This window comes from Littorina saxatilis, linkage group LG16 (assembly GCF_037325665.1).
Source record: "Littorina saxatilis isolate snail1 linkage group LG16, US_GU_Lsax_2.0, whole genome shotgun sequence".
NCBI classification, from domain to species: Eukaryota; Metazoa; Mollusca; class Gastropoda; order Littorinimorpha; family Littorinidae; genus Littorina; species Littorina saxatilis.
Genome location: NC_090260.1, coordinates 34,883,958 through 34,996,931, shown reverse-complemented (window position 1 = coordinate 34,996,931; position 112,974 = coordinate 34,883,958). Strand labels below are relative to the sequence as shown.

The 112,974-nt window shown below is 43.2% G+C and overlaps 3 protein-coding genes and 1 long non-coding RNA gene across 5 annotated transcripts; 2 read left to right on the top strand and 2 right to left on the bottom strand.

Moving 5' to 3' along the window:
- Positions 1-16,181: 16,181 nt before the first annotated feature.
- LOC138950921 (uncharacterized) lies at positions 16,182-66,899 on the bottom strand. The gene is made up of 17 exons (XM_070322631.1): positions 66,762-66,899; positions 63,035-64,214; positions 54,689-54,734; positions 52,632-52,822; positions 50,492-50,750; positions 47,383-47,547; positions 46,648-46,847; positions 45,769-45,907; positions 44,925-45,263; positions 36,712-36,870; positions 34,835-35,011; positions 33,542-33,744; positions 26,419-26,548; positions 24,958-25,137; positions 21,964-22,233; positions 18,201-18,451; positions 16,182-16,928 (listed from the first exon to the last, which is right to left on the bottom strand). Exons 2-17 carry the CDS (start codon positions 64,189-64,191, stop codon positions 16,337-16,339), a joined length of 4,458 nt encoding a protein of 1,485 aa, XP_070178732.1. The 5' UTR covers positions 64,192-64,214; positions 66,762-66,899; the 3' UTR covers positions 16,182-16,336.
- LOC138950920 (uncharacterized) lies at positions 57,192-60,657 on the top strand. Its single transcript, XR_011450867.1, has 4 exons — positions 57,192-57,307; positions 58,127-58,203; positions 59,041-59,117; positions 59,947-60,657. It is a non-coding gene; the product is annotated as an uncharacterized lncRNA (long non-coding RNA).
- Positions 66,900-69,057: 2,158 nt separating the features above from the next.
- LOC138950932 (AN1-type zinc finger protein 6-like) lies at positions 69,058-89,079 on the top strand. 2 transcript variants are annotated; one of them, XM_070322651.1, is made up of 5 exons: positions 69,058-69,189; positions 77,706-78,010; positions 78,682-78,792; positions 81,830-81,934; positions 83,456-89,079. In XM_070322651.1, exons 2-5 carry the CDS (start codon positions 77,776-77,778, stop codon positions 83,602-83,604), a joined length of 600 nt encoding a protein of 199 aa, XP_070178752.1. In that variant the 5' UTR covers positions 69,058-69,189; positions 77,706-77,775; the 3' UTR covers positions 83,605-89,079. The 2 variants fall into 2 exon arrangements, with proteins under 2 accessions (XP_070178752.1, XP_070178751.1); XM_070322650.1 differs by having other exon boundaries at positions 78,670-78,792.
- A 1,539-nt stretch (positions 89,080-90,618) lies between these two features.
- On the bottom strand, positions 90,619-105,106 carry LOC138950926 (uncharacterized). Its single transcript, XM_070322636.1, has 8 exons — positions 105,040-105,106; positions 102,518-103,475; positions 98,936-99,059; positions 98,430-98,656; positions 95,485-95,785; positions 94,869-95,098; positions 94,243-94,429; positions 90,619-93,689 (listed from the first exon to the last, which is right to left on the bottom strand). The coding sequence occupies exons 2-8, from the start codon at positions 103,418-103,420 to the stop codon at positions 92,701-92,703; spliced, it is 2,961 nt and encodes a 986-aa protein (XP_070178737.1). The 5' UTR covers positions 103,421-103,475; positions 105,040-105,106; the 3' UTR covers positions 90,619-92,700.
- Positions 105,107-112,974: the final 7,868 nt, after the last annotated feature.

Here is a 112,974-nt window from a genome sequence, read left to right as displayed (position 1 = left end):
CCGTAAAGGAATCAACGACTTACCACAATCGATCTGAAACCAAATGGCGGCGTACATGTACATACCAGGAAATAAAATGAAAAACTAGAGTGCAGACTTACGCAAGTGAAAGAAAAGGCGGCACGGGTGGCTAGCTATCAGCTCTTCCAGAATGGGGCACACCTTGGAGCTTTTTTTATAACAAAGTGGGGTACATACACCTGCATGATTTTGCCAACAGGCACACGAGTTCGACCACTTCACAAATGCCTTGACACAGATGCAGACATGGAAGCATTTAACTTTACGTATGATAGATACAGATTGTTTTGCGTCGATGGTTTTTCACGCCATTTGATGTTTGTCTCACGAATAAAAGCTTTACTTTTGCACTTCTTTGCATCCCCGACTTCTTTGCAACCCCGAAATATATTATTCATTAAACCAAATGAATGTTATTCACAGAGCTGCCTCTATACGTTCAACTCACACAAAAAGTATCACGATATCTTTATAACTACTATAAAATCATTCTGTACTGTCAAAAGATGGATGCCTGATTCATCCGTGTGTGACGTCACGCCGATATATCATGTTGTCATTTTTCTGTTACTTCGTCGTTGTGTGAAATATCACAAATGAATTTGGGATTGTCTCCTCATGCATGTGCCTAAAAACCGTCAAATATACGTGCAAACTGTGACGCCGTTTCCGTTATTTACATACAAGATGCACATACTTTAAATCTAAATGCAACACCAGAAACATGTAGTGCATCAGTAACAGGGTTAGACGGTTGTGGTGACGTACAGAGAATCATTAGGTAGTCTACAACATCAGCCAAACGCTTTGGTCAAAACGTCCAACCAAACGGCGTTAGCTTTTCCAATCAAGTTATCTCTCTAAGTCTGTCTGTTTGTCTGTGTCTGTCTGTCATTGTATATGTGTCTGTTTGTTTTTCTCCCACGTCTCTCTCTCTCTCTCTCTCTCTCTCTCTCTCTCTCTCTCTCTCTCTCTCTCTCTCTCTCTCTCTCTCTCTCTCTCTCTCTCTCTCTCTCTATCTCTCCCTCTCTCTCTCTCTCTCTTTTTTGCTCTCTCTCTCTTAGCTTATTCTGGCAGCGTTTTGTGGAATTCTTTCCCGGAATCAGTTCGAGCCCCAACGAGTCTCAATACTTTCAAAAAACACCTCTAAATGTAATGACATTTAATGTCAAATTACGAAAAGTCACAGTGATGGAAGACTTCGTTCTGATTATTTTCATATTGATCATATCTGTCCATATAGCATCATTGTTTCATTAAACATGTTCTAGCAATTTCCCAATTTTGATCATAACGCAAGAATGTGTGTATAGCCTGCAACGTGTATATAGTCCTGTGAATAGTTTTTCTGTATTTTCATTTTTTTATTAATTTACTTTTATGCTTATCATTTGTCATTGTTTTACGTTTGTATATATATGTATATAAGATTAGAGTAGTCCCTCTCTGGGCGAGGGCTGGTTGAAAAGAAGCTCGTTTATATTGCTCATGCCACAACCCTCGTAAAATAAAATTTGATTTGATTTGATTTGATTTGATCTCTCTCTCTCTCTCTCTCTCTCTCTCTCTCTCTCTCTCTCTCTCTCTCTCTCTCTCTCTCTCTCTTTTCATTTATTAGACATTTGTATTAGAAGTAAGGACCGGTTGTAAGAAAAGGCGTCGCCTTAAACCTCTATCCTTGAAAAATAAAGTTCCATCATCATCATCATCATCATCTCTCTCTCTCTCTCTCTCTCTCTCTCTCTCTCTCTCTCTCTCTCTCTCTCTCTCTCTCTCTCTCTCTTTGTCTGTTTGTGTATGCATGTCTCACTCTGTCCCTGTCTCTCTCTCTGAGGTAAGAATCCATCATGCCATGTGTCCATGGAGCTAACCAAAGCAGAGCAGTATCATCTCAGTGTTGACCCAAAGTTCTGTTGCTAACTCCCCCCCCCCCCCCAACACTTACCACCTGTACAAGGAAGTGCAATTCCTCTCTTTTTCTCTCTCCAAATTTGTACATAATTATTTTGTGTGTGCAAGTCTTTTGCAACTAATGTGCCCAAAGAGTTTACATGTAATACTACACAATCATCATTCACAGAATTCTATAGAATGTTAAAGCTCTATACACCCGACGAGGAAGTAAGCCTACATTGCATTGAAGTTTCACTAGATAACACAAACACATTGCTCCCTGAAAAGAAACGGCAACTTTGCGTTCACTGCCTGTTCTGTTGTTGCTGAGTGAATACTGACTCGCCTGAATGAGTTATCGAGGGCGGGACCAGATGATGTTTGACTCCCTAGGTGTGTGTGTGTGTGTGTGTGTGTGTGTGTGTGTATGATTGCGTATGTGTGTGTGTGTGTGTGTGTGTGTGTGTGTGTGTGTGTGCGTGTGTGTGTATGATTGCGTATGTGTGTGTGTGTGTGTGTGTGTGTGTGTCCGTTTCACTACCCAGCTATCTGTGTTCGTGGCTGCGCGGAAAGGATTTCAGACAGAGAGACAATGAAGCAGCAAAGCGCCCGCGCACACACACATACATACTTACACACACACACTGGGCACACACACACACACATACCTACTTACACACACACAGTGGGCACACACACACACACACACACACACATCTACTTACACACACACACAGTGGGCACACACACACACACAGTGGGCACACACACACGCACAGTGGGCACACACACACACACACACACACATACCTACTTACACACACACAGTGGGCACACACACACACACACACACATACCTACTTACACACACACAGTGGGCACACACACACACACACACACACACACACACACATACCTACTTACACACACACAGTGGGCACACACACACACACACATACCTACTTACACACACACAGTGGGCACACACACACACACACACGGCACACACACTGGGCACACACACACACACCTACTTACACACACACACACACACACACACTGGGCACACACACACACACACACGTACCTACACTCTTCAACAAAAGTTAAGGATCACTTTTTTACAAGCACGCCACACAAAACAGACAAGACCGAATTCTTTCATTTAAATTTTTTTTTATATAATTGAACAACCAAGGAGTAATGACAAACAAAGCAAAGATCGAACGCGGCAGCGACAATTTAGAGTGTGTCAAACCTGACAACCCTCGAAAATGGAATTCACAACAATGTGAATCAGTGTCAATAACGCGTGTGCCCTCCGTTGTGTGCCAGGCATTCAACACATCGTTGGCGCATGGAGTGGATCAGGTTGCATATGAATGCTCTGGGAACTCCATTCCACTCCTGCTGGAGCCATTGCAGCAGTTGACCCAGATTAGCAGGAGGAGGGTGATGTTGCTGTACCCGACGACAAAGCTCGTCCCACATGTGCTCTATGGGGTTCAGGTCCGGGCTGTTGGCTGGCCACAGCATCCTGTTGACCCTGGCCTGCTGGATGAAGGTGTTTACAGCTGCAGAGCGATGGGGAGGTGCGTTGTCAGGCTGAAGAATCGCACGAGGGCCGATCGCTTGGAGGGCTGGAATGACCAGGGGTTGCAGGATCTCATTCTGGTAGCGGACACCGGTCAAGTTGCCCACTACATGGTACAGAGGTGTCCTTAGACGTGTGCTGATCCCTCCCCAGACCATCACAGAGCCTCCGCCAAAACGCTGTCATTCCAGAACAGCGCCTTCTGCGAAGTGCTCTCCGCGACGCCTCCACACTCGGATGCGACCATCAGCAGGTTCCAAGCAAAAGCGGGACTCATCTGTAAACAACACCTGAGCCCACTGCTGACGTTGCCACCTCTCATGTTGAGTGCACCAGGCTTGGCGAGCTGCTCGGTGATTAGCAGTCAGGGTTATTCCTCGGACTGGACGCCTTGCACGCAAGCCAAAGTTGTGTAAGAGGTTTCGGATCGTCTGACCACTAACAACAGTGTTGGTGGTAGCTTGTAGGCGTTGCCTAATGTTGTTTGCCGCAGCCATTCTTTGTTGCATGGCCTGCCTCCGAATGAAGCGATCCTCTCTTTGTGTGGTGACTCTGGGCCGACCAGAACGTTGTCGCCCCTGCACTCTTCCAGTTGCGTGGAATCTCTGTTTTAGTCTGATGATGACAGAGGGCCTTGGGAGCCATTGTGTGGTGACTCTGGGCCGACCAGAACGTTGTCGCTCCTGCACTCTTCCAGTTGCATGGAATCTCTGTTTTAGTCTGATGATGACAGAGGGCCTAGGGAGCCACTGCAAGCCTCTGGGCCACTTGCCTGGCAGCAACACCGTCTTGTAACCATCCTATTCAGGGCCGGACTAGGCTAAGAGGAGGGGGGTGGGGGGTTGCCAGTGGTGGTCCAGGGGGATGTTCCCCCTGGCGGGGTCAAGGGGCAGAGCCCCTTGTGGGGGTGAGGGGGCGAAGCCCCTTGAAGCTGATGGGTAGGTCATATTCTGAGATAGGAAAATGGTCGCTCCTTGCATGAAACGGCATAAAATAAACGATAATAAAAAATGTTTTAAATAAGTGAGGTACATGTTTAGGCTAGGGGGGGGGGGGTTGCGCAACCCCCATAACCCCCCCCCCCCCCCCCCCGGTAGTCCGGCCCTGCTATTGCCCTTCCTCTATCCAAATCGCTCAGTTTTCTTCGTGGGGGCATGTTGCAACTGTGTCAGCGTGTCAACCTTTAAACACAAGCTGGTGAGCGATGATCATAGCCAGGACTCTGTTGTAGCACGTGCATCACAACCTTTTGCCCTGGCATGCGTTCCGCAAATTTCATGGGGCTATAAAAAACACCCTTTTTCTTCCAAAATGCTGAAGCTTTTGAGAAGTCCCACAAAGGGAAATAACTCTGCCTGCCAAACAAAATTCTAGGTCAAGACTCATTGTTCATTTGTTAATTCAAACACATTAATCTTTTAATTATTATGTCGATGTTTAATTTTTTGGCAATTTTTTATAATTAGATCCGTTTTTTCAACCGATCCTTAACTTTTTTTGAAGAGTGTACTTACACACACACGCACACACTGGGCACACACACACACACACACACACACTCTCTCTCTCTCTCTCTCCGAGTCTCTCACTCCATCTCCTTCTCTCTCTTATTGCCTCAATCGACATTGAGTGATATGGAATATATTCTTTTCTTTTTTTCATTCACTCCCTCACTTTGCTGAACTACACGCTGTTCAGTTTGGACCTTTTAAAGCCGATAGGCTGACTGAATGTCACAAGTTTTCATCGCGCTTTAAGCGACTTGTTTTGTTTGTTTGTTTGCTGGAGAAGATATCTATTTGTAAGCAGAGGTCGTTCATGCACTGTAGTGTGCACGAGCCCATGAGGTTCTTCTGCACTCTTTACCATACCAATGAGCCACTCAGATAGACAGATGGGGGCGGGGAAGGACAGGGGATGAAGGGGTGGGGGTGGGGGGTAGCATTCTGTAGAAATGAAAGTAACAGGTAAACATCGAGTGTCATATTATAACGCCCAGACTTCAATTAAGATGAATGCCAGTTTGACATTAAACGCATCCGTGTTGTTTTTGTTGTTATTTTTTTGTTAGTGTAATCTCTAATAGAAAAGTAACGTGTTACGGGTTGCCGTAGCACTCTCCTTTGTTTGTTTGTTTGTTTACCAAAGCAAAGCATTCGTAGGTGTGGTGTTAAAGACTTTCCTATGCCAAGATAGAAGATCTGGCAAAGCATTGCGCTTTCAAAGTGAAGATGTCTGTAACCTGAGTTTATAATTAAAAAATGGCAAACATTCCGAGTTAACAAAATAAGAATAACTTTTGTACATCAGCGCATGATAGGTGAGAACATTAACTGACTTGTTGAGTTTAACGTCCTCTAAGACCAGTTTGGCCTCTAAAAAATTCCATCTCACACGGCAGAAATTAATATGTAAATCGCCGTGAGCTCTTGTGAGAAACGGCGATTAATAAATGTCCATTATTATATTATTATTATTAATTGGGACATGCATTGGTAATACATGTGTACATCAGGCATGGGAATTGAAAAAAGTAAAAAAGGCTGAACATTTGTAATTACTTGGCAAAGTCGACGGTGCAAAGTGCCTAGCCCTGCTAGGGGGGTTCGGGGGCATGCCCCCCCCCCCCCCCCCCCCCGCTCCAAGTTTGCCATTAAATTCAGTGTTTGGAACCATTTTTGCCTCCCCCATTTATTTTTTCGGCGGACACTTTGCTTTTTCGGCAGAACAACAAAAAATTTCGGCGAAAATTTGCCTTTCGGCGGACAATTCCCATGCCTGGTACATGTACACTGAAGATATGGTGTGATATTTGACTTCCACGGGCCTATTGCCTGTGTGACGCCGTCATCTTGGCCCTGCCGTCACATTACGATTCTCGGCCTCGTTGATCTTGTATAAACTCCACACTGAACACAAAAAAACACCCTTCGATGGTACTGATGAGCGACCTTGGGTACCTTACATTCATGGGGCCAAATTTGTCCAACCAAGTTTTTGTATTTAACTTAGAAATTTGATTCATCCTAAAATGTTTCCCTTCTCATTCAAGGGACGTAACCACTCGGTACACGTTTTCGAAGAAATCGATTTTTGGGGTAAAATCTATTCAATTTCAAAACCATGCAAAAAACTGACATGCTTTTCGTCCTTAAATAATTTCACTTCATTAATTTTACCAGGAAACAACATTTCAGTCTCGAGTATAAATCGAGGGGGTAATATGACGGCAGGGCCAAGATGACGGCATCACATCGGCTGTCTTCTTCGACTCTCAGATCAGCGGCATTAGACTTTTTCTTCAAATCATTGAGATACAATTATGATGATCAGAGTCAAGAGATGATGAGTGTGTGTGTTTGTGTTTTCCAAGTCCTGAGAATTTTGTTGGGAGCTTGGCATCTTTACCGTGCCACATTGCATGAATGGGTGTTGGAACACCCGGGTTTAAACACAGGTCGATAGCGATGAGGTTATAACGCCAGCACACTACTGACATAGTCACGTCCCTGCCCCTGGTACCTTTAGGCACAAACGTGTGATATCTTAAGAAGACAGATTCAGCTGGTCTACATAGCTTGATTCATTGATCGAAAGGCCCATCCATGCATCTTTCTTGAGAGCGAGAGAGATCGAGAGAAAGCAAGAGAGAGAGGGAGAGCAAGATAGAGAGAGAGAGAGCAAGAGAGAGAGAGAGAGAGAGAGAGAGAGAGAGAGAGAGAGAGAGAGAGAGAGAGAGAGAGAGAGAGAGAGAGAGAGAGAGAGAGAGAGAGAGAGAGAGAGAGAGAGAGAGAGAGAGAGAGAGAGAGAGAGAGAGAGAGAGCAAGAGAGAGAGAGAGAGAGAGAACAATTGAGAAACACCCAGATAGAGAAAGAACGAGAGAGAGAAGGTTATACTGTCATCTCTTTGCTTTACCAAGGAACACAAGACATAAGAATTTGATGACATTGTTATTGGACAATATGTAAGGCAGTAGGACACATTGTTATTCAGTTTACACATACATAAATATCCATTACAATTACACAAACATCAATTACATCACACATATATATTCTTGACTGGTGTATTAATAGATCAAAATAAGACTGGACCCTCTGAACAGCTGTTCTAGTCAGGATGCACAGACACACACAGGCACTGACACAAACACACAGATCCTCTCTAATGTGCACACTTACATGTACATCCACACACACACAGACATGCTAACAAATATGCGTGCACAGACACACACAAACACTCAAAGAGGAATACATGCATGGACACATAGACATACATACAAATCAATCTTTGTTCTTTCTCTTATTTGTTTTTTGAATGATGCTGGTTGTTTTGGTGAGAGCGGGGCATGATGTGTGAGATGTGTCCGGTTGCTGAGGAGAGTATAGATATATTTGTTCACACACAAACACAGGTGAGTGGAATGAAATAAATCCAGCAAATAACATTGCAATGAACAGTCACTTTTGATAGGAAGATAACAACAACAAATTTATCTTGTATTATTAATTTTGAAATTCAAAAAGGAAAGGTCTGTCAAACATTATAAGTAGCGACAAACAGATAAATGAGACAAGGTGGGGAGAGAAAAAAAGGGAAGGAATGCTATGTGCAATACCAAGCGAGATAAGAAAGTATTTAACCTTATAAATCTAACACATCTGACACTATCTCTCGTCAAGGGAGGGGTGGGAGAACCAGGCAAAAGAGCTGGTTGTGCAGTCAACGTCACAGATAGACTCATGCAGTCAACGTCATAGATAGACTCATGGGCTTGTCATTACACTGGAAATGTTCTTTGCAGAAAGTGTGCAAGGGTAATGGATAACACAGGTAAAATGGCTCATTCATCCAAAGTGTGCAGGTGGGCGAAACCACAGATAATAGTTGATTTATCCAGAAGGCAATGGGTCAACAAGATCAAGTTACTGTGTTCCTCATCTGGATTTCTCATTTGATGAGTACAGGATTATCTTCTCAGGTTCTTCATTTTTGTTTCTTGATTATTCTGAGTGTGTGCATTTCTGCTGCACACTCTTTGCCCTAAGTATGTACATGTACATACACACAAAGAACACTGTTCATTCCTTTGCCTCTCCAACAGGTCCGTCCATCTAGGATTCCATGTACCTGATAAGCTTGGTGCCTTGAAATTCATTCCAAATATGATGGAATAATACGGCATGCAGGGACGTTGCTAGGGTTTATTTTCATCAGCAAAATGTGCAAAAATGGCCACATAAGTGTTGTCCATTCTCCAAAGTTTTAGGTGTGAGGATGTACAGAATCTCTAGCTAGTTTACAACACATTAGTTGGTCAAAACATCAAACCTAGACTGGGGCACTCACACCCCCCCCCTCACCCACCCCCCCCCCCTCACCCCCCCCTCACCCCCCCTCACCCCCCCCCCCTCCCCTCACCCCCCTCCGCCCACCCCCCTGTGAACAAAGTTAGGCAGATCTGCCGAAATAATGTCAAACTTCTTGCAAATCTAAAACTAATAAAAGAAGATTTGAAGCAAGTTTGGGCATTTTGCTGTGTGCCAATGTCAAAGGACATCACTGTACATGTAGCAGAATAGGATAGTGTTTGATGCACTGGACTGGGCCTTGGGCCTAGTGGCTCAACACACACAAGTGTGGCAAAGGTTTTGACACTCAACTCAACATTAAATATTTTCTCCACGAACTTTTCTCTCTTTTTTCTGCTTATTTTGCAACCCACAATAACGACTGGAGTTCTGGGATGACCACTATGCTTTTTTTTTCTCACTACTGTATGTACAAAACTGAGCATCTTATGAAAAAGGCATCTGAAAATATGCATGATGCTCTAAAAACAAGGCAATCTTCCCTGGTATCATTTTAAAGAACGCCCCAACATGCAAGTGAACGTGGGCACACACAACAAAACGTTGCTTACAAACAGTGTGAACAGTCCTTAAACAAAATGTCAAAAGCCAAGACTGCAGTGTCTGGCAAATTCAATATCGTGCTTCTCAGCATATATCCTTTGCACAAGAATAATGAATTAGTTGTCAAACATGAGATGTTCATTAAAGGTTAAAAAATGCTGGGCACAAGGATTTTAAGGATCTTTGTCAGCATAAAAGCATGCACATTAGAACTTCAAAACTCTGCAGTTTCCATGTCCAGCAGTTTGTAAATCGAATATAACCCACACCAGCATACACAATTTTAACAGAACAGTCCAGATAAGAAACAAAATTCAATCAATATAAATTTTAAAAACTGACTTTTTTTACAATTCACCTGTAAGAAGGAATGTTCACCATTACAAGTTAAGATGGTGTTCAAAAAAGAGTGTTCTGCTCCAGTAGTGTTTGATGTGTTCAATATGCAAATGAAACATTTGTAACAGCGATCGGTAAAAGGGACATAAGTCACACAGCAAACATTCACGTTACGTGTTAAAAAGGTCCACAGCTTTGGACTAAACAGACAGGTGCAATGGCCAAGTGGTTAAGATGTTGGCCTTCCGTGTTGACGGTTCGGGGTTCGAAGGGTTTAAGGGTGGAGATTTTGTTCTATCTGCCAGACCTGCTACTTTGTGCTAGTGCCTCATCCCCCTCCATGTCATCCACCTCCACCTCCATGTCCCAGTTGAGGTGAAAACACAAAAACTCCCTGCATGCATCCCCCCAAAACAGAGTAAGGCTGCCTAAATGGCAAGGAAAAATAGTTCATACACGTAAATCGTGCTCGTGCAAAACCATGAACGCAGAAAAAGAAGAAGGACTCAACAGAGTCAAATCTATCTATGTCCCACATGGTTTCGTACAAAAGCTGAACATGTCATTTTGCTTGCGCACAGTTTCTGTAAATCTCATAATTATTTATGTTTAATTCCTGGGACCCTGTACATTCTGAAGCCTAAACTTTCCAAGGTAAGACAAAGTGAATCTGTTTGTTGCATGTTACTGAGCATCCTTTGCTCTAGGTCAAAACATTACAAAATCACTATGTGAAACAACTGCAAAATGCCCACTGTCACAGTCCATCTATCATGACTTTCCCAATAACGGAAAGAGCTAGAGGATAGTTGAGACTGGCAGTCAATAACGGAAAGAGCTAGAGGATAGTTGAGACTGGCAGTCAATAACAGAAAGAGCTAGAGGATAGTTGAGACTGGCAGTCAATAACAGAAAGAGCTAGACGATAGTTGAGACTGGCAGTCAATAACGGAAAGAGCTAGAGGATAGTTGAGACTGGCAGTCAATAGCGGAAAGAGCTAGAGGATAGTTGAGACTGGCAGTCAATAGCGGAAAGAGCTAGAGGATAGTTGAGATTGGCAGTCAATAGCGGAAAAAGATAGAGGATAGTTGAGACTGGCAGTCAATAGCGGAAAGAGCTAGAGGATAGTTGAGACTGGCAGTCAATAACAGAAAGAGATAGAGGATAGTTGAGACTGGCAGTCAATAACGGAAAGAGCTAGAGGATAGTTGAGACTGGCAGTCAATAACAGAAAGAGCTAGACGATAGTTGAGACTGGCAGTCAATAACAGAAAGAGCTAGACGATAGTTGAGACTGGCAGTCAATAACGGAAAGAGCTAGAGGATAGTTGAGACTGGCAGTCAATAGCGGAAAGAGCTAGAGGATAGTTGAGACTGGCAGTCAATAGCGGAAAGAGCTAGAGGATAGTTGAGACTGGCAGTCAATAGCGGAAAGAGCTAGAGGATAGTTGAGACTGGCAGTCAATAGCGGAAAGAGAAAGAGGATAGTTGAGACTGGCAGTCAATAGCGGAAAGAGCTAGAGGATAGTTGAGACTGGCAGTCAATAACGGAAAGAGCTAGAGGATAGTTGAGACTGGCAGTCAATAACGGAAAAAGCTAGAGGATAGTTGAGACTGGCAATCAATAACGGAAAGAGCTAGAGGATAGTTGAGACTGGCAGTCAATAACGGAAAGAGCTAGAAGATAGTTGAGACTGGCAGTCAATAACGGAAAGAGCTTGAGGATAGTTGAGACTGGCAGTCAATAGCGGAAAGAGCTAGAGGATAGTTGAGACTGGCAGTCAATAGCGGAAAGAGCTAGAGGATAGTTGAGACTGGCAGTCAATAGCGGAAAGAGCTAGAGGATAGTTGAGACTGGCAGTCAATAGCGGAAAGAGCTAGAGGATAGTTGAGACTGGCAGTCAATAGCGGAAAGAGCTAGAGGATAGTTGAGACTGGCAGTCAATAGCGGAAAGAGCTAGAGGATAGTTGAGACTGGCAGTCAATAGCGGAAAGAGCTAGAGGATAGTTGAGACTGGCAGTCAATAGCGGAAAGAGCTAGAGGATAGTTGAGACTGGCAGTCAATAACCTCTCACACACCACCTTTTAGGACCTCAACACTCATTTCAGCGACAGCAAAGGATTTTCTTGCCGGGAAATGTCACACCAATCATCACCCAAAACTAAAAAAATCTTCTTTCACCTGTTGACGACTTGCCCATCCTTTGTTTACTTCATGTAAAATTATCATTTAAAATCATCATGTAAACACAAGTATAGTGAGAGAAAAAAATCCCAGTTTTAAGATAAAAATCCCAGTTATAAGATAAAAATCCCAGTTTTAAGATTAAAAAAAAAGGTAAAGTAAAATTAAAAATTGCGAAAAAACGCAATCTAAACAGCATTTCATCTTTACACAATTGCAAAATGACCCGCCATCAAAACAATCCTCAACGACTCAACTCCTTCCTAGCATGAACATATCTATCTATATATATATATACGACTTGTGTCTGTCTGTGTGTCAGTGTGTCTGTGCGCGATGCACGGCCAAAGTTCTTGATGGATCTGCTTCAAATTTGGTGGACTTATTCAGAGAGACCCCGGACACAATCTGGTCGATGAGAATTTTCAACACGTGCTTTCAGCGCGCAGCGCTGAACCGATTTTGGTTTTTCTCTGGATCCATTTCCAGTAACTCTTCCTTATCTTCTCCAGTGTTTTCAGTGTTTACCCCCCTTCCTTCGTGTGGCGTCAATCCATATTCCCCTTTCTATTTTTAGAAGGTCACTGTCGACAACGCTCAATCCATATTCCCGTTATACTATTTTTAGAAGGTCACTACTCTTCTCCAGTGTTTTGCGCGTTTATCTCCCTTCCTTCGTGCGGTGCGCCGGCAAAGCCGGCGTACACCCGGCAAAGCTGGGTCCCCGGCGCAGCCGGGTATTCGGCTTGACTTTTTCCCGGCGCAGCCGTACCCGGCGAAGCGGGTATTCATCTAGTATACATCAATAAATTTACAAGTTGTCATGAAAGATTAGTGCAGTTGACACCTTTCCTCATTTTGTCCTAAGTAAGCTATATTCCCATATAATGAGTGTGGCCATCTGTGGAAAGACCATTTTGTCCTAAGTAAGCTATATTCCCATAAAATGAGTGTGGCCATCTGTGGCAAGACCATTTTGTCCCAAGTAAGCTATATTCCCATAAAATGAATGTGGCCATCTGTGGCAAGACCATTTTGTCCTAAGTAAGCTATATTCCCATAAAATGAGTGTGGCCATCTGTGGCAAGACCATTTTGTCCTAAGTAAGCTATATTCCCATAAAATGAGTGTGGCCATCTGTGGCAAGACCATTTTGTCCTAGGTAAGCTATATTCCCATATAATGAGTGTGGCCATCTGTGGCAAGACCATTTTGTCCTAGGTAAGCTATATTCCCATAAAATGAGTGTGGCCATCTGTGGCAAGACCATTTTGTCCTAAGTAAGCTATATTCCCATAAAATAAATGTGGCCATCTGTGGCAAGACCATGTTTTCTTCTCACTTCCTGTTTTGCTAGGAGTGGAAACATTATAAAGTAGCACATTTGAAGTTTGGGCCTACCGGGACTTATTATTTTTGACCATATTACTTTGTTGGCATTAAGTAAAGCAACCAATATATATAAGCTAAACCTCTGGTGACATCTAAGTATACCCCTTCCTACCAGAAACAGCAAAAGGTCAAAATGGGATAACTGGCTGGGTCACTCACATGTCACATAATAATATAAAAACATAATAGTTTTATGGATTACTCACTCCTCCAAAGATGCAGTACAGCTGGCAGGGTGTCTGAAAACGGTTGGCCATGTAATCTCGGCATTTGGATGACAGTCACCTGTTCTGTACCAAGTGAGTGTTAAGTGAGGGTACGCTCTACATCAACAACAATGCCACTCACAGAAAGGTGCCCTCTCCTTCAAAAGTAACCCTGAGCCTGAACTGCTCTCACACTGAGTGGCCGTGTCACTTGCATCACCTTCACAACATCATTCTGCTAACACACTGTGGTGCCTGCAATGTGAGGCCCGTCCTGTGAGACTACACCTCCCAACATCATTCTGCTAACACACTGTGGTGCCTGCAATGTGAGGCCCGTCCTGTGAGACTACACCTCCCAATGAAGGACACCTGTTGCTGCTTCTCTCGCTTCTTGGTCAGATTTCTATTAGTGTTACCAAATACCTGTGTCATGAAAGACTACCTGGAATGAAGAGACACTTTTGGCTGGTCTGGAAGATGTCCTTTCATATCAGGTACCACTGTATAATCATTGCTGCCTATCTTGTGAGCTTGCAATTGTATCAAAGGAAAATAGATAAATGGATTACAAAATAGATAAATAGTTTAAAAATTGATTAATCAATCCATTAACTGAATCAGCTGTGGCTATGGGATGAGGACAGTCGCAACAACCATGGGATGATAAAACATGGATGTACATTGGTAAAGTCTGAGATCAGCTTCAACAGTGTCACTGCCACTCTTGCAATGTTGCTATCACATGCAGGACAAAATAAACTTACCGCGTTCATGCACTGCATTGCGTATTTCAAGAGAATTTCTTTCTTTATTTGGTGTTTAACGTCGTTTTCAACCACGAAGGTTATATCGCGACGGGGGAAGGGGGGAAATGGGATAGAGCCACTTGTCAATTGTTTCTTGTTCACAAAAGCACTAATCAAAAATTTGCTCCAGGGGCTTGCAACGTAGTACAATATATTACCTTACTGGGAGAATGCAAGTTTCCAGTACAAAGGACTTAATATTTCTTACATACTGCTTGACTAACATCTTTACAAACATTGACTATATTCCATACAAGAAACACTTAACAAGGGTAAAAGGAGAAACAGAATCCGTTAGTCGCCTCTTACGACATGCTGGGGAGCATCGGGTAAATTCTTCCCCTTAATAAAGTCCTTCAGCACGAAGAACTGACAAAAGCCCCTCTTAACAAAGAGACCATCCTTCGCATACGAAAAGAAAGCAAGCAAGGGAACAAGCACATGCCATCTCTACACAGCGAGATGTAGTTTAACAGGAGTAGAACACCCTGGGTGTGATTGTAACGATGACGAGTTCTACAACACAGGGTGAGACACTGTACCCTAAACATGATGTGCAGCACACGGAGGGAAGGCTGACGATGGTATGTCCTGACTACATGGCCCACTAGCTTGGTATGTCCTGACTACATGGCCCACTAGCTTGGTATGTCCTGACTACATGGCCCACTAGGTTGGTATGACCTGAGTACATGGCCCACTAGCTTGGTATGCCCTGACTACATGGCCCACTTGCTTGGTATGACCTGAGTACATGGCCCACTAGCTTGGTATGTCCTGACTACATGGCCCACTAGCTTGGTATGACCTGAGTACATGGCCCACTAGCTTGGTATGTCCTGACTACATGGCCCACTAGCTTGGTATGACCTGAGTACATGGCCCACTAGCTTGGTATGCCCTGACTACATGGCCCACTAGCTTGGTATGTCCTGGCTGTATGGCCCACTAGCTTGGTATGTCCTGACTGTATGGCCCACTAGATTGGTATGTCCTGACTACATGGCCCACTAGCTTGGTATGTCCTGACTGTATGGCCCACTAGCTTGGTATGTCCTGACTGTATAGCCCACAAGCTTGGTATGTCCTGACTGTATGGCCCACTAGCTTGGTATGTCCTGACTACATGGCCCACTAGCTTGGTATGTCCTGACTACATGGCCCACTAGCTTGGTATGTCCTGACTGCATGACCCACTAGCTTGGTATGTCCTGACTACATGGCCCACAAGCTTGGTATGTTCTGACTACATGGCCCACTAGCTTGGTATGCCCTGACTACATGGCCCACTAGCTTGGTATGTCCTGACTACATGGCCCACTAGCTTGCTTGCTACAGCACTACAGGTTCAAATCTGGGCATGGACGGACACAGGTCAACTTTATATATGCAGATTCAGAGACGGTATCCATGTCCCATTCCCATGTCATCACTGTGGCACTTAAAAGGCCCCAAAATTGCTTGATTTGTAAATAGTTATTATGAAGCTATCGTTGACTGAAAATCTATAACCATAATGGTCCAATTACATTAAATTAATCCGATAGGAAAATACAACAACAAATCAAAAACTTTAGAAATAAAGGGGAACATTGAAGGTCATGAATTAGCAGACACACACGATGGCAAAGGACGGAAATGAGGGGACTATGTCAGGACATCAAGGGGCAGAGTTCAGGGGACGATGATGATGAGTTGTCCCATGCAGCGCGACACACACACTCTGCCAAGGGGGGGGGGGGGGGGGGGGGGGGGCAGTCAGGGGACGATGATGATGAGTTGTCCCATGCAGCACGACACACACACTCTGCCAAGGGGGGGGGGGGGGGGGGGGGGGGGCAGTCAGGGGACGATGATGATGAGTTGTCCCATGCAGCGCGACACACACACTCTGCCAAGGGGGGGGCAGTCAGGGGACGATGATGATGAGTTGTCCCATGCAGCGCGACACACACACTCTGCCAAGGGGGGGGCAGTCAGGGGACGATGATGATGAGTTGTCCCATGCAGCGCGACGCGGTGTACCACAGAGACACCTGGTCCTCCTCCGTCATCTCACTCAGGGCCTGACCCACTTTCAGGTCGTCCATGGCACCCTCCCCCACCCTCCTCTCTCTCCCTTCCCCATCCTCCCTCAAGGGGTCCTTGGCCTGGAAGGACACGTAGACCACCACCTTGCGCTCCAGCCCCGTCATGGCATGAGGCGTGGTGAAGATCACCGCATCCTGGGTGGGCATGGCGACGGCAGGGTTGGCGGTGTCGGTGATCATGGACACGGAGATGCCGGACTTCTTGAGAGCGGTGACGAACTCGCAGGGGTCGACCTCGCGACTCACGATGACGATGTCTTTGAGGGCCAGACCGTCGCTGGTGACGGGGAGGGGGCCCAGCTTGCGGCGCTTGGCCTGGTCCGACGGGCTGGCCTGAAGGTGAAGGCCGTGGTGGAAGATGTCCACAAGGTCACGCCCACACTGCTGACACTCCAGTGGCAGGCGGGCGGAGGAGTTGTGCTTACTGTGGAAGATGAACCAAGGGCGTGACCCGTCCGTTGACAGACCCCACGGTGCACTGCACACACAAACAGACGTTGAACTCCTTCTGGCATTCAGTGATCACGTGTTACAAAGTACCCATGATAGTCCCCTGTACATGAACCTGGCCATGTAGGACAACCACCTCAAGTAGTCTGCTCGAAACCACAATTCAAAGGCTAACTTGACTACTTCTTACTAATTCATTGCTTGCTGCATAGCAACAAGAAAACACAAAGTAACTTTCCTGATGATGATAGAAGCAAAGCTGACCAAGGCACACACACAGGTCAAAGCACTAAGCTATATTGATATCTCGTTTTGACCATTTATGCAATGCAAAAATACCTACTTGCAGTATTTCACACTGCCACTTACATTCGCCTGTTTGAATCCCACTCAAAATCAGGTATTTTGAGACAGGGTTTGCCCAGCTCCTTGTGTGCCAAACTGGCTACAATTGGAACTAAGTTATAATAATAATAATAATAATAATAATAAATGAGCATTTATATAGCGCAACATCATAACTTTACAATTATGCTCTTTGCGCTTGACACATTTAAAATTAAAACACAGTTATACAAGCATTTACATCTACATTCATAGTCAACAACGCTTAATTAAAAGCATACACCATCAAACATACATTACAAAAGATTCTTCCACTAACTAAGTAATAAAAACATGAATAAAATAGGTAGTAAAAAAACAAGGAAATACCAGCTGAATACCCTTAATCAAACAGAACATGTTATCAACAATGCTGAAAACAGTCCTAGATGTTTATATACATTATCACTAAAACAACAAATACACTACATGTCGCCTACTGAAGTTATACTAATCTAGAACAATTTCTTGACATGACCTGCTCAAGATAAAGGGAAGGCTGGTAGAACCTACTTGACAAATAGAAAACCCAAGAGAGTCTGAATGTGGATGCAAATGGGCCAGCCAGCAGAGAAGCTTTGCTGAATTTTGTCAAAACTTTTATGTAGTAGCAGCTGAGAGACTGGAGGTTCACCTAGGTCTCGCAACATTATATGACTTTGCAGGATCTAAAGATAATTCTGGTAAGAGTGGTTACCAGGCACTGTGCTTTTGGCAGCATGAGGTCCTTGAAGTAACATGGTGGTGACACAGGGGTGGGACATGTATACCCGTCTCTAAGACATGACCTCATCTATATTATTAAAAGACCTCTGTCTGTCCGTCACACTTTTGATCGCTACTTCAACACTGTTGTTCGTCGGACGCTGACATGAAAAGCGGTACAAGTTGTCGGAGCCAAAAGCATGAAACCCACCTGGAAGAGATGCAACTATCGTTGTAATGAGAGAGTTGGTGGCTAGCACTCTCCCTCCCCACGCTGCCCAGCTCCCTGCCGGTGAAATGCAGCACCCTCTGCACCATGGGGGGGCAGCGCAGGATGCGGTCCAGTTTGCCTCGCTCAAAGCCAGGGGGGGCGCAGTCCTCAAACTGACCCGCACACCACATGGCCCGGGGCTGGCACGTCTCCCGCACCCACTGTATGGGGTCGTGGCACAGTCGCGTCACCTAGGTACACACCAACACAACACATTACTCCTCCAAACACAGAGTATGGCTGCCTATATGCTGGGATAATTGAAAATGGTTGTACGTGTAATTTTCCAATTTGGATGACCGAGTCATCGCCCCCTGAGAGAGTCCCCTTCTCTGTAGCAAGTGGCTGTGTGAGTGTGAGTGTTAGTGTTAGGCACCTGTATGCTCAACAACAGATGTCATTACAGTGGGACCTGTATGCTCAACAACAGATGTCATTACAGTGGCACCTGTATGCTCAACAACAGATGTCATTACAGTGGCACCTGTATGCTCAACAACAGATGTCATTACAGACGCACCTGCATGCTCAACAACAGATGTCATTACAGACGCACCTGTATGCTCAACAACAGATGTCATTACAGTGGGACCTGTATGCTCAACAACAGATGTCATTACAGTGGCACCTGTATGCTCAACAACAGATGTCATTACAGATGCACCTGCATGCTCAACAACAGATGTCATTACAGACGCACCTGTATGCTCAACAACAGATGTCATTACAGACGCACCTGCATGCTCAACAACAGATGTCATTACAGACGCACCTGCATGCTCAACAACAGATGTCATTACAGACGCACCTGTATGCTCAACAACAGATGTCATTACAGACGCACCTGTATGCTCAACAACAGATGTCATTACAGACGCACCTGTATGCTCAACAACAGATGTCATTACAGATGCACCTGTATGCTCAACAACAGATGTCATTACAGTGGGACCTGCATGCTCAACAACAGATGTCATTACAGACGCACCTGTATGCTCAACAACAGATGTCATTACAGACGCACCTGCATGCTCAACAACAGATGTCATTACAGACGCACCTGCATGCTCAACAACAGATGTCATTACAGTGGGACCTGCATGCTCAACAACAGATGTCATTACAGACGCACCTGTATGCTCAACAACAGATGTCATTACAGTGGGACCTGCATGCTCAACAACAGATGTCATTACTGTGGGACCTGTATGCTCAACAACAGATGTCATTACAGTGGGACCTGCATGCTCAACAACAGATGTCATTACAGACGCACCTGTATGCTCAACAACAGATGTCATTACAGACGCACCTGCATGCTCAACAACAGATGTCATTACAGTGGGACCTGCATGCTCAACAACAGATGTCATTACAGACGCACCTGCATGCTCAACAACAGATGTCATTACAGTGGGACATGCATGCTCAACAACAGATGTCATTACAGATGCACCTGCATGCTCAACAACAGATGTCATTACAGACGCACCTGTATGCTCAACAACAGATGTCATTACAGACGCATCTGTATGCTCAACAACAGATGTCATTACAGTGGGACCTTCATGCTCAACAACAGATGTCATTACAGACGCACCTGCATGCTCAACAACAGATGTCATTACAGATGCACCTGTATGCTCAACAACAGATGTCATTACAGTGGGACCTGCATGCTCAACAACAGATGTCATTACAGACGCACCTGCATGCTCAACAACAGATGTCATTACAGTGGGACCTGTATGCTCAACAACAGATGTCATTACAGTGGCACCTGTATGCTCAACAACAGATGTCATTACAGTGGCACCTGTATGCTCAACAACAGATGTCATTACAGACGCACCTGCATGCTCAACAACAGATGTCATTACAGTGGGACCTGCATGCTCAACAACAGATGTCATTACAGACGCACCTGCATGCTCAACAACAGATGTCATTACAGTGGGACCTGTATGCTCAACAACAGATGTCATTACAGACGCACCTGTATGCTCAACAACAGATGTCATTACAGACGCACCTGCATGCTCAACAACAGATGTCATTACAGTGGGACCTGTATGCTCAACAACAGATGTCATTACAGACGCACCTGCATGCTCAACAACAGATGTCATTACAGTGGGACCTGCATGCTCAACAACAGATGTCATTACAGACGCACCTGTATGCTCAACAACAGATGTCATTACAGACGCACCTGTATGCTCAACAACAGATGTCATTACAGTGGGACCTGCATGCTCAACAACAGATGTCATTACAGACGCACTTGTATGCTCAACAACAGATGTCATTACAGACGCACCTGTATGCTCAACAACAGATGTCATTACAGTGGGACCTGTATGCTCAACAACAGATGTCATTACAGTGGCACCTGTATGCTCAACAACAGATGTCATTACAGACGCACCTGTATGCTCAACAACAGATGTCAATACAGTGGGACCTGCATGCTCAACAACAGATGTCATTACAGACGCACCTGTATGCTCAACAACAGATGTCAATACAGACGCACCTGTATGCTCAACAACAGATGTCATTACAGACGCACCTGTATGCTCAACAACAGATGTCATTACAGACGCACCTGCATGCTCAACAACAGATGTCATTACAGACGCACCTGTATGCTCAACAACAGATGTCATTACAGACGCACCTGTATGCTCAACAACAGATGTCATTACAGACGCACCTGTATGCTCAACAACAGATGTCATTACAGACGCACCTGCATGCTCAACAACAGATGTCATTACAGACGCACCTGCATGCTCAACAACAGATGTCATTACAGACGCACCTATATGCTCAACAACAGATGTCATTACAGACGCACCTGTATGCTCAACAACAGATGTCATTACAGTGGGACCTGCATGCTCAACAACAGATGTCATTACAGACGCACCTGTATGCTCAACAACAGATGTCATTACAGTGGCACCTGTATGCTCAACAACAGATGTCATTACAGTGGCACCTGTATGCTCAACAACAGATGTCATTACAGTGGGACCTGTATGCTCAACAACAGATGTCATTACAGTGGCACCTGTATGCTCAACAACAGATGTCATTACAGTGGCACCTGTATGCTCAACAACAGATGTCATTACAGTGGGACCTCCCTTGCAAGACCCCATCAAGAGTTAAACCCTCTTAGGACGTTCGTGTATGTCGAACACAGCCATGCATTAATGGAGCGTGTACTCCTATTTCTACAAAAGCGACCTTGATAGGTTGATGTGCAGGCACAGCCTTACACACAGCATACACATTTATGGAATCCCACCTACCCCTCCCTTGAAATGTGATCGCACTTTAGCCTGGTGGCTTTTTTAGACGATACCGCTGATCACCATCACTGTGTTTTAACTATTCTCATACACGGAAGCACGGCTATATCAAGGCCACAACTGCAGGGCTGCTAGGGCTCCATTATGTCCAAAACTGAAACTGATAATCCTAGGAGCCCTCAAACCGAATAAAAGGTGCTTGAATGCTGTTGTTATCAATCTCTCAAATTGGAAATACATTTTCTACTGTTTCCCAAACTCAACCCAAATCTTACACTTTCTCCAAAACCAAAAATCCATTTCTGAACTTTTTCACATACTAAAAATCGGAAGTGAACCAGAAAATAAGCACCCTTGCAACGGTTATGAAACAGCATACTGACCTCATCAACAATGATGAACGCCCCCTTAGGTATGTCAGCCAGCTTGCCGGGCTGGTTCTCCTTGAAGAGACGACTGTCAAAGTCAATCTTCACCACCTTGGGGGGCTGGCTGGGATTGGGGGAGGGAGAGGGAGAGGAGGGGGAGGGAGAGGGAGAGGAGGGGGAGGGAGAGGGAGAGGAGGGTGAGGGTGAAGGGGAGGGAGAGGTGAGGTTTGCTGCAGGGCTGCTCTCCTTGTCATTTTTGTGTAGCTGTTGACGTGTTGTCCTCACCTGCAACCAGTTCACTTGGGTCTGAACATTTTGGCTCCATTATGTTTTTTACATCAAAAGGCACTGTCCTTCACGTATAAGCGATCATGCTCACCATCTCAGATCTTGCCCAGGCTTTTGACTAAGGATAATAGCATCCTTACACCTAAACACTTGCCTACAATCAGCAACCTGGCTGTTTTCATTTTTGAAGTGACTCATACTGATGTCAATCAGCTTAATCAATTTAGATAAAAAGGTCTCTCTGCATAGGATGCGGCAACGCTATGGACTGTGGGAAAGTGTTCTAACTCCATGTGATGCGGCAACGCTATGGACTTTGGGAAAGTGTTCTAATTCCATGTGATGCGGCAACGCTATGGACTTTGGGAAAGTGTTCTAACTCCATGTGATGCGGCAACGCTATGGACTTTGGGAAAGTGTTCTAACTCCATGTGATGCGGCAACGCTATGGACTTTGGGAAAGTGTTCTAATGCCATGTGATGCGGCAACGCTATGGACTTTGGGAAAGTGTTCTAATTCCATGTGATGCGGCAACGCTATGGACTTTGGGAAAGTGTTCTAATTCCATGTGATGCGGCAACGCTATGGACTTTGGGAAAGTGTTCTGACTCCGTGTGATGCGGCAACGCTATGGACTGTGGGAAAGTGTTCTGATTCCATGTGATGAGGCAACGCTATGGACTGTGGGAAAGTGTTCTAACTCCATGTGATGCGGCAACGCTATGGACTGTGGGAAAGTGTTCTGATTCCATGTGATGCGGCAACGCTATGGACTGTGGGAAAGTGTTCTAACTCCATGTAATGCGGCAACGCTATGGACTGTGGAAAAGTGTTCTAACTCCAAGTGATGCGGCAACGCTATGGGCTGTGGGAAAGTGTTCTGATTCCATGTGATGCGGCAACGCTATGGACTGTGGGAAAGTGTTCTAACTCCATGTGATGCGGCAACGCTATGGACTGTGGGAAAGTGTTCTAACTCCATGTGATGCGGCAACGCTATGGACTGTGGGAAAGTGTTCTGATTCCATGTGATGCGGCAACGCTATGGACTGTGGGAAAGTGTTCCAACTCCATGTGATGCGGCAACGCTATGGACTGTGGGAAAGTGTTCTAACTCCATGTGATGCGGCAACGCTATGGACTGTGGGAAAGTGTTCCAACTCCATGTGATGCGGCAACGCTATGGACTGTGGGAAAGTGTTCCAACTCCATGTGATGCGGCAACGCTATGGACTTTGGGAAAGTGTTCTAACTCCATGTGAAAGCCTGGACAGATCTACAAGCAATATATATATATGCGGGAAGGATGATACCTTCTAACTGAAACAACCCTTATTTTGCAATATGACAGGATACTTATCTCTCAGCTCAAATGACTGCATCTGACAGTGGACTGTGGGCTTTGTCTGGCTTGAAGCATAACACAATTTCAACAAAACGCAAAATAGTTGCCAAACTCAAATTCACTGCACCATTGCTAAATACTTCAGATTCTGAAACTGATGCAAGACGTGAACTACATGTACAAAGAAGCATCAGCCAACATTAAGCGCTGTGAAATATAACTCAGTCACAGAAAAGGCAAGAGTCCAAACAGTTTTGCGCTAAGATAATTCAGACAGTCTGTGACACAGTCGTATACGCATGTGTCTTATTTTTCCTGTCCCTAACGTGCACATACAGTGGAATCCAGCTATAACAAACCTGGGTATAAAGAAATCCCTCTTTTAACAAACTGCCATTGATTTCCCGGCAGACAGCCTTCTATTTCTTACTTGTTACTTTCCGGCTACATCGAACCTTTTGAACTCATTTGCATAACAAACACGTTTTCATCGCCCCAGAGCCGTTTTGTCTCTAAAAGTCACAAGGCTACAACGAACTGATGTCAATAATTGTCTCCAAAGACAAAAATACACAAACACAAGTGCACATCGCGTGATGAGCGAACTCTGAACAAACAGCGGGAGGTGCACGGAACAGCCACCGCCGCTGTGTTTTCACTATTCCAATCCGTCGGTAAGACTTCAGATCCAATTTCTAGGACACATGACTGCGTACAAAAGATTGGGCATGCTTTTCTCTTTTTTGACGATTTGCCTTTTCGCTTGTTGTGTACTCAATTCTTCATCAAAGAATGTTTATGGGAAATATCTCGCTCCACTGTTTTTGAAGTGACCGTCTAAAGATGGCGCCCACTGCCACAGAAGCACGTGTTGCTGCCAATACCTTACGTCGGTACTTGCAGGCAAAGTGCAGCGATGTCTGTGACTTGGATATGATCTCCAAATTGGAGTGTACAGTGGAGAAGTGTGCCAGTTCTGAGCAGCGTCAGACAAACATTCTGGACTTTTTCAAAACAGCTTAGTACGTGTGTCGCGGCAGTGTCAGTGTGTGCAGTGTCTTTTTTGACGCACACGGCGATTGATCAGAATGTACATGTACATGCTTTTACACGACTTTATAAATTTTACTTCTAAAATTGTGACAGTAAAGTGAACATTTGAACTATGCCTCTCTCTATGGATTATATTATGAAGCTGTTGAAAACATGCAGAGATTGTACTCTCCAAGGAAAGATCGATGGGACGATCATTTAAAGGTGAGTGGGAAAACTTGTCTTAAGGCCATTTAGGGTTGAAAACTCAACAGCGAATTGCTGATATAACAAACTAAAATGTATCTCCCTTGAGATTGGTTGTACCCGGACTCCACTGTACCTGTCTGTACAGCAAGTGGCCAAGAGGAAGGCCGTTGGAGCCGTGGCGCAGGTTGAGGATCACGACTTGTTTCCCCTCGGACACCCAACGCTGGGCACGCAGTGTCAGCATCAATGTCTTCCCCGTGCCAGGCGGTCCCCACAGAAAGAAGAAATCACTGGTACTGCCCAGCACCCCCAGCTGTGGACAGATAAATGGGATATGAATGCAGTGTTGTCTTCAAAGATGACAACCTTTCCCAAGTAAACCTTCTGTCATGGAGTTCAATCAGTAGGTGCCAATCCAACACATGCTTTTAGAGGGCTGACACATACAAACAAGAAACTAATCCTCTGGTTTTTGAAATAATCATTAAAAAACACAAACAAAAACAAACAAACAACAGATCTTTGAAAATTTGACAAAAGAATTAGGCTGTCCTTGTCTTTGCAAGCAAAGATCTCTTTTGTTTTTTTTAAATAGTAAATGTCTAGTTTTGTCTATAAACATTTGATAAGCCAACCTTTCAAGTGGTTTTGATTCTTAATTTTGGATGGGCGCAATGGCCTCATGGATAAGACGATGGCCTGGTGGATAAGACGATGGCCTGGTGGATAAGACAATGGCCTCGTGGATAAGACAATGGCCTCGTGGATAAGACAATGGCCTCGTGGATAAGACGATGGCCTGGTGGATAAGACAATGGCCTCGTGGATAAGACAATGGCCTCATGGATAAGACGATGGCCTGGTGGATAAGACGATGGCCTGGTGGATAAGACGATGGCCTCGTGGATAAGACGATGGCCTCGTGGATAAGACAATGGCCTCGTGGATAAGACGATGGCCTCGTGGATAAGACGATGGCCTGGTGGATAAGACTATGGCCTGGTGGATAAGACGATGGCCTGGTGGATAAGACAATGGCCTCGTGGATAAGACGATGGCCTGGTGGATAAGACGATGGCCTGGTGGATAAGACGATGGCCTGGTGGATAAGACGATGGCCTGGTGGATAAGACGATGGCCTGGTGGATAAGACGATGGCCTGGTGGATAAGACGATGGCCTGGTGGATAAGACGATGGCCTCCCATGGGGAAGGTTGAGTGTTTGAATCCCAATCGGTTAAGGGTAGAGATTTTTCCCATCTCACAGGTCTACTTATGTGCAGACACGCTGGTGCCTTACACCTTTTCATGTGTACACACAAGCACAAAACAAAATGGAAAAGATACTGTAATCTATGTCAGAGTTCGGTGTGCTATAGAAACACGAAAATACCAAGCATGCATCCGCCCAAATCAGCGTATGGCTGCCTAAAATGGCGGGGGAAAAAACGGTCATACACATAAATACCCACTCGTGCAAAAAAACATGAGTTTATGTGGGATTTTCAGCCCACGAGCGCAGAAAAAGAAGAAGAAGAAGAAGGAATGTTAGTTCTTTTCCTGATATTTGTTCCAGACAGGAGAGAGATGTTACCTGTTCCTGTGTCAGCAGGATGCGTGTGTAGCGTTCGGCCGTCTCCTGAATAGCTTCCGCCTGGCTGCGGACCTCCACCCGCGGTGACTGCATCGACCACACCTCCACCGTTGACAGCAACCCACAGAACCTGGAGAAAAATATGAATCTGATCCATCAGCAGTTATAACACACTGTTTCCTTTTTCCCTTATAACAAAATATATCTACACACTTTGTTCTTAACCACTGACCCCTTTTAATAATTAATGTCTATTTCCTGCTACCCATAATAATAATAATACAAACAAGAAGAGCAAACGCTCGATCGAGTCACTTTCGCAGTTCTGAATATTATATGAGGCATCAGATGGACAGGAAGAAATTGCTATTCACAACACAATGAGTCACGTTCACATAAAATTTGAGCCCGGTCACTTTTATAGTTTCCGAGAAAAGCCCAACGTTAAGTTGTGTGTTGCCGAACAGAAAAGGCTAGTTATCTCCCTTGTTTTTCTGATAACGTTCGTAAAAGGCTACAGATGTAAATCGAAAATTTTTAATTAAATTTTCATTTGATTAATATACTTACCCGAGTCACATGTAGCAGTTGACTCAGTCTAAAGTGCTAGGTCTGAAAAGGCTACCCGTCTAAGGGGAGCAACCCCAACTAAAAAAGTGTAAACGTAGCTATGGTAATGACGACGCACCCAGGGAGTTACCTCCCCTCCTGCGTACTACGTCACTACTGCTACTGACCACGTGACCCCTATCATTCGACTCGAAGAATAAAATCTCCAAATCATAAGCGGGGTAGGTGGGAGGGACTACGATATGTGATTCGGGTAGGTTTACAATAAAATTTTCGATTAAATTACATATTCCTACTCCGAATCACATGTAGCAGATTGAAACAACAAGGCGGTGGGCAAGAAAAAGTTCAAACTCACTCTCAAATCCTTGTCAAGAGCTGACCCCCTGCCACCATGGCAGGCAAAGCTCTAGATCCATCCTGGCGAAGAGCCGAGATGTCACGCAGGTAAAAATTCATGAAGACATCCTCGGAACGCCAGTATGCGGTGTGTAGCACCTCCTCCAGTCTTCTTGATCGTAACACGGCCAAGGAGGAAGCCCAAGCTCGCGTCTCGTGAGCCCGAGCTGATTCCAGAGGAAGGACAGGCTGTGTCCCCCCTTCATTGCGGCGGCTCCACTCGTAAGCATGCTTAATGAGCGCCGACACCCACCGGGCCAGAGTCGTCTTAGTAATATCCTTATGTCTCTCCGTATTGAGAGAAATAAACAAAAGCTTTTGAGCTGCGGATCTAAGAGACTGAGCACGGGCAAGGTAGATGTGAAGGGCTCTAACAGGGCAATTTACTAAGTCTGGGTCATTCGGAGCCAGAATAGTGGACAACGGCCTGACATGAACCAAAGGAGAAGCTCGCTCGGGAGCCTGGTTTTTCGCAAGAAACTCAGGCCGAAACCGCAAGGTAACGGACCCATCTGATTCAAAGGAAATGTCGTCCGAATTACCGGAAAGAGCGTGGATCTCACTGCCCCTTCTTGCCGATGCTAGCAGCAAAAGGAAAAGGGACTTGCGTGTAAGATTCGCAAAACTGGCATCTCTGAGAGGTTCAAAATCCGCTGAACGCAGAAACTCCATGACCAATAAGAGATCCCACTTAGGAACGGGCGTACGAGACTTGACGTCAGAAAGGGAAGCGCCCTTGATGACTCCAGCGATCACGCCACTAACATCTATAGAGCGACCTATCTGGCGTAGGGTCGCCGAGATGGCCGATCTTCTTACTTTCAACGAGGCAGCGGAAGCTCCCTGAGAGGACATGAAAGCAAGATGGTTCGCCACGTGCATCGTGCGGGGCGCCGTAGCATCCAGCCGATGCTCGTGACACCAGGTAACCCAGGCCCTCCAATGTGACTCATAAACGGACGAGGTAGATGCTCTGTGCGAGCGTCCTACCAGGTCCATGGTCAGATCTGATGCCCCTTTGCGCCTCAGAGAAGACCGCACAACCTCCACGCGTGAAGATTCAGCATCTGAGGCTCTGCGTGGAGGCTGCCGGTGTGAGGCTGTACCAGTTCTCCTCGCGTGAGAGCGAGAGGAATGGGAGGGCCCTGGGCGAGTCTCAGCAGGTCCGGGAACCACGGCTGAGACGGCCAAAGAGGAGCGATCAGCAGGAGGGACGGGCCCTCCTGCTCCGCCTTCCTGAGAACTCGCGTGAGCAACTGGAATGGCGGGAACGCGTAAGCCTCCAGGCCTGACCAGGAAATGTCCATCGCGTTCGTCTCCCACGCCTCGGGATCCGGGAATGGTGAGACGAACACTGGTAGTCTCTTCGAGAACCTGGTGGCAAAAAGGTCCACCTGAGGTTTCTGCACAAGAGACCAGAGACGATCCAGCGCTCCGTGAGTGATGGTCCACTCTGTTTGAAGCACTCTGTCGGAGCGGCTGAGCGCGTCCGCCAGAGTGTTCAAGCTTCCGGGCAGGTACCTGGCCGAAAGCCTGATTTGATGCTCTGAACACCAAATCAGGATCTCGCAGGCCCTGGCCGAAAGCGACGGAGACCGCGACCCTCCCTGCTTGTTGATGTAAGCTGCCACTGTCGTGTTGTCTGTAAACAGACGAACATGCTTGGCCTGAAGGGAGGGCCGGAACTTGTCCAGAGCTAGAGCCACGGCTTCTAGCTCCAGCAAGTTGATGTGCTGCATCCTCTGATCTGCCGACCACAGACCTGACGCAGTCAGCTGGTCTGTGTGAGCCCCCCACCCCACCAAGGACGCGTCCGTGAACAGGTCCAAGTCTGGGGCAGGAAGGGCTATCGGCACGCCCCTGCACACCCACTCCGTGTCCAGCCACGGAAGGGTAGCGGATTGGAACCATCCCCGGAGAGGGATGAGGGCATTCCAATCCACCGTGGGAGAGTCCACGAACGGCTTCAGCGCCAGCTGAAAGGGACGTTTGTGGACCCTCCCCAAGGGGACCAGGAGAGCCATGGACTCCATCTGCCCTAAGATGGAGGCCAAAGTCCGCAGGGAGGCCCTCGGGAGAGGCAAAGTGGAGCGTATGCACGCCTGGAGCTTGTCCACCCTCTTCTGAGAGGGCTGAACAGTCCAAGCCACCGTGTCGAAAGACATTCCCAAGTAGGTGAACGTCTGACACGGCGTCAGCTCCGACTTTGATCGGTTGATCGAGAAGCCAAACAAGTTGGCCTCCCGAAGAACCGATTGGGTATCCTGCTCGCACCCCGCCTGACTCTGACTCAGGATGAGCCAATCGTCCAGGTAGGCACGTAGCCGGACACCCCGCGACCTCACCAGCGCGCAGACCTGTCTCACGACCATGGTGAAGACCCAAGGGGCGAGAGACAGGCCGAAAGGAAGGGCGCGAAACTGGTAAACCTGACTTGCCCACCGGAAACGAAGCCATTTCCGGTCGGCTGGATGCATAAGAATATGGAAGTATGCATCCGTCAGGTCGATGGAAGTCGCCCAATCTCCCGGGCGGAGAGAGTCCCTGACCGACGCTGGCGTCTCCATCTTGAACCTTATCTCCCTCAAAAAGGTATTGAGGAACGACAGGTCCAAGACAGGACGCCATGCCCCTGAGGCTTTGGGGACGGCGAAAAGCCGTCCGTAAAACCCAGGGGAACTGTGGTCGAGGACTTTCTCCACTGCGCCCTTCTGCACCAGGGAGTCTATTTCCGACCGAAGGACGGAAATGGCTTCCTGCGAGGAGGGAGGCCTGAACGCCGGCGGACGCCTGACCAGAGGTGCCTTGCCATCTTTCCAGAGAAGACGGAAGCCCGACCTCACGACCCCCACGATCCATTGACTCTGTATGGACACGAGCCAATGGGAAAGTGCCCGGGAAGGGCCCCCCGCCATCACCAGAGTGGAGGGCGGGGTGGGGGGGAGATCGGGAGCACTTCATTGGGGGTGAGGCTTGCTTCCAGAGCCGCCTCTCCCCCTGCCGGAAGACGGTCGTCTTCTCGAGCCCCGAGAAGAGGAACGTCCACGACCCTTGTCTGCCGGTTTGGGAGGGCCAGCAACCTTAGCCTGCTTAGGCTGAGAAGGCTGAGACTGCTTGGACTGCTTAAGGCTGTGCAGGGAAAAGTCAGAGAACTGCTGGTCCCTGTTAGCCTGAATTTCCTGTCTTCGGGCATCAAAAACGAGATGCCCAAAGAGGGAACCCTCCAAGACCGGTGAGGCACGCAAAGTGTCCTTGGTCGCCTGATCCGAAAACTGAGAGTGTGACAGGAAGAGATCCCGACGACACATAACAGAGTGCGCATAGTGCACCGCGGAAAGTCTCATCTGTTCTTCATTGACCCTCGCAAGAGCGGCCAACAAAGTGGAGACGTCATCCGCATCCTGATCCTCGCTGAGAGAGAACGGATTCAGTGAATCAGTGAGGGCACGAGAGAGGGCCCGAATGAGAGTCTCAGCAATGGAGGCAAGCTCCAGCTGCTGACGCCCTGCCTCTTCAGAAGCAATCAGAGTGTTCTCAGAAAAGAGCACGCCGTCATCCTTCTTGATAGGCTTGGCCAACAAGGCCAGCATCTCCGGAGGAACTGTCAAAGATGAACGCGGGAGAGCGAACGCATCCAACAAGTTCCTAGGAGACTTCTGCAAGACCAACCGCCTGTGAGACGACAGAGCGAATGCAGAAGCCTGAGAAGGCGAAGCCATCCACTGCTGAGCCAGCTCCGGAACTGAGCCGTGAGGCACGAGCAGCGGAACCGGAAGTGAAGGAATTCCGCTTCCGGAAGGAGATGGCTTGGCCAAAACCTGAGAAAGCTGAAAAGCTATGGATGGAGACTCCAAAAACCGGAAGTATGAGTCATCCTCCTTCCCAGAGCGAAAATCGGCCATCGCGGACGGTGCCGTCGAAGCGGCAGCCGAAGAGACCGAAGCCCCTTCCGCGAAATATCTCGAAGTGACCTCAGCAGCGGCCTCAAGAGCCACTTTGAGTCTCTCCGGATAACCAACACGTGCAGCCTCGCTGGTGACGGACTGAATATCCGAAACATCCGGCGAAGGACCGAAGTCCACGTTGCTGGTAGAAGGGCGGTGAACACCGTAACCGGAAACCGGAAACCCGTCCACTCCAATACCATCCGAACTCATGCCCTGACTAGGGAAAGAGTAAGAGGACGGCATGCCCGCAGCCGCCGGAACCGGAACCGCAGTCGAAGCAACAACCGAAGACGGAAGCGCTGACTGCCCCGGCCAGGGCTGAGACACCTGCCCAAAGGGCTGGTGATGCCCCCCCGCGACCGCCACCTGAGAGGAAGCGGAAGCGGAAGAAGCAGCAGATCCGGTCTGAGCCGGAAAAGTATCAGACGCGACCGCGAAAAGCGGAAGCGCAGACACTGTGGACGGCGGCCGGAAGGCCGAATGCCCAGAGGGCCACGTCCGGTCAACCCCGGAAACGACCCCAGCGGGTGCGTACATCGGGGGACCTATGCTTCCGGCGAGTGCCGGAAGCGCAGCAGACGGAACCGGCTGGTCGACTCCGGAAACGACCCCAGCGGGTGCGTACGTCGGAGGACCTACGCTTCCGGCGAGTGCCGGAAGCGTCGAAGCCTGAACCAAATGCCGCCATTGCTCATCGACACGATGGTCTTCCGTGAAGCCAAAGTGAGAACGAACAGGGGTTTGCGGGTCGTGAACCCGCCGAAAAGGGCTGCTTCCCAGCAGGGAGCGTCCAGCGGCCTCACGAGGACCTACGGACCAGCCCAACTTACTTGCGTCGCCAACCACAGCGGTAGAAGGCACAGAAGCAACCGCCTCGGTCAAGGACAGCGTCACAGCCGGAAGCGGAAAGGAAGCCATCGACGGGACAACGGAAGTCGACGGCTGAGAACGCACCATCTCCTCTCTCACCAACGTGCGAAGCTCGGGAACCAGCGAAGAAAGCAACGATGAAACCAGCGACGTCGAATCTGCAAGCGGCAGAGAAGACGAGCGAGAAACAACGGTACGCGTAGGTTGATTAGACTGCCCCACAACCGGCTGGTCATTTGGGGCAGAAATAGGGACCGTCATAACAGCATTGTTAGCCGCGTCAGAAACAACAACCAAAATAGGCTTAGGGACAGAAGTGGAAGACTTGGGTTTAATTTTCCCTTTCACATCAGCCTTGCCGCGCTCGCGCTTTTTGTCTCCGTCAGACATGCTGACAACAAAATGGAGACACAAAATTCCAAAATGGCTACCACAAAATACGTGACCAACACGTGGCCGAAAATTTCAAGTAGCAACTGAAAATTACGTTCGATACAAGTAAAGGAACGAGCTCACCAACTACCAGTGCAGCGGGTGAAGAGACGGGTGTGGGTGCCGGTGGGTGTCTAAGCAAACACCAAACAGCGAACTTCCACTAGAGCCAAAAAATTCACGACCTGCTCCCTAGAAAGCTGAAGTGTCGAATGATAGGGGTCACGTGGTCAGTAGCAGTAGTGACGTAGTACGCAGGAGGGGAGGTAACTCCCTGGGTGCGTCGTCATTACCATAGCTACGTTTACACTTTTTTAGTTGGGGTTGCTCCCCTTAGACGGGTAGCCTTTTCAGACCTAGCACTTTAGACTGAGTCAACTGCTACATGTGATTCGGAGTAGGAATATGTAATTTAATACTTTGATGTAAAGAATAATCCTACAAAGTTTCAATCACATCCGATGAACTTTGTCAAAGATATAAAATGTCTAATTTTTCCTTTGACGCTGACCTGTGACCTTGAAAAAGGTCAAAGGTCAACGAAACCATCGTTAAAGTGTAGAGGTCATTGGAGGTCACGACTAAACAAAATATGAGCCCGATCGCTTTGATAGTTTCCGAGAAAAGTCCAACGTTAAGGTGGTGTCTACGGACGGCCGGCCGGACGGCCGGCCGGCCATCCCACTGACCGATTACATAGTCACTTTTTCTCAAGTGACTCAACAAAATAATAAATAAAAAAATGCAGACATAAATAATTGTGCGCATCTGAAACCATAAATAAAAAAATAAAAAAATAAAAAATAAATAAATAAAACAATTAGATACAGAGTTCAAAGACAATGTCAGCTACTGATTTCATTGACATCACAATTGGGCTGTAATTCACATCAACACAGCCTGACCTGCCAATGATCTGCTTGTAGAGCTGTTCTGACAGGACATCAGCCCGGCCGTGGCCCACGATCTTGTCCCACCAGCCACACAGGTTGGTGAAGAAGTCAGGCCGTTCCTCCAGCGTGTCCCAGATGCTGGCCTTGGTCTCACACAGCTCGTCCTTACACAGAAACGCCTCCGTGCCGTGCTCGGGAAACAAGGTTTGGATCTCCTGCACACACACACATGGCTAGACTCATGGTGGTGTTCTTGAGAAAACTTAAAGCTAGCCCAAAATGAACTTATCCACGCAAGTGGTGTGGCGTGAAAAGCAAGCACAGACTAAGCTAACTGTGGAGATCGGACAGGCAATTTAATTTGAAGCTACAGTTTAAAGTTCTCTCATGCACACCACTCGCACACAGCCAGGCTTGAGGCACCTAGCTGTACACACAGCCAGGCTTGAGGCACCTAGCTGTAGAATGCATCACAATGTGTCACGGATCAGTCCACACAGCCCCTCACATTGCATACAGGGAGATGTGAACTGCACACAATTATGCACACACACAGACAGACAGACACGCACACACACACAGAAAGCAGAGACACGCACACAAACAGACACACAGAAAGCACACACACACAAAAAGCACATACACAGAGAAAGAGCGCACACACACACACACACACATACAGAAAGCACACACACACACAGAAAGCACTCACACACACAGAAAGCACACACACACACACAGAAAGCACACACACACACAGAAAGCACACATACACAAAAAGCACACACACACACACAGAAAGCAGACAGACAGACCAACACACAAACTCACACACACACAGAAAGCACACACACAGAGAAAGCACACACACACAGAAAGAGCACACACACACAGAAAGCACACCGACAGACACACACAAACACACACACAGACAGAAACACACACACAGACAGAAACACACACACACACACAGAAAGAGCACACACACACAGAAAGCACACCGACAGACACACACAAACACACACACAGACAGAAAGCACACAAACAGAAACACACACACACACAGAAAGAGCACACACACACAGAAAGCACACCGACAGACAGAAACACACACACAGAAAGAGCACAAACACACAGAAAGCACACCGACAGACAGAAACACACACACAGAAAGAGCACAAACACACAGAAAGCACACCGACAGACAGAAACACACACACACACACACACACACACACACACAGAGAAGCCCTCACCACACCCCACCACAAATAAAAGAGAAGAGAAGACAAAAAAGCTATGAACCTTCTGCAGCTTGTGATCGTCACTGACGGCGGTGTTGACGTCGTGGCGACTGAGGTTGGGCAGTGCGATGAGCTTGGTGCAGGGCAGGTGGGAGGTCAGGTCACCCAAAACCATGTTCACCATCTTCTCCTCGCGTGGCAACTGTTTCAGCACCTTGCCCAGCGTGCGCTTCACCGCCTGGTGCAAAACAATAACAGCTATTGTGTTGTCAGCGTAGCAATAGGGTCTGAGATTTTGACGAGAAGAGTATTATGCTGACATGCCTGTCAAAGAATCGGATTGTACCCAAAATGTATTTCATGTACGGTAAGAAAAAAAATGTTGCAAATTATATCGTCTGTTGACCAGTCACAGAAGCAAACCTGACCAGGTATGTGAGCACTTAATTCGCGGCGATGAAACCGAAACCACGTTGTGTTTGTTTTTGTAAATATAAAGGATTTTGAGCAACTTCCGTGGAAATATGGACCGATGATCGAAATAGGGCTGTGTGAGACTATCCAATCACAACCCCTGAATTCCCCCACGTGTCTATCAGAATAGCAATATGCAACATTAACCTCATAGAGTGCCCAATATCATGCACTAGATAATCCATGTGCATAAAGTGTAACAGCTGCATCAATCCTCTGCATATTAGCTTTGTTCCTTTTGTGCCGAGAAACAGGTGTTTGATCAGATAAGAACGAGCCTTGCTTCATTTGATCTCTAAGTTAAATGGCATGGGAAATGCTAAGGCTACAGCATGGTTCTGTGCGGGAGGCAAAAGGTTTAACAGTGCTGCAGACACCATCCTGTCTTAACTTTATCATAGGGACAAATTCTTTACAACTACTTTGGGGTTTTATGGACTGTTAAACTAAGCGTCACACCTCTTCAAAACAACCGAACCGAGTCAGTAGAAGTGTGCGATCAAGGCGATATATGTACATCAGACTTTACTTCTTCTTCTTCTTCTTCATTCATGGGCTAGAACTCCCACGTTCACTCATGTTTTTTGCACAAGTTTTTTTTTACATGTATGACCGTTTTTACAGTGCAGACCTGCTAGTGGCTTATCCCCCTTTGTGTGTAAAAGCAATCACAAGACCAAGTGTGCAAGGAAAAAATCCTGTAACCCATGTCAGAGTTCGTTGGGTTATAGAAACACGAAAATTCACCCTCGTGTCACCACTTAACACAAAGACAAAATTCCTAAAAATGTGTAATTTGTTGGACATCAGGGTCATCATCCCAACAAAATCGGCCAGCAAACCTCAAGCCTATTAGGGCAAGCATTCACCTTTCACTGCCTATTATTCCAAGTCACACGGGTATTTGGTGGACATTTTTATCTATGCCTATACAATTTTGCCAGGAAAGACCCTTTTGTCAATCGTGGGATCTTTAACGTGCACACCCCAATGTAGTGTACACGAAGGGACCTCGGTTTTTCGTCTCATCCGAAAGACTAGCACTTGAACCCACCACCTAGGTTAGGAAAGGGGGGAGAAAATTGCTAACGCCCTGACCCAGGGTCGAACTCGCAACCTCTCGCTTCCGAGGCAAGTGCGTTTACCACTCGGCCACCCAGACCACACGTCTACATTTTTCTGTCAGATTTTCCCACTTTACACTGTTGCAGGGATGAAAGTTAATGTTCAAAATCAGGAAAATCTGCCTGGAGACTATGTAACTCTAACCAGTTTGATGTGTGATTTTGACACCGCCTGGATGGTTTGAAAACCAGAGAAAACCATCAAGAAATTATTTCTTAAATCCATGATTTTTGATGTCCAGATGGGAACTTTCATCCCATGTGTTATGATTTATAACTATGAATACTACATTATGTTGCTGAGGCAACTGTCAGATCTACTGTTTCCATAGAAACGTACCGTCCACTTGTCAGTGCCAGTGTTGGCCCATTCGCTGAAGTTGTCTCCCACGGCTTTGACGGAGATGATGATGATGCCGTAGCGACGGTGGATCAGCAGGCAGTCATGCTGCGCTCGCACACTTTGACCGTATGCACGACGCGGTCGCCGATCATCTCCCTGTCAAAACAACAATACACCACATGTTCTTTTAACTGTGAGTGTGACCATAGTAAAAAAAAAAAAGGGTTATTCTTAGAATAACACAAACAACATAGAACAAAGAAAATTAGAATAACAGAATTTGTACAAGCAAAGATCACATTAGGTGGCAAGATATGTAACAATTTCTCTGTTCTTATTCTACACACAAACAAGTCGCGTAAGGCGAAAATACAACATTTAGTCAAGTAGCTGTCGAACTCACAGAATGAAACTGAACGCAATGCAACGCAGCAAGACCGTATACTCGTAGCATCGTCAGTCCACCGCGCACGGCAAAGGCAGTGAAATTGACAGGAAGAGCGGGGTAGTACTTGCGCTGAGAAGGATAGCACGCTTTTCTGTACCTCTCTTTGTTTTAACTTTCTGAGCGTGTTTTTAATCCAAACATATCATATCTATATGTTTTTGGAATCAGGAACCGACAAGGAATAAGATGAAAGTGTTTTTAAATTGATTTCAAAATTTTAATTTTGATAATAATTTTTATATATTTAATTTTTGTCACAAAGATGTGAGTAGCATATTTGTGAGGTGAAACCACGTCGTGTTTTTAACCTCCCTAAATGTTGTACAGGCGAGGGTAGCTGACCGGACTAGCGTTATTCACGTGTTGCACGTAAAACTGGCTTAGCTTGATGTGAGTTGTGTTTGAGACATGTAGCTGGTCTGGGGTAACTAACGTCACAGCGTGTGAGATTTCCAACCGGGAAGGTTGTTCAGCGTGTGTCAGACTTGTTCTGGGAACAAGTACTCTTTCAAGAGACGGGTCTCTTAAGGTAAATGATTTACTATGTTGTATATTATTGACGTTGGAATACAAAGCTGGAGCGTAAAGGTTAGTGTGTATAAAGTGCACCCGATCTTAGTGTGAAGCGTTGAGAGAATTCTGGATGTAATTGTTTCACGGTTTTTCATGGGGAATTTCTTGAACATAAGTGCCACGCATTTATGTTATGTTTAAGACGGTCATGCTTTGTATGGGGAGTGTTATTCATTGATTAAGTGTTAGTTTGGATATTGAATCTGTACGGAATGTGAACGTGGAATGAACGAGAATGTATGAGTGGTACATGAATGTTTGGAAGAAGAGATGGTTTTAGAGAATGTTGTATTAAGACTTGGTTAAATTCTTTAGGAGTTTCCATGAGGGATTTCCATGGCGTATAAGGGAGGGACCTTACACGAGAGAAGCGCTAGACGACGGTGGAAGCAAGGGACCACCTCGGCGCAGATGACTAGACGAGAGGAGTCTTCATCGATACCGGTCTTAGCTGACGACGGTTGTTTCCGCTACGGGCGGAAAGGTTTCTCGGGGAGAAACCTGGAAGATGTGTGTTGGCATCTTCAGTGAAAGGTGTGTGTCAGCATCTTCAGCGAAAGGTGTGTGGTAGCATCTCTGTGTGTCGGCATCTTCAGCGAAAGGTGTGTGTTAGCATCTCTGTGAGTTGGTACCTGAATTCATTATTCTACGAGGATTCAACGAGACAAGTAAGTGAACTGGCGACATGCAGTGAGCCGTGATACGAACTCGTGAGTGTCTGTTGGTACCTTCTTGTGTGCGTTAATCTATGATTTGAGAAAGTATTGTTATAATATGTATTTACATGCCTTGAGTGAAGCTGGAAGATTGTGCGAACTGTGTGTGTTGAAAAGTTGTTCGTATTGATGTATTTAAAGTGAAGAAGTTTGTTGTTTTTGGTTGAGGAATTAATGAGCCTGCACCCTCCCAAGTTCTGTTTTTGAAGTGTTTGGTGTGAAAGGGTAGAGACAGTGCAAAAGGGCAGAACACGCATAATAAATTCACATGCAAACCACTTCGTGACAGTGGTGACCCCGACGTAGCCCTAAATAGGTTTTTGTTTCTAAGGATAGATTTTTGTTGTAGGTAAAAAGCAGTTGCTTCCCTTTCATTGGAGAAATTGAGAAATTGAGAAAGAAGTGCCTTAGTGTAGCTAATTATACATACTTTGATACTTTGCGTATTGTAGTGTTTGTGTATGTTATTGGACACCCCCTCTCCAGCTCTAGGGGTCTACGTAGTTGTATAGTTCGTACGTAGAGAGGGCCTTAGTTTCTGTTTGCTTCCTTTTCTGTGTAATTATTAACTATCTTTCTATCTAAAGTCTAGCTCCCTTTCCTATAGGTTTTTTTTTTAAACTATTTTTCGTAGATTCTATCTTGGATTGATTGTTGTGTGTGATTGTTGTCGTTGAGGTGCAGGCTTATTTTAAATAAAATAGTATAGGGTGTGCCATTTTTTTTTGTAAATTCTGAAATTTTTGTTTTTTTTTTTGTTGGTTGGTCTCTGATATTTTTTTTAGTTGTGTACTCTGGCTTGAAAAGTGTTTGTTTATTATTGTTATTGTTGTTCCTATTTGTAGTTGGTTTAGTAATAGGGTGATTATCTTCCCTATACTAGTGTTTGATATTTAGTTGTTGGTTTGGGGAAAGTTTTTTGTATTTTTTTTTTTGTAAATTTATTGGGTTTTTTTGGTTAGTAGTAATTTGTAAACATTTGTACTTGGACAAATTTTTGGGTACATTTTTTGTTGTTGTTGTTGTTGTGAACATTTAAATTTTGTTTTGGTTTTGCTCTGGCGATTGATTTTCCTTAAAGGATCTGACGCTGGTTAGTGGTGTGTGGTATTGAATTTTTCATTTAAAGTGTGTTATTTGGGTTTGAGAAACTTTGATATTTCTGGTTAATATTTGTTTTATTTGTTTTGTTGGTGGTGTTCTAAAGTTGTTAGTTTAAGTTTGACATTGATTGACAAGTGTTTGAAGCTGCTATTGATTGTTTAATCTGATATTTTCTAAATTATATTTTTTTTTGGACTCTATTAAGTGTGTTGTTTATATTTGAGACTGGTTGTGTAAATAGTTAAGTTGTAAACAATTTGAGGATTGTTTTTTAAAAGGCACAAGATTTCTTTTAGTTTAGTATTTTATGATACTCTTTTGTGTGTGTTTAGTATTGCGAGAAACTGGTGTATGATACAACTTTTTGATACTTAAAACAATTTTGTGAACTTGTGTTACTTGATCCATTGTATTACTTTGAGATTACTTTGATATTGTGACATTGTAAAGATGGCAGAGCATAGTGATACTGGTGGTAGCACTTATGATCATTATTTGGCATTGGGAGAGAAGCATGGCTTAAAGGCAGAAGCTTTGTTTAAGTTTGCTCAGGATCATATGGATAGGGAAGAGAGAATTCAGGAAAGGGAGGCAAAGAAAGTAGCAGCTGAAGCTGAGGTTGAAGCAAAGAAGATAGAAGCTGAGGTTGAAGCAAAGAAGATAGAAGCTGAGGCTGAGACAAAAAGATTAGAAACTGAGGCTGAGACAAAAAGGTTAGAAATCGAGGCAAACAGGGATGCAAAAAGGCTAGAAGCAGATACTGAAGCGAGGAAAATGGATTTGGAGTTTAAGAAAGCAGAAGCGCAGCAAAGTACAGGTGGAAATGCAGGTGGAAGATCAGGTCCCAGCATTAGGCCCCAGTACCCAAAACTCCCCATGTTCAAGGAAGATAAAGATGACATTGACAGTTTCTTGTTCAGATTTGAAACGCATGCAAAGGCGAACAAATGGAATGATTCAGAGTGGGCTACATACTTATCAGCTTATCTGGAAGGTGGAGCTTTGTCGTTGTTTCATTCATTGTTTTCAACGGGTACTATATCGTATGAAGACTTGAAGAAAGAGTTATTGAAGAAGTTTCAGTGCACTCGGGATGGATTTCGTAAGAAATTTCGCAATACGAAGCCAGAGGCAGATGAAAGTTTTGGCACGTACGTAACAAAGATGAAGCATTTGTTCAACCGTTGGTTGAGTTTGTCTGATATAGAAACCTCATATGAAGCATTGTTTGATTTTGTGTTATGTGAGCAGATTTTCAGCAGTGTATGCACTGATTTGTGGGTCTTTTTGAAAGAACGTGATTGTAACAATTCAAAAGACATGATTGCTAGCGCAGAAACTTACAAATCAGCCCATCCGAATAAATGTTTGGCCAAAAAGGAACAAGTAAATCCTTTGGGGACTGGAAACGTAGCTTTCAAACAGAATCGTGGAACAGGACAGTCTTACAATCGTGGTCAAGGTGATAGTGGCAGAAGACAGGATGGTATGAGCAGAAATACCAGGTTTCAAGGCAGAGGAGATGATCGTAGGCCGGGTAGAAGAGGATGGCAGCAAGGAAGTACTAGAGATACAGGTACTGAACAGCAGAATCAGGACACATGTTACAGATGTGGGCAGTTTGGCCATTACGCTAGAGAGTGTATTCGGGTAGCATATTCAGCGAAGTCGGTAGCGGATTGTCAGGACGCTGGAGTGTTGGTTAGCTCGGCGGCATTCGGGTCGTTGCCATTAGCGGAAGGTCTCGTTAATGGGAAGCAAGTTTCAGTACTGAGAGACACAGGAGCTAATGTAGCTGGGGTAAGGAAGTCGTTGGTCTTACCAAGCCAGTACATAAAGGGAGAGGTCCAAAAAGTGAAGGGTTTTAGTGGACGGATTGATTTGTATTCATTGGCGGAAGTGGTTGTCGATACCCCATATTTTCAGGGAAAGTTGAAATGTTGTGTGCTCACAGACCCAGTCGCTGACCTAGTGATAGGTAATCTTCGGGGTGTGGTACCCAGAGTAGATTTATTCCTTGGGAATACGCAGGGTGTTGGATTGTGTGCTGATGTAAGTCACAAGAAAATCACTGAAGACATGGTACTTGAGAAGGTCGTGTGTGGTACGAGTAGGGCAAAAGCCAAAAAGAAACTGGAGGATTTCCCGGTGCCATTGAAAAATGTGGTTACTCCTGATTTGTCGGTTAAAGAGGAGGATCTGAAAAGTTTGCTGAGAGAAGATGAGACATTGGAAGAGGTGTTGAGTGTGTCACGAGAGGATGAGAAGTATGCAGTTTGTGCAGAGAAAGTTGTTGATGTTGAGGAAGTAAGTAGTGGGTATCGCGAAGACATTCCACTGAGATCTGACTGGGGCAGTCATGATGTTTTCCCAAGTGAAGGTGGAGAGGCAAATGTTGCAGTGTTACCTCTGACTGAGGAGAGGAAAACGTTGCCGTTACCTACATTGCCTAAGGGGAAGGAAGAGTCAATCGGAGATATGGTTGTTGATCCTGGTTTGACAGAGAGTCAAAAGGATGAGATGGAGCAGGTGTTTGGAAAGATGGTTGACATTTTCAAAACATGTGATGCGGTTATGTCTTTAACTGCAAGAATTAGCATTCGAGGTTCATCCAATAGCATGAGACAGGAATACGTTGACAGACATGTTGTCCAGGTCATTCGTAGATCAGAGCATACCACAGGTTTATGGGATGTGTGGAAAAAGAAGGTTGTTTTGATCAAAAGAAAACTCAAGAATTTTCTTTTTTCCCCGGGAAGGGGGATGTCACAAAGATGTGAGTAGCATATTTGTGAGGTGAAACCACGTCGTGTTTTTAACCTCCCTAAATGTTGTACAGGCGAGGGTAGCTGACCGGACTAGCGTTATTCACGTGTTTCGGGTGTTGCACGTAAAACTGGCTTAGCTTGATGTGAGTTGTGTTTGAGACATGTAGCTGGTCTGGGGTAACTAACGTCACAGCGTGTGAGATTTCCAACCGGGAAGGTTGTTCAGCGTGTGTCAGACTTGTTCTGGGAACAAGTACTCTTTCAAGAGACGGGTCTCTTAAGGTAAATGATTTACTATGTTGTATATTATTGACGTTGGAATACAAAGCTGGAGCGTAAAGGTTAGTGTGTATAAAGTGCACCCGATCTTAGTGTGAAGCGTTGAGAGAATTCTGGATGTAATTGTTTCACGGTTTTTCATGGGGAATTTCTTGAACATAAGTGCCACGCATTTATGTTATGTTTAAGACGGTCATGCTTTGTATGGGGAGTGTTATTCATTGATTAAGTGTTAGTTTGGATATTGAATCTGTACGGAATGTGAACGTGGAATGAACGAGAATGTATGAGTGGTACATGAATGTTTGGAAGAAGAGATGGTTTTAGAGAATGTTGTATTAAGACTTGGTTAAATTCTTTAGGAGTTTCCATGAGGGATTTCCATGGCGTATAAGGGAGGGACCTTACACGAGAGAAGCGCTAGACGACGGTGGAAGCAAGGGACCACCTCGGCGCAGATGACTAGACGAGAGGAGTCTTCATCGATACCGGTCTTAGCTGACGACGGTTGTTTCCGCTACGGGCGGAAAGGTTTCTCGGGGAGAAACCTGGAAGATGTGTGTTGGCATCTTCAGTGAAAGGTGTGTGTCAGCATCTTCAGCGAAAGGTGTGTGGTAGCATCTCTGTGTGTCGGCATCTTCAGCGAAAGGTGTGTGTTAGCATCTCTGTGAGTTGGCACCTGAATTCATTATCCTACGATTCAGCGAGACAAGTAAGTGAACTGGCGACATGCAGTGAGCCGTGATACGAACTCGTGAGTGTCTGCTGGTACCTTCTTGTGTGCGTTAATCTATGATTTGAGAAAGTATTGTTATAATATGTATTTACATGCCTTGAGTGAAGCTGGAAGATTGTGCGAACTGTGTGTGTTGAAAAGTTGTTCGTATTGATGTATTTAGCGTGAAGAAGTATGTTGTTTTTGGATTGAGGAATTAATGAGCCTGCACCCTCCCAAGTTCTGTTTTTGAAGTGTTTGGTGTGAAAGGGTAGAGACAGTGCAAAAGGGCAGAACACGCATAATAAATTCACATGCAAACCACTTCGTGACAATTTTCAGAGCTTGTTTTTAATCCAAATATAACATATTTATATGTTTTTGGAATCAGCAAATAATGGAGAATAAGATGAACGTAAATTTGGATCGTTTTAGAATTTTTTTTTTTTTTTACAATTTTCAGATTTTTAATGACCATGCAAAGTCATCAATTAATTTTTAAGCCATCAAGCTGAAATGCAATACCGAAGTCCGGGCTTCGACGAAGACTACTTGACCAAAATTTCAACCAATTTGGTTGAAAAATGAGAGCGTGACAGTGCCGCCTCAACTTTCACGAAAAGCCGGATATGACGTCATCAAAGACATTTATCAAAAAAATGAAAAAAACGTTCGGGGATTTCATACCCAGGAACTCTCATGTCAAATTTCAAAAAGATCAGTTAAGTAGTTTAGTCTGAATCGCTCTACACGCACGCACGCACACACGCACGCACACACGCACACACATACATACACCATGACCCTCATTTCGATTCCCCCTCGATGTTAAAACATTTAGTGAAAACTTGACTAAATGTAAAAATAGGAATTGCATGTTACTGACAACAAGAACAACAAACAAGTCGCATGAAGCAATATAAAAACATTTAGTCAAGCTGTCGGCATCAAAGTAACAGATTAACACCAAAAAACAGTTATTGCCGAGACCATATTCAGATAGTCTCGACTAACCACACCGAAAAACCGAGACAGGTTACGCTCGTCTCCGCGTTGCGCGTGAACGCAGTACTTACTTAAACCTATTTTCTGTCATTCTGAGCACATTTTTATAGTAAACATGACATATGTATGTTTTTGAAATCAGAAGAATTTGCGGAATACGATGCAATCATTTTTGAATCTGTAAGTGAAAATTCGATTTTAATGACAACTTTAATGAGCAAACTAATTAACTAAATTTTACGCTGTGGAGCTAAAATTCAATCCCATAGTCCGGACTTCGTCGAAGATTGCTTGACCAAAATTGCAATCAATTTGATTGAAAAATGAGGGAATGACAGTGCGGCCTCAACTTTCACAAAAAGCCGGATATGACGTCATCAGTCATTTATTGAAAAACTGAAAAAAAGGTCCGGGAATACCATACCCAGGAACACTTATGTGAAATTTCATGAAGATTGGTTCAGTAGTTTTCTCTGAATCGCTCTGCACACACACACGCACATGCACCTCATTCCCTGTCTATGTTAAAACATTTAGTCAAAACTTGACTAAATGTAAAAACCAATGTTATAAACTGTGCAGCAAGAAGTGTTGAGCCTGACCTTGATGAACATGGTTTCCTTGAGCTTGTTGAGGTAGTTGTTGTACTGGAAGTCGCAGATGATGAAGACGGGGCGCACCACGTGGTACTTGAGGCCCAGGATCTCGATGGCGCTGACAACTCGGTTCTCCCCCTCGTCCCCGCGCGTGTCCTTGGACATGGGCATGTCCAGCACATCGTATCCCTTCTCCTGCCGGATCTTCTGGATGTTGAAGTGGATGGGGGGGACACGGTACGTCTGCGTCAGGAAGTTTGGGTAGTACAGGTCCACGTACTCCTCCATGTAGGATGAGAACGTCTTGCTCACATTGCCGATGGACAGCGTCAGGCTCGACAGATCCTAAAACAAACAACCAGAAAATATTGTTTTGCTCCTGTTGGTTTTTCTGTCTTCAATTCTTACTAACTCGCCCCACCCAAACTCCAAAAGTATTTACAATCTTGAAAGCAATGTGTATACTTTCATTTTCATTTTTTTATTTTCATTACTTTATTGTCCCATCGCTGGGAATTCGGGTCGCTTCCTCCCAGAGGAAAACTAGTAGCAACAGAGTCGCACTACCCAGGTGTGTGCTATATGCATTTTCACTGAATTTGTAATCATCATTTCTGCACACTGAACTCCAAAGAAATAAAGGTATTACACACTGAATAAATGTTTTTGGTAAAGACCTTTGTCAGGGTATGTATGCCCTGCTGCACAGTTGCATTCATTGAAGGCCAGATTGTAAATATACTGATACATGTAGTGTCACAGTGAACAGTAAGCTCTGATGAGAATGTTTTCCAAAGAAAAAGTCATATTCATGAGAAGAAAAGTAAAGAGATGAGAGAGCTGCACAAACCAGATCAGGCCTGGGAGAGTCAGTGGGCTCTGTTGCAGAAGCCACGTCAGCAGAGTTTGCGTCCTTGCTTTCTGCAATCACCTCTCGCTTTTCTGACGGAGCTGCAGGGCTGCTCTGATCAAAATCCACCTTGGACAATCTGCAAGACACACAAAGTAAACCGCATTCATTTAAAACTACCTGAAAGAAACTGTTCAGAAACATTTTCCTCATACAATGGAACTTTATGACCCCCCCCCCCCCCCCCCCCCCTTTTAAGTTGGTGCTTTTTCAGATCTTGCGTTGATAGTCTCTGTAACTTGACCTTCAGTTTGAGACTCTCTCCTTTAAACGATCTGACCAGTGTTTCTTACAAGCGAGAATTGCTTGCGTCTAGCCTCTCACTATGCCAGACAGCGAGTGTGTTTATGAAACACTTAGATGGCTAGCTTAACACCATTGGTTGATGCTGAAAAGGTTGTCTGCACTGGCCGGTAAACACCCATGAACAGCCAATCAGTTTTTTCTCACCTAGCGAGCACCTCCAAGGCATGCTCGCCTACTCTTGCCAAATCCTAGCATTCCTCACGGCGAGAATTGCCCAAGAAATGCTACTTCCTGACCCCTATCGCCAAACCTCGCATCAAATAAACGAGGAAGTGATGTTCTCTGACCTGTTGCTGTTTCCAAAAAGGGAGCACTGCATGTAGTTAAACTCAGTACAGTGGAACCCCCCTTTTAAAACCTGAACATATCTCTCAGAAAAGCAGGCCTTAAAATGTCGGTATTCTTAAAATAGAGCTAACTTTACACAGGTAATAGACAGAAAATCTAAAAACAAAAGCAAAGGTCTTATCAGGGGGTTCTACTGTATTCTATCTCTGTCACAAAACAACTCACGTGGGACACAAGAAACAGCCAACAATGACTTTGAGCTGCTGCAGACTCAGTTGACCTTCAGCCTGCTGACTGGGCTTGACCTTGGCCCACCAGTCGCGCAAGACATCAAAGGCCTTGGCTGAGAACCACTTGGTGCGAAACTGGGCAGGAAGATGGTCGCTGCACAGTACAGGGATAGCCGCCAAGGCACGGTCTGTTGTCTGTCACAAGCAGAAAAAAAATTCATAACTCCAGACTGAACTCAAATAGAAGACTTTAGTTTAATATATAGTGAAAATAGTTTTACTTAAAAACATACGATACAAATACATGCACTGCCTTGGCAGTGACCTTACAAGTATTATTCCACTGCTGATATGACTTAGTCACCGAGACCACCTTCATTTTTGAACCACTTTATCATTTCTTCAGGAGTCATACATAAGAAGTGACAGAACTTTATGTGACGCCATTATTTTTAATGTGACGTCTTCTCATTACGCAAAGATAAACTTTTCTGGAAATCTCTTTTTTGGATTTAAATACGAAACCATACACTACAATCAGAACACTAGTATGAAGTACGTCTTAATCAAACCTGAAATATAATGTGTGGGTTAATAAAATCCAATAAAACTGATCATGAGGGCTCCCAACATAAAGTCAAGGTCTGGTATCCCTGAACCCATGTTTGTGTAACGCATTTCAGGGTAAGCACATGTTTTTGTCTATTGGCCCGAGACACATGACTCTCACCTTGTCCCTGGCCGTGACCTTGCTCAGGAAGCTGCGCTTCAAGTTGGGAGTGCAGAAGATGCGCATGACTGAACAGTCAATGCCCAGAGTGGCCACGCATCGTTGAGCTACTGCAGCAGACTTTTCCAACTGCACCCTGGACTTTTGCACTCTCTTTAGAATATACTGCAACACAGGATACATACGGTTAATTTCTTAGCAAAGGCGGACAGCTTATTTTGTATGGAGTGGAACCCTCCTTTTAACACTTTCGCGACGGGAGGTGACTAAATTAGTAACAGCGCTGACACGCCCATGGACGGGATGTGACTATTTGAGTAACAGACATACAAGGTACACGACTCGTGATTGCTTCCCGGTTTTTGAAGCTTGCAATAAATTGAGTTGTTTCCCTTGATACACGTGACTTGCTCTTCCGCCATGTGCAAATTAGAGAAGATTTGCGTGGTTTTTTCGAACAAAAAAAATGAATCGAAGGCGAGCCTTGTCACGGGAGGAGATTCTCCGGATGTTGGATCTTGAGGATCCTGTAGATCATGATTCCGACGTGTTGTTTTCGCCTCAAGAAAGCGATAATAGCAGTGATATTGAGGAAGAAACAGTCCTGTTGTTGCTAGTATGAGTCGGCAAACTACACGTGGTAGGGTGGTACTGCATGGATCTTGGAATCGTGTAGTTTGCAAGGGGGCGTGGCAGCACTGATAACAATGGATGGCTGGAGCCTCCTAATCCTTTTGGAAATGTTCATAGGTGTACAGTTGGGACTTTGTTGTGAAAATGTGACTTACAGCAGTCCCTGCAATGTACGGCCCCCGGCGTGAGCGGACACCTGACATGTACGGACACATTTGCTCGGCACGGAGTGTTTTCCTTCTTTATTTGCCCCCCCTTAAACGGACACCTGCAAAACGTGGACGCGGACACTCATTTTCGGTCCCAACAGCAGGTCATACCTCCAATGTACGGACAGACCATCGTCAAATTTTCACCACAACAAAATCGATAACAGAGCAGTCCGGCTCTTGGTACAAAGATCACAGCCGCAATGGTGTGATGACAGTCACTGATAACTTGAGTGCACGTGTACCCATCGTGTGTCTGTGTGTAACCTCTTTCATTGACAAGATACTCTTGTTTCCCCTCAGCCTTGACCAGTGAGTCGGTTGCCTAATCTATGAACCCTTCAGTTGTCTTGCTTTGTCAAAAGTTACGACACAGTCAACTGGTTTTGCTCTGAGTGAACAGTGCAGCTGGCCTCTCTGGCCACAGCCCCCAACAGTACATGGCTGGAGGGAGTGAGAAAGAGAAAGGGGGGTTACTGTTTTCAACAGTATGGGCAGTGACTTAAGGTGGCTAAACTCTGTGGGGTGTCCGGTGTCACCGCATGTCAGCAGGAAGAGCATTGGAGAGAAATAGAGATGTGTACTCTTCCACACAATTTCCAAGCATCAGTTGTCACGGCTTGGGGTAGGCATTAGTGAGGGAGAGTGGGAGCTGTGTTATGTACAGTGTATTTCCGACTGAAGAGTGAAAAGTCACTGCCATGCCACATGATCGGCATGCAGTCAATAAAGCCAGACAAGAAACAAATAAATTACTTGATTATGACATGCAGCTCTATCTGCTGCTATTTATTCAAACTGGTTTTCAAGCTTATTCTTGCAAAGCATCTGCACACGCTCCTCTGTGCTGTGTTTGTGTGGCTGCTTTCGTATGTCAGTGCATGGTGAGTGTGTTCACTGCCTTGAGGATTTATTTTATCTCTTCTTTTCAACACTTTTCATACAAATCCTTTTTACAGAACGTTTAAAGAAGTATTAGGAGTTTATTGTTATTGTTTAGTAGCCACAAGAAGTGATTAGCATAGACTCAATCCTGTTGTTTGTGTTTCTCTGTGTGAGTGTGTGGGGGAGGGGGTGGTGTGGTCACCCCTCCCGTGACCGGACACCTGCAATGTGCGGACAGTTTTGCTATGGCCCAAGGGTGTCCGTTCATCAGAGGGACTGCTGTATATTCAATATGGATTACCTAGACATCATTTGGTGAGTGTCACAGTTTTGTTTCATTTGAGTCAGGATGCTGTGAGTGAATGCGGGATTTGCTTGTTTTTTTCTTTGTACTGTCTCCTTATTTCTGTGTAGAATGTTAACAATATTTCAGCTAATTCATATGTTTTACACCTTGTTTGGTTATAACATTATTTATAATACTTTCTGTTAAAAAATAACTTTTAAAAAAGCAGTGGAAAAGAAAACACACAAAAAAAAAACGTACAAAAACCACAAATTATCCCCCTTTCCCTTTGCTAAAACAAATTGCGTGACAAACTTATAAATAGCACGACTGAACTGGGCATCCATTTTTTAATTAGTACACAAAATGTGGTGGTGATTGGACTTAATTCAAGTTTGCTAGACAGATTTCTTTACAGTTACTGTTTTTTGGGAAGTTTCTTGGTGGCAAGCTTGTGCAGGCAGGACGTTAACGCTGTGGCAATGCTAGTCACAATAGTGTTAAGGGGACCCATGGCATGAAAATAAGATCATAAAACAGTGCACACTGATGTAAACAACTAAGATAAGCTTTTTAGCAAAATAAATGCAACATTTTTTTAATTATCGGCAAAAATTGTTGGTTTTGGTTAAGAGAGGAAGCAAAATTCTTTCTTAAATCCTTTTGATACTGCGACCACCAAGCCCTGAACTCCCCCCCCTCCCCCACCCATCCTCCCACCCCATGTAAGTTGTAATTGTTCAAGTGTTTTTCTGTTGTATGGTTCTGTCCCTTTGTTTAGGTGATGTCCTGTAATGTACAGCATATACATGTAAATAATAAAAAATAAAAACTTCACAAAAAGAGCATAAAAAAAAAAATAAAAAAAATAATAATAAAAAAAAATTGGTTGGTTTTGGTTAAAATTCATATAATTTTCTAACTGTTTTTTTGTCATTAATAAAAAATCTGTGTGCACATTTTTACATAAAAACTCATCTTAGGTGTATACATTAATGTGCACTATTTTATGAAGATGCATTGGTAAATGTTCATCAATTTTCATGCCATGTACCACCTTAAGTCACTGCCCATACTGTTGAAAACAGTAACCCACCTGTACATCAGAATTGCTGTTGACAGAGCAGAGCCCGACAGCAATGACACCGCACTGTGCGTGAAACACCAGGAAGTCGAAATCCCCAAACTGCTTGTCCTTCCTCAGCTGTGTGAGCGTGTCGCTGGCGTACTTCTGGTTGGCGGGCTCCACCGTGGCCGTCTTGAGGTGGTGGAGGAAACTCTCGTAGTGGTAGTCGCCCAGGATCAACATCCCCTCCCCCAGGTGGGCCGACAGCTGCTCCAGGGCCATGCTCACCCTGCACAAATAAGATAAGCACAATGTATTCTCTTGGGTATACTTCAAATACAGCCGTGTGGAAGTGACTTGACATGCTGGAGCAAAAGTGGACTTTTAGAGATTCATTCAGCATGCCGATAAAGCTCACACGGGTTGGATATTTCCTTATCTTAATTTCTGTCATTAATACAGTGGAACCCCTCACAAAGACCCCCCTCTCTCACAACTACCCCGCCACAACGACCCTTTTTTTTAACCGATGTGTTTCCTTATAAAATTATAGTTGTCACCAGTGTAGCGACCACCCCGCTCTAACGTCTAAGGACCGACCTAACAGCTTGTGTAACGACTTTGTCAGACAAAGCCAAGACTCTCAGTCAGCGTAACGCATCACTGACAAACCGGTTATAACCAGTTATAACCGTCTCGCGTAAGCAAAGGCACTAAACCGCTGAGAGGTGTGATGGTTGGGTGGGCTGAGTAAACATCACAAACCAATCATCTCAGGAATCATGAATACACGCATGCAGGAAAAAAAAATATGGGTAGCGCCGTATGTATGGCAGCTCGCTTTCCCCGGGGAGAAAGCAGCCCGAATTTCCATGAGGGTAACCTCACTGGACTGTAAATCTTATCCAATCCAATCCAATTGACTGCATGCCGATCTTGTGGCAGTGACTTTTCACTCTTCAGTCGGAAATACACTGTACACAACACCGCTCTCACTCTCCCTCACTGACTACCCTAAGCCCTGACAACTGATCCTTGGAAATTGTTTGGAAGAGTACACCTCTCTATTTCTCTCCAATGCTCTTCCTGCCCCCCCGCTCTGTCTCTCTCTCTCACTCCCCCCAGCCATGTACTGTTTGGTGCTGTGGCCAGAGAGGTGTCACCGGCTATTTGAGGCCAGCTGCACTGTTCACTCAGAGCAAAACTGGTTGACTGTGTCTAACTTTTGACAAAGCAACACAACTGAAGGGTTCACAGATTAGGTAACCGACTCACTGGTCAAGGCTGCGGGGAAAACAAGAGTATCTTGTCAATGAAAGAGGCTACACACAGATACGCGATGCTGAGAACGGTGGCCGATTTTTCACTCTCTTTCTCGGAGGGCCTTCATCATTGCAGGGACTGCTGTAAAGAATGCTTGCTCAGAAACTAACTCTTTTTGCTTTTGCATTGAAACATGCACCAGAACTGGTGGACACCATCGACAATGTCAAACATGAAATCGAAGCAGTTTGCTTGAGGAAACGGTCGTCAGCAACTCAAACTTCTCTGTTTTCTTTTTTTTAAGAAAATCTGAGGTGACTTTCTTTGTGGCCCCCTGACCCCGCCCCCTCCTTCTGTAAGGACCCCCCTCCATAAGGACTTATTTGTGTCAACATTTTCAAGGTCGCTAGAGAGGGGTTCCACTGTACTCCAAATAAATAATGAAACAAACCTTAAAAAAACCAGTTTATATTTTTATTCTGTTCGATTTTATTTTTGGTATTGAAAGTTAAATCCATTTCACACCCTTCTGGTTTCTATGTTATGGGATAACACATTTTGAAATTCTTGTAAGGAACTCAATATTAAGAATGAATGTGCACAAGTATACCCAATGTATTCTCTGCAGGTCAGGAGACCTCCACATCTTTGCTCATGGTCATAACCTCTCCAAACTGACCTCAATCGTTCTATTTCAGACCTGATTTTCACCGATTTGGGGAGGTTTTTAAAGGGGGTTTACTTAATCCTCTTGGCACGGGGCTGTGCCTAGGGCCGCCACAGAGACCACCACTCAGGTCTTTCAACGTTGCCCAAGGTCCATCCCTGCTCCATCATTTCCCTCTCCAGTGTAACAGGGGGGTTCCACTGTAGAAAGTGCACCTGGGATAAAGTCCATCCAACTGACCTGAACTCTCCCTCCCTGGTGCGCACCAAGGCCTTGTCAGGGTGCTGCTGGTTGACCGGCACCTTCTGCGGCACGCAGTACGTCTCCTGTCCAAACTGGCTGTACATGCGATCCGTGTAGTCGGCCGCCACATCACACAGCGACTGGACTCCACCTTCTGTCTGCAGGCCTACCTCCAGCAAACACTGCGTCTGAAATCACAAACAGACAGACTGATAATATTACAAAATCAAGATTACAAAAACAACAAAGGTGAGTGATTTTAACATCAAACTCTAGTCAAACTGTGAAGAAAATGAGAGAAGACCGCAAGGATGACAGGTGCACAGCTGAAGAGGATCTGCCAGAAGCGAGTGCATTGGAGGAGTGTTGCTGCGGCCCAATGCTCCCCCGAGAATTGAGAGGCATAAGCAAGTCAAAATGTAAATGCTTGGTTAAGTCTATGATTAAGCATTGTTAACAGTAACCAACCTTTCTTGCTATTTGTGCCTGAAAGTTGTCCAACCATGTGTACAATGGCCCCCTCTGCTACACAAAATATGTTTGAGATTGGAGCCAGTGTGCTTCCTTTCCTTTAGTTACATCTTGCATTTTGGGAAGGTGTTTGTGACTTACTACCCTTCTTCATGTTATGAGGACTGTAGCTTTTGTGTTATGCTAACAAAATACGCTGTAACTATTTATTCGGCGTGGTGTGTGTGTGTTAGTGTGTGTTTGAACACATGTAGGTTTAAATCTGATTGAAATCTGCTCAAATGTTGACCATTACAGTTTTACAGGTTATTGTTACTTCAGCTTTTTGGGGAGCTTTTTTGGGGTGATCATAGCTGCCAACTTTTCCCAGATAAAAATAGGGAGGAATGAGCGTCTCGGCGCAAAGCGCCTAGAATGCTAGGGGGGTCCGGGGGCATGCTCCCCCGGAAAATGTTTGATAAAAAGGATGCAAAATGGTGCAATCTGGTGCATTCTGAGGATTATAATTGCCAGTTTCTGGCAGCAAATTTTGTCACAAAAAAGGAAGAATGAGCTGGAGAGAGAGTAGATGTAGTGACTTACCAATGCACGTCAAGCTTCCTTCTACAGTATTTCATACTTCTTGACACTCACATCTTCCAATTGTGTGTGGCCAGGGAAGATATCTTTTGCTATCACAGTTCACAACAGCACCAGTTCATGTTAGTTACTTCCTTGAGTTTATTTCACAATCCAAAAGTCACAACACACTACACCTTCCAGGGGTATGAAGGAGATTGCTGTTGCCATCACAGTTCACAACAGCATAACTGGCACGGATCAGCGTTCATAGTTCGAACATCGACGTCTGAAGCGAACAGTTGTGTAATCTTTCTCGTCTTCTCGACGGCTGTCCCCCGGTTCCGTTCATGTTTTGCTGTTCTTGAATGAGCTTCAATATCCCCCCGGCCTCCATGTCCGATGCTGATATATCTTCGCGGCACTTGGTGCAAAACGCGAAATGTATGCTGCGTCTTGTCGATTCGGAGATGAAGTCATACTCTTGTTTGTAACTCTTGAAATTTTACAAGAACTTTCGGGCCGACTTTCAGCCGCTGGGCCGTTGTTTTCTTCATTTTGTGGTCATCTGCTGCTGCTTCTTCTTCTGCTTCTCATCCACATTCGACTGAAGCGCATGCGCTAGCCACAAATCTCGCCTATTCTCGTTTAGTTTTGATTTTGATCACAGCGTTTGTGTGACGAAGCCTCGCGCTGAACGAGAGTTCAGAAGTGAAACTACGCCGAGTACAGGCGCTTGAAAATACACTCCAGTCATTATATAACTATACTCGAAAAATTTTTAATCGGGAAACTTTTGCACTATTCGGGAAAATCCGGGACTGGACATAAAATTGGGAATTTCCCGGTTTTCTAGGGAGGGTTGGCAGCTATGGGTGATTGATCCTAAATAAAAAATCACAAAGTAAAAACAATGGTATGTGGTTGCAGGGTTAAAATGGCCGTTTACTGCACTGTCACTGTGTCTGTGACAGCATTTCTAATATTATTCTGTCAACTCCATTATAACAGTTAACACAACTGACCTGCATTCCATGTGAAGACTCTGTTTCCATCGGGGTTGCACCACTTCTGGAAAACGGGATATACAAGTTTACAACATAAATAGACAAGAAATATCAGCTCAAAATTCAATTACATACTGCCATAAATTATGAATAAAGGCGTTTTATTTAAAAAAAAATTAACTTGTCCATTTGTTTTCAGACCTCTACCCATACTCACTCTTTATCATATCTTATTTGTCCAATGGTCTCATATTGTCTAGTAGCCATACTCATATACTTTATTGTCTAGTCTTTTCTTTATTTGGTGTTTAACGTCGTTTTCAACCACGAAGGTTATATCGCGACGGGGAAAGGGGGGGAGATGGGATAGAGCCACTTGTTAATTGTTTCTTGTTCACAAAAGCACTAATCAAAAATTTGCTCCAGGGGCTTGCAACGTAGTACAATATATTACCTTACTGGGAGAATGCAAGTTTCCAGTACAAAGGACTTAACATTTCTTACATACTGCTTGACTAAAATCTTTACAAACATTGACTATATTCTATACAACTACAAGAAACACTTAACAAGGGTAAAAGGAGAAACAGAATCCGTTAGTCGCCTCTTACGACATGCTGGGGAGCATCGGGTAAATTCTTCCCCCTAACCCACGGGGGGTTTATTGTCTAGTAGCCATACTCATACAATATACTTTATTGTCTAGTAGCCATACTCATATACTTTATTGTCTAGTAGCCATTCTCATATACTTTATTGTCTAGTAGCCATACTCATATACTTTATTGTCTAGTAGCCATACTCATATACTTTGTCTAGTAGCCATACTCATATATACTTTATTGTCTAGTAGCCATACTCATACTTTATTGTCTAGTAGCCATACTCATATACTTTATTGTCTAGTAGCCATACTCATATATACTTTATTGTCTAGTAGCCATACTCATCTATATTATAATACGCGACCGTTTTGGGGCCTTGCATCGCTATCTCCTCCCAAACCCGGCCGATTTGGGCCCCGATTTCCGCGGTACCTAGAAACGTTTGGCCCCGCAGACAATGCGCCCGGTTAGAAAAGCCGATTCCGAAGCCAAATGGCTTTTTCTGGCATTCTGACGCGCCATTTCCTAGCAGACGACTCGACCGGAAGGCCTCCCCATTGGCTGTTAAAGAACCGGGTCTCCCATTGGCTCAGACCGAATAAGCTGATCGCAGCGCCACTCAGTTCCGCCCGCACGACATGCGGCATCTACAAGCAAGTTCGACTCGGCGAATGTTTGTTCAGGCATCGACCAAGCGCGACAGGTAAGTCAGTCTCCTTCTTAAAGTGTTCCGAAACCATTTTGCCACAGTGTACTGTAACCAGAATTTATCTTTACTTTCGTTTTGTTCCTATTGTGCTACGATCTGCAAATTGTAAGGTTCCGAAAGTGTCGTCTGTCGAACCGGCAGCTGTCTCCTAGCTCTGTCAAAACTTGCTGAACCCGTAAAAACACAAGTAAGCCAATTTTATTCTTCGTATATGAGGATAACAACTCAGTATGATTATATTCTAGGTTTGATATGACCATGACTATGATTTAGGTTGGTTTTGATGCCTTTCATTTGCATTTCGAGTTCGTGACTCGAAGTTCCACGTGTGTTTTGGTTACGTCAGCAACTGACTGTGGGCAGTTTTGACATCATTGTAGATCTCTTTTTCGTTGAGAATAGTTTATTTAATAGCAAAGACACTCTAACAAGATTTTGCAGAAGAGTTGCTGCCTAAAACCTTTCAATTGTTGGAAATCGTGCCAATGTTCTATTTTTTGGATATTTGTTCATTTCGTTTTTAGTGTACTCCACTTCAAGGTGGTTTAGTGAGTGTGATTTTGATTACTTCCCTTGAGTTGGAAAAGTATTTTGTTTCACAAATGTTCTGAGTATGGTTTTTGTTTGTTCTTTCAGATTTTCACCATAGCGACTAAGTACCAATGAATTGATAGCAAATGCAGGTTCTACAAATGTCAGCATTTTTAATTTATTTGGGTGATTGCAAGTGCACGTTCTGCAAATTTGGAGACATAGCTCAGTTGGTAGCGCGCTGGATTTGTATTCAGTTGGCCGCTGTCAGCGTGAGTTCGATCCCAGGTTCGGCAAAAAATTATTTCACAGAGTCAAGTTTGTGTGCAGACTCTCTTCGGTGTCAGAACCCCCGTTTACACTACATTGGGTGTGCACGTTAAAGATCCCACGATTGACAAAAGGGTCTTTCTTGGAAAAAATTGCTTAGGCACAGTTAATAATTGTCTACCTATACCCGTGTGTGACTTGGAATAATAGGCCGTGAAAGGTAAATATGCGCCAAAATGGCTGCAATCTACTGGCCGTATAAAATTTCATCTCACACGGCATCACTGCAGAGCGCCTAGAACTGTACCCACGGAATATGCGCGATATAAGCCTCATTGATTGATTGATTGAATTATGAGCTATGAATTTAACACGCTCAAGTTCAATTTTACCCATACACCTGTGTACAATCTATATATTCTTTTTCCTCATTTTCTTCACATAGGAAGACACCATTCGCTTCCGCAGACAAGGCGACAGATCGGGGGATGTCCACTCAACAACTTTGCGCACTTTTGCCAGGTAAATCCCAATTAATTGACGAATGATTGTGCTCCAAACATCAGCATTTTTCATTAATTTGGGTCATAGCAAATGCAGGTTCTAACAATTTCAGCATTTTTCATTTATTTGGGTGATTGCATGTGCACGTTCTGGGTTTAGTGAGTGTGATTTTGATTACTTCCCTTGAGTTGGAAAAGTATGAGTATGGTTTTAGTTTGTTCTTTCAGATTTTCACCATAGCGACTAAGTACCAATGAATTGATAGCAAATGCAGGTTCTACAAATGTCAGCATATTTAATTTATTTGGGTGATTGCAAGTGCACGTTCTGCAAATTTGGAGACATAGCTCAGGTGGTAGCGCGCTGGATTTGTATTCAGTTGGCCGCTGTCAGCGTGAGTTCGATCCCAGGTTCGGCGGAAATTTATTTCACAGAGTCAACTTTGTGTGCAGACTCTCTTCGGTGTCAGAACCCCCGCTTACACTACATTGGGTGTGCACGTTAAAGATCCCACGATTGACAAAAGGGTCTTTCCTGGCAAAAATTGCTTAGGCACAGTTAATAATTGTCTACCTATACCCGTGTGTGACTTGGAATAATAGGCCGTGAAAGGTAAATATGCGCCAAAATGGCTGCAATCTACTGGCCGTATAAAATTTCATCTCACACGGCATCACTGCAGAGCGCCTAGAACTGTACCCACGGAATATGCGCGATATAAGCCTCATTGATTGATTGATTGAATTATGAGCTATGAATTTAACACGCTCAAGTTCAATTTTACCCATACACCTGTGTACAATCTATATATTCTTTTTCCTCATTTTCTTCACATAGGAAGACACCATTCGCTTCCGCAGACAAGGCGACAGATCGGGGGATGTCCACTCAACAACTTTGCGCACTTTTGCCAGGTAAATCCCAATTAATTGACGAATGATTGTGCTCCAAACATCAGCATTTTTCATTAATTTGGGTCATAGCAAATGCAGGTTCTAACAATTTCAGCATTTTTCATTTATTTGGGTGATTGCATGTGCACGTTCTGGGTTTAGTGAGTGTGATTTTGATTACTTCCCTTGAGTTGGAAAAGTATTTTGTTTCACAAATGTTTTGAGTATGGTTTTAGTTTGTTCTTTCAGATTTTCACCATAGCGACTAAGTACCAATGAATTGATAGCAAATGCAGGTTCTACAAATGTCAGCATATTTAATTTATTTGGGTGATTGCAAGTGCACGTTCTGCAAATTTGGAGACATAGCTCAGTTGGTAGCGCGCTGGATTTGTATTCAGTTGGCCGCTGTCAGCGTGAGTTCGATCCCAGGTTCGGCGGAAATTTATTTCACAGAGTCAACTTTGTGTGCAGACTCTCTTCGGTGTCAGAACCCCCGTTTACACTACATTGGGTGTGCACGTTAAAGATCCCACGATTGACAAAAGGGTCTTTCTTGGAAAAAATTGCTTAGGCACAGTTAATAATTGTCTACCTATACCCGTGTGTGACTTGGAATAATAGGCCGTGAAAGGTAAATATGCGCCAAAATGGCTGCAATCTACTGGCCGTATAAAATTTCATCTCACACGGCATCACTGCAGAGCGCCTAGAACTGTACCCACGGAATATGCGCGATATAAGCCTCATTGATTGATTGATTGAATTATGAGCTATGAATTTAACACGCTCAAGTTCAATTTTACCCATACACCTGTGTACAATCTATATATTCTTTTTCTCATTTTCTTCACATAGGAAGACGCCATTCGCTTCCGCAGACAAGGCGACAGATCGGGGGATGTCCACTCAACAACTTTGCGCACTTTTGCCAGGTAAATCCCAATTAATTGACGAATGATTGTGCTCCAAACATCAGCATTTTTCATTAATTTGGGTCATAGCAAATGCAGGTTCTAACAATTTCAGCATTTTTCATTTATTTGGGTGATTGCATGTGCACGTTCTGGGTTTAGTGAGTGTGATTTTGATTACTTCCCTTGAGTTGGAAAAGTATTTTGTTTCACAAATGTTCTGAGTATGATTTTAGTTTGTTCTTTCAGATTTTCACCATAGCGACTGCAGGTTCTACAAATGTCAGCATATTTAATTTATTTGGGTGATTGCAAGTGCACGTTCTGCAAATTTGGAGACATAGCTCAGTTGGTAGCGCGCTGGATTTGTATTCAGTTGGCCGCTGTCAGCGTGAGTTCGATCCCAGGTTCGGCGGAAATTTATTTCACAGAGTCAACTTTGTGTGCAGACTCTCTTCGGTGTCAGACCCCCCCCCCCCCCCCCCCACCCCGTGTACACTACATTGGGTGTGCATGTTTAAGATCCCACGATTGACAAAAGGGTCTTTCCTGGCAAAAATTGCTTAGGCACAGTTAATAATTGTCTACCTATACCCGTGTGACTTGGAATAATAGGCCGTGAAAGGTAATTATGCGCCGAAATGGCTGCAATCTACTGGCCGTATAAAATTTCATCTCACACGGCATCACTGCAGAGCGCCTAGAACTGTACCCACGGAATATGTGCGATATAAGCCTCATTGATTGATTGATTGAATTATGAGCTATGAATTTAACACGCTCAAGTTCAATTTTACCCATACACCTGTGTACAATCTATATATTCTTTTTCCTCATTTTCTTCACATAGGAAGACGCCATTCGCTTCCGCAGACAAGGCGACAGATCGGGGAATGTCCACTCTCTTCCGCTGCAGTTAGTGATCAGGTATCGACAACTTTGTCCACTCTTCATTGTGGGTGACGCGAACTGCGACAAGATTTCTTTCCCAATTCTATAATTGGTGTTACATATTGTTTTTACACATTTTAACTAGCATGCTTCTTAATTGAAGCGTGACAAAATCATTTTGTCACATTGACTGAATTCTCAGACTGTCCACATTGACTGAAATCTCATAAAAGGGCAGAACCCACTGTATATTTACCAATGGTTTACTTTTTCATTCCTATTTGCTGATGTGTAACACCATGATCCACAACCCACACCCAATTTAGCTGCTACAGTGTGTGAACAAACTATTGATGTACTTTTTACAATGAGCGGTTTTGCTGCTAGCATTGGTGACCTCCCTGGGCCCAAGGGAGAGAAGCGTCTTACCTACCTGGCGCGAACGCTAGAGGACACGGGTTAAAAATTGCTTCTTTGTGATGTGTAAATCGGTACTTTTCTATTTAATTTCTGCAGCTTAGGTAACTGCGCCATGTGTAAAAGATGGGTAGCATATGATTCGGACATATCTCGACACCACACATTTAAAAAAACAATGAAGACTATGCGCAATTACCTAAGCTACAGAATAAAATAGAAAAGCACCGATTTACACATCGCAAAGAAGCGATTCCCCGTGAGCTCTAGCGCTCGCGCCAGGGGAAGTAAGCAGCAAAAGCGCTCATTACATGTGTTCTGCATCTGAAAATTGGTTGATGATGGTCTGGAAAGATAGCTTTTGTTGTCAAAGTCAGGGTACTTGCCTCACAGAGTGACTGGATGTGCAACTATGTTTGCATTCAGATCATTTCAAACCTAAGTTGGTGATGTGTAAATATTTGTTTTTATTCTCTTTGTACACACCTTTGCAACTTTAGTTCAGTGTGTTGTGTGTGGTTTTAGTTGTTACATATACATTGATATTTTGTTCATTTTGCACATGATTGCATTTTCTCAATGCCTTTGAGTTTGCTACTGTGTGTGTGTGTGTGTGTGAACAAACTGTACTTTTGCTGTACTTTTTGCAAGTACGGGTGTACTGATGTGCAACTATGATAGTGTTCTTCATTGCGATCATTAGTGCTGTCTTTTTATCCAGCTCCCAATTGTAAGCATGACGATGTGCACACAGTTCATTTGCACATTTAGCATTGTGTGAGTGTTTTTCTCTATACATATGCATGGTGATCTGTAAACATTTTGCTTCTATGTAAACATGTTGTTGTTCGTAGAACCAACTTCACATTTTAACTACTTTTTATTCACATGTTTGCCAAAGTGTAAACATTTTGTTCCATTTAACGCTGGTTGTTTTTTTCCTGTCTCAAGACATGTATGGTGATGTGTAAAAATATTGTTCTATGGGCACATTTTTTTGCACATTTATGTACTTCACTTATGTCAATGTAGCCGCTAATTTAAGTGCAGTCGATCGTACAAACATTTCATTGTGGGTGACTCGAGCTGTCGGCGAACTGCGACAAGATTTCTTTCCCAATTATATAATTGGTGTTACATATTGTTTTTGTACATTTTAACTAGCATGCATCTTAATTGAAGCGTAACAAAATCATGTTGTCACATTGACTGAATTCTCAGACTGTCCACATTGACTGAAATCTCAAAAGGGCACACATTAACGCTGTTTTATCCTTTCCCAATTATATGAAAATTTGATAGGCGTTTTATTGTTCACAGTACCAACTGTTACTTTTTCCTATTTGCTGATGTGTAAAACTGTTATTGTACGGTGCACACTATTTTCTCCCAATAAATTTATGGCATTTTGTTTTGTATGATGCCATCAAACATTTAACACGTTTTTGTTGCTTATTCACAATTAATTCTGTAATTTATAAAGAAGAAAATCCCGTGCGTAGCACGGGTATCACTAGTATACTTTATTGTCTAGTAGCCATACTCATATACTTTATTGTCTAGTAGCCATACTCATATACTTTATTGTCTAGTAGCCATACTCATATACTTTATTGTCTAGTAGCCATACTCATATATACTTTATTGTCTAGTAGCCATACTCATATACTTTATTGTCTAGTAGCCATACTCATATACTTTATTGTCTAGTAGCCATACTCATATACTTTATTGTCTAGTAGCCATACTCATATACTTTATTGTCTAGTAGCCATACTCATATACTTTATTGTCTAGTAGCCATACTCATACTTTATTGTCTAGTAGCCATACTCATGTTTCATTTCCTGTACAGTGGTACCTGCAATGAAAGGACACACTTGCCCAAAATAAAATAACAAGAAGAGCAAACGCTCGATCGAGTCACTTTCGCAGTTCTGAATATTATATGAGGCATCAGATGGACAGGAAGAAATTGCTATTCACAACACAATGAGTCACGTTCACATAAAATTTGAGCCCGGTCACTTTTATAGTTTCCGAGAAAAGCCCAACGTTAAGTTGTGTGTTGCCGAACAGAAAAGGCTAGTTATCTCCCTTGTTTTTCTGATAACGTTCGTAAAAGGCTACAGATGTAAATACTTTGATGTAAAGAATAATCCTACAAAGTTTCAATCACATCCGATGAACTTTGTCAAAGATATAAAATGTCTAATTTTTCCTTTGACGCTGACCTGTGACCTTGAAAAAGGTCAAAGGTCAACGAAACCATCGTTAAAGTGTAGAGGTCATTGGAGGTCACGACTAAACAAAATATGAGCCCGATCGCTTTGATAGTTTCCGAGAAAAGTCCAACGTTAAGGTGGTGTCTACGGACGGCCGGCCGGACAGACTAACACTGACCGATTACATAGAGTCACTTTTTCTCAAGTGACTCAAAAACAGAATAGATATCTAAATATGTATGAGTAATAGACACATGTGGACAAGAGTAAGTCACTAAGCGCGAGTCATTCGAAACCTATTTTATGGCACCTGAAATGAACAAGCTACTTTTATCCTAAAAAATATGGTTATGGTTCTCCCACAAAAAGTAGAGACCAAGACTCAAGAGAAGAAAAAGCACTTACATGCCAGGGGAAGAATCCGTTTCCATAGGTGTCTCTCTAGCAGACCTGCGGCCATAATACATGATTTGTGTGGGCACTGTACTGAAGCGCACAGGCATGTTTGCAGCGTTGCCGGACATAATGCCCCGCTGGTCTCTGGGGAAGCCCAGGGGGTAGAGGGCTCGAAACCTGGCCTGCACCGGCTTGGCCATGGTGGAGGTGGTGGGCAGGGAGCAAGGTCGCACCCCCATATGATGAAGGGGCAGGTGGGGCGGTGGCTGGCTCATCACCATGGGAACAGGGGGCTGCTGTAGCTGCGCTTTGATCCACCCCGGACGGAACTCCTGTCGACCGTTAGCGGAGCTGACGACCACACCCCCTTCCATCACCATGCCTGTTATGTTCATTTGTCTGGAACCATCCATCATCTGCTGCCCGGACCCATCTATCATCTGCTGTCTGGGTTGCATCTGTGAGACAACACTGTAACCCTGTCCATTGGCGTTCAGCTCTTGGGCATAGCCTTGACCACCGGGGCTGACCTGAAGGTGCATGGGGAATGCTTGCTGCATGTTGGGAGAAAACTGTGCGTAGCTGTTGGGGTCCACAGGCTGAGCAAAGCCGGGGCTCATTCCCTGTACAAAATGCTGCTGGTGCAAGGTCACACCAGGCTGGTGCTGCACGTACACAATGCCTGGCTGACCTTGACCTGTAACCCCTAGTTGACCTTGAATGGGCTGACCTTGACCCATGTGTTGCGATACAGGGGAAAACATGGCCATATGGTTGGGAGACAGGACTGCAGGAACAACACCAACCCCCATATGCATGCTTTGTTCCTGGGGGAAAGAATCCTGGGGAACGACGCTCAACTCTGGCTGGTGGGGGTTATAACCGGGCGGAGGACAGTCTGGGCAGGCCTCCTCAGGTAGCCTTGACATTCCCATGACAGGCTGGCCCTGACCTTGCATGACTTGACCTCCATCCACAACCTGGTAACTGTGGCCTTGACCTTGAAGCATGAATGGTGGGTAGACTGAGGGTTCCACAGGTTGGAACCCTGGCCGCATGGAGGTGACTGCAGAACCTTCATGGTGGTCAGCAGAGTAGGGTTCTAGGATCTGGTACTGAACGTGGCTGGGGTCCATGGGGTCAGGACCTCTCTGACCAGGGTCCATGGCGCACTGCACCTTTCACCCATCTGTGCACAACACGGACACAGAACATAAACATGTTGCTAGCTTACTGGCATGCGACTGCAAGTATTCAAACTTCAAGCAGGCATTACCCATATAACATAGGTTCTAAAAATATAAAGCCACTCAGTCTGACAAAGGAAGGGCCTTTTTCATAAAATGACCGATGTGTTTTATACTGTATCCATCCAAATCAAATCATGACAAAGGAGACAGTGACATTACAAGAGGTACAACAACATTTGAATGAATTCACAAAATAAACAATAAATTACACCCTCACTCTTCTCTCCCACACACACAAAGCAGTACAGACTGTAATTTGTAAAGCTAATCTTGAAATAAACTCAAGAGAAGATAATTATCCTTTTGAGTCCTTTTAATTTCATCCGGGTTTGCAGCAAATCATCAAAAATTGCAATGGGAATTCCCAATTAAACAAGAACCACATGTATATATCTGTGTGCCAAGGAAAAGGTGCCCAAGAGCCCAGGACACTGAATTTTCATTATGGTTTCTCAATATGTCTTTTGTATTTTTGTTATGTTAAAGTGATTGAACTGTTCAAATTTGTCATTTAAAAGACGGTTGACATAATGAGAAATTAGTGTTTGGTGTGTTGCTTGTAAAACTGTTTCTCATGACGCACAACATTTTTAGTGCTAGAATTTAGTTCATTTAAATCAAAAACCAAGATTAAATATTTTTTTTATATGAGCATTTGATGGACTCTTTTCATTCATAGCCAAATAAAGTGCTCACAGATCATGTTCCTTGAAAATTATCATCATGTATGTGTCACGTCACGAGAAACAAGTTTTTTACTTATGCAACAATGCATTCCACAAAAAATAACTTCTTCCTGATCAAACTTTTTAATATCCCACTTTGTTCAAATTAACATATTTGTCTGCAAATGATACAAAGGCTTGAGTGAACTTTGATATCAAAATTGGCTAAACATTTGTTTTTGTGACAAACCAAATCCTTTATCCACAAACATAGGGAGTCGAAGCAGCACCAAATTAAGCAATGTGAAGAAGCTCAATAAGAAAAAATGTTTTTCTAATCATAAACCCCTTTGTTGGATATGTAAATGTTTCTTGTGACAATAGCGTCACGTGTTGTGACTTGTCACGAGAAACATCTGAAATTATCCAGAGCCATTATTACAGGCAGTCGTGTGCTTTCGTTTTGTTTAACTTCTTGATCAGAAACATTTTATATCAAAAGAAGCAGTAAATTAGATAAAGTAATGGATTTACAAGGATGTGCTGTTCTTGTGACATGTAATTTTGGTGTGACGCGATCACTACACTGAACTTGACGCCTGGCTGCCATTTCGCTGGTCTTCCCGAATGTCGTTTACGGTTTTTCGGCACAGACTACAATGCGGTTGATTTAAATGTCATTCTCGCTGTTACAAAACGAAAGTAATATATAGCAGTGCTGTTTCTCGTGACATTTGTGATGTGAATCTTGCCACTCACAAAAAATAGTTTAAATCATGGAATCATCGTGTCCATTGACTGCCATCCTACCCCCTGTTTCGAGGAGTAGTTCTAAAGCATCATTCTGGGTTGTCTGATTTTGATTACTTTGGGCAAAGAAGAAAAGGGACTGTGGCTGAGTGTGACGTGAACAGTCACAAGAAACTGTACATTTTCAAGTGTTAATTTCATAACTTTAACATATATATATTTTTTAAACAAAAGAGTGTTCCATAACGTACAAGCAACTTTATTCAACAAGTTTCATTACTTCAAATAAAAAGAAAACAATTATTTTGTTATCAAATGTAAGCTTTTCTGATCACACCAAAAAAAAGTGGGGAAAAAAACAGCAAAAATTGGGGGTAAATTTATGTTTGAAATTCAATAAAAGATAGTAATACATTAGTATTTGGTACAAACCTTTGATATTAGATATTACATTAAAACATTTCAGATTACATTGAAAGCAGCTTTATTGCTATTTTCTCACAAATAAACTATGTGTGGATATTTTAAAACCTTTTCAAAAATAAGTAAAGAATGTCACTGGATTTTGAGCTATGAATTTAACACGCTAAAGTTCAAGATTACCGAAAACCTTTGCAAGAGAAGAAAGTCTCTACTTTCTGTTTCAGTCGTGGAGCTTGTAACTATGAGTAGACACGGAAGTTCTATAATAATAATCATAATGTATAACTTAGGTAAGTTTCGGACACAACTTTCACTAGAGACACAGGTGTGCGGGACTGAAAGAACGTCCTTTTCGGTTTTATTTGCTAAAGATTTTAGCTTTAAAATGTTTCAGAACATGTAGTATGCAGCTGGCGAGCTCCCAGTCGCTAATACTATTAGTGTGTTTTGTAAACAACACTGTCAACAGCGACAGGTCTTCTATCGAATGAGTAGATCATTCATTCAATGTTCCGTGTACACCCAATCATGACCACGGAACATATTTAAGATCAATCTTTGATTATCTACAATGTTAGCAGAAGTCTGTGTCAAGCTAGATAAAGGAAAACTGACTATTTGACAGGAACAGACTCTCGTTTGACGTACCCAGCAGTTAGAATCTTCGTTCAATCATGTAGGAAACTCCGATCTCAGTCGACTGGTCTGGAAACCGGATGTGCCCGTCACAGCCCGGAAGTCGAGAAATCCGGCCAATCTGGGTCCTCGATAGTACGACTAGTAACTGTGCCAAGTCGACGTTGGCGAAAACAACATAATTTATAAACAAACTGCGCACAATAAAAAGCAATGTTCCTGTACAAGTAACAGGTAACCGCGAAGACAAAAAATACACTCTGTTTAGTTCAACATTTGACGCGTGTTTGAAACAGTTTACAATAATAATAAGGTTTTTTTAAATCTTTGAGTTTGAAAAGCCTGACAACTTGTGACAGTACTGCCGCAAACTGCGCTCTTTGTTTTCTAGGCGGCGTGCTAGTCTGTTCATTTCTTTTCTTTGCTGTTACTTCTTCCAAGACATTTCAGTTGCATTACTTTCACTGGCCAAACCGGCTGTAACTGTCACAATTAATAAACCATCGTCGCTGTAAACTGTGACGGTGACGACCTAATCAGAAATCTGACATCGCTACACCAAAATGTTCATGGTTGTGGTCAAAGTCCAGGGGCGGACGAGGGGGGGGGGGGGGGGGGGGTCCACAGGGTGCAGGTGCACCCCCCCTCCAGCAACAAAAATTAATAAATTTGGAAAGCTGATTCTATGACCATTTATAAGTTCAAATGGCACCAGATGGCACCATTTTGCTTCTTTGGGCCAAAACAATCACATTTTTGTATTTAAACTTAGATATTTGCTTTAATTCTAAACTCCTTCCCTTCTCATTCAAGGGACGTAACCACTCGGTGCACATTTTTGAAGAAATCGAATTTCGGGTGAAATCTATTAAATTTTGCCCCCAACTTTTCTTCACTTGCAAGAAACTGACATGCTTTTCCCCCTTAAATAAGTGTACTTCTTTAATTTGATCAGGAAAAAACAATTTCAGTCTCGAGAATATATCGAATCAGAAACTGAATGAGGGGGAAAGCTGAGTTACACCGGTCAGTGTTTAACGCGCTCATCATGTCTGCTGTTTGACTGACAGAAGCTCCGTGCTCAAATGTACCGTTTCGGAGCCAAACCGAAAGGAGACTGTACATACTCCGTAGGCATAAAAGAAATAGCGTAGAGCAAAATTAATACATTTAGTCAATCTGTCGAACTAAAAGAAAGTGAAACTGAACGCACTACGTTTCAGTTTCCACCAAGACAATATAGCTTTGCCGATCCCGCTGATTAACTTTCTGAGCTTGTTTTCAAGTTAATCCAAGAATAACATATCTATATATACATTTGGATTGAGGAAAGGATAAAGAATAAGATGAAATATTTTTGGATCGACTGCTAAAATTTCAGTTAATTAGAAAGGGTGTTTGTTCTGTGTGTAAAAGTCTGCCTGTGTCCAGAAACTCAGTGATGGTTTACGGGAGGCGGAGTGGGCCTTTCATTACCAAACTTATCAATTAATTGTTCAGCTTCCACGCTGAATGCAATCCCATAGTCCGGGCTTCGTCGAAGATTGTTTGGCCAAAACTTATGTCAATACATTCGAGTTAAAAGATGACGTTACTACAATGCGGCCTCAACTTTTGCAAAAAGCTGGAAATGACCGTGCGTCATCAAAACGTTTATCGAAACTTGAAAAAGAAAACGTACGGGGGTATCATCTGGGTCGGAGTTCTTCGACTATGTAAAGTTTCATAAAGAGAGGTCCTGTGGTTTTCCAGGAATTGCTCTATGACAGACAGACACACACACATACTAAGTACATGTACCTTGTCTCGATTCCCTGTCTATGTTAAAACATTTCGTCTTAATTGACCAAACGTAAAATCGACGGATGAAAGTCGCTTGCCAGTGTTCATTGGAGTGCTTGTTAAAACGTTCCAACAACTTACCTGTCTTGTTTTTAGTATGAGAGTGGTTCCGATAACTTTCCCCTAAGCTTACTACAAAATCATGTCGTCTTACGTCCATTTCTTTTGTTTCATGGCTGCAGGCATTAACCTAACTTTTTAAGTTTAACTGCCAACAGCAGCAATCTCGCTAACAGTTATTATTGCGTTGAAAAACATTACTCAATATACATCTAGAATGTGCTTGGCTGTTTACAATGGCAACGTATTCACGGTATTGCTCCCGAACTGAGTAGGCTGCTGCTGCGTTGTTTTTCCAGATCAGATCTAAATATAACTCCGGGATCGCCCTCAGAGCAAAGTGTCAATTTTTGACGTCACAACCAGGGTTGCTCTGTAGAGAAGGGAACTGAAAGAGTTAACCAATGGGCGAAGCCTTGCTCGATCACATGACTAAGTAATCAGAAATCGTGACACAGTGACTTTGAGCAGGAACACGTAAGCGTCGCAAAAGGGCTCCTTGAGCGAAAATCCATCGTTTTGGTGGAAAAGGACCTGGGTAAGTGGAATGACTACTTTTTCATCTGCATATGTACACAGGTGTTGGTTCACAGTTTTGGCCAGGTTGTAGGATCAAGCTTAAAAGAAGTTCAGACGGTCCTCGGCCGCCATTTTGGGTATCAGGAGAAAGAAAACAAACCAGCTTTTTCACAAGACTTGGTAGGGAATGTTGATTTTCTTCCTCTTCGTGCTTTATTCAAATTATTGTACAACCATGTGGAAGTCTCCCGCAAACAGGGCGAAGTATTTGTGGGCTCTTTACGTTCTAAAAGTGGGAATATCTGGTATTTTATTGTGTGTATCATCACAGTCTGTTGTGCTTTGCCCGAGATCAGCTGGCCTTTATCCAGCCAGTGAGACTTGACCCCTTATCTAGCCACAACTGGTTCTTTGTTTGAGGAAAACGAGGCCCTTATGGCGAACATCAGAAACACGAAATTCACGAGTACTTTACAGTTTACAATAACTCCAGAAGGAGAAAGCTGCTGTTAACTTTTGAGAAATAATGTCTGAATTGACTGAAAAACAGGTTACTGTGAGTGTGAGCCTAAGACTGTGAGTCTGAGACAGCACTGGCACGGACGTTGAGTCACTGGAATATCAATCAATCAATCAATGAGGCTTATATCGCGCATATTCCGTGGGTACAGTTCTAGGTGCTCTGCAGTGATGCCGTGTGAGATGAAATTTTATACGGCCAGTAGATTGCAGCCATTTCGGCGCATATTTACCTTTCACGGCCTATTATTAATTCCAAGTCACACGGGTATTTGTAGACAATTATAAACTGTGCCGAAGCAATTTTGCCAGGAAAGACCCTTTTGTCAATCGTGGGATCTTTAACGTGCACACCCAATGTAGTGTACACGGGGGGAGGGTTCGGACACCGAAGAGAGTCTGCACACAAAGTTGACTCTGAAATAAATTTCCGCCGAACCTGGGATCGAACTCACGCTGACAGCGGCCAACTGAATACAAATCCAGCGCGCTACCAACTGAGCTATATCCCCGGAATAGACCCTATCGGTATTCCAAGCTCGCGTAATCTTTCGCAAACTTCAGAGCATAGCAAAGCATGCGGTACAGCGATCTCGTGCGAGCTGCACAAGCCAAGGTTCAAAGTTCTCGCGATGTTCAAAGCATAACAAAGAGCGTGTCTCGCGAGAGCTGCTCAGATACCGAAAAGGCGAGAACTTCAAACCTTGGCTTGTGCAGCTCGCACGAGATCGCTGTACCGCATGCTTTGCTATGCTCTTGCTCTTGCTTTGCATTAATTTGGGGAAAATCATGTCCTTGAAAAGCATTTATTTGGTCCTGGAAATGTCCTTGAAAACTCATTGAATTGTATCAGCTCTGCCCTGCAGGAACCCTGCGAAAAGGTCTATTTAAATTACAAGTGTTGTTTAACTTGTTACTTCTGTGATTGAGGGTACACGAAGTGCAATGGAGTGTTCACACTTCTGTAACTACAATATACTCAGCGCTGAAAGTCCACAAAATGGGGCACTAGCCTTTGGCGAGTACTTCTCATAATTTACTAGCCAGAGAGCAAATTTTACTCGCCAAACCAATCATTTGTTTCAGCAACTTTCCTCGCATATGGGGCGTAGATTAACAATTCTACTCGCCATTTACATGTTTCTACCCGCCATGGCGAGTAAAATACTCACCACTTTCAGGCCTGATACAGTTAGTATTACTATAACTGTCATAAAAAAAAAAGGTATGAATATGACTTTGGTTTAGGCTAGGCTGTCAATGATGACTCATGATCCAGGATTTATAGTTAAATAGAGAAGCCTGATTCAGGTAACACTAACACATTGTGACCAGATGCTTGAAGATACCTAGATCATGCTTGTAGTTGTACCAACAAAGTGGCACAGTAAAGCAACATTGAATCAAATTTATCGAGCAACTACCCCCCGCAGGTTAGGGGGAAGAATTTACCCGATGCTCCCCAGCATGTCGTAAGAGGCGACTAACGGATTCTGTTTCTCCTTTTACCCTTGTTAAGTGTTTCTTGTATAGAATATAGTCAATGTTTGTAAAGATTTTAGTCAAGCAGTATGTAAGAAATGTTAAGTCCTTTGTGCTGGAAACTTGCATTCTCCCAGTAAGGTCATATATTGTACTACGTTGCAAGCCCCTGGAGCAATGTTTTGATTAGTGCTTTTGTGACCAAATCGAGCAACTTGAAATTAAAAAGAGTGCTTTGGCATTGGAATTGTGCACCATTTGGGCCAGCACTGTTAGTCCCAGATCACTTTTCTCAATCTCACTCTCAGCTCCTATGCCTGAAGTGGAGACTTGAAATTATTGGCACCAGTCTAATCTGTCAACTGAAACTGCCAGATTCATTTTATCGCAAACCCTGGTAGTGGTACATTTGTTTCTCATGCTGTTTTTTGTATTTTTAAATGAACTGAAGAATCTTTGTTTGTAAACAGGTGGACAAGTATTGATGCATCAATGGTGATGAATTTAGGTTCATGTAGCATTTACCGTTGCACTTCCACTCGAAGTAATAAGGGTTGAATTAGTTGGATGTCTTATCCTTTTTAACTTATTCAAAGAAGAAGATGACACTATAATATAGTTAACTGCATCATGCATGTTTTGATTATGCAACAATGTGTTTAAAACAATGGTGCTCTGCTTTATTTTTTTTAACCCATCAAAGCTCCACATTAGAACCAGTCACAAAGATCTGAGTTGGAGCGTGATTCAAGGCCTCTGCATGCACAACTGGCACTTAACACCAACCATGCAGACTGTGTCTGGAACAAGCTACACTGATGTTTTGATAAGCCAGACATGATGGTGGACTGGGCAGCTGACCCCAGTAACAGGAAGGGGAAAAAATCCTCACATTCATAACTTTCGTGTCTACGTACATGTGCTCAGGGTGTGTCACTGTGTGTGTGTGTATGTCGTGCCAAATTTGCACACAAACACAAAAAAGAAACTTAAGTCACTGAAACAATATGGCATAAAGGTAAAGACATTTACCAGGGCTCTCCATGGACGCCCGTTCTAGAGGGTCCATGAGCCCCACTTTTAATGATTTGAGGGTGAGTTTTAGAGGGTCCCAATATTCCAGGATCCCCACGCAGTGTGATTGCCAATAGTGGTATATGAAGTGTCTTTTTTATTTGAATATTTGAGGAGGACACAGCAATTATACCTTCTTAAATAGAAGATTAGAACACGCACACATCCTTTTAACTTGACTTCCTGTTCTTTGTAATTTGATGTTGCTGTTTTTCTTCAAAAATGTCTGATTCCAAATACATTATGCACCCTTTCAAACATAAGTTTGTCATTGTGCTTTCAGTGTTTCACTAGACTTAGTTAGGGCGGGGATGTAGCTCAGTTGGCAGCGCGCTGGATTTGTATCCAGTTGGCCGCTGTCAGCGTTAGTTCGTCCCCACGTTCGACGAGAGATTTATTTCTCAGAGTCAACTTTGTGTGCAGACTCTCCTCGGTGTCCGAACACCCCCGTGTGTACACGCAAGCACAAGACCAAGTGCGCACGAAAAAGATCCTGTAATCCATGTCAGAGTTCGGTGGGTTATAGAAACACGAAAATACCCAGCATGCTTCCTCCGAAAGCGGCGTATGGCTGCCTAAATGGCGGGGTAAAAACGGTCATACACGTAAAAGCCGTGGGAGTTTCAGCCCATGAACGAACAAACAAACTAGACTTAGTTAACAACTACAGTTTGAAAAGAGTAGCTATGGTCCGCATGATAACGGAAATTTAGTACGTCCCGGAACCCGCTCTCTATAGGATTAGTGCGTCCCGGGACACCCCTCCATGAATTTCTAGTATATATGTGACCCTCCACCACGGACTGAGTCGCATGTCACCTTTTCATGATTTTCATATTTTTACATTTTCTTAAAGAGTTGTTTATTCTCTATCCAGTGGTAAAAACCGTTTTAGAAAAGAGTGAACACTTTCCGAGTTATAAGCCTGTGACTATGGTGACCCTCACACTGTTACTAGACACCCCCCGGACTTATATTATGCCTAGCGCAGAACCGCGTGAGGTGTCATGCGACTCATTTCGTGGTCACAGGAGGGTCACATATGATTTTGGCTTCTAGTGCGTATAGGACAAAGGGACGCACACTTTGGGGAGCCCTGTTTACGCAGCCCTTTTACAAGTTGCCACCATCACTTTTAGATTTTGTAACTCGTCTTGACAGTACAGCTGTCCGGCAAGAAGTGCTGGCAGGCTGAAATTCGAGATGGCTGCAAATTAGCCTGCCAAACAGCATCAGTTGAACTTGAAGGAGGAAAGTTCAATGGTTTGGATAGCTTACCATAACTAACAAGAGCCAAGAAGCAAGTGGCTGCATTGCATTCCTGTAATTTCTTTAAAAGTGGGGATTTTAGTTTTACAGGACCCCCCGCGGGTTAGGGGGAAGAATTTACCCGATGCTCCCCAGCATGTCGTAAGAGGCGACTAACGGATTCTGTTTCTCCTTTTACCCTTAAGTGTTTCTTGTATCTAGAATATAGTCAATGTTTGTACAGATTTTAGTCAAGCAGTATGTAAGAAATGTTAAGTTCTTTGTACTGGAAACTTGCATTCTCCCAGTAAGGTATTGTACTACGTTGCAAGCCCCTGGAGCAATTTTTTGATTAGTGCTTTTGTGAACAAGAAACAATTAACAAGTGGCTCTATCCCATCTCCCCCCCTTTCCCCGTCGCGATATAACCTTCGTGGTTGAAAACGACGTTAAACACCAAATAAAGAAAGAAAGTTTTACAGGCTTGCACAAAGGGAAGAGATCTGGTCAAATCTTTCTGATAATGTTTTGGGTGGGTTCACATGGAGTTTTCATTTCCAAAACTATCTTATCCCATTGCTGGGAAATTGGGGTGTCTCCCTCCCAGTCCCGGTGGCGAGACTCCCTACCCAGTGTGAGGGTTTTTAGGTGTAATCAACCACCTGCTCTTATGGCAGAATGACCAAGGTCTTTTACGTGTCACTATGGTGACACCGGCACGGTTGGCCTAGTGGTAAGGCGTCCGCCCCGTGATCGGGAGGTCGTGGGTTCGAACCTCGGCCGGGTCATACCTAAGACTTTAAAATTGGCAATCTAGTGGCTGCTCCGCCTGGCGTCTGGCATTATGGGGTTAGTGCTAGGACTGGTTGGTCCGGTGTCAGAATAATGTGACTGGGTGAGACATGAAGCCTGTGCTGCGACTTCTGTCTTGTGTGTGGCGCACGTTATATGTCAAAGCAGCACCGCCCTGATATGGCCCTTCGTGGTCGGCTGGGCGTTAAGCAAACAAACAAACAAACACTATGGTGACAAGGGAGTGTGACATCCATACCATTTCCGATTCTGCACATAAGGTTGAGCCTTGTACTTGATTCAAACCTGCGACCCAAGGATCTCATTCTGAAGTCCAGCGCTCTACCAACTGAGTGTGTACCGGTGGGGGTGGGCTCTTTTTCCCATCCTGTCTTTGTTTTATTTTCTTGAAGTTTTTTTTCAATAGACGAATTGTGAAAATACCCGTCGGGTTTTTGACTCACATGCGAAGCAAAAGTGAGTCTATGTACTCACCCGAGTCGTCCGTCCGTCCGTCCGTCCGTCCGTCCGTCCGTCCGTCCGGACGTCCGTCCGTCCGGACGTCCGTCCGGAAAACTTTAACGTTGGATATTTCTTGGACACTATTCAGTCTATCAGTACCAAATTTGGCAAGATGGTGTATGATGACAAGGCCCCAAAAAACATACATAGCATCTTGACCTTGCTTCAAGGTCAAGGTCGCAGGGGCCATAAATGTTGCCTAAAAAACAGCTATTTTTCACATTTTTCCCATTTTCTCTGAAGTTTTTGAGATTCAATACCTCACCTATATATGATATATAGGGCAAAGTAAGCCCCATCTTTTGATACCAGTTTGGTTTACCTTGCTTCAAGGTCAAGGTCACAGGAGCTCTTCAAAGTTGGATTGTATACATATTTTGAAGTGACCTTGACCCTGAACTATGGAAGATAACTGTTTCAAACTTAAAAATTATGTGGGGCACATGTTATGCTTTCATCATGAGACACATTTGGTCACATATGATCAAGGTCAAGGTCACTTTGACCCTTATGAAATGTGACCAAAATAAGGTAGTGAACCACTAAAAGTGACCATATCTCATGGTAGAAAGAGCCAATAAGCACCATTGTACTTCCTATGTCTTGAATTAACAGCTTTGTGTTGCAATACCTTGGATGACCTTGACCTTGGGTCAAGGTCACATGTATTTTGGTAGGAAAAATGTGTAAAGCAGTTCTTAGTGTATGATGTCATTGCTAGGTTTAGTTAAGGTCAAGGTCAAGCATGTGAGTCGTATGGGCTTTGCCCTTCTTGTTGTGGATTGTGAAAGGGTGAATACTCTTGGTTTTAGTGTGGCAAGTTTTCATTAGTTTCAACATGTTTTTCCTGCCCCCTGGCTTGTGACTGGCCTATAATGTCGCGTGAGAAAGTTTGACTCACAAAAAGCAAGAGTATTTGATCTGGTTTCACAACCCGTACAGATATTTCTGAACATTGTATTTGTAGTAGTACTTTTTGTGGATTATCTTTAATTTTCAATTTAGAAACTGGATTTTGGTGTTAGTTTTGCTAACAACATGACAATAGCTACATGATTTTACTAGTAGTTAAGAAACAAAAATAGTCAATTCTTGTCAATCACTGTAACATCGAAGTTAGAAGAGGAGCATTTAGTTCTCCCTGAGTTTGGAATAGAAGAAAAGAACAGCACATGAAGTCATACTAAACTAATGATCTTCCAGTCAAGGAGCTACTCTGTTACTGTCAGAAATACAGCTGCCTGAGTGTTCACCTGCCTGAGTTGTGAAGTCGATGCAGCGGCCATACTCTTTGCAGAAACGATGCATGGGCATTCCTCCGTGTACAAAGACGGAAAGTTTTGCTGCCGTTTCATTACTGGCTTGTGGTTCGCTGGTTGACAGTTTGGCTCAGTGTGATTTGTAAACCGTTTTCGCTTAGCTGGATCGGACATCTTGAATACCTCAAATCTATTCAAACTTCTGTTCGACATCGATGGGGGGGGGAAAAACCTACCCCTACTTCATCAAAGACTAGGTCTTGGTTTCAAAACAAAGAAAGTGTTGCAGCGTTTTCTGATTGGATGGAATAAGTCGCCTGTTCCGATCCTAACGCAATGATTGCATGGTTCGATGGGCGATACTTGGAGAGTCACGGAAATTGCCGGAGATCTGCGGTCACAGCAGTACGGTACAAACTCGATGCTCCTAGCTGCGTGCAGAGCATCTCATGCCCAGTAAAATAAATGCACAAAGGGCCTATTACAACAGTGGGTGGGCATCAACATACGGATCATTGAACGCATTATGTTGACTTTATGGGGGTGGTTCATGGAGCGAATTTGTGTGCACTGCACGCGGTTTTGATGACACAGGGTTTTTGACTCACATGCGAAGCAAAAGTGAGTCTATGTACTCACCCGAGTCGTCCGTCCGTCCATCCGGAAAACTTTAACGTTGGATATTTCTTGGACACTATTCAGTCTATCAGTACCAAATTTGGCAAGATGGTGTGTGATAAGGCCCCAAAAAACATACATAGCATCTTGACCTTGCTTCAAGGTCAAGGTCGCAGGGGCCATAAATGTTGTCTAAAAAACAGCTATTTTTCACATTTTTCCCATTTTCTCTGAAGTTTTTGAGATTCAATACCTCACCTATATATGATATATAGGGCAAAGTAAGCCCCATCTTTTGATACCAGTTTGGTTTACCTTGCTTCAAGGTCAAGGTCACAGGAGCTCTTCAAAGTTGGATTGTATACATATTTTGAAGTGACCTTGACCCTGAACTATGGAAGATAACTGTTTCAAACTTAAAAATTATGTGGGGCACATGTTATGCTTTCATCATGAGACACATTTGGTCACATATGGTCAAGGTCACTTTGACCCTTATGAAATGTGACCAAAATAAGGTAGTGAACCAGTAAAAGTGACCATATCTCATGGTAGAAAGAGCCAATAAGCACCATTGTACTTCCTATGTCTTGAATTAACAGCATTGTGTTGCATGACCTTGGATGACCTTGACCTTGGGTCAAGGTCACATGTATTTTGGTAGGAAAAATGTGTAAAGCAGTTCTTAGTGTATGATGTCATTGCTAGGTTTAGTTATTTGACCTTGACCCTGAAGGTCAAGGTCATGTAAAGGTCAAGGTCAAGCATGTGAGTCGTATGGGCTTTGCCCTTCTTGTTTTTGTTTTTTTTACCAGTGAAAAAAACCCCTGTAGTTCTAAAAATCAACCGGTAGGTCATACCGGCAGCCAATTTTGTTCCGGTATTTTCTCATTTCAACCAGTAAAATACCGGTAATTCACGGTTAACGCCAATACTGAGTGCATACACAGACAGGTACATGTATGACCTTCTTCATTTGTAATGGTGGTTAACATTTTTTTCCCTCTCTTTGTTTTGACAGGCTGACAGTGTCAATCATCTTCATACAGTCCACTTGAGGAAACATCGAGGAAGCAAGGAAGGCAAAAGCCATGGAATCGAATGGCAACGACAATATACCACCAACATCGATGTGCAAGAATGGCTGCGGCTTCTACGGCAGCTCTCAATTTGAAAACATGTGCTCCAAGTGCTACAAAGATGTGGTGAAGCGTAAAAATGCTTCTCCTGTCAGCGGCCGCTTGAGTCCCATCGTCACCACAATTGCAGAAAGCACCGCTGAGAAAGTGGATAGCATGACGGTGTCTCTGGCTCAGGCCAATCTAGGTATGGCTCCTGGAACATACACTTACTTACTCTTTATGCTTTGGGCGTCAGAATACTATTTGGACTTTAAGAATCCACCTGGTCATAAACAGGATCAGTTCCTGTTGGTGTAAGGTGTCTGAAGTAGTAAATACTAGTATTGAATCAGAATGCTTGGAATGTGGGATGCTGCATGTGGAACTCCAGTTAGAGTAGTGTAGTCTTTGCTACTATAATATCTGCCAAGCTAACTTGCGTGAACATGAATTTTTGTGTATACATTTGAGCTTGATTACACCACTGAATGATGGCTAAAAGTAGAGAAGTATTGCCATAACATGGGAGAGAAATGGAAGTAAGATGTGGTAATGAAATAACCTCTTTGAGAAAGGGAGTCTGAATAGTCTAAGCAGGCGTATGTGCCTTCAGACATTGAGTGCTAGAAATATTTAACAGCAACATGCAGTATATATTATGGCATGACACATTGGTATATATTCGTTAGTCATCCCAACACGTTGTACACATTTTCGTTGGTGAGAAAAAGAACTTGGGACTCGTGCTCATAAATCATCATTTGGGTCACACAAAATCACTCCACATCTCAGAAGTTAGTCAAACTATAGATTATACTCTAGTATAAAGAATAAATTCAACAAGAAAAATTTTGTCATGTGCAGTTGTGGTTTCAGATGAACCGACGCCGTCCAGTGCTCGCCTGGAAACGGCTAGCCCCACGGTGACTGTGGCGGCCTGCTCATCGCAAGATAAGGATGGAGAACTTACTGAAGAGGGAGCAGAGGGTAGGTTTCAGTTTGTCAAACTTTTGTTGAAACTTTCTTTGTGTTCACGTGCGGGTTTGAGCAGTTCAATTAATTTCTGGTGTGACTATTTTTCTCGCACATTTCTCTTCAGTTGGCTGTACGCACTGTGAAATTAAATTTTCATCTAACTTCACAATAGGACAGTTGAGTTTGAGTAAACAACTTTTAGGTCCACTCAGTTTTATTCATGAGTAGGGAAAGAAGTTCTGGTGGAACTTGAAGTTCAATTACACATTAACATGCTTCCATTTGAAACTTCGAGGTCTTCATCGCGGATTGACGCCCGACAAAAGCTAATTAAAGCCCGACGGAGCGAAGCGACGGAGGGCTTCAATTAGACTTTGGGAGGGCGTTAATCCACGATGAAGACCGAGAAGTTTGAAATGGAAGCATGTTAATGTTATTGTAATTCAATCTGACGACGATCTCTTTCATGCGGTTGCAAACAGACAGAATTGGTTCTGTTCTGTTCACACACTACTTTCAGTGCACCTACCTGCAAGGGTCAAGTCCCAAGAAATATGTCTCTGTATTCCTATCTTATCACTCTGCTCCTGTTTTGTTTTCTTTCACACACATTTTCCCTTCTTTTTTGACGGGTTTCTGGACAGCAAACTCTAAAACAAATTCTTTTCATCACAAAAGCGATCTTTGGAATTGACTGACGTAGTCCGGAAGAATTCATGCATCAACTTACGTCACGTATTTGACGTCATCACTTCGCATACCTTATGGTCTCGGTATTTCGTTGGCCTAACCGAGACTAGTTGAGGCTGTATCAATGCTCCTCGCCAGCAGGTTGTTAATGGATTTTTTAGCGAGTGGTTATCGACAATTAATGACCGGTAATTTTTAATGAGTTGGGGCATTCTGACCAATCACAGAATCTGTTTCATTAAAACGCAAACTTGATTGAATTACAATATGCTTTATTTTCTAGTTAGACGTTTTCTTATTTTAAGAGAACAGAGTCGATGAACACAGTGTGAAACCTGAAACATACCTCTGAAGTGTTGAAAACGTTTGTTGCGTGACTTTCAACTCTGCAATAAAGTGTAGCCAATATAAACGAAAGAGTCCCTGGAACAGAAATTGCATAGTTTGTAATGACTTTGAAAAGCAGCTCTGTTCGCGATTTGATGATGCTTATATCATGGAGTAGAAAGACACTTTCTCCTTTTTAATGTTCCCAAAACAGAATAAGGGAACACATTTTTACTGTTTTCCGGGAGTGTTCATTCCTTGATATTTAATTGGTTCGGAACACCAAATAGGTTGAAAGGACATAAAAACCACCAACCTTATTATTATGTGCTGGAACTCCCTTCATTAGTTTTTTAGTCTTTCCCATTTTTAACTACCTTGCCTTCCCTTCATAATCTCTACTGAAACATTTAACTACCTTGCTTTCCCTTCATAATCTCTACTGAAACATTCTTGAAAGCTGTTTTTGTTGAAGCTTGTCGTACATGTGGTTGTGGGTGTTCCTTGAAGCTGGTGGTCACTGACTGTTAAGTGTGTATTGCTGTGTGTAGGTGGGGTGACTGTTCAGTGTGTATTGCTGTGTGTAGGTGGGGTGGTCACTGACTGTTCAGTGTGTATTGCTGTGTGTAGGTGGGGTGACTGTTCAGTGTGTATTGCTGTGTGTTGGTGGGGTGACTGTTCAGTGTGTATTGCTGTGTGTAGGTGGGGTGGTCACTGACTGTTAAGTGTGTATTGCTGTGTGTAGGTGGGGTGACTGTTCAGTGTGTATTGCTGTGTGTTGGTGGGGTGACTGTTCAGTGTGTATTGCTGTGTGTAGGTGGGGTGACTGTTCAGTGTGTATTGCTGTGTGTAGGTGGGGTGACTGTTCAGTGTGTATTGCTGTGTGTAGGTGGGGTGACTGTTCAGTGTCAATTTGCTGTGTGTAGGTGGGGTGGACACTGACTGTTCAGTGTGTATTGCTGTGTGTAGGTGGGGTGGTCACTGACTGTTCAGTGTGTATTGCTGTGTGTAGGTGGGGTGACTGTTCAGTGTGTATTGCTGTGTGTAGGTGGGGTGACTGTTCAGTGTGTATTGCTGTGTGTAGGTGGGGTGGTCACTGACTGTTCAGTGTGTATTGCTGTGTGTAGGTGGGGTGGTCACTGACTGTTCAGTGTGTATTGCTGTGTGTAGGTGGGGTGACTGTTCAGTGTGTATTGCTGTGTGTAGGTGGGGTGGTCACTGACTGTTCAGTGTGTATTGCTGTGTGTAGGTGGGGTGGTCACTGACTGTTAAGTGTGTATTGCTGTGTGTAGGTGGGGTGACTGTTCAGTGTGTATTGCTGTGTGTAGGTGGGGTGGTCACTGACTGTTAAGTTTGTATTGCTGTGTGTAGGTGGGGTGACTGTTCAGTGTGTATTGCTGTGTGTAGGTGGGGTGACTGTTCAGTGTGTATTGCTGTGTGTAGGTGGGGTGGTCACTGACTGTTAAGTGTGTATTGCTGTGTGTAGGTGGGGTGACTGTTCAGTGTGTATTGCTGTGTGTAGGTGGGGTGACTGTTCAGTGTGTATTGCTGTGTGTAGGTGGGGTGGTCACTGACTGTTCAGTGTGTATTGCTGTGTGTAGGTGGGGTGGTCACTGACTGTTCAGTGTGTATTGCTGTGTGTAGGTGGGGTGGTCACTGACTGTTAAGTGTGTATTGCTGTGTGTAGGTGGGGTGACTGTTCAGTGTGTATTGCTGTGTGTAGGTGGGGTGGTCACTGACTGTTAAGTGTGTATTGCTGTGTGTAGGTGGGGTGACTGTTCAGTGTGTATTGCTGTGTGTAGGTGGGGTGACTGTTAAGTGTGTATTGCTGTGTGTAGGTGGGGTGACTGTTCAGTGTGTATTGCTGTGTGTAGGTGGGGTGACTGTTCAGTGTGTATTGCTGTGTGTAGGTGGGGTGGTCACTGACTGTTAAGTGTGTATTGCTGTGTGTAGGTGGGGTGACTGTTCAGTGTGTATTGCTGTGTGTAGGTGGGGTGGACACTGACTGTTCAGTGTGTATTACTGTGTGTAGGTGGGGTGGACACCGACGGTGCATCATCAGACAGTAGCGGGGACAAGGACAAGAAGCCAAAGAAGAACCGTTGCCACACCTGTCGTAAAAAGGTTGGCCTGACAGGTAAGATTGTTGCCACTGTCTTTTTTTTTTAACACCTCTGAAATGTGTTACAACATGAGCAGTGTTAATATTCTTTGCAAACAGATGGTGGTCAGAGGACACCCTTGCCTCCCAACCTCCACCATTCTCTTCATTTTGTGACATCAGTCAAACTTCCCCAAAAGACATATCTCGCCACAATGCATCATCGGCACTTGGTTTTTGTTCCGCTGGGCAAAATTAATGAACGGAGCGGTATTTATTGACAGACGGGAATCTTCCGACTTTGGCAGAAATCCAACTTTTGGGAAGCGCCAGAGGTCATTTTCATGAATCGTCTAAATCCGAGGAGAATTTTTTTTTAGGGGTATAGTATAATGTGATAGCTGTTCGTGGCCGAATTTTCCATCGGTCGATCTCTCAGACTATTCTCAAATGGCTCGTTCCCATACTCCTTACCATCTTCAAAATGGTTGGGTCAACAAGACAAAGTGTCAATCCCTTTTGTAAAGACCACTGGTGTAAGCTAGCCAAGACTGACCGGAAATTCTCAAACCGAACCATTTGAGACATCCTGCGTTTGAAAAGGGTCACGGGGTACCATTGTTTTTAGGCTCAAGACTGAATGCGATTGAGTTTTGCAGGAGACAAAATAATGTTTCGGAAGCTGAATGCCGACGAAAAAGCTTTTGTATTATAATTAAAACAAATGGAACTGGCTTGCAGAGAGTATTACCGTAACGGTCAGTCAGCAAAACCGAAAGACGAAACTCCAGGCTGAGGTGTCAACATCAGTTGGCGACTCCATCGCAGGGGTTGCCATGTAATCAAGTATGGCTCACGTGGAAAGTCAACTTTTATGGAAGGATCAAAATAAGAGACATTTGTCTGGTTCTAGATTTTGATTTGTTGACTGAAAATTGCCAACTCAAAAAATCTTCATCTTGAAAGTGTGAAGATGTGTAACTGTAAGGTGGTTGATTGTACTCATGCGAGATAACAACAAAACTCAATGATGCAAACGGTGAAACACTTTCTAGTTAACAGTGTATTTGCTTCTTGTGGAAGCTTCTTCAATTTACAGAACACTTCGTTGTGCCTAAAATGCGCCTTCAGGTTTCCCCAAATGTGCAACTAAAAGTGTACCTTTTCTGAAGGGTAAACTGGAGAAGATAAGATACATTTTTCTGAATCTTGATTTTGATTGCACACAAAAATTCGGCTTCAGGGGACTTTGCCACTGAAGGCCTTCGCAGGTCTCCGCTTTATTTTCAGACTTTTTCGCAATTTTCTGTTCCCACCTCTGATTTAGAATGCTATGGTTGACGACAGACATAATTTTAGACGATTTTTTCATGCAAATAAATATTGGTTTAAACAGAAGTGTTTTTGTGCTATCTCAGACATGGGATACTGTGAAACCTCTGCCGTGTCTCAAATTGACATGTTTGTGTCGTTGCCAGACTTGAGCGTGCTGTTAGAAGGTTCTTTGGAACTCGATGATTATATAGATGTGAAATGTGTGTGTTTGTGTGGTTGCAGGGTTTGAGTGTCGCTGTGGGGGTCTTTACTGCGGCATCCACCGGTACTCCGACAAGCACCAATGTTCCTTTGACTACAAGGAGCACGGGATGGAGCTGATACGCAAAAACAACCCTATCATCGTTGGCACCAAGGTCCAGAAAATCTAGATTCCCTTCTCACCCACCCACCCCCAGCTTCCCTCTTTCCATCCGATTGTCTGAGGCCAGCGCACGTTTGGAGGATCAAGCTTCTATAACCTCTGATGAAAAGAGTATATGGTTTTGGGCTCACAGTCAGTTTTGGAAGATCGAATATATCTACCTTTTGCACGAGTGGTAAGCACAGCAGATAAAAGAGAGCAACTTGTCTTTTGATGTGAGTTGCGTGACTCTGTGGTTCAGGGGTTCGATCCTCTGGATCCGATGTTGCTGTGCTGTCGTGATCCCATCGCAGCTGGTGGCCAGCCGGATTTTAACGTGGACGACTTTTACCGGGACTTTGGATTATGATGCGACAAGACGACAACGTTGTTTTCGCATCTTCACAGAGGCTGTGAAGGTTGAAATGGGACTGTCTTGTTAGTAGAGTGATACTTATTAACCCAGCGTGTTGTCCTTACAATTGCATTAGAGGTTATTGCTTTTTTATCCGCAGTGGAGCTTGAGCACTGGCCTGAATGTGTTTCAGCAAGAACAGCGGTGAATGTGTGCATGATTGTACAGCGTCAACAGAATTGTGTGAGTAGGTGGAGGGGTGAAAGTAAAGAGAGAGTGCGTATTGGTGTGGTTGTAGTATTGGTGTGGTTGTACGGTGGCTCAACCAATCTCCGGAATTTGCTGTCAGTCATCATTGACATGTTGAAAAGTGTGGGGTGGAACAGACCTGAAAGTGGCTTTTGTACCAGGAATTTGAAGTGTAACTTATAATCAGATGTTGAAAGTCAGCCTAAAACTGGTCTTTGCATTTGCAGCAAGTTCCACCCCTTCTTTCATGAGAACTGAGGCTCTGTCGAAAGGCAACGCTGAGAATTGTTTGGTAGACCCATTGAATTTTTGAAGTTTTCCAGCTGTGTCAGTGTGTGCGAATAACTATTAACTAAGTTTACCCTGTCTAAGTGCAAAGTGAACTTATTTGAGCTAATTAAATTTTAATCAAATGCTAATCAATGTGGAGAGAGATCTATTAACAGTGAAACAAGGTTGAAGGGAAAGGATTTTTGTTGGGGAATATGTTTAGGTTGAAAAGACAAAGCAATTTATTCTAGAAATGTCACGCTACCTTTTTATTTCATGATTGCTGATTTCAAGAAGCACAAGTCAAATATGACATTGACAAGCAGATTCCAGTTCCAGAATTATGTAAAACTTGGCAATGAACTGTTGTTAAATACATGTCCAGGGTTTGGTGGCAGAAATAGTGATAACATTACTAGAATCAGTGATTTAAGGAATAGTTTTTAACTGATAACGAGATGTGTTTCAGTAGTAAGAGTCGACATCTTTTCTAAAAGTAAAACACCTTTGCTGTTTGCTTTTCTCCTGAGCCTCAGGCAAGTGTAAAGAATGACTTTAAGTGAGGGAGGTGGCGCGTGTGATGTGCCTGTGGTGTGTTGACAGTTTGGTCTTGACATGCATGAGTGGTTGAAGTAACTAAGCTTATTGTTGATATATATATATCTATTAACTAATGACTACAGGTAATTGTGGCTGGTGTTGTCCCATCCCGTCGTTTAACCCTTGAGTGTAGCTCAGTGTGAAAGAAAAGTACACATCTGTTAATTTCAGTGCACATATTTTCCCAGCTTGTGTAGCTCTTGTTAGTGATTTTGGGCCCTGCTGTGAGCAGCTATCTCTATGGAGAAGAGGCAAAGACTGAGTGAGTTTCAGTGGGCCACTCAGAGTGTAACTGTAAAGTTCCTCAAAAAGTTGGATTAGGGTAACCCTACAGACCCATACACTTTTTCCACCACTGAAAAAAAAGGTATGCAGACGATGGAATATTTGGCACTTAATACCTACAGAAACTAAAGCTTGTACAACCCATACCACAAACACCCCCCCCCCCCCCCTCATCCCCAAGGACCAAATAACCCTACTTCAGTATTTTGGTCATGTTAGCCTAATCCAACCTTTTTGAGTGTTTTTGCCTGCACAGTTGCTGCTCTTGGCATTCCCTGCTCTGTTTTACTTTTGTGATGCGATGCTGTGCTTTCTGATGGGTTTCATTCTCTCTACCTACACAAACTTGTTTTCTCTCATATTTTTCTTTGTACTGGTTGATGATTGCTAATAATTGCGTCACTGAATGCATTACTTAGCAAGTGCTTTGTCATACGGCCTTCGTGTAATTAATCAATTGTCATCAGTGATTTTGTGTTTGATAATTCACATTGCTCTTACACCTCCTTCTGTGTTTGGATGTTACATTGTTTTATTATAATTTTTGTGTGTGCTTTGGTCGATGATTTAGAGACAGTGTTTTGTCGCTCAGCAGCCAGCACCTCGTTGCTGTATCCAGCAGTACCTTGTCTTTGTCATTTGCACCTGTCATTGTGTACTTTGCTGATTGTCTGACTTTAGTGTACTGTATCTCTTCTCATAATCTTTGCAAAGGGTTTTTGGGGGTGGGGGTGGAGAAACGTTTTGTTTTGGCACTGGGATTTAATCACCGGCAGTTAAATATTACTAGTACTAGCAATTTTTGTGAATCCACCTTAATGAACCTTGCACTGTCATGCCTCATGCCAAGCTTGCTGATATCTTCCTGGAGACTTTGTCCTGTCGCTGTGTTGTGTGCCCATCGAGACAGAATTACCACTGTATTACAGAGTCTTTTTAACAGTGTTACTGCATTGATTCAAGTGGAACTGGCCGTATGTGTGAGAGAGAGAGAGTGCGTGTATACGAGAGAGAGTATGCGTTTGTGTGTGAGAGAGAGAGTGTATGTGACTTGTGAGAGAGAGTGTGGGTTTGTGTGTGAAAAACAATTGATTTTAAATGGAATGTGATAGGCCAGTGACAGCTGCAAGAGTGTTAATGTTTTATGTTGAATTTTGGAGTGAAAATTGTTGTTCAGGTCTGTGTGTGTGTGTTTTAAAAAAAAAAATTCATGTCAGAACGAGAAGACAAATTTGTGTGCTTTTTGATTTTTCATGCTTGCAAACTAACACCAGCCTAACGGAACCTTATATTATCAGTACTGTACTTGGATTGAAACTCCTTGTTCTCTTTATTCCCCACATTTGCTAATTTCACCGAGTTGAAGAATAGCTCTGGCCTGCTTTCACATTTTTCATGAGTTAGTGTGTAACATTTTTCTATTTTGAAATGGATGTCATATGCTGCTCTTCTTCGGTTGAAAACGACGTTAAACACCAAATAAAGAAAGAAAGATGCTGCTCTTCTTCCTGCCCGAAGTCTGCGGCATTTGTTACCTTTTATTTTGGAGTGTTTTTTAAAGATCTAAATATCAATGTGTCATTTTGTTTTTAATAGTCCTTTTATTTTAGTTTCCACCATTTGCTGATATGCCTACTTTCAGCAGTTAAACTTAAAGGCAGCTGTCGGTGAAACAGGAAGCCCCTGTAAACGGTCGCAGTCGGTGAACCAGTTATAAACGTACCATCAAGCTGTTTTGAACTTCTGATCACTTTCATCGAGTGCTGTTCTGGGCAGAGTCCGTGAACAGGTTCACTGAAAAACTCGAAACGTTGATACTTCTGATCACTTTCATCGAGTGCTGTTCTGGGCAGAGTCCGTGAACAGGTTCACTGAAAAACTCGAAACGTTGATTTGGTGAACATTTTGATAATGAAACTGGCAGATTTTGGTAAGGATTTAACCAGTGCAACATTGATCAACATGGGGCAGCACTGTTTACCTGTATTTGAGTGTGTCGGATAAAAAAAAAGAAGCAGGATGATGTGAGGATCAGTCACATACGTATGCACCAAAAGACGCCCAGCTCGACTTGCTTTAACAACTTGCGAGATTCTTTTTAAGCCCTGAGGCTAGGCAGCATTTTTTTCAATGGCTGTGTGAAAAGAAAGGTTGAGTAGAGTAACAATTGGCAGCATTGGCCAAGTCTTATGTTCTGACTTGTCTTCTGTTTGTAGGGCTGTATTTCTCAGGGGTGGGACTCTTCCGCGAATCTGCGGATTTCCGTGGACACAACTTACGAATTCCGCTGGAGTAATCTATTTTTAGGCGTCAAATGATATTTAACGATTTTATTCTCAAACGGCATTTATTTCTCAAACAGTTCGGAATGGTATTTGGTACAGTCTTCGCCTTTGCCTTTTCCGGTTTGCGAAACAAAATGGCGCACCGCAAAGACATTGTCGAACGAAGCAAATGTTCAACATTAGATGAAAGTTTGAAAAACAAGTGGAGATGAGATTGGACAGGGGAGAAGGTTGATAAAGAACTTATTGGAGAATTCATCACAGTATCTATAACTTGTTGACTGAATGATATGGAGAGAAGTAAAGATGGAACAGAACACTGGAGGCTTTACTGAGAGTTAAATTGTGCTGACTGAAAACTCCTGATAACTAACAGTACCCCCCGCGGGTTAGGGGGAAGAATTTACCCGATGCTCCCCAGCATGTCGTAAGAGGCGACTAACGGATTCTGCTTCTCCTTTTACCCTTGTTTAGTGTTTCTTGTATAGAATATGGTCAATGTTTTTAAAGATTTATGTTAAGTCCTTTGTACTGGAAACTTGCATTCTCCCAGTAAGGTCATATATTGTACTATGTTGCAAGCCCCTGGAGCTATTTTTTTATTAGTGCTTTTGTGAACAAGAAACAATTAACAAGTGGCTCTATCCCATCCCCCCCTTCCTCGTCGCGATATAACCTTGAACGGTTGAAAACGACGTTAAACACCAAATAAAGAAAAAGATAACTAACAGTAATTTTGAGCTTCAATGCATTGGGGTGTCACTTGGATCATACTATTGCCAGTATTGGATTATGGATACATGGTTCATTACGTAATTATATGCACCTTTACACTGTTACCATTGTTATGTGAAAGTGTTTTGGTTTTGTTTTTTGGTTGGGATTGTTTTAGGTGGGGTTTTTTTTTGGGGGGGGGGGGGGGGGGAAGCAAGGAAAATGTCTTTTTTACCTGATCCAAACAAGTACGATTTTACTTTCAGAATGCACCAGATTGCACAGATTTTAATGTACCATTTCAAAAAAATTCGGGGGGGCATGCCCCCGAACCCCCCTACAAAAAAAGGAATTTCCTCTTTTTTCATCAAAAGAGAGTCCCACCCCTGATTTCTGAAGGCTTTGGTTAAAAACTATCAAAATAGACACTTTACTTCCAGGGCTGCTTTTAGTTCCCTTTTAAACTGGGGTCACATGTTTGGTCTTATTCTGGTGTTGCACTTTTGTTTGGTGTGTAGGGTTATTGTGTGATCTTTCTCTCTGTTCTTGCTTCATGGTGAACGAGTCTTTCCATGTAGGTTTTGATCATTTGATTGTGAGTGTACTTGTACTGCCTTTCTTTCCACTTGTTCTATTTTAGCCCTGTATTGTATGGAAAAAAAATGTCTTTCGTTTTATTTTACAATGATGTATGGTTAAATTGTATGTATGAAAAAAAATGAAAATAAATAAAACTACAAATATATTTGAGGTGTTCATGAGAAGGGTTTTTTTGGGAGTACGACTGTGGTAATACTGTACTTGTCATCAAATCAGTCATTCTTTAATGTTTCTTTATTTGTGCTTTCATGCATACACATTACAGTAACACACACATGACCGTTCTTGTTCTTGCTCACTTAATCTTAGTCACATGCGCAGACCTGTTTACCCTTACATTGACCCATGAGGAAGATTTGAAGGAAAACGAGGAAGATTTTCCACTTCATGAGGAAGATTTTTTTTAAAGCCACAAACTCGCTCTAAAGCAATAAAACACTTTTTTTTCATAATTAATTTTGCTGTGTGCCCAGAAATGATAAACTGATGGACTGTACGTGCCGTTCACAATCATTCTTCCCACCATGAGTGATCGAGAAATGACTGTCACACAGCGTGCAGTAAGAATGGCTTGGTCCAAATTTCTTGGAAACCGTCAAGTCCGGATACTTCTTTGAGTAATCTTCTTTCCACTTCTGATAATAGATTCTCTTCTTCTTTGCCCCACACGCATTAGTCGCGCTCTTCATCGTCAGTTTCGTGTCGGTGTCGGTGTTGTTCCTTTCTTTTTGGAGGCATTTTGCAAAAAGACACCAACTGGCAACACGTGTAACCAAAGTACCGGAAGTAGACCCACGGTTCTAACCGGAAATGGACGAAAGACGTCGTAATACTGAGAAAACTATCGCGACTTTTTACCGAAAACACCACAAATATTTTTTTCTCAAAATCGCGCCAAATTGCGGAAGACTTCAAGCAGTGCGCGGACAAGCGGAAAAACGATATTAAATCCGTAAAACTTCCGCCTATTCCGTAAGAGTAAACACACACACACACATGACAAGGCTGCTACAAGTATTTCCTGACAGGATGTGTTTTGTCACTCCAGAGTAATTATGAATACTTCACTGTCAACAACATGTTTAAAGGCATTGGGTCAAAGACGTGTTGAACACGCTTCTTATTACTTTGTACAGCAGTACCTGCGATGTGTGGACCCACCCAGGAGAGGACACCTCCCTTGAAAGGACACCTTCTCTTGTCCCTGTTTATATTATCTCTACCAAAATATACCTGTCATGACAGGCCACCTGCAATGTAGGGACACTTTTGCTGGTCCCAAGGGTGTCCTTTCATCGCAGGTACTACTGTAGTACATGTATAGTGGTGACCCCTGAAAATCTGAGAAAATAAGACAAGACTTTTATTTCAACCATATGCAGCAGATTGGGAATATTGTCTGGCTTGAGTAGTCAATACATTCAAACACAAGAAAATACAATGTGCTCACACACTTACACACACACTCTAAATTATATTATGTTTACATCGTTTTAAGTTCAAATGTAGTGGGGGTATTGCGCAAATGCAGTAGTTCATAAACATAAATGCCTAATGAGGTAGTTTCAAAATGAAAGGTAAATGAATAGAGGTTATGAACAATCTAAAAGAGCAGGGTCAACCAGAACTCTCGTTGTGGTGCGCTTTATAGCAAGAAGTAATAATTATGCCATAAAAAAAAATGTATAGAATTTTACATCTCAAAAAAATATGTAAAAAATGTTAACAATCCTTTTGGCAACGAGCAGGAAAGCCACTTAATTGCTTCACAAATATATAAAATCTAGTGGTGTTGCATGGCTGTGTGCTTTCCTGTACACTGGCCACCACAGCAACTATATAAAATCTAGTGATATTGCATGGCTGTGTGCTTTCCTGTACACTGGCCACCACAGCAACTATATAAAATCTAGTGGTGTTGCATGGCTGTGTGCTTTCCTGTACACTGGCCACCACAGCAACTATATAAAATCTAGTGATATTGCATGGCTGTGTGCTTTCCTGTACACTGGCCACCACAGCAACTATATAAAATCTGGTGGTGTTGCATGGCTGTGTGCTTTCCTGTACACTGGCCACCACAGCAACTATATAAAATCTGGTGGTGTTGCATGGCTGTGTGCTTTCCTGTACACTGGCCACCACAGCAACTATATAAAATCTGGTGGTGTTGCATGGCTGTGTGCTTTCCTGTACACTGGCCACCACAGCAACTATATAAAATCTAGTGATTTTGCATGGCTGTGTGCTTTCCTGTACACTGGCCACCACAGCAACTATATAAAATCTAGTGATATTGCATGGCTGTGTGCTTTCCTGTACACTGGCCACCACAGCAACTATATAAAATCTAGTGATATTGCATGGCTGTGTGCTTTCCTGTACACTGGCCACCACAGCAACTATATAAAATCTAGTGATATTGCATGCCTGTGTGCTTTCCTGTACACTGGCCACCACAGCAACTATATAAAATCTAGTGGTGTTGCATGCCTGTGTGCTTTCCTGTACACTGGCCACCACAGCAACTATATAAAATCTAGTGATATTGCATGGCTGTGTGCTTTCCTGTACACTGGCCACCACAGCAACTATATACAATCTCGTGGTGTTGCATGGCTGTGTGCTTTCCTGTACACTGGCCACCACAGCAACTATATAAAATCTAGTGGTGTTGCATGGCTGTGTGCTTTCCTGTACACTGGCCACCACAGCAACTATATAAAATCTAGTGGTGTTGCATGGCTGTGTGCTTTCCTGTACACTGGCCACAACATCAACTATATAAAATCTAGTGGTGTTGCATGGCTGTGTGCTTTCCTGTACACTGGCCACCACAGCAACTATATAAAATCTAGTGGTGTTGCATGGCTGTGTGCTTTCCTGTACACTGGCCACCACAGCAACTATTAATGTGTCTATTTTAAACCACCCCACCCAAAAATCAAACAAACAACAACAGCAGCACCCCCAAACCCCTCCCCAAGATGAAAATATTGTCCTGAACACAGTCATGCAAGCCCTAATTGCTGCCCTTTTCATGGGATATCAACTCCAACAACTGTGAAGGTGGAATTTTGAATAAAGAACATTTGAAAGATTGAACATACCATTGGGCACTTATGTTTTTAAACCTGTCGAAGACAGCCGTTTAGGCACCATTTTACTTCTACACTAGAGTCTAATCACAACAAATGTCTGTCATTTTTGCTTCTGAGTGAAGTGGACTTAAAGATAAGCCATTAGAGTTTGTTTGGTCGGGTGTCACATTTAAGTGGCAAAGAGAAATGTAAAACAAAAATATTCACACTTGAGAATCATTCTCAAGTTGGATATCATTAAGGTCAAGAACACATCCAAACCATTTCATGACATTTGTTCTGCTTTTTAAATGCATTAATATCAGCAGTAGTAGTCCCTGAGTAAGGTTACAAGAGAAGAAGAAAAGTTGCTCCACTTTTTTGCAATAACCAATAATCACTCACTCAAAAGCAGTTGATTCAACAGTCAATATTGCGCATATAGTTATAATAAATACTTCCTGCATTTTATTCCTTTTGATTGTTCAATCAACTGTAAAAATATGATCACCAAATAATAAATGCTTCAAAACTGATATAAATTATTACAAAACTTTGCATCACGCTCAGGCACACTCTCTCTCACATACGCACACACTCATACACACAAACGGTCAAGGACACTCACAAACACTCTCATATGCAAGCGCACACACACACACACACTTCCTCCCTCTCTCTCTCTCTCACTGATGGGGTAACTGACTGTGTGTTCGTGGCAGATGAGAAATGGAGGGAGATGACACATTAGGATGAAAATAGCTGGAAGGATGACTTAAATTTCTCAACGCCACAAGAGAACTGCCCTCACCACCCTGATAGTCTGTAACCATGGCACCCGTAACCATAGGGGGGAGAGGTACCATTCTGCTGTTGGCCTCAGCGAGAGAGCTGACTATGTGCTGACTGGCTGAGTTTCCCACATCAGCACTAGTTTGCGGTTGCAGGATGGCGCCATTGCTGACACCATCACCTTCAGGTAGGATGGTCTTACTTGCAGCCATGTATGCTGAACTCTGCGATATGTGAAACGAGTCTTGGTGCGTGACTGCCTGTGAACACATGCTGTGCGTTATACTGTTAGCACCATGTAAGGACTGCTCCATAGCTGAATGCTGAGAGTTTTCATGGTAATCAAACTTTTGTTCAGCTCCCATTGAATTTCTTATAACTTGTGTACTTTCATTGATGCTGAAGCAATGGGCAACGTTGAAGCCTTTAGTGGGGGAGGCCTGGGAGACATTATCAGCAGCGTCAGTGATGGTGAAAATACTGGCGTGGTTCATCTCCGTGGTTTGCTGCGTCACTGGCCCACCACTGTCGGTGCTGACAGGGACACCGCCGTCAAAAGTTGACACATGCGTTGAAGCCGGTAAAAGGAAATGGTTGGCCTGAGCCTCGTTGTGCGCATCCCTCCCATGGAAGAAGTCCCCCACCCCCACAGCAGAGGAAGACTGGACATCTTCCTGGCCCACAGTGGAGAAAGTCACCGCCTCTTCCCTCCCTTCTGTGGCCCCGTTCTCTCCCACCGCTGTAGATGCATCATCTCCTTCCAGTTGCAAGTGTGAAGCGGCATGGCGGGCCACGCAGGCCTTCTTGGACTGCAGGTGTCTGTTGAGGGAGGTGGACTGGGTGAAGCCTTGCTGGCAGTGGGGGCACACGTACGGCCGTTCACCTGCACAATGCACGATACACCGTAAGTCCAACATCGCCAAGTGGGGCACAGTATTTCCATAACAAAACGTATCGATGGAACATTAGATTTTCCTTCTTGGAGCCATGTGATGTCAGAGTCCGACAAAAAGTCATATTCAGGCGGATAGTCGAGACTACAAAAGAATGCACGTTTGAGTGTATTCAATCACAAACATTTCTAACTAAAATCAATCGATACATAAATGTTATTTGTATTTTTGACCAAAATATGACATTTTATACAGACCTTGAAAGTCATAGTACACAGTCACGGTGTAAAATGTCATATTTTGGTCAAAAATACAAATAACGTATGATGAAACAAGTCTCTGAAAATGTTAAAAATTGAAAATAAACACAAAGGATCTGATTTCCAAGAGACTGATAAGTACTGGTTGGCCAAAACCCGTCAAACAAATGGGTGTTTGATGAATCTCTTCTTTTCTCCCAGGGTTCTCAGTTGGTTCAATACTTCGTCATGGGTGTGCACTCTACTTGTGATAAATTTGCAGTGGGGAAACCTCTACAATCACCTGTGTGTTTACGTCGGTGAGCCGCCAGGTTTGCAGATCGGGCGAAGGCAGCTGGACACTGGTTACACCTGTAGGGTTTCTCTCCGGTGTGGATCCTCATGTGCTCCGTCAGGATGCTGGCGCGAGAAAACGCTGCACCACACTTACATTTGAACGTGTTCTCCGTGTTGTGTCTTTGCATGTGCACCTGTAACATACCATGTCCTTTTATATAACAGAAACAAAATTCCGAAACAGATAGACTGCCAACATTCCACACTCAAGAATAAGCAGGTTATATCATCGGAATGTTAAATTCACAGACTGGCTGAAAACTGGTCCTTCGTACTCCACTTCGTCTTTCTTGCTGCTGGGAGTGGCCATGCCACGACAAAACAAAACATTCACAAGAACTTTGACCTATTGGCCTCAAAAGATACACAACAGACAAAAATTGATGTTAACTGATGCTGTGACTTATCTTAGAATAGTTTTTGCTCCCAAATTTTATCACGAGCAAGAGAACCATAACATAAAGCTTGCATGCACAGAAAAGCTACACATCTGCTTGGTGTAGTGTACAAAACCGGAAGCGTGTGGGTGTGGGGTGTCCACAGTACAAGTTCAAAGGAATGGTTGTGCCATACCTTGAGATGATAGGCGTTACCAAAGGAGGCGGGGCAGGTGGTACAGTGGTGGCTGTTTTCCGTGCTGTGCTGCGAGCGATGACGTGTCAGGTGACCCAGCTGGCTGAAGGAGTCGCCGCACTGCTCACACTGGAATGGTCTTTCCCCCGTGTGTGTTCGACGATGCACGGCCAGGTTGGAGGAGGTGGAGAAGGCTGCACCACACACCTCACACTGATATGGCTTTTCTCCTAGATGAGGTAAACGACTGGTTGTAACTAATACACAACTCAACGCATGAACAACAATCAGAGGCAACAGTCTCAAATGAAACCAATGATAACTGCTAAACTGACAGTAACAGTTTGTACAAGTGCAGATACAACAGGTATGTTGAAAGGCAAGGCAAGCTGAAAACATCCCAAAATGAGGAGGGTGTAGTTGAATTTCTTCTACCCTCTACCAGAAGAACATGCTTGATATACCGGCGCCTTTTCTTCCAAAGAGCCCCGAAGTTAAGAAATGTCTATGTATTTTGACATAAACAATGGGCTTTTCTGTGTGTTTAGTTTGAAAAAAAATAAGCATGTTTACGTGGATCAGCATACAAATCCCACCCCTGCAAATCATCGCCAACCTGTGTGTGTTCTCATGTGAGGTTTCAGATCACCAGCACGACAGAAGGCAGCAGAGCAGAATTGACACGTGTACGGCTTCACAGATGAGTGCTTGCGAACGTGGGACTTGAGGTCAGCAGAGCGCGGAAACGTGGCATCACACTCGTCACACCTGAACGGTTTCTCACCGCTGTGCTTTTTCATGTGAACAGTGAGGTTGCCCGGTGAGTTGAAGGAAGACTTGCAATGTGTGCACTTGAAGGGCTTGCCCTCGCTGTGAACACCCATGTGACGAGCCAAGTCTGAGGCTTTGGTGAACACCTGTAACAATCATTGGTTATGGTGACAATGACCAGCTATGGATCGTTTCTTACAGTGTTGTTCATATTTCTTCAAGGTTACACATGTACTTTCTGCCTAGGTTAGCTTCGAACATAACAATTATCAAAACCCAAAACAGTGCAAATTTGATTCTTGTGACTGAATAGGACATATGGTCAAGCACTCAAAAACAACAAGAACAACATCAAAGAAACACAAGATCCTATACAAGGACCTCTTGTCCATTATTTTTACAACCTAAAGACAGATTATAACAATTATTCACACAAACAAACAAGTCTAAATCTGAATTCCGATTCATATGAGTAAGCTTGGTGGTCTAGATGACCAGACGCTTAGAATAAAAAACCACCCCAGCCAACCAACCAACCAACCAACCAACCAACCAACCAACTCCTGTATGAAACCCTCATCCTCAATGTTTGCAACCTCAGGGGTGGGATTTCTTCCGTCCCTGACGGATTTCCGTCCCAGGAAGAATTTTGGATTTTTTAATATTTTTTTTATATACTTTTTTTGTTAATCCCTGGCAGCTGTTGTTTACACTCCGTTCTGTGAACAGACTGTCAACTACCTTTCACCAATACCAAATTGAGTGACATATGTAGGGAGCAGCTATGTCATGTCATCCTGGCGAATGTGGCATCTTAGTTGCTATTTATTTGAAAACTCTGCTCACCCACAACTTCATATACCCCACTTGCAGGGATTCAGAGACCTTCAGTGGTGGTAGAAAAAATGTGCATTCCTAATCTGTGAACCAGTGGTATTTACCTTCTGATACATTAATCAAATCAAATCAAATCAAATTTTATTTTACGAGGGTTGTGGCATAAGCAATATAAACGAGCTTCTTTTCAACCAGCCCTCGTCCAGAGAGGGACTATTCTATTCTAATACATTGAGTCCTTTAGACAGTTTGCAAGTAAAACACACTTAATTTAAACATATTTCTCTTTTAATTCAAGCTATGATTCAACAATAATTTTAGAATATAACTCCTGAAATGATGAATTGAAAAGCAGCATATACTGTGTATAGCATTAGCAAGGGATATAACTGGCGGTTTCTGTTTTTGTCTAAACTTTCTTCTTTTATAACCTGAGCAGTTAGCTAGCCCTTTTGAAGGTGTTTAATTGAAACAAACTGACTTGAAACTTGTTTCTCATTTGGTTCAAGCTATGGTTCAACAATTATTTGAGAATATACCACCTGCAATGATAAAATCATAAGCTACAAGTAAAAATGTGTAGTACAAGGGAGGTGACTGTTATTTTCTGTGTTTGCTTTGTTTGCATGGCGATTTTCCTTTAATGCAGTAAACATTTGTTTTAAACAAAGACAAAAGTAGGTGATGAAATCAAATACCTTCAAGTTTACAATTTTTTTTAATTATGTGCATCTCCAATATCAAGTTTTTGTTTAAGCTGCTTCTAAAACCCTTCTTGAACTTTGTTTACCACTTGTTTTTGTAGACCCCCTAGCAAGAGTGATGCAACCAAACACCTTGAAGTATAGAGGTTTTTGATTTTGGGCATTCATCACCCCCCCCCCCCCCCCCCAAAAAAAAAAAGAAAGAAAAGAAGTGTGTGCTGTTTTCAGTTTTAAAGCCAGGAGAGGCTCAAATAGCAACTCTTGAATTGCTAAAAATTCACTTTCATCTGGTAAGTTACAAAAACCTTCAAGTTTACAAGATTTTTTACTTTTGTGCATCTCCAATTTTAAGATTTTGCTTCAGCTTATAGGAGCTTCTAAAAACACTTCTTGAAATGTGTTTACTACTTGTTTTTGTAGACCCCCATAGCAAGAGTGATACAACCAAACATCTTCAAGTATAGAGGTTTATGATTTTGTGCATTCTGCCTGTTTGTTTGCTGTTATCAGTTTTAAAGCCAGCAGAGGCTCAAATAGCCCCCTCATGAAATGCTAAAAATAATTTTCAGCTGGTCAGTTACAAAAACCTTCAAGTTTACAAGATGTATATTATGCATCTCCAAAAAGCTTGTTTGTTCTAAAATTTACTAGTCAGGAGAGGCCACCTAAACCCTTCCTAAAATGCTAAAATTCATTTTCGGCTGGGGGGGGGCGCTGCCCCTGCACCCCTGCCTTCCAAAATGTTCAGCCCTGGCAACACTTTGGGCTCCCACCCCTGCAACCTAAAGACAAATGTGTACTATACAGTAGCAGTATGCAATGTAAAAGTGTTTGCCTGAGAGTCCCCCACAATTACAGTGGAACCTGCCAAGTGAGGCCCCTCTAATGACAGAACACCTCTCAACAAGGCCCCTCTGATGACAGAACACCTCTCAACAAGGCCCCTCTGATGACAGAACACCTCTCAACAAGGCCCCTCTGATGACAGAACACCTCTCAACAAGGCCCCTCTGATGACAGAACACCTCTCAACAAGGCCCCTCTGATGACAGAACACCTCTCAACAAGGCCCCTCTGATGACAGAACACCTCTCAACAAACGACATCTCTTATCCCTTTGTCTCTTATCTTGACTCAAATTTCCTGACATAAAATTTAAAAGACCGCATACAACGTTGGAACATTTTCAGCTTTCCCCCTGACAGTATCCCGACATGTAAAAAGTGTAGAGAGAAGTACAATGACAAACCTCTCTGCACTTGGTGCACTTGAATTCCTTAGCCCCACGAGCTGACTTCTTGTGACTGAGGTGGACATGTTTTCTCAGGCGGATGACGGAGGAGAAGGTGAGGAGGCAGTGGCCACACGTGTGTCGCTGACCGGCCGACCTGGAGTGCTGATTTTGGTGCTTGGTCAGCTGGTCAAGCTGCCTGAAGGGTTTCTTGTATCCTGGACGCTTATGTGACGACCCTCCATCTGACCACAACATCAGGATAAAGTACGTACATCCAAAATCATTGGGGAAAAAAAATCAACCATTCACTAGCACTTAAATCTATTGACCAAAAAAGATAACAGAAACAAACATTAATGAAAAGATGAACGCTTAGCTTTGGTTGTTGGGTTTGCCCCTTCAAAGATGGCAGGAGGCAATACGTGTTTTTATTTTGAACAATGCCATTTTTAAAAGATTCACCTTTTCTTTACAAACAATGCAAGCAATGACAAAAAAGACTCATCTGTATAATGACATACCTGTATGTGTCTTGATGTGGCTCAGGTAGGTAGAGGTCAACCTGAAGGACCGGCCACAGTCCTTACACACCTGGGGCAGCTTGCCTCTAGACCGACTGGCCCTGGGCCACTTGATGTTTCTTGTCTGTAGAAACATAGGTAAGCTATTCTCAACATCACATCTCTCTTTCACTTTCATGTAGCACAAACCTATCAGGTTAAGCAGGTAAATGCTCCTTTGAACATGGCATCTCTCAATTCGCTTTCATGTACATGCAGCACAAATATGTCAGTTAAACTGCAAGTTATTTCTACAGAGTGTGTGATTTTTTTTATCAGCAGCAGTAGTAGCAAAAACAAAGACAACAACAAGCAGGTAAAAAAAAAAAAGCAACAACACACACACCTATTAACAGAGACTACAGTATTAAGAATTATTCCCTGACACAAAATAGATGAAAATACCTATGTTTGGCATCCATCCTAGCTTTCCCTCATAATCTTTATTTGCTTTTCTGTAGTAACTCAGTAGTAGTAGCGGACATTGGCATAAAAGAGTGAGGAGTCCTAATTTCAAATCTCAAGTATTTTTTCACAGAATTTCAACTTGATCTATCAAGCAGTTGATGTTGCCTGGCTAAACCATGCCAATTTATTTTTTAAAGAACAACAACTTTGTTTAAACTTTTGTAATTATGTAAATTTAGAACTGTCAATGGACATCTACAAAAATTAAGACAACATCCATGTTTATAAGTTATAATTCATGAATGCAATTTACTGCTCCATGTTTGTGGCCCAGAAACTGTCAAATGACCATCACTGAAAGTGTCAAATGACCATCACTGAAAGTGTCAAATGACCATCACTGAAAGTGTCAAATGACCATCACTGAAAGTGTCAAATGACCATCAATCACTGAAAGTGTCAAATGACCATCACTGAAAGCGTCAAATGACCATCACTGAAAGTGTCAAATGACCATCACTGAAAGTGTCTGGCCATGCTCCACACCCTGTTAGCTATGGTACTGGAGTTCTGGTCCTTGATCCTTTTCTAAACTTCCGGTGCGGCACGACGCGGTAAGTTTTCTGCTTTTTTCTCAAAGTATACTCTGTTTTACACCCTGTAAGCCTTCGATGCAGTTGTAGACATATGTCAGGTAATACCTCACCAAGTTGTATGGTGTATGAGGCTGTCGTTGTGGCACAAACTTGCAATGAAATCTTCGATCGGGAGGTAACGTCCCAGGTCTTCTTAGATTTGATGTGGTAATGTCCTTGATGTTTACCTTTCGGGAGCATTATCGTCCGTTTTCTATACATATTTTACAGTCTAACACATTCACGCATTAAGTCAGCTGCTCTTCCCACCTTTCTTATCAACAGAAGGTCCATGCTCCGTGCTCAGACGTCAGTAGTCACTCCATTCATTGTCCTATGTATTCATGGGTAACGTCCTTGTCTTTTTCGCCAAGCAAGGCACAAAAGATAACGTCTTTGTTCACTTTTTGAAAGAACAATTGCAACACTGTTTTGGCCAGTTTACAGTTGATATATATGTGTTCTAAAATCTCTCAAGCGTTGAATTGCTTCTAGGGGTACTACAAGTGTTTCCTCAAGTCTACTAACGTGTTTTGGGGTGTTTTCGCATTTCATCATGAAGCAGTTCAAAGGGTGGCATTCAAACTGAATACCCCTTCCCCTACAATACACAATAGCATGAGTATTTCTCCGTTATGAATTCGTTGTTCCTTGTTTCAGCTGATGGACTTCAGGTGTTATCACTGTGAAGCTAAATTTGACTCACTCCGCGCCACTAAAGAGCACCTTGAGTCAACGCATTCTGACAAACCACTCAAGTTCCGTCAGTTAACAATTGATCATGCTACAGGAAAACAAGTGCTAGTAAGCAAGTTATTCAAACATGAAACCGCAAGACCCAGAGAAAAAGAAGAAGAAGAAGAAGAAGAAGAAGAAGAAGAAGAAGAAGAAGAAGAAGAAGAAGAAGAAGAAGAAGAAGAAGAAGAAGAAGAAGAAGAAGAAAAAAAACAATTTAGCTGCAGCCCGTCTAAAAAAACAAGGTCTGTTGTCACACTGGATCACGGGAGCTTTTTGTGAGGGGTGGAAGTGTGGGTCGGGTTTCCCGGATCCACAGGCGTCGGATCCACAGATGGACCAGGTGCAGTTGCTTCCACCACGACCTCCGAAACGTTTAAGACACTGCCATCTAGCGTTTCCACAGACAAATCCGCCATCTGAAACAAGCATCACCTCGCACACCATTAACATTTTGTTTGAATCAAACAAATGTAGGCTCAATCCCCCCTCCTAGTCTGCAAAAACAATGCACAAAATTTTCATTGTTTTCTCTACTTTATCTTTTTTTCAACTGACATCATGTGCATATCGCTGTTGGGAATTTAGAACAGATCAATCAACTGTAAACTGGCCAAAACAGTAATGCAATTGTTCTCGCCAAAAATGAACAAGGACGTTATCTTTTGTGCCTTGCTTGGCGAAAAAGACAAGGACGTTACCCATGAATACATAGGACAATGAATGGAGTGACTACTGACGTCTGAGCACGGAGCATGGACCTTCTGTTGATAAGAAAGGTGGGAAGAGCAGCTGACTTAATGCGTGAATGTGTTAGACTGTAAAATATGTATAGAAAACGGACGATAATGCTCCCGAAAGGTAAACATCAAGGACATTACCACATCAAATCTAAGAAGACCTGGGACGTTACCTCCCGATCGAAGATTTCATTGCAAGTTTGTGCCACAACGACAGCCTCAGACACCATACAACTTGGTGAGGTATTACCTGACTTATGTCTACAACTGCATCGAAGGCTTACAGGGTGTAAAACAGAGTATACTTTGAGAAAAAAGCAGAAAACTTATCGCGTCGTGCCGCACCGGAAGTTTAGAAAAGGATCAAGGACCAGAACTCCAGTACCATAGCTAACAGGGTGTGTGCTCATAACCACGATGCTTTCATAATGCCTGTGAAGATAAGAAACTAGCAAGCAGACGACGTCAAGATGCTTTAACGTAAATGAACCGTGACATCAATCCCTCCCTGGGATCTCTCTTGCTTTCTTTTATCTGTTTTGAGTATGTGTCTCTCTCTCCCCCCGTACCACTGTAGTGTGTAACTGAATTCTTGGTGTTTAACGTCGTTTTCAACCACGAAGATTATATCGCGACGGGGAAAGGGGGGAGATGGGATAGAGCCACTTGTCAATTTTTCTTGTTCACAAAAGCACTAATCAAAAATTTGCTCCAGGGGCTTGCAACGTAGTACAATGTATTACCTTACTGGGAGAATGCAAGTTTCCAGTACAAAGGACTTAACATTTCTTACATACTGCTTGACTAAAATCTTTACAAAAATTGACTACAGTGTATATTCTATACAAGAAACACTTAATGGTAAAAAGAGAAACAGAATCCGTTAGTTGCCTCTCTGGGGAGCATCGGGTAAATTCTTCCCCCTAACCCGCAGGGGGTTGTGTAACTGAACTTTAGTTGCTTACATCCTTGCAGGCCAATATCAATTTGTATGAAACAAAATACAATTAAAACGATACAGCAACCTGCATAGCTTTGTTGGGGTCGGTTCCATCGTCCCCATTTGTGGATATGTGGCCTGGCAGAGCAGCCAATATGGCCGCTCCATCAAACCTGACTTCTAGGCCTTCCAGGTCCTCTCCTTTGTTGTCACTGTCATCTGATTCTGCAGACTTGCCCACTTTGTTGTCACAGTCAGCTGCACCATCCTCTTCCCCTGCCTCTGGGAAGGTCACCCCTCCCATATCCTCACTGTCTGTATCATCCAGCTCCAATAACTGTACCTTCTTTTTCTGGACTGGTTGTGTGTGCTTTTTAACCGTTGCCTGCTGATTTCCATTTCTTCCTGTGCTACATGTAGAAGTCTTTCTCGTGCGTGTTCCTCTGGTTTTTGTGATGGGCCTTTGCATGATTAAGCCTTCTTCTGTGCTCAGTAAAACTGCTGGCTGGTGAAGTGTTTGTCTTCTTGTCCGTGTCCTTGGGCCTTGGCTCCAGTTTGCATCCCCTTCAATGTTCCCATTGTCAGAGCCAACATCTCCAACTGACTTACTGTGTGTACCAGAGCTCCGCTTCTTGGGCAACACTTTGTGCTGGTTGAAGAGTCTGCTTCCTGATCCATTTTTCATGCCCCTTAACACTCCTTTCTCTTTCTTACTCACATCATAACTGATGCCAGTTCTTCTCTTGACCTTTTCAGTAATCTCCTCTGCGAGCCTGAGCGCTTTTCTCTCAGTTTCCATGGCTTCTTTTTCAGCACGGATTTGTTCTTTTTCTGCCTGCAGTGCCGCTCTCTCCTGGCGAAGCTGCGCAAGCTCTGCAGCATACGCCAGTCGCTCTGCCTTCATGGCCTCAAGCTCTGCCTGTAGAGCGCTTCTTTCGGACTTGATGGCATTCTTCAGGACTTCTTCTTCTGTGTCCATGGTCTCCATTTTGTACAGTGTCAGGCAGGCGTCTGTCAGCGTTTGTGCAAAATGCTACACTGACCTGAAAAAGAAATCAATGTTTTTACCATCACCATCCACAGGAGAAGAAGAAGTAAAACTAGAAGGAGAAAAAATCCAATTAAAAAAACAAAAACATCATTAAGTGGCTTTTCAATGTTTTTGTTTTCATCATATAGGCTATGTCAATCAAGAAATCCAAGAAGTTAGGAAACAGGATCAGTGTTGGGGTAATGTAATCAAAGACATTTTGAACAATTACTCCTCAAAATCAAAGGTGCAAACATTCATTCAGAACAGAAAACAAGTCGCGAAAGGCGAAATTACTACATTTAGTCAAGCTGTGGAACTCACAGAATGAAACTGAACGCACTGCATTTTTTTCACAATGACCGTAGTCCGCCGCTTGTGCATAACGGAGTGGAACTGACGAGCCTGTTCAGCGCGGTAGTGGTTTCGCTGTGCTGCATAGCACGCTTTTCTGTACCTCTGTTCGTTTTAACTTTCTGAGCGTGTTTTTAATCCAAACATATCATATGTTTTTGGAATCAGGAACCGACAAGGAATAAGATGAAATTGTTTTTATATCGATTTCGGAAATTTAATTTTGATCATAATTTTTATATTTTTAATTTTCAGAGCTTGTTTTTAATCCAAATATAACATATTTATATGTTTTTGGAATCAGGAAATGATGTAGAATAAGATGAACGTAAATTTGGATCGTTTTATATAAAAAAAAATTATTACAATTTTCAGATTTTTAATGACCTTTAATTAATTAAAGTCATTAATTAATTTTCAAGCCACCAAGCTGAAATGCAATACCGAAGTCCGGCCTTCGTTGAAGATTGCTTTACAAAAAATGTCAATCAATTTGATTGAAAAATGAGGGTGTGACAGTGCCACCTCAACTTTTACAAAAAGCCGGATATGACGTCATCAAAAGTATTTATCGCAAAAAAGAAAAAAAAAGTCCGGGGATATCATTCCCAGGAACTCTCATGTCAAATTTCATAAAGATCGGTCCAGTAGTTTGGTCTGAATCACTCTACACACACACACGCACAGACAGACAGACACACACACACACACACACAATCATACACCACGACCCTCGTCTCGATTCCCCCTCTATGTTAAAACATTTAGTCAAAACTTGACTAAATGTAAAAAGGAAAGACAATTGTTTTTATTAAAACTAATGAAATCTGTTTTTAACTTCCAGCTAATCCTTCTACAATTATTGCTTCCATTTCCAAGCTCTATTTTCTTTAGTTTTAAATTTTTGTCAACCTGATTATCCAATGAAAACTTTACATGTGACTAGAAACTGGTTACAACGAATAAAAACACAATAGTACAACTTGATCGAAACCAACAACTCGAAGAATGTTGGAGGATTTCCACATAAATGTCACAGCAGTCCCTTTCTTTCTCTGCCATTCTTTCAAAAATCCTTTGCTAAGATAGCATCCAAAATCCATCTATCATTTGCACTGTGATTTTAGAATGTTACATCAAGAACGAGTAAGCTACTGTCTAGCATAAGATCAACATTCCATACAACAACAAATAATTTCTCCTCTGTGTCACAAACTACTTACACGGAAAAGCTAACGTTGAAGATGAAAATATTCATCGAAATGCATACGACCTCCATCTTGGAAATCCCTTCAAATTGAACGATTCGCAAATGGCACAAATTGTGAATACTGGTTCCCCGATAGTTCATCGGTACCACAAGGCTGTTTCGGCACAGTAAACTGTCTTCGACTGTTGTGAGTGATTCGTCTGTATGAATTAATGGGTTGGTTTTGTCAGTATCTGGTTTCTTTTCATATGATTTGACCCATTATCATCATTCATTTTGATTGTGCGTCAGTGTCGTCAAGCTGGGCTATTAATAATTCGGCCGACAAAGCGCTGTCACTGTCAGTCTTTTCTACTGATATCTTTTTTGTGTGAAACTGAAACAATTTCGTGTACAATCTTCTCTGGTTGACATTCCAATTTGAGGTCTATTATTAGCATCGGAAATTGCAAAAGACAAAATAAGAAAATGACATCTACTTCTCAAATTTGTATGTATTATTGTGTTGGTAATGTTGAACTCACAATCCGGTGGCTTATTTCTAAGCCCTATATTATCTGTTATGGTTTCTCAAATGCCAGAACATACAGACAGACAAAAGCCGCCAGACCCCATCACAAACAGAACTCTACAATCCACAGGTGTTGCCTCCACACACACACACACACACACACACACACACACACACACACACACACACACACACACACAGAAGCCATATCTATCTATCTATCTATATAAATATATTATAGAGATAGATGACAGTGGATTTTTCGATAAATAGATTCGACCTTTGCACTTTTACAGTGAGGACAACTTACGGGTACATGCAAGGAAAGCCCACAACTTCTAAGGCGAACAACTCTGCAGAGTCTGCTGTGAAGGGCGACGGTAGTCTCCCTGTCACACTCGACCCCCTTTGAATGAACTTTGTCCCCAAAGTTCCGAACCATGGACCCGCCAAGCTTGTGTGTGTGTGTGTGTGTGTGTGTGTGTGTGTGTGTGTGTGTGTGTGTGTGTGTGTGTGTGTGTGTGTGTGTGTCCGCGATGCACGCCCAAGGTTCTCGATGGATCTGTTTCAAATTCGGTGGGCATATTCAGGTAGACCCCGGACACAACCTGCTCGATGAAATATTTCAACACGTGCTCTCAGCGCGCAGCGCTGAACCGATTTTGGTTTTTCTCTGGATCCATTCCCAGTAACTCTTCCTTATCATCTCCAGTGTTTTCAGCGTTTATCTCCCTTCCTTCGTGTGGCGTCAATCCATATTCCCGTTACTACGTTACTATTTTTAGAATGTCACTGCACTGTCCAGAACGCTTTCATTGCACCCGTAAGTTGTCCTTACTGTAAAAGTGAAAAGGTCGAATCAATTTATAGCCACGCGAAAAATACACTGTCATCTATCTCTATATATTTATAGATATAGATATACATATATATATACGGCTTCTCTGTGTGTGTGTGTGTGTGTGTGTGTGTGTGTGTGGGCAACACCTGTGGATTGTAGAGTTCTGTTTGTGATGTGGTCTGGCGGCTTTGGTGTGTCTGTATAGGCGCCTCCGAGGTAGACCTGCCATTGTCTGCTTCTGAGATCAGTAGCCTTACAGACTCTCTTCTCTGGAGAGAATGGAGGAACAAATATATGCACACGGCTATAAGCTCTGGCTGGCTCATTCGGGAAGCCCCATCAAAACAAATGAACACCTATAATGCATGCCCACGTGTAATAAAAAGGATTAACCGCCTAAGGGCAGAAGCTGGGAACTACCAATTTCTAGAGCTTAAATGCACCTGTCAATCAGACCTCACCATTGCTCATTTGACTTTGGAGTGTGATTTGAACTCATGCCACTTTCAACCCCTGACTCAGTTTATAAACTCAAATAGAAATATCCTGCCAAATACCTCAAAGGAAAAATTAAGCTATCTTTTAAGTTTTAATAAAGACCTTGGATGGCAAGGTCCCAAACTTATCGCTGGACTTATGCACACGCACCCACTTGGTCCCTGGATATGAAGAGACATTGCTGCGGCTGACGCCATTGCTTCTCATACAGCTACTATATATTTTTATCAGAACGTTTAAAAATACCATTTTATATCCAAGTATCTCTTAACACCATTTTTAATTAGATGAGCGAGAGTGTGCGGGGGGAAAGGGAAAGGGATAAAGGGAAAGTTTGTGTGCGTGCCTGTGTGTGTTCTTAATCTAAGACAAATGTCGCCAATGTTTTTACAGAGTGACGTTAAATAAACGATTTTATCATCATCATGTGTCTGTATGTTCAGGCCTTCCTTTGAGAAGCCATAACAGTTATTCTCACTCCCGTTTGAGTGGACTTCGCCTTCAAAGGTGATTGTGGTGTTTCGGCACTCGGTTACATTTGGCGTCGTCGACAGCGATGGGACTCGACATGAAATGTTCAGGCCACTGAATCATTTTCCTGCTGTTCCCATTCCACCTGGGAGGGATCTGAGCTTGGCGGGTCCATGGTTCGGAACTTTGGGGACAAAGTTCATTCAAAGGGGGTCGAGTGTGACAGGGAGACTACCGTCGCCCTTCACAGCAGACTCTGCAGAGTTGTTCGCCTTAGAAGTTGTGGGCTTTCCTTGCATGTACCCGTAAGTTGTCCTCACTGTAAAAGTGCAAAGGTCGAATCTATTTATCGAAAAATCCACTGTCATCTATCTCTATATATTTATATATATATATATATAGATAGATAGATACGGCTTCTGTGTGTGTGTGTGTGTGTGTGTGTGTGTGTGTGTGTGTGTGTATGTGTGTGTGTGTGTGTGGAGGCAACACCTGTGGATTGTAGAGTTCTGTTTGTGATGGGGTCTGGCGGCTTTTGTCTGGCATTTGAGAAACCATAACAGATAATATAGGGCTTAGAAATAAGCTCTAAAATTCTCAATCCCGTTTGAGAGGACTTCGCCTTCAAAGATGATTGTGGTGAACCGCCACGCTGTCTGTCTCTGTCTCGCGATTCACCCCGGCAAAGCCGGGTATTCCTCTAGTAGAAAATATATCTATAAAGAATCTAGGTTGGCTTTAAATACAGTCTCTTCTTCTATACTAACAAATAAAATCTAAATCCTTAAACTGCTGAAAAATCGGGCATGACCCGTAGGTACCCTGGCAACCTAACTTACTCTCCAAAAACAAAACCTAAGTCCTAATCTGCAGGAAAAATCGGGCAGGGGTTTATGGCAATCCGAATGGTGCAAAAGTCCCTTTTAGCTCTTGATGTCTAAATAACACATTATTTAGCTAAATAACGCGTTATTTAGCTAAACAATGCTTTATTTAGCTATATCATGCATTATTTAGCTAAATAATGCATTGTTTAAATTAAACAATGCATTATTTACAGATACAGAAAAAAGAGAGCCCAGAGCACTAAATAATGCATTGTTTAGCATAAATAAGAGATTGTGTTTGTAAATAACTCATTATTTATAAATAATTACGCGTTTTCTCTAAACAATATATTATATGTAAATAAAGTGTTATTTAAATAAATAAAATATTATTTAGATAAATAAAATATTATTTATCTAAATAAAATATTATTTAGATAAATAAAATATTATATGTAAATAAAATATTATTTATCTAAATAAAATATTATTTATCTAAATAAAATATTATTTAGATAAATAATTTATTATTTAGATAAATAATTTATTATTTAGATAAATAATTTATTATTTACTGTTTTTGCCTTGAAATAGTATTATTACACTAAATAATGCTTTATATAGCTATATAATAGGTTTCCGCTATATAATTCATGATTTGGTAAATAATACATTATATACCGTAAATAAAATATTATATACCGTAAACAATTCATTGTTTAGCGCATCGCGAAGCCGTTTTTTCTCTTGTTGTTTTTTTCCACGTGTTTCCGTGGATCCACGAGAGCTCTGTTGATTCTCAAACTGACCAATCAGACAACTAGCATCTGTACACTAATTAAAGTCCCATTGTTGAGTGTGACGAAAACTCGTGGTGACGATTTTAAAACATGTTGGGTCACGCATGGTCCAATCTTACATGGTCCAATCTTACATGGTCCAACCTTACATGGTCCAACCTTACATGGTCCAATCTTACATGGTCCAATCTTACATGGTCCAACCTTACATGGTTCAACCTTACATGGTCCAATCTTACATGGTCCAATCTTGCATGGTCCAATCTTACATGGTCCAACCTTGCATGGTCCAACCTTGCATGGTCCAATCTTACATGGTCCAATCTTACATGGTCCAACCTTACATGGTCCAACCTTACATGGTCCAATCTTACATGGTCCAATCTTGCATGGTCCAATCTTACATGGTCCAACCTTGCATGGTCCAACCTTGCATGGTCCAATCTTACATGGTCCAACCTTACATGGTCCAATCTTACATGGTCCAACCTTACATGGTCCAACCTTACATGGTCCAATCTTACATGGTCCAATCTTACATGGTCCAACCTTACATGGTCCAACCTTACATGGTCCAACCTTACATGGTCCAATCTTACATGGTCCAATCTTGCATGGTCCAACCTTACATGGTCCAATCTTACATGGTCCAACCTTACATGGTCCAACCTTACATGGTCCAATCTTACATGGTCCAATCTTACATGGTCCAACCTTACATGGTTCAACCTTACATGGTCCAATCTTACATGGTCCAATCTTGCATGGTCCAATCTTACATGGTCCAACCTTGCATGGTCCAACCTTGCATGGTCCAATCTTACATGGTCCAACCTTACATGGTCCAACCTTACATGGTCCAATCTTACATGGTCCAACCTTACATGGTCCAACCTTACATGGTCCAATCTTACATGGTCCAATCTTGCATGGTCCAATCTTACATGGTCCAACCTTGCATGGTCCAACCTTACATGGTCCAACCTTACATGGTCCAACCTTACATGGTCCAATCTTACATGGTCCAACCTTACATGGTCCAACCTTACATGGTCCAATCTTACATGGTCCAACCTTACATGGTCCAACCTTACATGGTTCAACCTTACATGGTCCAATCTTACATGGTCCAATCTTGCATGGTCCAATCTTACATGGTCCAACCTTGCATGGTCCAACCTTGCATGGTCCAATCTTACATGGTCCAACCTTACATGGTCCAACCTTGCATGGTCCAATCTTACATGGTCCAACCTTACATGGTCCAATCTTGCATGGTCCAACCTTACATGGTCCAATCTTACATGGTCCAACCTTACATGGTCCAATCTTACATGGTCCATATATATTATTGGACCATGTAAGATTGGACCATGCAAGGTTGGACCATGTAAGGTTGGACCATGTAAGATTGGACCATGTAAGGTTGGACCATGTAAGGTTGGACCATGTAAGGTTGGACCATGTAAGATTGGACCATGCAAGGTTGGACCATGCAAGATTGGACCATGCAAGATTGGACCATGTAAGATTGGACCATGTAAGGTTGGACCATGTAAGGTTGGACCATGTAAGATTGGACCATGTAAGGTTGGACCATGTAAGGTTGGACCATGTAAGGTTGGACCATGTAAGATTGGACCATGCAAGGTTGGACCATGCAAGGTTGGACCATGTAAGATTGGACCATGCAAGATTGGACCATGTAAGATTGGACCATGTAAGGTTGAACCATGTAAGGTTGGACCATGTAAGATTGGACCATGTAAGATTGGACCATGTAAGGTTGGACCATGTAAGGTTGGACCATGTAAGATTGGACCATGTAAGGTTGGACCATGTAAGGTTGGACCATGTAAGGTTGGACCATGCAAGGTTGGACCATGTAAGATTGGACCATGCAAGATTGGACCATGTAAGATTGGACCATGTAAGGTTGGACCATGTAAGGTTGGACCATGTAAGATTGGACCATGTAAGGTTGGACCATGTAAGGTTGGACCATGTAAGATTGGACCATGCAAGGTTGGACCATGCAAGGTTGGACCATGTAAGATTGGACCATGTAAGGTTGGACCATGTAAGGTTGGACCATGTAAGGTTGGACCATGCAAGATTGGACCATGCAAGGTTGGACCATGCAAGGTTGGACCATGTAAGATTGGACCATGCAAGATTGGACCATGTAAGATTGGACCATGCAAGGTTGGACCATGTAAGATTGGACCATGCAAGATTGGACCATGTAAGATTGGACCATGTAAGGTTGGACCATGTAAGGTTGGACCATGTAAGATTGGACCATGTAAGGTTGGACCATGTAAGGTTGGACCATGTAAGGTTGGACCATGCAAGGTTGGACCATGCAAGGTTGGACCATGTAAGATTGGACCATGCAAGATTGGACCATGTAAGATTGGACCATGTAAGGTTGAACCATGTAAGGTTGGACCATGTAAGATTGGACCATGTAAGATTGGACCATGTAAGGTTGGACCATGTAAGGTTGGACCATGTAAGATTGGACCATGTAAGGTTGGACCATGCAAGGTTGGACCATGCAAGATTGGACCATGTAAGATTGGACCATGTAAGGTTGGACCATGTAAGGTTGGACCATGTAAGGTTGGACCATGTAAGGTTGGACCATGTAAGGTTGGACCGTGTAAGGTTGGACCATGTAAGATTGGACCATGCAAGGTTGGACCATGCAAGGTTGGACCATGTAAGATTGGACCATGCAAGATTGGACCATGTAAGATTGGACCATGTAAGGTTGAACCATGTAAGGTTGGACCATGTAAGATTGGACCATGTAAGATTGGACCATGTAAGGTTGGACCATGTAAGGTTGGACCATGTAAGATTGGACCATGTAAGGTTGGACCATGCAAGATTGGACCATGTAAGATTGGACCATGTAAGGTTGGACCATGTAAGGTTGGACCATGTAAGATTGGACCATGTAAGGTTGGACCATGTAAGGTTGGACCATGTAAGGTTGGACCATGTAAGATTGGACCATGTAAGATTGGACCATGCGTGACCCAACATGTTTTAAAATCGTCACCACGAGTTTTCGTCACACTCAACAATGGGACTTTAATTAGTGTACAGATGCTAGTTGTCTGATTGGTCAGTTTGAGAATCAACAGAGCTCTCGTGGATCCACGGAAACACGTGGAAAAAAACAACAAGAGAAAAAACGGCTTCGCGATGCGCTAAACAATGAATTGTTTACGGTATATAATATTTTATTTACGGTATATAATGTATTATTTACCAAATCATGAATTATATAGCGGAAACCTATTATATAGCTATATAAAGCATTATTTAGTGTAATAATACTATTTCAAGGCAAAAACAGTAAATAATAAATTATTTATCTAAATAATAAATTATTTATCTAAATAATAAATTATTTATCTAAATAATATTTTATTTAGATAAATAATATTTTATTTAGATAAATAATATTTTATTTACATATAATATTTTATTTATCTAAATAATATTTTATTTAGATAAATAATATTTTATTTATCTAAATAATATTTTATTTATTTAAATAACACTTTATTTACATATAATATATTGTTTAGAGAAAACGCGTAATTATTTATAAATAATGAGTTATTTACAAACACAATCTCTTATTTATGCTAAACAATGCATTATTTAGTGCTCTGGGCTCTCTTTTTTCTGTATCTGTAAATAATGCATTGTTTAATTTAAACAATGCATTATTTAGCTAAATAATGCATGATATAGCTAAATAAAGCATTGTTTAGCTAAATAACGCGTTATTTAGCTAAATAATGTGTTATTTAGACATCAAGAGCTAAAAGGGACTTTTGCACCATTCGGATTGCCATAGGGGTTCGCGGCCTGGACAAAATCGAGCGACGCCGCTCGATCACTGCTTGTTGGTAACCTTAGAGTGGCACGCACTACTCTAATTAACCTTGTGGAAACCGAGTGAACAGCACGCACTGCT

Coding starts and splice junctions, on each gene's coding strand:
- LOC138950921 (XM_070322631.1), bottom strand. CDS start 64,191: ATGGACCCTGGTCAGAGAGGTCCTGACCCCATGGACCCCAGCCACGTT. Junction 54,735..63,034: donor ACGGATTCTTCCCCTGGCAT/GTAAGTGCTTTT, acceptor CCCGTTTTCCAG/AAGTGGTGCAACCCCGATGG. Junction 50,751..52,631: donor ACCAGGGAGGGAGAGTTCAG/GTCAGTTGGATG, acceptor TTATTTGTGCAG/GGTGAGCATGGCCCTGGAGC.
- LOC138950932 (XM_070322650.1), top strand. CDS start 77,776: ATGGAATCGAATGGCAACGACAATATACCACCAACATCGATGTGCAAG. Junction 78,011..78,669: donor TCTGGCTCAGGCCAATCTAG/GTATGGCTCCTG, acceptor TGTCATGTGCAG/TTGTGGTTTCAGATGAACCG. Junction 78,793..81,829: donor TACTGAAGAGGGAGCAGAGG/GTAGGTTTCAGT, acceptor TACTGTGTGTAG/GTGGGGTGGACACCGACGGT.
- LOC138950926 (XM_070322636.1), bottom strand. CDS start 103,420: ATGGAGACCATGGACACAGAAGAAGAAGTCCTGAAGAATGCCATCAAG. Junction 99,060..102,517: donor ACCCCAACAAAGCTATGCAG/GTTGCTGTATCG, acceptor ATGTTTCTACAG/ACAAGAAACATCAAGTGGCC. Junction 95,099..95,484: donor TCACATGAGAACACACACAG/GTTGGCGATGAT, acceptor TACCTCATCTAG/GAGAAAAGCCATATCAGTGT.